General features: G+C 50.3%; 1 protein-coding gene across 5 annotated transcripts; it reads right to left on the minus strand.

The window, feature by feature from the left end:
• Window positions 1-2,866: 2,866 nt before the first annotated feature.
• On the minus strand, window positions 2,867-106,622 carry ppfia3 (PTPRF interacting protein alpha 3). 5 transcript variants are annotated; one of them, XM_038783578.1, is made up of 28 exons: window positions 106,264-106,622; window positions 66,167-66,268; window positions 64,519-64,683; window positions 60,921-60,995; window positions 59,380-59,592; window positions 58,271-58,417; window positions 55,725-55,859; window positions 54,573-54,656; window positions 54,065-54,196; window positions 50,981-51,043; window positions 48,585-48,670; window positions 46,446-46,593; window positions 41,188-41,414; window positions 39,420-39,660; window positions 36,840-36,988; window positions 34,397-34,563; window positions 29,126-29,219; window positions 26,732-26,813; window positions 25,285-25,485; window positions 22,500-22,562; window positions 19,599-19,625; window positions 14,495-14,670; window positions 13,754-13,851; window positions 11,861-12,036; window positions 8,901-8,969; window positions 5,289-5,457; window positions 4,331-4,402; window positions 2,867-3,254 (listed from the first exon to the last, which is right to left on the minus strand). In XM_038783578.1, exons 1-27 carry the CDS (start codon window positions 106,495-106,497, stop codon window positions 4,344-4,346), a joined length of 3,582 nt encoding a protein of 1,193 aa, XP_038639506.1. In that variant the 5' UTR covers window positions 106,498-106,622; the 3' UTR covers window positions 2,867-3,254; window positions 4,331-4,343. The 5 variants fall into 5 exon arrangements, with proteins under 5 accessions (XP_038639506.1, XP_038639504.1, XP_038639505.1 ...); XM_038783576.1 differs by having other exon boundaries at window positions 41,188-41,417; XM_038783577.1 differs by having other exon boundaries at window positions 4,320-4,402; window positions 41,188-41,417.
• Window positions 106,623-144,179: the final 37,557 nt, after the last annotated feature.

The following is a 144,179-nucleotide window of genomic DNA, read 5'->3' on the forward strand; positions in this document are numbered from 1 at the left end:
GACCATATTTCAGTAAAGGGACTCCTCTCGATGCTGGAGTGGAGCCGATGGCTAAACAAGAGACGGTCCCGAGGATGGAGGGTGGGCGCGGGGGTGGGGGAGAGAGGGGATGGAAGGGTGGGCAACGGGACGTCTTGACCTTGCCGGGATGAACTGGCATCGACGGTGGTTAAAGAGAGGTTAAAGGTCCTGGCAGACGTGGACCCAGCGGGGTAAGCGCCCCGGGATAACCGTGTCCAGGGATGCACAGTACGATCCCAGGGCAAGGCAGCTTCAGAGGGTCCCACTCGCTGATTCCCCACGCGGCTGGGGACGGGCGGAAGTCTCCCTCAACTCCCCTGCCGCCTCACCGCCCCCTCCTGCCCACGCACGTGCCCCTTGGCATAGCCCCAGGGGCTGCCTCCTCCGTAACGACCCCAAGCCCCAAGTCGCTCGCACCACAGGACCGACATTTATCAAAACAAAAGCTGGTCTTAAATACCGAGGGTCGTGGGGGCAGGATACATGCTGATTATGGATCGAAATAAAACCGAGACACTGCTCGGTGAGGGAGCAAACACCACTTGGGATGAGAAAAACATTAAAATTAACAAGGCGGGTGAAAGAGCGCCTCAAAAATATCCCGCCTCCGGTTTAATTGGAATCTGGGAGCTCCGGCCAAGATGGAGAGAGCCAATGATCTGTCATTGATTAGGGGAAGGAGAGTGCAGCTGTGTTCTTTGTAAGATTGTTCCTAAAGTTCACACTTTGATCCAGTCACAGACACAGAAGAGCGTTTCTTGACCCAGGTCTGCAGCCACCTCAGAGACTTTCTATCCGTCCAGCAGCTTCTCCAACAGGATAATCCACCACTGCTCACAGCAAATCCGACACACAGCCAGGTTTCAAATTGTTTCAGGAGCGATGAGAGGGAGAGTGGCAGCAACCACAGGGTTAGATACAGAGTAAAGCTCCCTCTACGCTGTCCCCATCAAACACTCCCAGGACAGGCACAGCACGGGGTTAGATACAGAGTAAAGCTCCCTCTACACTGTCCCCATCAAACACTCCCAGGACAGGCACAGCACGGGGTTAGATACAGAGTAAAGCTCCCTCTACACTGTCCCCATCAAACACTCCCAGGACAGGTACAGCACAGGGTTAGATACAGAGTAAAGCTCCCTCTACACTGTCCCCATCAAACACTCCCAGGACAGGTACAGCACGGGGTTAGATACAGAGTAAAGCTCCCTCTACACTGTCCCCATCTTCCCAGGACAGGTACAGCAATGTAACGTAAAGAGCCCACTCGCTCTCCAACCACCTGTCTTGAGTTCCTGCCCCACGACCTGTTGCTCACAATCTGCAACGGGAATTCACCTGAGCTCAGTCCATCGAAGGCAAAGACTGAGATACCAGGGGCTCTGTGCTTGGCTGTGTCACAGGGTGAACCAAAGCCGGGAGGGGGGGTACGGGAGGGGGGGGGGGGGGGGGGGGGGGGGGAGTGGGCACAGAGAGCAGAATTTAATGCGGGAGGCGTAAAGGGGATTAAAAGGTAAAACTTTTCAAAGGCAATTTTCTCCACAAAATACATTTTTTGAACTCACACAAAAAAACTACTGGGGGGGGGGGGGAGACGGGGTGGGGGGGGGGGGGGGAGACGGGGAGGGGAGGGGAGGGGGGAGACGGGAATGGGAGGGGGGAGACGGGGAGGGGGGAGACGGGGAGGGGGGAGACGGGGAGGGGGGGAGACGGGGATGGGAGGGGGGGAGACGGGGTGGGGAGGGGGGGGAGACGGGGAGGGGAGGGGGGAGACGGGGGGGGGGGGGGGGAGAGGGGAGGGGAGGGGGGAGACGGGGAGGGGAGGGGGGAGACGGGAATGGGAGGGGGGAGACGGGAATGGGAGGGGGGAGACGGGGAGGGGGGGGGGAGACGGGGGGTGGGGGGGGAGACGGGGAGGGGAGGGGGGAGACGGGGAGGAGGGGGGAGACGGGGAGGGGAGGGGGGAGACGGGGAATGGGAGGGGGGGAGACGGGGAGGGGAGGGGAGACGGGGAGGGGGGGGGAGGCGGGGAGGAGAGGGGGGGGAGACGGGGAGGGGAGGGGGGAGACGGGCGAGGGGAGGGGGTGAGACGGATGGGAGGGGGGGGAGACGGGGAGACGGGGAGGGAGCGGGAGATGGGGAGGGGAGACGGGGAGACGGGGAGGGGAGGGGGGAGACGGGGAGGGAGGGGGGAGACGGGGAGGGGAGGGGGGAGACGGGGAGGGGAGGGGGGAGACGGGGAGGGGAGGGGGGGACGGGGGGGGGGGGGGGAGCGGGGAGGGAGGGGGGGAGACGGGGGAGGGAGGGGGGGAGACGGGGAGGGGAGGGGGGGAGACGGGGATGGGAGGGGGGAGAGGGGAGGGGAGGGGGAGCGGGGAGGGGGGGGGGGGGGAGGGGGGGGGGAGACGGGGATGGGAGGGGGAGACGGGGATGGGAGGGGGAGACGGGAGGGGAGGAGACGGGGACGGGGGGGGGAGACGGAGGGGGGAGGGGAGACGGGGAGGGGGGGAGACGGGGAGGGGGGGGGAGACGGGGAGGAGGGGGGAGACGGGGAGAGGGGGGAGACGGGGAGGGGGGAGACGGGGATGGGAGGGGGGAGACGGGGGGGGAGGGGGGAGACGGGGAGGGGAGGGGGAGACGGGGAGGGGAGGGGGAGACGGGGATGGGAGGGGGAGACTGGGGGAGACGGGATGGGAGGGGGAGACGGGGATGGGGGGGGAGACGGGAATGGGGGGGAGACGGGGACGGGGGGGGGAGACGGGGATAGGAGGGGGAGACGGGGAGGGGGGGTGAAGGGGAGGGGTTGGCGCGGATGGGAGGGGGGAGACGCGGATGGGAGGGGGGGTGAAGGGGGTGGGTGGGTGATCATGGTATTTACAGTCAGAACCTAAAACTGGACGATGCTTCAAACGATAGTTGTAGCTGCTCCTCAATGTACACCAGGGTCGGCAGCTGGCCTGTGCCAGGGCGGCTCTGTACGGCTAACAGTCGGTGGCTCCGAACCTCAGTCCTGGAACCTGCAGTTACAGGAAAACGAAAACACAGCGGCCCAATTCGCAGTAGGAAGGAAAGAGCTTCTCCCGCCTCCCGCCCAATCTTCTCTGGTGCGAAGCAGGGTTCTCTTGCTCTTAACAGTCATGTCAGTTCTGTTATTCTTTTTAAAAAACTGGCTCTTTAGATTCCCTCAGCCACAATAAACCGCACGTCTGCAGTTTATATCCACGCCCTCAGATCTGCGGAAGAATGACAATCTATATACAGCTTCTCATTTTTAAATAAATTTAAAACACCCAATCCCCCCCCCCCGCAATTTAGCGTGACCAATCCACCCACCCTGCACATCTTTGGGTTGTGGGGGCGAGAGCCACGCAAACACAGGGAGAATATGCAAACTCCACATGGACAGTGACCCAGGGCTAGGGGGGTGCGGGGGGGGGGGGGGCAATTATTCCGATGTTCAGCTATCTGGCTGCCGGTGGTACGACCACCAACAGTGGAGCAATGCAAATCGAGAATTGAACAGAGGAGGGCAGAGGGCCCCGTATCCAAGGAAGGATGTGCCGGCCTTGGAAAGGTTCCACAGGAGGTTCACAAAAATGATCCCTGGAATGAAGAGCTTGTCGTATGAGGAACGGTTGAGGACTCTGGGTCTGTACTCGTTGGAGTTTAGAAGGGTGAGGGGGGATCGTATTGAAACTTACAGGATACTGTGAGGCCTGGATAGAGTGGGCGTGGAGATGATGTTTCCACTTGTAGGAAAAGCTGGAAGCAGAGGGCACAATTCCACACTAAAGGGACGATCCTTTCAAACAGAGATGAGGAGGAATTTCTTCAGCCAGAGGGTGGTGAATCTGTGGAACTCTTTGCCGCAGAAGGCTGTGGAGGCCAAATCACTGAGTGTCTTTAAAACCGACATAGATAGGCTCTTGATCAATAAGGGGATCAGGGGTTATGGGGAGAAGGCAGGAGAATGGGGATGAGAAAATGATCAGCCATGACTGAATGGCGGTGCAGACTCGATGGGCCGAGTGGCCTAATTCTGCTCCTATGTCTGATGGTCTCCCAGTGTGTGGCTCATGGGCAAGTTGGTCACGTAAGGTTTCTGAGACAAGAGTCATTTATTCTTCCACGGGATACCGCCGGCTGGGTGGGCATTGGTTCCCCGATCCTTATTGCCAGTGAACAGAGTGGCTTGCCTGGCCACTGCGGAGGGCAGTTCAGGGTCAACCACATTGCTGGGGGTTTGGAGTCAGGTTTCCATCTAGTCAGCCACGTTGGCATTCTCCCACTGTACACACCTCACACTTACTTGCTGAGCAATGCTAGCAGGAATACGTCCGAATCGAAGGTGTATCGGCCCGTGGCATTCCTGAGGGGTTGCCTAATTTTAAAAAAAAAATGACATTTATGCAGAAAGTTCTTGAGAAATTTGTCGCATCATTTGATAGCGGATCAAAGTGGCCATCCATTAATTACAACGCCGCGTTTGTTATTAGATCCTTAGTCTCTTTTATCAGTTCTGGTCAGGTGATTGATAATAATAATCATCTTTCTAATTGTCACAGGTCGGCTCACACTAACACTGCAATGAAGTCACTGTGAAAAATCCCCTCGTCGCCACATTCCGGCGCCACATTCCGGGTACACAGAGGGAGAATTCAGAATGTCCAATTCACCAACAAGCACGTCTTTCGGGACTTGATCATCCCTCAAAGCGTTCCGCTGCGGTTTTGGACGGTTCCCGACTCGTTTTGGGTCAGTGGGGGTCAAGGGCTGCTCCAAAAAATCTAAGTCGACCCTCCCGGTGCAGTTCCGAGGGAGCGCTGCACCGCCTCAGCTGCCATTGTTTTGGACGAGAAATTAAGCCAAGCCCCCCCCCCCCCCCCCCCCCCCCCCCCCCCCCCCCCCCCCTTCTCAGGGTGCACTGTCCGGAAGAGGAACAGGAGGCTACGCCCCGGCACCCTGGTCAATATTTATCTCCCAATCGACGTCTGCCCGTTATCACACTGCTGCCTGTGGGATCCTCCTGTGCGCAAACTGGCGGCCACGCTTTCCACAACAGCAGAGAAACACGCGGACGGGAGGCCGAAGGATCCAGCCCACTATCTCTGCCTGTACCCCCCCCCCCCCACCCCCACCCTCACAGCCCAGCCCCTTATCGCAGTCACCCTGAGCCCTTTCCGAGCCCTCCCAGTACTTTAGCCCTCGTCGGGCCCGGTACCCGGGCCGGTGACAGAGATTCCGAGTCAAACGCCGCCGGGACTTACTGTCTGGCTGCACCTTGCGCAGCTGCAAGCTCTGTGAGGTAATGGCGGCCGCGGTCACCCGGAAGTTAGCTGGGAGGGTTTCCGAAGTGTCCGACGTCATGTCGCGCATCTCCTTCGCCCGGAACCTCTTGCGCCACGAGGGGGCTCGGCTGAAGTTCTTGGTGTCGTCCTGGAAAGGAACGGGGAAGGAATTAAGATCTGTCGCTCAGGGATACGGGAAAGCGTCGGAGGCCATTTGGCTTGGTGAGTCTGTCCTCAGCGGGACCATGTCCTCTCCGCATCTTAACGCCATCCATTAATTGTGGCTCCTTTACGTCGACGGGTATGGGGAGAAATGAAATGAAATGAAATGAAAATCGCTTATTGTCACGAGTAGGCTTCAATGAAGTTACTGTGAAAAGCCCCTAGTCGCCACATTCCGGCGCCTGTCCGGGGAGGCTGGTACGGGAATCGAACCGTGCTGCTGGCCTGCTTGGTCTGCTTTATAAGCCAGCGATTTAGCCTTGTGAGCTAAACCAGCCCCTAAGAGTATTGGGTTGAGATAGAGGATCAGCCATGGCAATGTTGAGTGGAGGGGGAGTCCTGAAGGGCTGGATGGCCTTCTCCTGCTTTTAATTTCTATGCTTCTATGCTTCTATAGGACTCTGGCAAGACCCCATCTGGACTGCAGTCTATAGCATTGGCCTCCTTACTAAGGAAGGACAAAATTGCCATAAAGGACAAAAGGTGCAGCCGACCGATTCCTGGGATGAAGGCAATGAGGAGGGACTAAGTAATCTCAGGGCTTCAAAGTGATCCCATTAAAACACGTGTCAATCCTTCGAGGGCTTGACCCGGGTTGATGCTGAGAGGATGTTTCCCCTGGGCCGGGGTTGTCGAGAACGCGGGGTCAGCGTCTCGGAATAAAGGGGCTGGCCACATGGCATGGAGACGAGGAGGAAACCTCTTCACTCAGGAGATCATCGCAATGCTCCAGGCCCCCGAGGGCTGTCGATGCTCCGTCGTTGAGCATATGCAAGACAGAGGTCGGTAGATCTCTGGATACTGTGGGAATGATGGGATGCGGAGATAACGTAGGAAAGTGGAGTTGAGGTCGATCAGCCATGACCTTATTGAACGGCCAGCAGGCACGAGGGGCTGAATGGCCTACCCCAGCCCTCTGTTTCTTCCCCTCTTCTGTTACCTCAGACAAACTCTATCGCTTTCATATTCAAAATGCTTACGTGAGCCGGGGCATCTATTGCTTCACGTGGGAGAGATGCAACATTCCTACTACCACTGTATTATGTGAAGAGGTGTTCCCATCACCTCAAAATCAGAGGCAGGAGAGAGGTGATGTCTCCTTGCCCTCGACTCCCCCCCCCCCCCCACTAATAGAAAACAAAATCTTTGACAATCTATCCTAACAACTCCTCTCAAAATCCAAGGAACCTCTGTCAAACCGTAACCTTCCGTGGCCCCTTGAACCGGCCTCGTTTACCTAATCGTGCCTCCCCGTCTAAACCCTCGCCTGACCCCACCAAATCATACCAAATGAACTTAACCAGGGGGTGGGAGCCTTAGTTAATGTAAGATTTGTCCCCAGCTGCCCCCCCCCCCCCCCCCCCCCCCCCCCCCCCCCCCCAGGCTGCCCACCCCTCCCCCCCTCCCCCCCAATCTCCGCAGGGTGTGCACCCGTGCTATGGTCTCACACATTCGATATCTGTCTTCAGCATCTACGCGTGTGTCATCTGAAACAGCTTGTGCCGGAGAACTATTTGACTCTGGCGGGCTTCACAGTCCAACCCTCAAGTCTCCCTTAGTGCCGCCCTCGCCCAGCTTCCCATTTAATAAAACGTCCCCCTCTGACACCTGGGCTTCAGGGGCCCACTTAAGAGCCTCCCCCCCCCCCCCCCCCCTACTTCTGCTTGCTCCCTCTCCTGACCCCCTCCCTCCTGTAAGCGGTTAATAAAGCCTACGGGATCTTGGACTTTATAGAGTCGCAGAGTACGAAAACAAGGAAGTTCTGGTGATTCTTTATAAAACAGTGCTTCGCCCTCCACTGGGGGTTGTGTGTGTGCGTGTGTGTGTGTGTGTGTGTGTGTGGTGATGGGGGGATTGTGTCCCTGTTCGGGGGGGGGGGGGGGGGGGGGGGGGGGGGGGCTACAATCGGCGGAGGACATGTAGCCTATGGCGGGTTTTCAGACAAGATTCGGGGGAATGGTGCCAGGGTGAGGCATTCCAGTCAGGTGGGTGGGTTGGAGGAGCTGGGAACTGTTCCCCTCGAGAAGAGAAGATTGGGAGGAGATTTGGCAGCGTCCTTCCCCCCCCCCCCCCAAACCGCGGGGGGTCTGGGCCGAGCAGGCAGGGAGGAACCACACCCGTTGCCATCGGGATCGGGAACCCATTTGAGGCGACTCGCAGGAGAAGCAACTGTGCGACAGAGGGAAAACTGGATTGCTATCGGGAGAGAGAGGCTTTGCAGGGCTGCGGAATAAGGGGGGGGGGGGGGGGGGCAGGTGAGTTGCCCTTACAGAGGGCCAGCACGGACGTGTGGGAAGGCCTCCCTTCTGTGCCGTTACCATTTAGTTTTTAAACAAACATTTTATTGAGGCATTTATGGTTTTATAACAACAAAAGATACAAATACAAATGTAAACATAATTCAGTACGTAACACCCCACTAAACCAACAACACACACAATTCCCAAATCCCTTCATCTCCTCTCATTGATCTCACCTAAACTAAACTAAAAGCTAAACTAAATTAAACCTGGGGCAGGGTTCGCACAGTGGGCTAAATAGCTGGATTGCAATGCAGAACAAGGATGGCAGCGCGGGTTCAATTCCCGTACCAACCTCCCCAACAGGCACCGGAATGTGGCGACCAGGGCTTTACACAGTAACTTCATTGAAGCCTGCTTGTGACAAGATGCGGGCAGGTTGTTTCCACTGGCGGGTGAAAGCAGAACTAGGGGGCATAGCCTCAAAATAAGGGGAAGTAGATTTAGGACTGAGTTTAGGAGGAACGTCTTCACCCAAAGGGTTGCGAATCTATGGAATTCCTTGCCCAGTGAAGCAGTTGAGGCTTCTTCATTAAATGTTTTTAAGATAGAGATCGATAGTTTTTTGAAGAATAAAGGGATTAAGGGTTATGGTGTTCGGGCCGGAAAGTGGAGCTGAGTCCACAAAAGATCAGCCATGATCTCATTGAATGGCGGAGCAGGCTCGAGGGGCCTCCTGCTCCTAGTTCTTCTAATAAGCGATTATTATTTTTAAACTAAACTAAACCAAACCATCTCCCCCTACCCCCTCATTCCCTAGCAGTTTAGTTTTCCCCAAAGTCGATAAACGGCTGCCACATCCGAACAAACCCCAATGTTGATCCTCTCAGGGCAAACTTAATTTTCTCAAGCCTGAGAAATCCCGCCATGTCGTTAACCCATTCCCCCTGATTTCGGGGCCTCCGAGTCCCTCCAGGATAATAGGATCTGTCTCCGGGCTACCAAGGAGGCAAAGGCCAAAACGTCAGCCTCTCCCACCCCCTGGACTCCCGGCTCTTCCCTGTGCTGCAGCCATTTGACCGCTACTGACCGACACGGACATGTGGCAGATTAGCCGATTCACACTAACCTCTTCTTGGCGTCGATCTGTTCCCTGAAGCAGCAGGTTTTTGAACTCGGTTTCCAATATCTGACGGGCCTGATAAGAGAGAAAACATTTTCACTGGTGGTGCAGGGGGCTCAAACATGGTACCAGGAGCGACAAAACCCACCACTGAACACATTCGATACTGCGAGGCTCGACAATCCACCCACTGCCTGCCTCCTGTCGGAACAATCGGGCCACTGAGGCAACTTTCTTCAAGATAACACAACAACCCTCCAATTCTGGCCTCCTGCACAGCCTCCAGTTTAATCAGTCCACCAGCCTTCACTAGAGCACGCCCTGGCACTGCCTTCCTAAACATCTCCACCCCTCTCTCTCGCCTTCTTTCAGATGCTACTAAAACCTCATTGACCAACTTTGGGTAACCTGCCCTAATGTTTCCTTCTATTGGTCAGTGTCCAATTGGTGGATTGATTGATAATCACCTTGGGGACATAAGAATATTGACGGTGCTCCATAAGGGGCTCCATAAGGGGCTCCATAAGAGGCTGTTTAGCACAGGGCTAAATCACTGGCTTTGAAAGCAGACCAAGGCAGGCCAGCAGCACGGTTCAATTCCCATACCAGCCTCCCTGAACAGGCGCCGGAATGTGGCGACTAGGGGCTTTTCACAGCAACTTCATTTGAAGCCTACTCGTGACAATAAGCGATTTTCATTTCATTGCATAAATGCAAATTGTCGTTGTTGGATTTTACCTTGGATAGATCGGATAGATGGGGGGGGTCCATCAGTGGGATCAGAAGATCCCGCCAGTGGGAGCATCGGGAAATTTCATCCCGAGGCTTTTTCTTTTAAGATAAGCTTGTTCTGAGGGAGTGAGGGTTACCGGCACGGCTGCGTTCACTGTGTTGCTCGGAGAAAGCGATGGTGGATCTTCCCGAATCACAACCGTCCTCGTGGTGACTTCCCCCTGGTCAAGCAATTCAACAACTCACTCCTGACTCGAGGGTCCCGCCCATCGGCAAACTCCAAATCGGGCGACCCTGTCCAACAACTTCCCAGAAGTGGAGGGGGGGGGGTCCTCAATCTGTTATCCCGGCTGATGAGGGGACGGAGGGGCTCTCGCGTGTGTCTGTGAACGACCCGCAGAGCTTTGGCCACATGAGGCAAGACGTTCCGTGAGATAGTGGGATCTGAAATCCAGGATCTGCTTCCAATCCTCCTCTCCCGCTGCTCTGTCTCAACACCAAGACGTTCGGACTCAACGGGTTATTTATTGTTTAACTCTTTTCGTGGGATATTGGTGTCACTGGCGAAGCCCCGGCCTTTACCGCCCATCCCTAATAGGCCGTTGGCTGGCGAGACCATTTCAGAGTCAACCATCGCTGTGCGAGTCTGGAGTCACGTGTAGGGCAGACTGGGTAAGGGTGGCATTAGCGAACCAGGTGGTTTTTTTCCGACGATGGTCAGGGTCGGCATTCCCGAGACTAACGTATAATTCCCGATTTGTTCATCGAATTTAAATTCGGGGCTGAATTTATGCCTTTCTGAACGATCGGTGGCCATAGTCCCGCCCAGTCATTAGCGTCACTGTCGCCGTGGTTCAAGGAGGGGCAGCTGGGGACAGAGGCCAGTCCATCGGAGGTGCTTCTGCAGGACTGACCCAGATAAACAATCCCCAGTACACTGAGAGTGAGAAGCCAGGAATAGAGCACAGTTCCTTCCTTCTCTGCAGACGTCTCTGCCAGTGTTACGGGCGAACAGAAGGTGCGATCATTACTAATCCTCGCACCCAGTGACTCATTGCCATTCCCTTCCTCCCTCGTCCAATTTTACCCCGTCTCTTCTGAAGACACCGACTCGCGTCAAGGTCCAGCTCCAGAGCACCTCCGTCCCAACGCGTCCTGCTGGCTATTCAACCGTTGGAAGCCATCACACCCCTCCCCCAGCGGGAGTCACTGGACAGAGGCCAGCCCAGGAAATCAACACAATCTGATGTTTTATTCACACCATGAGCTCAGGCGGGTGCCAAGAGCCTGTGCAGGCGGCCAGCTCAAATCAGCCGACTTGGTGAAGGCCGGGAACCAACCAGAGAACGTCGGCCTGGATCTAAAAAGGTGTCAACCGTGGCAGAGTGGACGTCAGAAGGCCGTGGATTCAGCCGGACACTTGAGCACAAAGAGCGCAGTTGACCCTTTCAGTGCACCACAGAGAGGGTGCGGCAATGTTGGAGGTGCTGCCTTACCGATGAGATGTTGAGCCCAGGGCCCCCTGGCTCTCATGGCGTTATTCCAAAGAAGAATAGGGGGGAGATCTCGAACCCAACTGCACTAAAAAGCAACTTAACTGGCCACCGCCACCTGTTTGTGGAATCTTGCTGTGCATAAACTGGCCCTCACATTTCCTACGTTACACCAGTGACTACACTTTAAAAATTCCTCCATTTTGGACATCCTGAGGCGGTGAAAGATGTGATATTGTTCTCTCTCTAAACCACCCCCCCACCGTCAGAAACATAACACTGCCCCAGACTCCAATTCCTTTCTTCCCCCCCCCCCCCCCTCCCCAGCCCCGCGAGAACTCTCTCACCCCCATCCCCTTCCTCCTGGCCCCAGGGGTTCAAATCCCACCAGGGACAATTGGCGGGATTTAAATCCAATTAATAAAATCAGGGATATAAAGCTGGGATCAGTAATGGCGGCCGTGACAACTATCATTGATGGCGTTAAAGATCCTTCTACTTCCCTCATGCCCCCCCCCCCCCCCCCCCCCCCCCCTTTAGGGGAAGGAAAGGCCTACACGTGACTCCAGACCCACGGCCATGTGGTGGACTCTGAACTGTCCGCTGAAATGGCCGAGCGAGACACTCGGTTCAAGGGCAACTAGGGGTGGGCCCCAAAGCCCGGCCCACCCAACGGCGCCCACATCCCGTGAAAGAATTAGGAAACTGAAATCTCCAACCAAGGCACATCTCCGCGCCTACCTGCGTGTTTTGCATTGGGATCTGAAGCAGCAGAGCGACGTCATTATGATCAAAGGTGTCGTCTAAAGCAATGAGGGACCCGTGGACCCCACTCTCCTGCAGGTTACTGCTGTACTCCTTTAGCCCGATGTCCTGCACCCAGCCCATCATTCGGTCATTCGTCCACACCATCACATCTAGAAAGGTCAGACGGAGAGAAATTTGAACCTGAGCTTGTAAATCTAAGCTGTAAAATATCAGGGGTTAAGACCAAGCATGGATTCGGGTGAAGTGGGATTGAAGTAGGGATGGGGTTGGGGGGGGGGGGAGCAAAGGACAAGTGGGAAGCAAAGACTAATATTGATATACTGTAAGACCTTAAGACATAGGAGCAGAATTAGGCCATTCGGCCCATTGAGTCTGCTCCGCCATTCAATCATGGCTGATATGTTTCTCATCCCCCGTTCTCCTGCCTTCTCCCCATAATCCCTGATCCCCTTATGGGGTGGCACAGCAGCACAGTGGTTAGCACTGTTGCTTCACAGCGCCAGGGTGCCCCGGTTCGATTCCCGGTTTGGGTCACTGCCTGCGCGGAGTCTGCACGTTCTCCCCGTGTCTGCGTGGGTTTCCTCCGGGCGCTCCGGTTTCCTCCCACAAGTCCCGAAAGATGTGCTTGTGAGGTGAACTGGACAGTCTGAATTCTCCCTCCGTGTACCCGAACGGGCGCCGGAGTGTGGCGACTAGGGGCTTTTCACAGTAACTTCATTGCAGTGCATCTTGTGGATGGTGCACAAGGCTGCTACTGTGCGTCGGTGGTCGAGGGAGTTTGTACTGTTTGGATACATCAGTTGTCCACCAATAATTTGCCCAGACCCAGGCAACTCTGCACAACACCTTGGGAGCAGGAAAGATGGGAGATGCCAAACGTGGATAAGGAAAACCATCTTGATCATTAATTTATAACTAAATCTCCAAAAGGTGTTTGAAAAGGTGCCACATGAAAGGTTACTATATAAACACATGGTGTCGGGGACAACATATTATCATGAATAAAGGATTGGTTAGCTAACAGGAAGCAGAGAGTAGGAACAAATGGGTCATTCTCAGGTTGGCATGCTGTACCCAGTGGAGTGCCAGAGTAATCAGTCCTGGCATCTCAACTACTTACAATCTGTATAATCACTTGGAGAAGGGGCTGAATGTTGTGAATAACCCCTTTCAGGCCGAAAGGAGAGACTAGTCGATCGTGGAATACAAGCTTCCTTGCTCGTGGGCGGAGGCCGGCCGAGCTGGGAACTATTACTTTACACTTCAAAAGCTGGGCCCAACTGGGACCAGCACTTCATAGAATCTAGAATCCCTACAGTGCCGAAGGGGGCCATTCGGCCCATCGTGTCTGCACCGACCCTCCGATCGAGTACCCCGCCAAGACCCACTCCCCCACCCCATCTCTGCAACCCCACAACACCACCTAACCTTTTGAACAGCAAGGGCCAATTGATCGTAGCCAATCCACCTAACCTGCACATCTTTGGACTGTGGGAGGAAACCGGAGCACCCGGAGGAAACCCACGCAGACACGGGGAGAACGTGCAGACTCCGCACGGACAGGCACCCAAAGGCTGGAATTGAACCCGGGTCCCTGGCGCTGTGAGGCGGCAGTGCCAACCAGGACCTGTTGTGCTGTATGCGTCCGTATCGGCTGTTTCCTTCACCGTCAATAAAACTCCAGTTACCTTACCTTCCATTTTTTTCTCCACACGTTTTCTTTCCTTTGGGTGATGCCTTTTCGTGGGCGGTGTCACCTCCGCAAGAATTCTACCTGCTCCCCAGGAAACTCTCCCGGCCCACCTGCCCTCACACCGACCCCCCTCAACTAGCAAGTTCCGCGCAGCAGCAGCAACGCACACTCACCCTTCAGCTGAATGAGGCTCTCCTCCCGTTTGCTCTCCAGCTCCTTCTTGCTGTAGTTGAGCCGCTTCAGACACATGATGCCATAGTGGAGACTGATTCTGCAACAAAGAGGCACTCGGATGAGGACAGGAGGGAACCTTTCTCGCCCGGGACATCCCCTCTCTGCACAATATGCCCTCGAAACATTCAAAAAGAAAACTTGCATTCGTGGACCGCCTTTCACAACCTCAGGTCTCTCTCTCAAAGTGTTTACAACCAACGAGTGACTTTAGAAGTGCAGTCCCTGTAGTAGTCAGGGAAATGTGGCAGCCAATTTGTGCACAGCAAGATCCCCCAAACAGCAACAAGACCATCAGCTTTAGTTATGTTAGTTAATGTTAGTCCGGCAAAGCCCCAGATGTTGGTTATATTGTTAAGATGCACAGGTGAAGGGCATTGTTTAATCAAGTACTTAGAGCACTTATAAGGAGAGACTGCTGGGACACTCGTTGGTAGGTGGGAAGCAGGCATACACAATGCTGCGTTGTGTGAATAAACCCATTATCCCAAGATTTATTTCTGCCTTATTTCGCACTTCACCAATTGAATTGGGGTCAATAAAATACAAGAGATGGCACCATGCGTTAGTACTGAGGGTAGTGCCTGCTCAAGATATGGCACCAAGAGTCAGTGTTCAGGGCGGTTGCCAGTCAGAGGGATGCACTGGGTGGTGCCAACTGAGAGGTCATAGCACTAGTGTACCTGTGGAAACTGTCCACCATCTTCAGTTGGCCTCGAAGTTCCTTCTTGGTCAAATGGTCCAACATGCGGGCATCGACCAGCGATTCCATGAAGTAACTCCGATACTGTGGAAGGCCGAGACTCGGCAACCAATCATTTCCCACCCACTCGTGGTTCATATCTCCGTACGCCAAGATCTAAAGGATCAACACTCCGGAATTAAACCAGGCCTAAAAATAAAGAAACTCCACATTTGAAGGAAGGCCAAGTGGCCCTTCTAGAAAAGTCATAGAGGGTGGTGGTGACAGATTTTCTGACAACGCAATAGGTCAAAGTGTTAGCTCAGACTTAAAAGGTGACAGGGTCAAAGGTAACAGAATGACAAAGACGCTCTGAATGCACTCTCTATTACTTGAATGGGACGGCACGGTGGCGCAGTGTTTAGCACTGCTGCCTCACAGCGTCAGAGATCCGGGTTCGATTCCAACCCCGGGTGACTGTCTGTGTGGAGTCTGCACGTTCTCCCCGTGTGTGCGTGGGTTTCCTCCGGGTGCTCCGGTTTCCTCCCACAGTCCAAAGGTGTGCGGGTTTGGTGGATCGACCGTGCTAAATTGGCCCTTAGTGTCCAAAAGGTCGGGTTGCGGGGATAGGGTGGGGGTTCAGATCTAGGTGGGGGTGTTCCTTCGGAGGGTCGGTGCAGTCTCGATGGGCCGAATGCCCTCCTTCTGCACCATAGGGATCCTATGAAATTAACAACCACAGCAGCACGCATCTACAACAGCGACTTTCATGCAAGGATGTACAATTGGTCAAATATTCCCAGGCACTTCGCGGAAACATTATTAGATTTGACACGGAAGCAATAAGGAGGCAAGAGGTTGGGACACAAGGTGGGGAAAGGGGTGGCAAGGCACAGAGGTTTCCGTAGGGAATTCGAGAGCTGCAATTGGAGGATCGCAGAGGACTGCTGTGCAGGAGGAAGCTGCAACTTCAACGAGATTGCTGCCAGCAGAGGGGCCACTTCAACCTCTTTCTGATCGCGGCCCCTGCGAGCGACCATGGGTTGCCATGACAGCATCGTTAGGTTGGCGTGGTTATCTGGTTACCTCTCATCTACCGACTGTAATACCACATTTCGACCGATAGATACGTTAATTTAGAAGTCACTGGGCGGGACTTATCGGCCAACCCGCCGTGTGTTTTTCGATGGGAAGGCGAGACGCCAGGAGGATTTGACGATCCCTGCAGCAGTCAATGGAATATCCCGCCAGCGTGAATGGCCAGTAGATGGCGCCCATTGTGCTTATTGGACGAGAAAGAAAACGACGTGGAGATGCCGGCGTTGGACTGGGGTGAGCCCAGTAAGAAGTCTTACAACACCAGGTTAAAGTCCAACAGCTTTGTTTCAAACACTAGCTTTCGGAGCACTGCTCCTTCCTCAGGTGAATGGAGAGGTATGTTCCAGAAACATTTATATAGACAAAGTCAGAGATGCCGGACAATCCTTGGAATGCGAGCATTTGCGGGTAATCAAATCATTACAGATCCAGAGATAGGGGGTTGATTTTGAGACAATTCACACCTCTTTAACCTGGGATCACCACCTATCTCTGGATCTGTAATGATTTGATTACCCGCAAATGCTCGCATTCCAAGCATTGTCCGGCATCTCTGACTATATAAACGTTTCTGGAACATACCTCTCCATTCGCCTGAGGAAGGAGCAGTGCTCCGAAAGCTAGTGTTTGAAACAAACCTGTTGGACTTTAACCTGCTGTTATAAGAACATAAGAACTAGGAGCAGGAGTAGGCCATCTGGCCCCTCGAGCCTGCTCCGCCATTCAATGAGATCATGGCTGATCTTTTGTGGACTCAGCTCCACTTTCCGGCCCGAACACCATAACCCTTAATCCCTTTATTCTTCAAAAAACTATCTATCTTTACCTTAAAAACATGTAATGAAGGAGCCTCAACTGCTTCACTGGGCAAGGAATTCCATAGATTCACAACCCTTTGGGTGAAGAAGTTCCTCCTAAACTCAGTCCTAAATCTACTTCCCCTTATTTTGAGGCTATGTCCCCTAGTTCTGCTGTCACCCGCCAGTGGAAAAAACCTGCCCGCATCTATCCTATCTATTCCCTTCATAATTTTAAATGTTTCTATAAGATCCCCCCTCATCCTTCTAAATTCCAACGAGTACAGTCCCAGTCTACTCAACCTCTCCTCGTAATCCAACCCCTTCAGCTCTGGGATTAACCTAGTGAATCTCCTCTGCACACCCTCCAGCGCCAGTACGTCCTTTCTCAAGTAAGGAGACCAAAACTGAACACAATACTCCAGGTGTGGCCGCACTAACACCTTATACAGTTGCAACATAACCTCCCTAGTCTTAAACTCCATCCCTCTAGCAATGAAGGACAAAATTCCATTTGCCTTCTTAATCACCTGTTGCACTTGTAAACCAACCTTCTGTGACTCATGCACTAGCACACCCAAGTCTCTCTGAACAGCGGCATGCTTTAATATTTTATCGTTTAAATAATAATCCCGTTTGCTGTTATTCCTACCAAAATGGATAACCTCACATTTGTCAACATTGTATTCCATCTGCCAGACCCTAGCCCATTCACTTAACCTATCCAAATCCCTCTGCAGACTTCCAGTATCCTCTGCACTTTTCGCTTTACCACTCATCTTAGTGTCATCTGCAAACTTGGACACATTGCCCTTGGTCCCCAACTCCAAATCATCTATGTAAATTGTGAACAATTGTGGGCCCAACACGGATCCCTGAGGGACACCACTAGCTACTGATTGCCAACCAGAGAAACACCCATTTATCCCAACTCTTTGCTTTCTATTAATTAACCAATCCTCTCCTGTTGTCAGACTTCTTACTGAGAAAGAAAACGGAAGAGAGAGAGATTGTGCTCACCGGCAGAGCTCAGAGCATTATGGGGAGAAATACAATTCCTGAAATTCCTCCTCTCTCTCCCGGGTTGGGTGGGAAAACCCTTCACCATGTCTCACTGCGGGTTACCTCCACAACAGCAACGTGGGGTTGCCAACTCTGACTGGGCCTATTCCTGGAGCTTTCATCACCTGACCTCCTGCTTCCAACTGCTCTGCCCCTCACTCTCATTGGTCACTCGACATGCCAATCATTTAAAAAATTTTTTTTAGAGTACCCAATTCATTTTCTTAAATTCAGGGCAATTTAGCGTGGCCAATCCACCTACCCTGCACATTTTTGGGTTGTGGGGGCGAAACCCACGCAAACACGGGGAGAATGTGCAAACTCCACACGGACAGTGACCCAGAGCCGGGATCGAACCTGGGACCTCGGCGCCGTGAGGCAGCAGAGCTAACCCACTGCGCCACCGTGCTGCCCTCTCCAATAATAAAGATTATAATTAAGTAATCAGAGCACTTGTCAAGGGAGACTGTACCTTCCGTGACTGGTGGGTACCACGGTTCTTCACCAGTCCCTATAATAACATTTTAATTTGATTGGGCAAGTTTCCTTTAAGACTCTGGACCCAGAGCCGGGATCGAACCTGGGACCTCAGCGCCGTGGGGCTGCAGGGCTAACCCACTGCGCCACCGTGCTGCCCTGACATGCCAATCATGGCGGTGCCCAGCACCCACCCCTCCACAGCCAACCCACAGAGCCAATAGGCTTTTCGTTAGCTGACTCGGTGATTCTTGACCGACACAATCAGTATCCTCTCTCCCCAAGTCTGATATTTGCGTAACTGGACGAAGAGCTTTTGTTTAACTTAAAAACATCATTTTTTTTGTTTCCCCTACGCTATGTCTCAAAGAACAAAGAACAATACAGCACAGGAACTGGCCCTTCGGCCCTCCAAGCCTGTACCAGTCATGATACCACCTTTGGCCAAATCCCTCAGCACTTCCTTGCACTGTATCCCTCTATACCCATCCTATCCATGTGTTTGTCAAGATGCCCTTTGAACGCCGTTAATGTATCTGCTTCCACAACCTCCTCTGGCAACGCGTTCCAGGCACTCACCACCCTCTGTGTAAAAAAAAAACCTGCCTCGCACATCTCCTCTAAACTTTGCCCCGTGGACCTTAAACCTATGCGGGAGGGGGAGGGGGAGGAGGAAGGGGGAGGGGAAGGGGAGGGGGAGGGGGAGGAGGGAGGGGGGAGGGGGAGGAGGGAGGAGGGAGGGGAGGAGGGAGGGGAGGGGGAGGAGGGAGGGGAGAGGGAGGAGGGAGGGGAGAGGGGAGGAGGGAGGGGAGGGGGAGGAGGGAGGGGAGGGGGAGGAGGGAGGGAGGGGGAGGAGGGAGGGGGAGGAGGGAGGGAGAGGAGGGAGGAGGGAGGGGGAGGAGGGAGGGGGAGGGGAGGAGGGAGAGGGAGGCGGGAGGGGGAGGAGGGAGGGGGGGGAGGGGAGGAGGGAGGAGTGAGGGGGAAGGAGGGAGGAGTGAGGGGGAAGGAGGGAGGAGTGAGGGGAGGGGAGGAGGGAGGGGAGGGGGGAGGGGGGGGGCGGAGGCGGGAGGGGGGAGGAGGAGGGGGACGAGGGAGGGGGACGGAGGGAGGGGGAGGAGGAGGGCTTAATTTGTTGTGAGAGGGCCTGGAGGCTTTAGTTGTCGAGCAGTGGGTGTAGGTGGGGGACAACAAGAGTTGGGCATTGGGGGAATTGATGATAAGGCACGTTTTCTTTACTCAACCAATAAAAAACAAGTGCCTACCTTTCCACTGGCTGTAATTGCAGCAGCAACCAAGCCCCAGAGATCAGTCCATTGGGCCACACACCAATAGGATGAAACCCGAAGCGGTTAAAGGAGACACACAGCAATGGGGAGTCAATCCTGAGTTCCACGGTGGCCAAGGCAGCCTTGGCCTTCGCAACCCCGCTGGGGATCGCGGCCCACGGTTATTGAATCCATGGCCGAGCCAGGAGGTCACGATGGGGGCAAGGGGAGGAGCTAGGCCCTCACCGGGATCTACGTCGGCCGCTGTAGGGATCGAACCCCCATCGCTGGCGTTATTCTGCGCCACTCTCTCGGCTAAGCAATCCCTCGGGACCAATCGACAACATCTTAAACTGGATTCAAAAGGAAGATTTACATTTTTTTTTTTAAAAACCGGAGAACCCACCTGGTCCCAGCTGATTTCTTTGGCCTCCTACCGTCGGAGAGGTTAAAGGTTAGTGAGGCAGGAGATGAAAGGATGCAAGAAAACAGTTAGTACAGTGTTAGCGTGAGGTTAGTGCTACATTCTACAGGCTAAGGGGGGAACCGAGCAAGGGATTTGGGGATCTGGTGGGAAAGTGGAGTTGGAATAGAAGATCGGGCAGATTGATTGGGGCAGAACACACTGGAGGGGCCGAATGGCCTACTCCTGCTCCAACTTCTTACATTTCTGTGCGCCGGGGGGGGGGGGGGGGGGGGGGTTTGCATTTGCAGTCTGCATTAGGAAAAGAACGGAATGCTGGGAAAGTCCATTGGAGAGTCTGCCTCTGATACCTTATACAATCTCACCTCTACTCTTCCCGGTTCCGCCATCATATGGCCATCGATGAGAGGCGCCTGCCAGGGTTGCCTGCCCCAGAGGGCCTAGTCGGTTCAGATTGGCATTTACTTGCTCTTGGGATGAAGTAACTATGGAACGGCCACAGCAATTGCCTGCCTCAAGTTGTGAAGCAGTGGTTTCGTTTTTAAACAAATGATTACCTTGTAATAATAATAATAATTGCTTATTATCACAAGTAGGCTTCAATGAAGTGACTGTGGAAAGCCCCTAGTCCCCACATTCCGGCGCCTGTTCGGGGAGGCCGGCACGGGAATTGAACCCGCGCTGCTGGCCTTGTTCTGCATTACAAGCCAGCTGTTTAGCCCACTGTGCTAAACCAGCCCCTGGTGGCTAGACCACTTTGGAATAAAAAACTCAAATTTAAATTGTATTTTTCATGACCGCCAGACGTCTCAAAGCGCTGTATTTCCAATTAGGTACTTTTAAAGTATAGTCGCAGCTTTAATGTAGATAACGCATCATCCAATTCATGTCCCCACAAACAGGTATGGGATAGATAATCGATGTCCCTTTTGCGTGACGTTGATCCAAGGTTGAATATTTGGCCAGGGCGCTGGGGAGAACTCCCCAGCTCTTCCACAAAGTGCCGTGGGATCTTGTAGTGTCAGTGTAGACCTGCGCGCTCAAGCCCTGGACATGGACTTGACCCTGGGACCTCGTGACTCAGATTGCAACCAACTAAACCACGGCTGTCACACGAGGCAGGCACAGAGGCCAAAGCAGTTCTGGATGCCCTTGCGTGAACGAGTTAGCTTCTCTGCCATCTCAACCTTATCTAGCTGCCCTCTGAATGGGTCCGGTAAGCAAGCAAGCAGCAAGCGAGCCCAGCACCGTTTCCTCAGGGCAGCTGGGGATGTCAATAAATGTCCTTCACCAACGAGGAACAAATCGAGAATAACTTTGGAAAAAGTATTGACATCCATCAACTTCCTTCTGTTAAATGTTCCTGTCTTCACACGAAAACTGGCCATGTAAACCTGTCCCAGTGTAATGACGGTCTAACACCAGTCGGAGGGCTGTAGAAAACCCTCCCCTCACCAGCCCCCAGCTGGCTGGAGGTCATAATTACAGCGTGACATGTTTACATAGGTGTCATCATTCTAAATGCGCACACGGTTCTAAATGGAAATATATAAACGGTCAGTGACCCGGGGCCGGGATTGAACCCGGGTCCTTGGTGCCGTGAAGCAGCAGTGCCAACCATTGCGTCACCGTGCTGCCCAATCGACGACTACGGGTTAAGGGTTTCACTGGAAAAAATAGGCCATCGGGCAACATTTGTTTCAGTAAGGGAGTGTTAGATTTGAGGAACAGGTTACTAACAAAAAAAGAGGGGGGAAGGGAGGACAAGGGCAGGCTTTATTTTGTAAAAAAAAAGGAGCTGGGTGAATTAGTTAGTCGCAGGGGAGTAGGGGACTGTTAGTTCCAGAGTTACAGTGAAGAAAGTGATGGAAGAATTGGATGGATCGGCCAATGTGCTTCTCCCCAAACATTTACTGTTATTACATGAAAATCATCACTCAGAGTGCAGCTGTACCCCGGGGAACAAACTGAAACACTGCAAACTTTCAGCATTAGACACCAAGGCTTTGTTCCCCAGGAGCCTGTTGTCATGGTGACCCACCACGACGCACGCATATTACTATTAGCCCTTCAGGGTAAAATTCAAATGCGATTATAATTCAGGTTTTCTTTTCGTAGCATCATAACTCAAGATTATTTTGTTCTTAAGATGCTGAAATGAGACTCTTCTTAACCCTGAAAGGGTCTGGCCTGCAGTGTAGGCCTGGTTTTTTTCCCCTGTGGCGCCAAAGTGGGCTCAAAACGATCTGGTTCATAACAAAGTTGTCATGTCCGAGGTAAATAATGAGGTTTAACTCAAAATGCACCAGCGATAGGTGAGCCTTGGCCGAAACCCTGCTGGGGTGAAAGGGTTACCTGACGGGGAAGGTTGAGCAGTTTGGGTCGATGCCCACTGAGGTTTAGAAGAATGAGAGGTGATCTTATTGAGGCATATGTGATCCTGAGGGGAGAGGCCGGGAGGAAGTTTCTCCTCGTGGGGAAAGACTGGAATCAGGGGCACAGTCTGAAAATTAGGGGTCTCCCATTCAAGATGGAGATGAGGAGAAACCTTTTCTCTCAGAGGGTCTTTAAGTCTTTGGAATTCTTCCCCCGCCCCCCCCCCCCCCCCCCCCCCAGAGAGCAATAGAGGTTGGGTCATCGAATATATTCCGTGTTAGACGTTTCCATGGGGGGGGGAAGGTGCTGGCAGGAAAGTGGAATTGTGGCCAGAATCAGATCAACCATGACCTTATTTAATGGCTCGAGGGGCCGAATGGCCTACCCCTGCTCTTATTTCTTCTGCTCTTGTGAACGGACCGCCAAACTCCAGGGCTTCACAGAACTAATGGTTCGTCATGAGCACGCAGCGAAGCCACGTGCTCGGAGAGAGGTGTCAGCACTCACCGCCTTGGTCGACGCCGTCAGGGTTTCCATCTCCTCGTGTGTCACCCACACGTTGCCCGTGTTCTGGTCACCCAGCGTGGTCCAGTCATGGTGAAGGTCAGCGGGAGGAGGCGGCCAAGGGAGAGAAGGAGACACAGATTCAAAAACTTTACAACGCCAAGGAATTGAGATGTATATAAACATCCGTTTAAACTGATATTCCGTACACTGCCTATTAATACATACTTGGACAGAGCGAGAGAGACAGACTGGACAGACAGGATGAGTGAAAGAGAGAGAAAGAGAAGATCAGATAGGGAGAAAGAGGGGGTCAAAGGGGAAGGTGGGGCCGGGGTCATAATTTTCCCCCCTTGCACTTCATGAGGAGCAGGCAGTGACAGACAGCCAGGTGAGCCAATCAATGTACAGAACAGAACACGACCAATCACAAGACAGGACACCAGAGGGGGGCTTACACCTATAAAACACACGAGGCATCAGCACTCCGCCTCTTTCCACTGGTGATAGCTGCAGTGACAGTCAGGGTGTACAAATCATTTAACACCTTCTACACGTGGATCAGAGCTAGCCTGGTCTAGATAGTTAACTTTAGTTTACTTAGGGTAGTAGAGAGTCAACCCACAGGCAGCTGTGTGTTCTGTTACTAGTGTTCAATAAATCTGAGATTGAACCAACGCCTACTTTTGGTGTATACTTGATCGGTTAACTGCATCGTGTGTGATGTGCCATCAATTAACACAAACGAGTAGTGAACGAAACTGAGGCTTTAATAAGCTAAACAGGAAGCCTCCTGGCCGCTGATCCTGAACTGGAGGTCAGCCACCTTTATACCGAGCCCGAGGGGAGGAGCCACAGGATGAGCCATCAGGCAGTGGTTTACCACAATACATGTAGTACAGTAACAGTTTACCACAATACATAATACACTAACAGTGGTTGACCACAGTGTGCAGTCCGTGATACCCCAGGGTGAACAACACAAGAGGAAGGTGAAGAAGAGGGAGAGAGAGAGAGAGATTGAGAAAAAGAGAGTGAGAAAAAGAGAGAGAAAAAGAGGGAGTGAGAGTGAGAGCGAAAAAGAGAGAGAAAGAAAAAGAGAGAGAGAACAAGAACCAGACAGGGAGAAAGAGAGGGTCAAAGGGGAAGCTGGGGGGGGGAGGGGGGGGGGTCATAAAGCGAGAGGAAGGTGAAGGATAGAGAGAGTGAGAAACAGAGATAGAGAGAGAGAGACAGATGGGTGCAAAGAGAAAGTGGAGAAAGAGAGACGGTGAGAGAAGGTGCAGAGAGAGAGAGAGAGAAAGGAGGTTGCAGAGAGAAAGAGGAGGTTGCAGAGAGGGAGGAGGTTGCAGAGAGAGAGGAGGTTGTAGAGAGAGAGGAGGTTGTAGAGAGAGGAGGTTTGCAGAGAGAGAGGAGGTTGCAGAGAGAGAGGAGGTTGCAGAGAGAGAGGAGGTTGCAGAGAGAGAGAGGAGGTTGTAGAGAGAGAGAGGAGTTTGCAGAGAGAGAGGAGGTTGCAGAGAGAGAGGAGGTTGCAGAGAGAGAGAGGAGGTTGTAGAGAGAGAGAGGAGTTTGCAGAGAGAGAGGAGGTTGCAGAGAGAGAGGAGGTTGCAGAGAGAGAGAGGAGGTTGTAGAGAGAGAGAGGAGTTTGCAGAGAGAGAGGAGGTTGCAGAGAGAGAGAGGAGGTTGTAGAGAGAGAGGAGGTTGCAGAGAGAGAGGAGGTTGCAGAGAGAGGAGGTTGCAGAGAGAGGAGGTTGCAGAGAGAGAGAGGAGGTTGCAGAGAGAGAGAGGAGTTTGCAGAGGGAGAGGAGGTTGCAGAGAGAGAGAGAGAGAGAGAGGAGTTTGCAGAGAGAGAGAGAGGAGTTTGCAGAGAGAGAGGAGGTTGCAGAGAGTGAGAGGAGGTTGCAGAGAGAGAGAGAGAGAAGGTTGCAGAGAGAGAGAGAGAGGAGGTTGCAGAGAGAGAGAGAGGAGGTTGCAGAGAGAGAGAGAGAGAGAGGAGTTTGCAGAGAGAGAGAGGAGTTTGCAGAGAGAGAGAGAGAGGAGTTTGCAGAGAGAGAGAGGAGGTTGCAGAGAGAGAGAGGAGTTTGCAGAGAGAGGAGGTTGCAGAGAAAGAGGAGGTTGCAGAGAGAGAGGAGGTTGCAGAGAGAGAGGAGGTTGCAGAGAGAGAGAGGAGGTTACAGAGAGAGGAGGTTGTAGAGAGAGAGGAGGTTGCAGAGAGAGGAGGTTGCAGAGAGAGGAGGTTGCAGAGAGAGAGAGGAGGTTGTAGAGAGAGAGGAGGTTGCAGAGAGAGAGGTTTGCAGAGAGAGGAGTTTGCAGAGAGAGAGAGAGGATGTTGCAGAGAGAGAGAGAGGAGGTTACAGAGAGAGGAGGTTGTAGAGAGAGAGGAGGTTGCAGAGAGAGGAGGTTGCAGAGAGAGAGAGGAGGTTGTAGAGAAAGAGGAGCTTGCAGAGAGGAGTTTGCAGAGAGAGAGGAGTTTGCAGAGAGAGAGGAGTTTGCAGAGAGAGAGAGAGGATGTTGCAGAAAGAGAGAGAGGAGGTTGCAGAGAGGAGTTTGCAGAGAGAGAGGAGGTTGCAGAGAGAGAGAGAGGATGTTGCAGAAAGAGAGAGAGGAGGTTGCAGAGAGAGAGGAGGTTGCAGAGAGAGAGAGAGGAGGTTGTAGAGAGATAGGAGCTTCATAAGATAGAGGAACAGAATTAGGCCATGAATGGCGGATGTGGATTCCCTCTCGCACATCCTGAGTTTCTGGGACTTGGTGCTCCGGGAGTGCTCGGCCCTTCAATAAAATCCCGTACCATTCGAGACACAGTCGGTGCCGAGGGACTGGTCAGTGATACCATTTCCTGAATGGCCAAACGAAGCTTGAGTCTGTGCAGCGGGTTGCTGATCCCAATCTCACGTTGGATCTCCGTGTCGGACAAGGCTGACATGATGGCTCCACTCTTGACGTTGGCACGACAGGCTGCCACATACCAGGCAGGCATCCCTACCCAAAGCTAGAGAGAGGGAGATAAAAACAGCTTCCTTAAACACCAACACCAAGCAGTTAATAGGCAAGTCCCCCAACTACAGGCCTCTTCTCTATCAGGGAATGGTTCAAGGAAGGCCTTCGTCCCATTGTCTCTGTGTGGGGGGGGGGGGGATTCTCCGGCCGCATTCGCCCGGCGACCTGAGATTCCTGCCCGAGGTTAATGGACCTTTACATGGTCCGCGTCCCGTCCATGGCGATCCTGAGGTGGGCGTGGCCGAAGAATACAGCCCGAGACCTGCCCTTTGCAACTAGGCAACTCGCCCAGTCCCATTCCCCCCTCCAACTTTACCCTTAACCCTGCATTTTATTTACTCTTCAGGTAAGTAGCCAATTTCTTTTGGGAAACATCAACTGGATTTGTCTCCACCACACCGGCACTCAGTCCATTCCAGATTCAAACCACTGGCGCCCTAAAAATGTTTTCCCCCATGTTGCTATTTTATGCCAATCACCTTGTCCACTGGTGCTAGATCCTGACACAGAAAGGGGAGGCCATTTGGCCCATTTTCTAAAGTGGAGTTGAGGATTATCTAATCAGATCACTCAGGATCTCATTGAATGGCGGAGCAGACTCGATGGGCCAAATGGCCGACTGCATAGAATTTACAGTGCAGACGGAGGCCATTCGGCCCATCGAGTCTGCACCAGCTCTTGGAAAGAGCACCCTACCCAAGCCCACACCCCCACCCTATCCCCATAACCCAGTAACCCCACCCAACACTAAGAGCAATTTTGGACACTAAGGGCAATTTATCATGGTCAATCCACCTAACCTGCACACCTTTTGACTGTGGGAGGAAACCGGAGCTCCCGGAGGAAACCCACGCACACACGGAGAGAACGTGCTGACTCCGCACAGACAGTGACCCAAGCCAGGAATCGAACCTGGGACCCTGGAGCTGTGAAGCAATTGTGCTAACCGCTATGCTACCGTGCTGCCCATAGTCTTGTCTGTTCTTATTTCTGATCCATACAACCCTGTAACTCCCTCCCTAATGGCTGTGTGGGAGCATATTCACCAGACGGGTCTGCAGACGTTCAAGAAGGCGGCTCAAGACCTACCTCTCAGGGGCAAGTAGGGATGGGCGATAAATGCCAGCGATGCCCACACCCCGAGGATAAATTATAATTTGGGGCTCCTTTCAAATGCAAAGTGCTCAGCCCTTCTGTCCTAGACTAGATGTATCAATGGAAATTATAGGTCACGTCACCTCCAGCCAAGCCACGACTGTCGGCCCATCCCAAGAAGCAAACGGAAGACCCTGACGACACGCCTCTTCCAGCAGCTCATGCCTGCAAAGCAAGATTTGATTATATTTTTTTAAAGAATGTTTTTATCGGATTCCATTCATTTGCCGAGAACCCATTCCAAAAATTGAGCGCAAAAATAATTTGTATCGATAACCTGCACCCACATGGGACGTACGGGACGGGAAGGATTGTATTCCCCGTGTCCCGCTAAAGGCTGGGGGAAGCTCAATTAACATTGTGTATAAGGTCGGCCAGTTCAGGACCGGCCTCCTCAGGCCCGGCTGGTACCTCCGGGAGCCCTGTCCCGTAAACCAGGGAAATAAATCTTCCTTTTGTTTGTTATAACCCGGTGTGGCATCCACGCGTCTCCACAGAGTTCGGATTTGACAGACACAGGCCCAGTATTTGCCCTCCACTCGTGCCTCCTTCCGCGGCGTCAGAGAAACCCTACAATGCAGAAGGAGGCCATTCAGCCCATCGAGTCTGCACTGACCGCCTGAAACAGCACCCTACCATTGGCCCACTTCCCCAGTGTTTACTGTACCCCTGGTGTTACACAGCCCCAGGACAGTGTTCACTGTACTCCTGGAGTTACACAGCCTAGGGACAGTGTTCACTGTACCCCTGGAGTTACACAGCCTAGGGACAGTGTTCACTGTACCCCTGGAGTTACACAGCCCAGGGACAGTGTTTACTGTACACCTGGAGTTACACAGCCCCGGGACAGTGTTTACTGTACTCCTGGAGTTACACAGCCCTGAGACAGTGTTTACTGTACTCCTGGAGTTACACAGCCCAGGGACTGTGTTTACTGTACACCTGGAGTTACACAGCCCCGGGACAGTGTTCACTGTACCCCTGGAGTTACAGACCCAAGGACAGTGTTTATCGAATTCTTGGAGTTACACAGCCCCGGGTCAGTGTTCACTGTACACCTGGAGTTACACAGCCCAGGGACTGTGTTTACTGTACTCCTGGAGTTACCCAGCCCAGGGACAGTGTTTACTGTACTCCTGGAGTTACACAGTCCAGGGACAGTGTTTACTGTACTCCTGGAGTTACCCAGCCCAGGGACAGTGTTTACTGTACTCCTGGAGAAACACAGCCCAGGGACTGTGTTTACTGTACTCCTGGAGAAACACAACCTCGATACAGTGTTTACTGTACTCCTGGAGTTACCCAGCCCAGGGACAGTGTTTACTGTACTCCTGGAGAAACACAACCTCGAGACAGTGTTTACTGTGCACATGGAGTAACTCAGCCCCTCTACTCCTGTACCCTTACTGTACTCCTGGAGTTATACTGTCCAGACACTGGAATCTTGTGTACCAGTCTGGAGAAGTGTGTACGGGATCCCGAGAGAGATCAGGTTTACCAACTTTTAAAAAATAAGTTTAGAGTACCCAATTATTGATTTTTCCCAATTAAGGGGCAATTTAGCATGGCCAATCCACCTACCTGTCCCATCTTTGAGTTGTGGGGATGAAACCCACGTAGACACGGGGAGAATGTGCAAACTCCACACAGCCAGTGACCCAGAGCCGGGATTCGAACCTTGGTCCTCAGCGCCGTGAGGCAGCAATGCTAACCACTGCCATGTACTGCCCCAGTTTACCAATTTTTTTTTTATAAATGTTTTTATTCAGTTTTCGTATTTTATGTTGAACAAATTACAAATTGTTAGGAGAGAGAAAAAAAAACAAACAAAAACAAACACGCAAAAATTAACACACATATTTACAGGTAAGCATCTTCGTAGTAGTAACTGCGCCCCCCCCCCCCCCCCCCCCCCCCTCAACATGTTTATTTAGCTTGGTTTTGGGCCTTAGCTAGCCATCGAACCCCCGTAACGAACCTGTAGCCCCCCCCCCCCCTCCCGCTACCTTCCCCCGACTATTCTTCCTCTTGTACATTGGCCACAAATAGGTCCCGGAACAGTCGCATGAATGGCTCCCACGTTCTGTGGAAGCCGTCGTCCGACCCTCGGATGGCAAATTTGATTTTCTCCATTTGGAGAGATTCCGAGAGGTCGGACAGCCAGTCCGCAGCTCTGGGCGGTGCTGCTGACCGCCAGCCAAACAGGATTCTACGGCGGGCGATCAGGGAGGCAAAGGCAAGGGCATCCGCCCTCCTCCCCAGGAATAGATCTGGCTGTTCTGAAACCCCGAAGACCGCCACTATCGGGCATGGCTCCACCCTCACTCCCACCACTTTGGACATTACCTCGAAGAAGGCTGTCCAGTACTCCACGAGTCTGGGGCAGGACCAGAACATGTGGGCGTGGTTGGCCGGGCCTCTTTGGCACCGTTCACATCTGTCAGTTTACCAATTTTAAGAGTGATGTGGAAACTTACTTTTTCTTATTTCTCCTGTCCTTGTCCACCGGCCCCCCCAGTTTCGAGAGTCCTAGGGGATCTTGAGAGGACATCTCGGTGTCTGGTGTTCCGGCTGCGAAGAAACAAGAGACAATGTGTTAGCCTTCTGTGCCTGGGGTATTTTTCGAGAGAGACACACACCAGCCAGAAACAGGTTCAGAAATCCACGAGTGCCTAGCGGTGTTCCCCTGCGTGTGCCCAGTTCCACTCTGAATTCAGGGTGGTTCGTACTGTCATGTGAGAGCACCTTTAAGAAATGGATGTTGAAGTAAAGTACCTTTAAGAAATAGAGCAGCTCATATTACTGACATGATGTCAGAGGGTTGGGGGAGCTGAGCTGAGCTCACTTCTGCTTTTGTTCTTCAGTTTTGAGGAAAAGAGCTTGGGTGTGTCTGTGTTTGCAGTGAGCTGGATCTGCTGTGATCTCTGCCAGGAAAGACTATCTCTGAATCATTTGGGTGATTTAAACTCATAATAGTAATGTCTTTAACCTGATGTGTTTCTGTTGTTAAAGGTGAAGTCTTTTGGAGGTTTGAAGGAACATTTTGAGGGATTATTTAGTGTTGTATTATTTTCAGGGTTATCTTTGAAGTAAGTGGTGTTAAGTGATCCAATGTTTATTTAAAAGGTTAAGTTGAATTTGTGGAATAAACATTGTTTTGTGTTTAAAAATCCACGTGTCCATAATTGTAATACCACACCTGGGGAACAAGCCATGTGCTTCAAAAGCAACAATACATTAAAGGGGGCGGTTGGTTGAACACGATACATTTTGGGGTTCTGAAAACGCCGCTCCCATAACAGTACAGACTGCACAAAACAGATTCTTTTACAAATACGTACAGCCCCAGCTCTTTCACAGTGTGAGAGAAACTCAGGCGATGACGGTACAAGAGGCTACCCATCCCATTGTGTCTATGCTTCCCCATTGCTCTTCCCATTTGCCTGGGTTTCCCTTCTCCTTAGTTTTTGAATTGTGCTCGAAAGACCTGTTTTCGAATCTCTCCATGGCCTTTACACCCTCCCATCCTCCAGCCGTAGATCTAGTGGCTGGTGTACAAGGACTCCCAGGTTTTGTTGCACATTCCCCTCCCTCACGCTACAGCCAGTTGGATGATAATCTGCCTTCCCATTTTTTGCTACCAAAGTGGATAACATCACATTTATCCCCCTTATAATGCATCTGCCGTGCATTTTCCCACCCAAATTGTCCAAATCCCACTGAAGTATCGCTCCATCCTCCTCAAAGCTCACCCTCCCACCCAGCAAATTTAGAGATATTACATTCAGTTCCCTCATCTAAATCATGAATATATATTGTGAAAGCTGGGGCCCCAGCGCCGATCCCTGCGGTATCCCACTAGTCACTGTGTCCTATTTGGAAAAGACCCGTTTATTCCTACTCTTTGTTTCCGGACTTGATTCTATCCATCCCGATGTACTACCCCCCAATCCCGTGCGCTTTAATTCCACACACTAATCCTCTCATGGGGAACTTTGTTGAAAGCCTTCTGAAAGTCCAAGTAAACCACATCCATGAATCCCCTCGTCAACCCTACTCATTATATCCTCGAAGAATTCCAGTAGATTTGTCAAGCATGATTTCCCTTTTGTAAATCCATCCGGACTCTTCCCGAACCTGCCACTTTTTCCAAGTGCTCTGCTATTAAAACCTTTTGGAATTTCCCCACTACCGACGCCAGGCTGACTGGTCCATAATTCCCTGTTTTCTCTCTACCTCCCTTTTTTTTAAATAAATTTAGATTACCCAATTATTTTTTCCAATTAAGGGGCAATTTAGCATGGCCAATCCACCTACTCTGCACATTTTTTTTGGGTTGTGGGGGCGAAACCCACGCAGACACGGGGAGAACGTGCAAACTCCACACGGACAGTGACCCAGAGCCGGGATCGAACCTGGGACCTCAGCGCTGTGAGGCGGTTGTGCTAACCACTAGGCCACCGTGCTGCCCTACCTCCCTTTTTAAAGAGTGGGGTTACATTAGCTACCCTCCGACCTGCAGGAACTGATCCAGAGTCGAAAGAATCTTGGAAAATGACAACCAATACATTCATTATTTCGGGGGCCAGTTCTTTAAGTACTCTGGGATGGAGATTATCAGGCCCTGGGGATTTATCGGCCTTCAATTACATCAATTCCCCCAACATCGTTTCTCTACTAATACTGCTTTCCTCCCTCCATCTCACTAAACTCTGTATTCCCCAACATATCTGATACATTATTTGTGTCCTCCTTTGCGAAGACAGAACCAAAGTATGCATTTAGTTGGTATCATGTGAGAGTACCTTTAAGAAACTAGTGTTTATAAATGGGTGTGTATATAAATATCTGTAGTGAGAGTACCTTTAAGAAATGGGTGTTTATAAATGGGTGTGTATATAAATATCTGTAGTGAGAGTACCTTTAAGAAATGGGTGTTTATAAATGGGTGTGTATATAAATATCTGTAGTGAAAGTACCTGTAAGAAATGGGTGTTTACTACTGCAGTGATGTCAGAGAGTGGGTGGAGCTGGGCTGTCTGTCAGCTTTTCACTTTCGTTTTTGAGCAGGCTGCAGGGTGTGTTTTAGTTTTGTTTTCAGTGTTGGAGCTGAAGCCAGACCGAGCAGGTGTACTGCTGTTCGCTCTGCCATCAAAAGACTATCTCTTGATCATTTGGTGAATTCAGAATTATAAATGTTCTCAGTAGTGAATGTAAACCTAATGTGCTTCTGTTAAAAGGTGTTTTTAAGTCGTATGGATGTTAAAAGGAAAGCTTAAAGGATTACTTAGTGTTGTATTCTTTGGGGGTTGTATTTGAATTAATAGTTGCTAAGATGTTCACTGTATGTTTTAAAAAGGTTAACTTGAGTTCATAGAATAAACATTGTTTTACTTTAAAAATTACTTTTCTATTTCTGCTTTACCACACCTGTAGAGTGGGACGTGTGCTCCCCATACCACAATCTAGCAAAAGTTTTGGGTCAAGTGAACTCCATGATACACTTTGGGCTTCTCTAAACCCTGGCCTATGACAGCTGGTCAGCCATTTTCTTTTGTTCCCCTGTTTCTGACTGTAAGGGACCTACAATTGTCTTCACCAATCTTTTTCTCTTCACATACAACAGAAGGAGGATCTGCTGGCGCTAGAAAGGGCACAATGGAAATTCACCAGATTGTTGCCCGGGCTGGAGCGTTTATTACTATTATTAAGAGAGGCTGGGGTTGTTTTCCTTGGAGCAGAGAAGGCTGAGGGGGGACATGATCGAGGTGGACAAAATTATGAGGGACGTGGATGGGGTAGAGAGGAAGAAACATTTCCCCTTGACAGAGGGGGCAATAAATAGGGGGTACAGATTTAAGGCAAGGGGCACGAGATTCAGAGGGAATTTGAGGAAAATCCTTTTCACCCAGAGGGCGGTGGGAGTCTGGAACTCGCTGCCTGAAAGGGTGGTGGAGGCAGAGACCCTCACAACATTTAAGAAACATTTAGATGAGCGATTGAAATGAAATAGCACACAAGGCGGTGTATGGACCAAGTGTTGGAAAATGGGATTAGAATAGATAGGCGCTTGATGGCCACGCGGACTCGATGGGCCGAAGGGCCTGTTTCTGTGCTGTAAAACCCAATTATTCCATCTATGACTCTCAGTCAGGGTGGCGAGTGACTTGGAGGGGAGCCTCCAGGTGGTGGGGTTCCCAGGTATCTGCTGCCCTTGTCCTTCTAGATGGTCGTGGGTTTGGAAGGTGCTGTCTGAGGAGCCTTGGTAAGTTGCTGGGGTGCATCTTGTAAATGGCACACACGGCTGTCACTGTTCACCAGTGGCGGAGGAAGCAAATGCGTGTGGATGGGGTGCCAATCAAGTGCTTTGCCCTGGATGGTGCCAAACGTCTTGCGTGTTCTTGGAGCTGCATCCATCCAGGCAAGTGGAGAGTATTCCATCACACTCCTGACTTGTGTCTTGCGGATGGTAGTCAAGCTTTGGGAAGGCGAGTTACTCGCTGCAGGATTCCTAGTCTTTGACCTGCTCTTAAAGCCACAGCATTAATGTGGCTGGGTCCAGTTCAGGTTCTGGCCAATGGTAACCCCCAGGATGTTGAAACTGGGGGTTTAGGGATGGTAATGCCATTGAATGTCATGGGATGATGGTTGGATTATCTCTCGTTGTGACTCCAGACAATGAGGCTGACTCTTCTTTCTTCCCCATTTATTCAAGCGTTGCGGGCATCACAAGACAAGTGCCTATCACCCATCCAAATTGCCCTTGAAGAGTTAAGAATCAACCACATTGCTGTTGACCTGGAGTTACATGTAGGCCAGACCAGGTAAGGATGACAGATTTCCTTCCCTAAAGGACATTAGTGAACCAGATGTGTTTTTACAACAATAGGTAATGGGTCCCATGGTCACCATTATGGAGACGAGCTTTATATTCCAGATTTATTATTCGAATTGAATTTCCAGCAACTTCCGTGGTGAGATTTGAACCTGTGTTGCTAGATCATCAGCCTCGACCTCAGGATGGCTAGTCCATTATCACTATGCTGTGGATGTTGCATGGCCAGAGGTAGCATCACTACCTCGTAGCCAGAAGCTCTGGGTTCAAGTCCCATGCCTGAACGATGTGGTTCAGCGAGCTGATAATTAATTAGGATTCCTTCCACCACCTCCCCACTGTTGCCCAGGACAAAAAAAGAAGAAAGGAAAATGTGCGTGAAGGTACGCTTAAAGCACCATGTTTTTCATGTCTCACTAATGAGATCTTGAGAATTGTTCGATTAAATGTGAACCATTTATTGTTAAAAACTTGAATTATTTTTTAAAATAAATTCAGAGTACCCAATTCATTTTTTCCAATTGAGGGGCAATTTAGCGTGGCCAATCCAGCTAGCCTGCACATCTTTGGCTTGTGGGGGTGAAACCCACGCAAACACTGGGAGAATGGGCAAACTCCACACGGATCCCAGAGCCGGGATCGAACCAGAAACCTCGGCACCGTGAGGCAGCAGGGCTAACCCACTGCGCCACCGCGCTGCCCTAAAAACTTAAATTATGCACGAATACCAGATACTGCCATGCATGGTGGCGGTCCATGCAGGCTACTTCTAGAGTGTTCTGTCTGAGTCTTTTACCATGTGACTCTAAACATCATACCACGGTCGGCGTTATTCTCCAGTCCCACGTTAACCCTTGCTCTGCCGAGCACCTTCAACATTACAATGGCACGCAGACCATATTACAGCACCCACCTTGTGACGAAGGCTCCCTGCCACCGTGCCCGAGTCGCCCTTTCTCCTTTTTGCCAAACAGGCGGCCGATTGATGACTTGATGCTCTTCTTCTTGGGGACTTTGTGCAGGGAGTCCTGGCTGCTGTTGCTGCTGCTGCTGCCGAGAGCCTCCTGGAAACCTGACAAACTGACAGGGCCGCACAAATATTATCAATTGATTCATTCAGATAGAAGGCCTCCGTCCTGCCCTCAGCACCTCCCATCAAGACCTCCCTCAGTCCCACTGCCTTCAACATGTCAGCCACACAACCACAACCAAAGAAGTCAGGGTGTTTTTGTTTATAAAGTAAAAATATTAATCATATCACGACACTATAGAATTATAATTGATAACACAAAGTTAGAGGGTCCGCCATGGTTCGATGGGTAACACTCTTGCTGGATTACAAGATTTTGGGTGCAAATCGCTCTCATAGAGATTCGAGTTTTACCGAGATTCTGTGGGCGGCATCTAATCCCTGGCCAATTTACTTGGGGACCTCTGTGTCGCACCTGTGTGCCTGGCCCATTTTACGGTTTTCTCAACTCTCGAAAGGGTCACGTTCCAGGGGAGGCCAAAGAAAACGCTCCACGGAAACTCAAACTCTCCTTGAAGCGCGACAGCATTGGATTTATTGACTGGGAGGAGCTTGCTGCCGATCATTCAGAATGGCGGCAACCTGCCCCCCAAGCTGAGTCGCGCTTGGAGTCCAAACGCTTTATAGTGGCGGCAGAGAAGGAAAGCATAGGGAGGAGATCCTGCACTCCGGATCGCACTCGCTCGATGGGACCTCATGCCCCATGTTCCCAAAGATCTGCGGTTTGGTCACATGGAGCCCGGCCCTCCCCTGGGCAGGAAGTAATGATGCTGAGTGTACGCCACGCTCAAATCAAGAGACGGACAATGACCACGATGGGTTGGGCCTGCAGAGCTGCAACACTGAGCCACAGGGCCGGGTGCCCGGAAGGATGAAGATGCAAATGGTTTCTTACCCAAAACCCACTTCACTCCTCGTATAAAAGCTCAGCAGATCCGAGAAGGCGATTCAAACGGAGGTTTATTTATAACCAAAAGAAATGGTCACAACACAGCATACAGCACATATTTCCCACCCAGGGCTGCCGATCATGTCGGTCCCACTTTGGGCCGGCTTCGATGAGCCCCAGCTGTTGGGCCTCCGGTCCTCAGCTGGGGGAGCTTGTATTCTGCGAGCTCCACGAGGAGATCATTCGGGTCATCCCAGTGGGTTTAGTGAAGGTTATTACATTGAGAAACGAGGTGTGGTAGGGCGGCACAGAAGAAGGGGAACTCCGGCAAATTGACACAGAGGTGACTTTCAGTCCAAGAGAGACAAATTCCATGTGCTGCCTCCATTTGGCCTGTACAAATGTTGCTATTAATACCAAATAAACCAGCCTCATGCTCCGACCGAATGATTCTCTAGTAAACACGCAATACACCGTACTGTTCCCTAACACATCGTATAAACGCACCGTGCATTAGCTCGAAACACTGGCTTCAGTCATTACTCCAAGTGCCTCTATTATATATTTCACAGGCTCAGAGATGATGGGCGCCTGTAATTGGAAGCATGGTCCAGCTTCCTAACATTCTTAAGCTGCACAATATTCGGTGCAACTGTGCTTCCTCCCACCCCTCTGTACATCAACCAATCAACGTAACCTTCTATTCCTTTCTCCTTCACGTATTTATCCATCTTCCTCTCAAATGTATCTGTACTGTTCACCTTAACCGCTCCCTGTGGAAGCGAGTTCCACATTCTCACCACTCCCCAGAAGAGGTTTCGCCTGAATTCACGATGGAATGGGATTCTCTGGATTAATGTTCCCTAGTTTGGGTTCTTCGAAAGGAACTGGCTTGAGGTAGTGATATTAGGGGCAGCACGGTGGTGCAGTGGGTTAGCCCTGTTGCCTCATGGAGCCGAGGTCCCGGGTTCGATCCCGGCTCTGGGTCACTGTCCGTGTGGAGTTTGCACATTCTCCCCGTGTCTGCGTGGGTCTCACCCCCACAACACAAAGATGTGCAGGGTAGGTGGATTGGCCACGCTAAAATTGCCCCTTAATTGGAAAAAATGAATTGGGTACTCTAAATTTATATTTAAAAAACGAGGTAGTGATACCAAAGAAGCACACATATGTTGGGCATGTGATGCAAACAGAAGTGTTTGGAAAAAAAGGCAATGTGTGGAAAGTGGGCACTGGGAAGGCCCAAGCTGGCATGGATGGATAATATCAGAACGTGAACTAGCCGCCCGCTGGGACAGCTCGTGCAGGCAGTGGAGAATGGAAATCAGCAGAGAAAGTGTGGCCAACCCTCGGAAGGAAAGACAAGTTTTGGTTTGAAGGCCTCTATTTATCAGCCCTCGGCCCCCTCGCTCCCGGACGGTCCCGCTTTCCACTTACCTGCGCACTTCCCGATTCTCATCCAGAGCACTGGCCTGCAGAGCCTGGGTGACCCGTTCCAGTCGGACAGCCCGGGGGGTCGGAGGAGGGGACGTTTCGCACTGGATGGTGGGCTTGTCTTCACGGGAGTCCTCCCGGGACAGCGAGTTCTGGGAGGGGAGAAGCAAACGTCAGAATAACGATTCTCTCAAAGGGTCGTAAAATTGAACAACTTCCTTTGTCGCGCACACCAAGCATCATGGGATCACGGGACAGTACAGCACAGAAGGAGGTCATTCGGTCCATCGAGTCTGCGTCTGCTCTTGCGAAGAGCAATCCAGTTCGCTCCACCAAACTGCTCTTCCCCACATCCCTGCAAGGTCGAAGCTCAACTTCCTGTCACTGTGGGTCACTGTCTGTGCGGAGTCTGCACGTCCTCCCCGTGTGTGCGTGGGTTTCCTCCGGGTGCTCCGGTTTCCTCCCACAGTCCAAAGATGTGCGGGTTAAGTGGATTGGCCATGCTAAATTGCCCGCAGTGTCCTAAAAGTAAGGTTGGGGGGGGGGGGGGGGGGGGTGTTGGGTTACGGGTATAGAGTGGATACGTGGGTTTGAGTAGGGTGATCATTGCTCGGCACAACATCGAGGGCCGAAGGGTCTGTTCTATGCTGTACTGTTCTATGTTCTATGTTCCCAACATAACGTGTTTCAACATAGTTACAGAAACATGGGCTTAAATTGGCTGAATGGCCTCCTTCTCTGCCTTAATAAATCTATGACACGCACTTCCAGAACAGAATGAGCCCAGTGCAGTGGACTTTTGTTAAAGTTGTCCCGTGATCTCAAAAGGAGCACTCCACATAACTCTATATTTATCATCATTATCACTTACCAATCCAACGTTGCTTAAGACGGCCAAAACCATTAATGTCGAACTTATTGGAAACCCATCAAGAATGGCGAAACCCAAGTCTGTAGGGGGTCAACTTTGCCCTTTTCCTGGGGTCACAGTCCCTGGACTAGAGGTCGGCCCTTAAGATTGAAATCAGGAGACTTTTCTTCACTGACAGAGTTGTGAAGATTTGGAATCCTCAGGCAGCTCTGGAAGCTCAGTACCGAGCATACTCGGAACAGAAATCAATAAATCTTTGGGAGGCGGTGTTGTGGTGATATTGTCACTGGATCAGTAATCCAGAGACCCAGAGCCATGCTCCGGGGACCCAGGTTCGAATCCCATCAGGGCCGATGGTGAAATTTGAATTCAATTTTGAAGGGGTGCAGAAGGAGGCCATTCGACCCGTCAAATCTGCACCGGCCCTTGGAAAGAGCACCCCACTTGAGCCCACACCTCCAACCTACAACCTAGTAGCCCCTCCCTTGATCAACATATATGCAAACGACCGGCTAACCACCACATCTTGCTGATGAGACCTGTTGTGTTACCCCAGCTCGGTCATTCTGCACGCTGGATCTGATCCTTAACATGGAAGTTACAAAGCTGACAGGCTACTGCAGCACATGGGACAACATCCAGTGTATTCCACAACGCCGGGGCCAAAAATGGAACTGCATCACCTACAAGGAAGGCCGGAGAATAAAGCCCCAAGCCAACATACTTGGGAGTGGCTCTGGATTGAAGTCTGTCCTTCGGGGAAGAAAACGGCCAGTCCGGCAATGGTCATCGCAACAATGTTCCATCGCAACTGGAACTCTCCACTCAACACCCCTCCCCTGGCTTCTTGTCCTCGCAAACGTCACTGCCCCCCACCCCACCCCCCCCTACCCCCCCCCCACCCCCACCCCCCCTACCCGCCCCCCACCCCCACCCCGACACGACGAAAACTCCACAAGCTGGTTGAAATCATCCCCGCGCTTACCCACCCCACGGCAGCCTGTTCACCTCACCTACTGCCCAACCTTCCACCTAAGCAGGATCTCCCAGGAGACATCCTACGGATCAAGGAATGGAGAAGACTGGAAGTCACTCACAGGTCCCTTGTGATAAAACCCCACCTATCAAATGGTAGGGGTTTGAACTGTGGTCCTTGCTAAACAGGTTCTGGACAGGAGACGGTTCCTGTGCAGCCAACATCTATCGCTGGGGCCTCAGTACAAACCCCTTCCACACTTGTGGAATGACACCCAACACATTAACAAGGAGCGTTTCCTTGGCGACCTGGTGGGCCAGTGGTTAGCACTGCTGCCTCACGGCACCGAGGACTCAGGTCCGATCCCGGCCCTGGGTCACTGTCAGTGTGGAGTTTGCACATCCTCCCCGTGTCTGCGTGGGTCTCACCCCCACAACCCAAAGATGTGCAGGCTAGGTGGATTGGCCACGCTAAATTGTCCCTTAATCGGAAAAATTAATAATTGGGTACTCTAAATTTATTTTTTAAAAACAAGGAGCGTTTCCTCTACAGACATCGGGGCGGACTAGCAAAATTAAACTCAACACATGTCGGCTTCAGTGATTTGGCATTCGCTAAATAAAAAAACACATCGGCTCGCGGACCTACGCTGGGGCTCCTGCTCCGGCAAAGCCTCGAGTTTAAAAATATTCCACCCTCCTGCACGGGTGTCTAAGCCAGATGACGAGGAGCTTACCGCATTGCCGACACTGAGCCGGTCAGACTCGCGGGCAGGGCTGTGTGGTGTCAGCCTGGGTGTGGAATGCCCGCTATTTGGCGGCGAGGGGCTGGCGAGCGTCGACGCAGTGACGGAGTGCGCGAGCGTGGGGGCCGAGCGATACCGGCCCGACTGTGGTCCCTCCAGGGTCCCGCTGCCCACCCGGCTCTCGATCTCCTCCGCCCGGAGCTCGGTCGTCTCCTTCTCCTCCTGAATCATCCTGAAACACACAAACGGACGAGCATTTCAGCCTGGCCACCTTCCGGGACTGCAGTGGGACTTTGGTTAGGCTACTTCCCTAGATGTCTGCTCGCTAGCGGAATGCTACAGGGGGGAATCATTCAGTCAGTGCAGCAGCACCTCTGCTGTGTTGCTGGCACTGTTGGGCTATAATTACAATGGGGATTACAATCGGACACTCCATTTGTGTTTAGGACCCAGCTTTAAACAGAGCACAACAGAAGGGATGAATCATAGAATCATCTTTGACAGTGGGCAACACGGTAGCATTGTGGATCGCACAATTGCTTCACAGCTCCAGGGTCTCAGGTTCGATTCCGGCTTGGGTCACTGTCTGTGCGGGGTCTGCACGTCCTCCCCGTGTCTGCGTGGGTTTCCTCCGGGTGCTCCGGTTTCCTCCCACAGTCCAAAGATCTGCAGGTTAGGTGGATTGGCCATGATAAATTGCCCTTAGTGTCCAAAATTGCCCTTAGTGTTGGGTGGGGTTACTGGGTTATGGGGATAGGTGTTGACCTTGGGTAGGGTGCTCTTTCCAAGTGCTGGTGCAGACTCGATGGGCCGAATGGCCTCCTTCTGCACTGTAAATTCTATGATAATCTATGAGGAGGCCATTCAGCCCATCAAACTTGCACTAGCCCTTTGAAAGAACGATGCAGTTAATTCTCCTCCCTTTATCCTTCTCAGCAGGGTGGCACAGTGGTTAGCACTGAGGCTTCACAGCGCCAGGGTCCCAGGTTCAATTCCCGGCTTGGAGTCACTGTCTGTGCGGAGTCTGCATGTTCTCCCCGTGTCTGCGTGGGTTTCCTCCGGGTGCTCCGGTTTCCTCCCACAAGTCCCGAATGACGTGCTTGGTAGATGAATTGGACATTCTGAATTCTCCCTCCGTGTACCCGAACGGGCGCCGGAGTGTGGCGACTAGGGGATTTTCACATTAACTTCATTGCTGTGTTAATGTAAGCCTACTTGCGCCAATAACGATTATTACTATTATCACTATAGCCCTGCAAGTTTGGCTTGTCCAGGATTTATCCCTTTTGAAAGTTCCTACTGAATCTGCTTCCACCACCGTTTCAGGCAGCTCCTTCGAGGTCACAACAGCTCACTGTCTAAAAGGAACCCTCATCTCTGTCACCAATTATCTTAAATCTGTGTCTCTCTCTCTGGTTACCAACCCTTCTGCCAGCGTCTCCTCATTTGCTCGATCAAAATTAAAAGAGACAGCCAAAGAGAGAGGGAGTGTGAGATGGAGCGGAAGTGTGTATGCTAGGAGGAGAGTGCTGGCTTTGAATTACACCACTCCATGAAAGATGTAATGTTATCCCTGAGTCCTCTGAAGGGAACATTTCTATTCATTAGTGAGTTCATCAGCAGATTAACATGTACACGCACACAAACATACTCCCTCACTGAGAGGCAGACAGCATCGCTAATGATTGGAAACCACAGCTCACTGGTGTCTGGGAGACAGGTTCGAAAGGCCGGGCTTCCTCGGATGTATCTTCCTCACCTTATTTCCTTGTTGATGGCTTCCAGCTGTTCCTGAAGCATCAGGGCGAGGGTCTGGACGTCCGTCTGTCCGCTTGGCGACAGGACGTCGGCCGAGCTGAATATCGTCTCCCGGTCGTCATCGTCGATGTCCGAGCCGTCCACGTCACTCTCAAATGCTTGGGCGACGTTGGCCAGGACATTTGCCTGTTGGGCACGTTCCCATTCCTGTTCATTCAACGTCTGCACCTGCTCATAAAGGACAACTCGTCAGCAGCAGAATTTAGTCCCAGTCAGTGATGCTTGTGACAATTTCTAGCTGCCGACTACCTACAAGTGTGAACCGAAAATACCCTCCCAAACACCCACATCACTATTGTTATTTTTGATGTGTCTCACTTGCTCCAATTTATTTTTTCCTAATTGAACAAATATTCAACAAAATCCTGCTAAATACTTATACCATAAATTATCAGTGCCACGCTCGCAATGCACTGGATCTAACTCCCAGACACTCGCAAATTACACTGGATCTAACTCCCAGACACTCGCAAATTACACTGGATCTAACTCCCAGACACTCGCAAATTACACTGGATCTAACTCCCAGACACTCGCAAATTACACTGGATCTAACTCCCAGACACTCGCAAATTACACTGGATCTAACTCCCAGACACTCGCAAATTACACTGGATCTAACTCCCAGACACTCGCCAATTACACTGGATCTAACTCCCAGACACTCGCAATTTACACTGGACCTAACTCCCAGACACATGCAGCAAGGGATCTCCCAGGCCATCATGGTGGGGGTCTCTAGGACCAGGGATCACAATCTGAGGATACAGGGTGGACAGTTTAGGACAGAGGTGAGGTAGGACGTCTTCACCCAGAGAGTGGTCAGCCTGTGGAATTCACTATCACGGACACAGGCAAGGGGTGAAGGGGATCAAAGGATATTGGGGGGTGGGTTGGGAAGAGGCTATTGAGTTGAATGATCAGCCATGAGCATATGGATGGCGGAGCAGGCTCAAAAGGCCTATTTTCTATATTTCTATGAGCCCCTTCCCTTCAAACAGCGTTTTCGACAGAAAATGGAAAAATCAGGGAGAAGGAACAGGGTCGAGGGGTCAATTACTAGGGGGTGTAGGTTTAAGGTGCGAGGGGCAAGGTTTAGAGGAGATGTTTGAGGCAAGTTTGTTTTACACAGAGGGTAGTGGGTGCCTGGAACTCACTGCCGGAGAAGGTGGTGGGAGCAGGGACGATAGTGACATTTAAGGGGCACCTTGTCAAATATATGAATAGGATGGGAATAGAGGGGTACGGATTTTAGTTTAGATGGGCAGCATGGTCGGCACAGGCTTGGAGGGCCGAAGGGCCTGTTCCTGTTTTAAACTTTTCTTTGTTCTTTGTTTGTTCTTTAGATGTTGAGGTTAAGTCATCCTGCGAGGATTGGCAGCGTCAGCCTGCGGTTCAGTAGTTTTAAAAGCGGATACACAGGCTCGCTGCTGTCAGAGAGTTGACCATTGGCTGCCCCCTTAGCCTTTGTGCAACTGACCCCTTTCATCTTCGCCGTACATCATTTCAAGACGAGCGCGCATGCAAAACATTACAGAGAAGTCCAGTGAGCTTTTCACTTACATGCTGCACAGTCCGCACGGAAGCAGGAAGATAGGGAGGAGAAAGCGAGAGAGTGTGAGAGAAAGAGCGAGAGAGACAGAAAGAGACACACATATCCCGTTAACATTCGGCAGCATAGTGGTAATGTCACAGTGCTAGAAATTCAGAGGCCCAGGCGAGATCTGAAGTAGAATCATACCGGACTCGAAACATTAAGGCCGGGATTCTCCGATCCCAGTGCGCCCGCTACCGCTACTAGCGAGGACGCAGAATTTGGCGCTCGCCCAAATCGCCCAATCACTGCAGCGGGATCAGAGAACTCCGCTGCCGAGAACAGACGGAGAATCCCACCCATTAACTCCTTTTCTCTCTCTGTAGATACCGCCAGACCTGCTGGGGTACCCCAGCACTTTGTTTTCATTCCAGATCGCCAGCATCCCATCCGCAGTATTTTGCTTTTATATCAATGCAGAGGCCCAGGTCAATGCTCTGGGAACACAGGTTCAAATCCCACCACAGCAGACGGCGATGTTTAAATTAAATTAATTGATAATTGCGGAAATGGAAACTCAGCAATGCCGACCAAGAAATCATCGTCGATTGTTACAAAAGCCCATTAGGTTCCCAAAAGCCCTTTCGGGAAGGAAATCTGCCGTCCTTACTCAGTTGGGCCGACACGTGAACTCCCGACCCACAGCGACATAATTGATTCTCAACTGCCCTCTGAAGTAACCAAGCAAACGTCTCAGTTCTGATGGGTTATCTGTGTTGGTCTAACATCGACTGCAACTGGATGCAGTAAAACGAGAAACAGGCTTCCGACACAGGAGATGGTCCAACACTGTTTTATTGAACCTGTTCATTGCTGGAGGGGCTGGTTTAGCTCACTGGGCTAAATCGCTGGCTTTTAAAGTAGACCAAGGCAGGCCAGCAGCACGGTTCAATTCCCGTACCGGCCTCCCCGAACAGGCGCCGGAATGTGGCGACTAGGGGCATTTTACAGTAACTTCATTGAAGCCTACTTGTGACAATAAGCGATTTTCATTTCATTTCATTTCATAATCTGGTGTGGGTTGACACACTATTAACCTAACTGATAACCTCCTACTGGCTTGACCAGACCAACTCTCTACCAGATGGTGATGATGTCCATTGGCCTGTGCACTGCGACTATCTCCCTGGCCCTGTCCTGTGAGAGAGAGAGAGAGAGAGCCTTAATGCCCTGTGGGCTTTATAGTGGCGGTGTGCCGTCTGGTGATTGGTTGTTCTGTCATGTGTGTCAGTATTATCCTGTGTGTCAATCACTGCCTGTCTGCATCTCATGATATACATGAGTGGATATTATGACAGGTTCAAGGGCAATTTGAAATGGGCAATAAACGCTGACCTTGCCAGCAATGTCCACATCGCATAAAATAATATTTTTTAAAAATTGGGAATTAGGGTTGCCAACTCTGCTTAAATGTATCACATGACTTGTCCCCACTCTCCAGTCATTGGTCGGCCAACACATCCACCCTCGTGACGCAAGGCCTTCCTACGCTAATCAGAAAGCAGAAAGACTCATTACCCAATTGGATGAGGCTCGACGATCAAGCCCAGCATCACTTTTCTCCCATTTTCAACATTTCTATATCTGGTGAAGAGAAATGTGCAAAGAAAACAACAAAAAAAAATATATAATTTTTTTATGTCTTGGAGACGGATCTTCAATTCCTGGAGACTCCAGGTCAGTCCCGGAGGGTTGCCGACCCTAATAGGATCAGGAGGAGGCCACTTGAAAATGGAAAAAAATGAAAATCACTTATTGCCACGAGTAGGCTTCAATGAAGTTACTGTGAAAAGCCCCTAGTCGCCACATTCCGGCGCCTGTTCGGGGAGGTTGTTACGGTTACTTGGCCCCTTGAGCCTGCTCCAGCAGTCAGTCAATCAGATCACAGCACAGCTCTATTTCCCCATCTTTGCTCCATATTCCTCCCCCAACAAAAGATCTATAAATCTCAGTTCTGGAGGTTTCAATTAACATACAGAACCCGGGGCCTTGGGAGAGGGCTGTTCCAGATTTCCTCTTCACTCCTCACATGGTCCGGCACTAATGTGACCCCTTTTTGAAATCGATTCTCCGACCAGAGGAAATAGTTTTTCCGTAACTACAGCTCAGATTGACCCTCAGACCCCCCCAAACGCGACACTATGTTTCAAAACATTGATTTTTCAATCTCCTCCTCGAGGTTCACCATAGACATCACTTTCTGAAGACTATGGGGGCGATTCTCCGATATTGAGGCCAAGTGTTAACGCCGTCGTGAATGCCGTCACGTTTCACGACGGAGCGAACAGGGCCCGGGTACGACCTATTCTGGCCCCCGCAGGAGGCCAGCACGGCGCTGGAGCGGTTCACGCAGAGTTCCTGCCGGCAGTGACCAGGGGTGAACAGCGCCGGCGGGACTCTGTCGTGTCAGAGCGGCCGCTCGGCCCATCCGGGCTGGAGAATCCACAGCCACGCCGATTTCAGCGGCCCGCACCGTGCCAAACGTGCCGGCGCAAATGGCGCCAATTCCCTGCTCCTCAGAGAATCGCGCGCCGGCTTCAGGGCGTTGTGGCACGGCTGCGGCGATTCTCCGGCCCGGCTTGGGGCTCGGAGAATCCCCCCCCCTATGAGGCCTCATATCATTTTACAAATCGGCAGCGTAATGCTTTTGTACTTTTTTCACGATTTCAGCCGCGGAATTAAACAAATTTAATGAACACGTCGCCAAACGCCCAGGAATTTGCTGACCGGCTCCTAATTCAATGAAAACTGACCTGTGACCCAGGAAGAGGGCAAACCAAAATGGCCGACTTTTGCCTTGTAGATGGTGGACAGGCGCTAAACGCTGTACTCTTCTATTCTGGGTGGGCAAAAACAATGCTCCAATGGATAGGAATTGGTTTCCTGCCTTGTCCGCACTAGTAACCTGCGTCAATGCAGGGCTACACAAACGGACACACAGACAAGATTTTGTCAAGCACTTCTACTTGAAAAGTTGCTGAAGAAGCAAGCTGCCTTCAGCTTCAGAAAGTAGCTGACATTCAGAATCATTTCAGCCAATTTCACAGAGTGCTTCGATACACAATACTTTTTAACCATCACACTGGCTTTTCATAAAACCTCCTTGCACAGGAGGCGGCAATTTGGCCCATCACGTCTCTTTGAGAGAGCTAGCCAATTAGTTCCACTCCTCCGCTCTTTCTCCCTAGATCCGCAATTTTTTTTTTTTTTTGCCTTTTCAAGCATTTATTCAATTTCCTCTTGACAATGACTAGTAAATCTGCATCCTCGGCCTTTCAGAGCTTACAGTCCAGGTCATAACTCTCTGTGTGGAAAAGATTTCTCATCTCGTCCCTGGTGCATTTTGCCCGTTACCTAAATCGGATAGCTCTGGTTAGCTATTCTGCCGCCGGTGATAAAGCGCTTCAAGATTTTCGGCTATTAAGTCCCCCCTTGACCTTCTCTGCTTTAAGCCATGAGAGCGTGTCTGCAAAAAGCAGCCCACCGTAAAAGGACACAATCGTCCGCCAGTGCGATTGTGTGCGGCTAACATTCGCCGCGGACGGCCTGTCGCCAAGACTCAGGCACTGAACGGCTTTACGCGCGCGTGTGATCTATCAGTTTACCTTCGAGGGATCGTCCTTCAGCGCTGCCCAGCGCCCTTTGTGGGGCCTTCGGAGGACCCCTGTGGTGCTATAGATGTCCATGTGGCTACCAACGGGAATGCCAGCATTCTGGGAGTACCTGAGCTCAGAAGCACTGCCCGGGAGTGACCTGTTATTCCAAGAGGACAGCAATAAATAGCAGTGCAATGGATAAAGGTGCCCGAGGTACAAGAAGACGGTGGCATATTTCAACAATTATTTACAGAATAAGTGTGCACGTGTCACATTGGCCTCCTGGGCAGGATAGAATGCGCAATCCTAGGTAGGTGATTGGAGGAGGTGCACAAGAACGGTGCACAGGGCGAGACCAACCAGGCTAGAATTTGTTCCGTAGTCCAATGATGATTCGGCCTCCTGAATGTGTCTCAGGGTTTGGCTGCCAATTGGGAGTGGGCTGCTGTGCCAGATTTCTCCACCCACCTCACACCGGGGCCCCATCAAACAGCTTCAGTGAAATCCCTGGCACACACGCAGTGGGGTTGGGCAGGGGTTTCCTCTTCAACAACAACAACAACCTGCATTTTGAACGCAGCTTAAACATCGGGAGGATGTTTCACAGGAGCGGAATCAGCTGCAAATTGGTACTGAGCCAACGGAATGGGCAGTGGGACAGGCAAGTAGAAGGTCGGTCGAGGGGGTCGATTTTAAGGAGCTTCTCAAAGCGGGAAAGCAGAATAGTGATTCCCAGAACCTGGGACCAATAATGGTGGGGTGGCAGAGGCATTCGAAAGAGAACTGAGTGTGCAGGGTCTTGGAGAGAAGGAGGGAGAATACCACTGAGTAAACCTCCCAATCGGGCAGCCGGTACAGACAGGAGGGGCTGAAGGGCCTCATTCTGTGCTGTAACAATTCTGTGAAGCATAGAACTCTGGACTCACCTCAAAAACGAGTATGCCATGGGTGACATGTGCATGAGTTAGTCTGGCATCGAACTGAGGCCCAGAAACATTCACTCCTAATACATGTAGATTGCATCATAGAATCCCTATCGTGCAGAAGGAGGCCATTCAGCCCATCGAGTCTGCACCGGTCCTTTGAAAGAGCACCCCACTCAATCCTCATAATCCTTTAACCCCACCTAACCTGCACATCTTTGGACACTAAGGGGGAATTTAGCACGGCCAATCCACCTAACCTGCACATCTTTGGGCACTAAGGGGGAATTTAGCACGGCCAATCCACCAAACCTGCACATCTTTGGACTGTGGGAGAAAACCAGAGCACCCGGAGGGAACCCACGCAGACACGGGGAGGACGTGCAAACTCCACACAGTCACCCGAAGCGGGAATTGAACCCAGGTCCTTGGCGTTGTGAGGCAGCAGTGCCCACCACTGTGCCGCCCACAAGTTTGGAGATCGTCGGCCTAGTTTAACCATCTCTTATTTCTTTGGTGCGCTTGAGGAGTCTGAAGTTCAATAATCCAAGTGAATTCTGCTGTTCCCTCTTTATGTAATGGCTGTGATTAATAAACAAGGCTTGTATTTTGTAGGCTGTCGGGCAGAGTTTTATCAGAGGACTAGGGAACACAGCAGGGGGCTTATGCTGATTCAGTTTGCTATTTACTCAAATACCGCTGGATACGCTGCATATGAAATCTCACTTGGAGGAACAGGAAGAGGCCATTCAGCCCATCGAAAAATTGGTGAAACAAGTACTGAGCTGACGCTGGGGCTGGTGATGAAGGTGGTGAAGACTTGCGAAGTATTGATTATCGTGGATTGATCTCCTAGATAACATTCAGGAAGAAAATCCCAAAATTCTTTTACATTTTCTCCTTACTTGTTTTCACTTAATGGTTGCAAAAATGTTCGAGAAGTTACGGTGAATCCAATTGGATGATAAAGAGCCTGCTCGCTTTCCGATTGGTTGAGAGAAGGTTGCGCGCTCGGAGGATGGAACAATGGTGGGAGTGGCAGTTCGAGGTGGGAGGTCATGTGGAGGAAACCTCCAGGAATATACCCACCCGGAGTTGGCAACACGGGTTAGGGGCCTGGTGGGAGGGATGAACGCAGATGGGGTCATGAGCGAGAGAGGCGGCCAACGACCTCTGATGGTCAAACAAATCTGGTTGTGGCCCCATCGTGGCCTATCCTGTTTACCTTGAGTAAGCGTCACGCATCCCAGTCTTTGCCCTCAGCTGCTCCAGCTCAATTTGCATCCTCTCCACCTCCGCCATCAACTGCTCCTGTGAGGAGAAAGCACTTCGTCACTGCACCACCAAAAACAAACCAGAGAATCTAGAACCTGTCAACCAAACTGACTCGAAAAGGGCACGTCAGTCAACACTTGTGGAACCTTCGGCCGAGTGTTGTCAAGGGCAACACGGTTGTGCAGTGCTACCTCACTGGTGCCGAGGACCCAGGTTCGATCCCGGCTCTGGGTCACTGTCCGTGTGGAGTTTGCACATTCTCCTCGTGTTTGCGTGGGTTTCGCCCCCACAACCCAAAGATGAGCAGGGTAGGTGGATTGGCCACGCTAAATTGCCCCTTAATTGGAAAAAATGAATTGGATACTCTAAATTTATTTAAAAAAAAGAAAAAAAAAAGAGAGAATTGTCAAGGAAATGTGGAGGCCTGTGGTCAAAGTGACAGCCTTGGCTCAAGTGGTCAGCACTCTCCCTTCAGAGTCAAGCACTTCATCTGTTCGCAATACTGGCAGTGCAGTGCCAAGAGAGTGCTGCATGTTGGGGGTGCCAAATTTGGATATAAGAGAAGGTCCGGACGGCCGTAAAAGGCCAAATAAAAAATAGTGGGTGGGCGAGAGAATCTCTTTTCATCTGAGCCACCAATCACGCCTCAACCACCAACAAAACAAATTAACTGGCTATTTATCCTTCTGCTGATTGTGGGATCCTCCTATGCACAAATTAGCTACAGGTTTTTCCGACAATTCTTAAACGTAGGACTTAGGAGCAGGTTATTATAATAATAATAATAACCGTTTTATTGTTACAAGTAGGCCTAGATTAACACTGCAATGAAGATTATGTGAAAAGCCCCTAGTTGCCACATTCCGGCGCCTGTTCGGGTACACAGAGGGAGAATTCCGAATTCCTGGCTGATGCGGGAATTGAACCCGCGCTGCTGACCTTGTTCTGCATCACAAACCGGCTGCCTAGCCCACGGAGCTAAACCAGCCCGAGATGTAGGCCAATCGGTCCTTCAGACGAGAACCACGTTCATATAATCCAGACTGACGCTCCCAATGCACATCAATTTCCACCGGCTAATCAGGCCAAACGGTTTTAGTTTGATGAATCCCGGTGACAATACATAAACCCAAGCACAGAAACCTTGATGCACAGCGGCAGGGAGAACCCTCTTTCATAGTCTGAATTCAAGGATCGTCAGTCCCAACATTAACGAAGAATGGCAGGGAAGAGTTAGATAGAAAAACTGTTTCTGCTGGTTGTGGAGTCTGCGACTGGGGAGCAGTGTCTAAAGATTCGAGCCAAATCTTACAGGAGTGAAATTAGGAAACATTTTTAAACATAAGGGATGGGGGAAGTTTGGGTGGGAGAAGTTTGGAAATCTCTTCTGCCAATGACAATTGATGCCAGAGCAATTGCTGGTTTTAAATCAATGTCTGGGAATCAGAATGGGTGAAAGGAAATGCAAATCAGCCATGATCTCATTGAACGGTCCAGCATGCTTGAGGGGGCTGAGTGGCCTTATCCTGTTCCTGTGGCGAGCGAGATCGTCCCTTGGAGGTGGGCCCGCTCGCCAACCCTGGGCCTGCCAGGAATTAATGGCAAATCTCCAGAGCCGTGAGTAAACCCCAGGAGAAAAGCGACTGGCACAATAAAGAAACATTTGAAATTAGAATGTTCTTTGAACACATTTGTTTCCTCATTCGGAAAGTATCGGGGAGGGGGGGGAATGTTGCTGGGGTGACAGTGAAGCAGCATCCAATCGAGTAATAAAGAGTCGATTCGCTTCCGGATTGGCTGTGGGAAAGTTGTCAACATAGAACATAGAACAGTACAGCACAGAACAGGCCCTTCGGCCCTCGATGTTGTGCCGAGCAATGATCACCTACTCAAACCCACGTATCCACCCTATACCCGTAACTCAAACAACCCCCCCTTAACCTTACTTTTTAGGACACTACGGGCAATTTAGCATGGCCAATCCACCTAACCCTCACATCTTTGGACTGTGGGAGGAAACCGGAGCACCCGGAGGAAACCCACGCACACACGGGGAGGACGTGCAGACTCCGCACAGACAGTGACCCCAGCCGGGAACCGAACCTGGGACCCTGGAGCTGTGAAGCATTTATGCTAACCACCATGCTACCGTGCTGCCCCTTGTGGTGACCAATAGCAGAAGTGTACGCGGGGGCAGGGGTTGCGTGCGCACAGGGCGGTTCGCATGAGAGAGGTCAACTGATGAGACATCCAAGAGTACGCCCAACCGGAATTGGATCCGGAGGCCCTCGGCAGACTATAGGAGGATTTTCCATTTCTTGTTAGCCCGTAGAGAGAAGAAAATACCTTATTGAGCAGCACCTCCTCCTGCACCTGTTTGATGTTAGAAAGCTCCTGACCTAAAGCGTTCTACGAGGCAGGGAATTAAAAGTGGGGGGAGGGGAGGGGTGGGGGGGGGGGGGGGGGAAGGAAAGAAGACAGAAGAGGAAAGACAGATGTTAGATCTTCTTAGTAGTCAGACGAGAAGGCAGAGAGATTTTCACATGAAATGCGTAACAGATAAAAACATTTACAGAAATTGCTGTTGTCCCTGTGTTCTCGGGATCAATGGAACGTTCAAGCCCCTCCGCCACGGCGAGGTGGCAAGATGTGTAACGTGTGTAAAACAAGTACTTTGAGGTGGTCTGATGGCGCAGTGGGTAGCGCCCCCACGTTTGAGTTGGAAGCTATGGGTTCGGGTGCCACCTCAGGACTTGATGGCCGAGGAAGGCGCGTTCACAACGCGGTCAAACAGGTCACACATCCGATGGGAAGAATGTTGGGAGTCTCCATCATCGTTAACCTCCTCGCTACAGCATGCGTGGAAAAGTGCACGTCGCCACGGCAACCCGGACATGAGTGAACTGTGACCCTTCGCCGCCAAAACAAGTGCACGGATGTGAGTTCCTGAACCAGCTTAGCTTCGTTACACTAGGTGCAATCCGAGCAAGCGTACTCTCAGTGTCTCCTCACCACACATCCCTTCAGAGAAACCTGACAACTGACACGTAGCTGTAGAGGAGGAATGGGGAAAGGGCTGGGGTGTGGGACTAACGTAGAGAGCTCACTCAAAGAATGCGATGGCTGCAAGATCCTCTAGTATTTATATTCCCTTACAATCCCTGATTCAGAGTCACAAGGTTGTGGGGTTCAAAGTCCCAGTAACAGAGACTTAAGCACAAAATCTAGGCTGGCACTCCCAGTGCTAGTGCTATGGGGGTGCTGCACTGTCAGAGGTGCAATCTTTCAGACGAGATGTTAAAACCAAGCTCCTGCTTGTGATATACATAAATGACCTGGAGGAAGGTATACGGTCAATGGAAGGGTCCTGGGGCAAATTGATGTACAGAGAGATCTGGGAGTTCAAGTCCATTGTACCCTGAAGGTGGCAACGCAGGTTGATAGAGTGGTCAAAAAGGCATACAGCATGCTTGCCTTCATCGGACGGGGTATTGAGTACAAGAGTAGGCAGGTCATATTACAGTTGTATAGGACTTTGGTTCGGCCACATTTGGAATACTGCGATCAGTTCTAATGCGGGTCCATTACCAGAAGGATGTGGATGCTTTGGAGAGGGTGCAGAGGAGATTCACCAGGATGTTGCCTGGTATGGAGGGTGCTAGCTATGAAGAAAGGTTGAGTAGATTAGGATTGTTTTCGTTGGAAAGACGGAGGTTGAGGGGTGGACCTGATTGAGGTCTACAAAATTATGAGAGATATGGACAGGGTGGATAGCAACAAGCTTTTTCCAAGAGTGGGGGTGTCAGTTACAAGGGGTCACGATTTCAAGGTGAGAGGGGGAAAGTTTAAGGGAGATGTGCGTGGAAAGTTTTTTACGCAGAGGGTGGTGGGTGCCTGGAATGCTTTGCCAGCGGAGGTGGTAGAGGCGGGCACGATAGCATCATTTAAGAGGCATCTAGACAGGTATATGAATGGGCGGCAACAGAGGGAAGTAGACCTTGGAAAATAGGCGACAGGTTTAGATAAAGGATATGGATCGGCACAGGCTGGGAGGGCCGAAGGGCCTGTTCCTGTGCTGTAATTTTCTTTGTTCTTTGCTCAGGCGGAAGCGAGGGGTCCTATGTTGCTAATTTAAAGACAGCTTTGGAATTCTCTCCATGGCCTTGGCCAATATTCATCCCTGAAGCAACATCACTAAAATGCAGATTTTTCTGGCCATTATCACACTGCTGTTTTTTGGGAGCTTGCTGTACACTGTCATGGGAATGTCACTTTAAGAAATGTTTGTCTGCTCAAGTGGCTGCAGTGATGTCAGGGTGTGGGTGGAGCTGAGCTCTGGCTCTGCTTTTTAGTTTCGCTTTGAGGAAAAGCTTGGGTGTGTCTGTGTTTTTTGCTTTTGTTTTAGTGTCGGAGCTGCAGCCAGCCAGAGAAGGTGTAACGTCGACCTCTCTGCCTCGTAAAGACTATCTCTAGATCATTTGGTGAATTCAGAGTGATAACTGCTCTGAGTAGAGAATTTAAACCTGATGTGCTTCTGTTAAAAGGATTTTTGTCTCATGGATGTTCAAAGGAAAGTTTAAGGATTACTTAGTGTTGTATTCTTTGGGGGGTGTATTTGAATTGATGGTTGCTAAGATGTTAACTGTATGTTTTAAAAAGGTTAACTGAGTTCATAGAATAAACATTGTTTTGCTTTAAAAGTTACTTTTACCTTTCTGCTGTACCACACCTGTAGAGTGGGCCGTGTGCTCCCCGTACCACAAATCTAGTAAAAGTCATGGGTCAGGTGAACTCAAAGAACAAAGAACATGATACACTTTGGGGTTCTCTAATCCCTGGCCCATAACAAAAGAGAGAGAGACGGATCTAACGTTTTGAGTCTGAACCACTCTTTCTCAAAGCCAGATTAGGTTTCTCTAAACCCTGGAACCATATCAACACAAATTGACATGCTGTGTTTCCTACAACAGTGAGTCAACTTGAAAGAATACCTCATGGGCAGTAAGCGTCTTTGGGATGTGGAAGGTGCTATAGAAATGCACGTCTTTGTTTTACTCAGCACGTATTCTAACGAGGCCACTACTTCCTTGGATTTGCTGGCACTGTTATGGTCACATTAAATGATGTTTGCTCTCGCGCAATCCTGAAAGTGCGGGCTAAGTGTTACTGTACAAATCTCAACTGTGCACTCAGCAGATGGGGATTGTGTTCCATACATCTGCTGTGTGAGATGGACGGCAGAGCCAAAGGTGTTGGTTGCAAGCTACAAGATGCCACAGCACAGTGACGCAGAATCCGCGAATGCGCTGAAGCAGCGGTTTGAAGCCAGCAAGCGTAGCAGGCCCCACTCAATCATCCCTCCCCCACCCGCCGTCCCCCAACATTACTACCCCCTGCCCCCCTGCCATCCCCAGCAAGTGCGATTTTCACCTTCTCCTCCAGTGCAGCCATCCTCTCCTTCAGGTGAAGCTGTAGCCGCTCATTGGATTCGGAAAGGAGTTTGTCGACTGTTTCCGACAGGCGCTTGTTATGTTCGTCATTCATCTTCTCCCTCTGCCGAGCCTGGGGGGGGGGGGGGGGGGGGGGGGGGGGGGGGGGGGGGGCGATAAAGACACCTTGAAAGCAAGTACGGAGTTCCGGCGATGGCACTAAGTTATCACCTTCCCTGAGAAGTACGAGTTTAAAACACAACATTGTTTTGCTTTGTAAAAGTTAAACGCAGGCTGGAGTTAGCCCATCCGCTTACTCAGCAAAAGGGAAGGAAAATTAACTCTTCAATGTGATCCCGAACATCTCGAATCGCGGGTTGGAATGTGCGTTTGTTTTAACAAGGTGCTAATGAGCCCGCAATATTCACAAGCTTCTTTCCCTCGCTCGGGTGACATCTCAGTTTGTCAGGGATAAAGTATTCCCGTTTCGGGATGTTAGCAGACTTTACCCGTTGCAGTTCCTGGTTTTTCTCTTCCAGTTCTGTTTCCAGCTGGCACAGACGCTCCTCGATGTTCCCATGTCTCTCTTCCGCCTGCGTACGGATAAAGGCTGGGTTAGTCAGATCCTGCGGGGACTTGGCTCTGCCCGGCCCTCAACGCAAGCGCTCAATCCAACCCCAACCGTGGCCTCAGTGGAAGGGACAGCGACACGTTGGTAATGTCACTGGGCTAGTAATCCAGAGGCCCGGACAAATGATCCGGAGACAGGAGCTCAAATCTCACCATGGCAGCTGGAGGAATTTAAATTCCATCAATAACCTCTGGGATCGTCAGCTAGTCTCGGTAATGGTGACTATGACAATTATCGTTCACTGTTTCCTCTAGGGGAGAAGATCTGCCATCCTAACTCGGTATGGCCTACGTGTGATTCCCGATTCGCACCACTCAGCTGTCAGTGACTCACACCAACGTCTTAAGGGCAATTAGGGATGGGCAATAAATGCTGGCTTTGCCAGTGATGGCCACATCCCTGAAAATGAATAAAATAGAAACTCTATCAGCTCCGAGTCAAAAGTGAGCGTTGTCTGGTCGGAGGAGATATTAACCACGGCCTGGTCTTCCCGCTAGGGTGGACATCAAATATCCTGCAGCACAATGTCATAGAAAAGGAGATACTTCTTCCACATCCAGGACAAGTATTTACTAACCCACACCCCCCAACCGACAGCAATGAGACGGCCTAGCTGGTCATTGGCAACTAGGGGCTTTTCACAGTAACTTCACTGAGGCCTACTTGTGACAATAAGCGATTATTATTATCTGATGGTGGGATCTCGCTGTGGGCGGCACAGTGATTAGCACTGCTGCATCACAGCACCGGGGACCCGCATTAGGACGGGATTGCAGGAATGGGATGGGATTAGGCCTAGATAAGGTGGTCTTTCGAAGGGTGGGCGCAGACTCGACGGGCCGAAGGGCCTCTTTCTGCACTGTAGGGAATCTATGATAACTGGTCACCACATTTCCAATGTTACAAGGGTGACGACACTGCTTTGATGGCTGTCAAGTGCCGAGGAACGAGCTGAGGATGGTGAAAGGCGCTATAGAAAGACAGTGAGACTGGTGGTGGGCCAAGGAGGATCCTTGCGCACCGCCTGTACCTTGTTCAGAGCGGCCACCCGCTGCGCCAATTCCGCTTCCACCTCCGGCAGGGTCTCCGCCTTCCTCATCGTCTGCTGCAGCTTCTGTTTGGAGGAGTCCAACCAGTCCTGGAGCTGCCTGTTCTTCTCCTCACTCTGAAAAGGCACACACGTAAGACCATCAGACATAGGAGCAGAATTAGGCCACTCGGCCCATCGAGTCTGCTCCGCCATTCAGTCATGGCTGATATTGTTCTCATCCCCATTCTCCTGCCTTCTCCCCATAACCCCTGATCCCCTTATTAATCAAGAACCTATCTATCTCTGTCTCAAAGACACTCAGTGATTTGGCCTCCACCGAATTCTGCGGCAGAGATTTCCACAGATTTACCACCCTCTGGCTGAAGAAATTCCTCCTCATCTCCGTCTTAAAGGATCGCCTCCTTAGTCTGAGATTGTGTCCTCTGCTTCTAGATTTTCCTACAAATTCTCCATGTCCACCCTATCCAGGCTCGTGATTGGACGGCGCGGCTGAGCCTGACAACCACTCTCACCAGTCCGGGGAGAGCCAAACACAGAGGAATTGTGGCCAATTCTGGGCAGCAGAATGGTGCCGGGGAGCCTGGGACTTCAGTTTTGTGCAGAAACTGGGATTTTTCAATTTCTTAGATCAGAGAAGATTAGGAGGAGACTTTAATAAAAATCTTCAAAATCATAAAGAGTTTTAAGGACAAACCGTCCCCAGTGGGAGAAGGGTCAGGAACCAACAGATAAGGAATTAAGATTATTGACAACAAAAAAACAGAGATGGGGGGGGGGGGGGGGGGGGGGGAGTTTTTTAAAAAGTGCAGCAATTTGTTGTGATTGGTCCTGACTAAAAGGACGCTGAAAGCAGATTCGTCAAAATGGTGTTGGATCAATTCTTGAAGGGAAAATATTTGCAAGTCTGTGGGGAAAGAGCAGAGGGAGCGAGACAAGCACATCTTTCGGGACTGATGGGAGGAAACCGGAGCACCCGGAGGAAACCCACGCAGACACGGGGAGAGCGGGCAGACTCCACACAGACAGTGACCCAGCGGGGAATCGAACCTGGGACCCTGGCGCTGTAAAGCAACAGCGCTAACCACTGTGCTACCGTGCCACCCAACAGCTCCTTCCTAACGGTTATATTCTGTGCTTTGGACAACAAAAGCATATGCCTTCTTATCCATCTTATCTACTTGTCTTACTGCTTTCAAAGATCTATGGACATGTACACCAAGGTCCCTCTGCTCCTCTGTTGAGGGATTGGAGGCAATTAGGGCTTGAGAATTGGAGACTGTTGATGTGACGTGGGGAATCAGACAATTCACAGATGTAGATGGGAAGAGGCTGGATAAGGAGAGAGGGGATGGAATCAAAATAGGAAGAATTCCATGGGGCAGGATCAGGTCTGTCAGGATATTTTGCGATGGAGGCAGAAGTGGGCTTTGCGGAGTTGGGTGTGACTAAGAGGTTGGAGGCTGTGGAGGACAGGGGCGGGATTCTCTCCTACCCGGCGGGGCGGACCGTACCGGTGCCAAAGGGACTCCGCGAGTTGGCGCATGCGCGGGAGCGCCAGCGTGTGCTGGCACCATCCCGGCGTATGCGCAGGGGGGTTCTTCTCCACGCCAGCCATGGCGGGGGTTGACAGCAGCCGGCGCGGAGGGAAAGAGTGCCCCCCCACGGGACAGACCCGCCTGCGGATCGGTGGGCCCCGATTGCGGGCCAAGCCACCGTGGGGGCTACCCCGGGGGCAGATTCCCCCCCACCGAGGGCTCTGCAGGCTGCCCGTAGAGCCAGGTCCCGCCGGTACGGACCTGGTTTGATTTACGCTGGCGGGGTGGGACGAAAATGGGCGACCGCTCGGCCCATCGCATGCTGGAGAATCGCCGGGGGGGGGGGCACTGCTAGCGGCCGCCGACCGGCGCGACGCGATTCCCGGCCCCGCCATAACAACCGGTGCCGGAGAATTCGGCAGCCGGCGGGGGCAGGATTCACGCCGACCCCCGGCAACTCTCCGGCCGGCGGGGGGGGTCGGAGAATCCCGCCCAAGTTCTCCAGAGGAGAGGAGGTCAGTGACAGTCCCGGAAACAATGGCTTGGCGTTCAGTGATGGGGGTCATGGCCAAGGGGGGAGGTCAATAGGACGGTCGAGAGTTGGCGTTCAGCCTCTGCAGGGTAGAGGTCGGGTCGGCAGACAACAGCGCCACCCTCGTCAGCAGGTTTGACAACAGGGGAATGGAGTGCAGCAAAATCAGAAGGCGACAGGTTGGAGTAGGTGGGAGGAGCAGAGAAATAGAGACGGCCGATGTCACGCCGACAGTTCTCAATGAAGACAATGAAGAAGAAGGCCGGAGGGCTGGGTCCAGGTGGAGGGAGAATACTGGAGGCGGGTGACAGGGTCTGTTGAATGGGGAAGGGGTGGGGGTAGGGAGGGAGGACTCCTGCCTAAAAAGAAGTGAGCACGGAGACAAAGTTTTTTTTTTAAAAAGAGAGAATTTGTTTTGCCTGTTCTCCCATTCGACCGAAACTTGACGGAACATTTACCTGCTTGAGGAGGGACTCCTTGCTGGCCAACTCATTCTCCAGCTTATCGTTGGCGTCGTGGAGCGATGTAGCTTCACGCTGGGCACTGAGGTAGCGTTTCTCCAGTGTCGTGATCCTCTCTTCCATGTCTTCTCTTTGTGCTAAGGCCTACACGGGGAGAATGAAGAGCAGGCGTCTGCAAAGAGGTCTGGAGTGGCCGCCATTTTACAATCTGCAGCAGTGAAACATCTTGGGAGATCTGTGACAACAACTGGCATTTATATAGCACCTCCAATGTGGTAGAAATGTGTCGAGGCGCTTCACAGGAGCGATAATCGAACAAAGGAATCACCCTAAAGACTGGTCAAAGGAGAAGGTTTTCGAGGAGGTGTTAAAGGAGGAGAATTCAGAATGTCCAATTCACCTAACAAGCACATCGTTTTTGGGACCTGCGGGAGGAAACCGGAGCACCCGGAGGAAACCCACGCAGACATGGAGAGAACCGGCAGACTCCCACAGACAGTGACCCAAGCCGGGAATCAAACCCGGGTCCCTGACACTGTGAAGCATCAGTACTAACCACTGTGCTATCATGCCGCCCGTATGCCCCCCCCCCCCATCCTGTCTGTTGTTAATAGGTAAACAGAGGTGCCTCGAGGCCTGAAGGAAAACTCAGTAAAATCAACAACCTCCAAATGAGTGTTGGCGTGCCATCTCTTGAGTTTCCTGATTTGAGGGAGTCTTTAAAACATATTAATGTCTCCATTAAAATAGCAAAGAATGGAACTGCCCTATAAAGCCACTGTATCATTAACTCTCCTTTTCATGCTGTTACCTCAACTACTATCTCGTGAGAATTTAAAATGTTCACCATATTAAGCTGTAGCACTTTACTGAATCCAATATATTAAAAAGGCAACCGTTAGTCTCAAAAACTAGCTACCAACCACTGGGCCGTTAATATTCAGCGCATGATTCACCGTGGTAAGCTCGTAATATTCCCATTACTGGTTAACTTAACCAAGGCACCAGAATATGGCGACTAGGGGCTTTTCACAGTAACTTCATACTTGTGACAATAAAAGGTTATTATTATTAACATCGTAAGCTCTGCTCGCTCTCACAGTTACCTCTTTCAAATCCCGCTGGAGCTTGGAGTTCACCTCCTCTGATTTGATCAGATCTTTCCGCGCCGTGCTCAGCTCTTCCTCCACTTCGGCAACCTTCCGACAAAGCACAGCCAGGCGCTCCTTCATCTGCAGTAGCTCGGTGCTCTGCCTCTCGATCAGGTCGTGGCACTCGGAGTCGCCGTCCCCGGTTAGCGCCGTTCCATTGGTCAGCCTCTGTGCGGTGGGAGGGGCGAAAGGGACTCCCGTTAATCGTCCGCGGTGTGCCACTCCCCAAACCACGACCCCCGTGAAAACTCAGCCCAGCCTTTTACGCGTGAACGTGCGTGTGTCATACTCATCCTCAACCGTCGCTGGCACGGCCTTATTCATCAAAGCCAACGCCCACATGGCCCCAGGTGAGGGTTAGGCACAGAGAACGGCTCGGGAAACTGGGGCCACTGATTGGCAAACCATCTAAAATGGTAGGTGGGCAATCAGGACAATTAATCCCAAAGCTTGCCATGGGATGTGGGTGTCGCTGACTAATTTCCCGAATTTCTCTTGAGGTGATCGTGAGACACCTTCCTGAACCGCTACAGACCACATAGTGTAGGTGCACCCACAGTGCTGTCAGGGCGGGAGTCCCAGGTTTTTGACCCAGCGACAGTGAAAGAACGGCCGATATATTTCCCAGTCAGGATGGCGAGTGGCTCAGAGGGGAACCTCCAGGTGGTGGGGTTCCCATGGGTCTGCTACTGTGGTTCTTCTAGGTGGTAAAGGTTTGGAGGGTACTGTCAGCAAAATATTGATGAGTGGCTGCAATGCATCATGTAGATGGGACATATCGCTGCCACTGTGTGCTGGTGGTGGAGGGGGTGAATGCTCAGTTGCTGGATGGGATGCCAATCAAGTGGGGCTTCTTTGTTCAGGATGCTGTGGAACTTCTTGGGTCTTGTTGGAGCTGCACTCATAAAGGAAAGTGGGGAGTATTCCATCACACTCCAGACTTGTACCTTGTGGATGGTGGGCAGACTTTGGAGAAACAGGAGGTGAGTTAATCGCCACAGAATTCCCAGACTCTGGCCTGCTCTTGTTGCCACAGTATTATTGTGGCTACTCCAGTTCAGCTTCTGGTCAGTGGTACCCCTCCAGGATGCTGATGGCGGGCGATTCAGCGATGGTAAAGCCATTGAATGTCAAGGGGCGATGGTTGGGTTCTCTCTTGTTGGAGAGGATCATTGACTGGCACTTGTGTAGCGTGAATGTTACTTGTCGCGTATCAGCCCACGGCGACCAAATTATCCCAAATTTGAACACGTAAAAAAAAAAAGTCTGCTTCTTGGAGGGGTATTTTGGAGAAAGGGTTTGCCATTCTGCCTCCCTATCTCGTGTTTTCCCCTGAATAACCGCCGTGCAGGGAGAACCCATTTGGGTCTCGCCACAGTTGGCACTCGTGGCTCTCGCTATGAGGGGGGCAATAAATTCACGGGTGCGTTTCAGCCCAGACCAGGACAGGATTTCTTCCCGCGCTACACTCTGCTTTTTAAGTGCTGAACACTCACGTCCTGGGTCGAAGTTACAAGCTCTTCTTCCAGTATCGAGACTCTTTCCAACGCTACCCGCAGCCTCTCCCGTACCTGCGACACCAACAGAAAAGAATTAATTTGTCACCTTCAATACACCAGCAGGTAAGAGTAGGGAGGTTAAAGGGCGGGTCGGTGGCGCAGTGGTTAGCACTGCTGCCTCACGGCGCCGCGGACCCGGGTTCGACCCCTGCCCTGGGTCACTACGTGTGGGGTTTGCACATTCTCCCCGTGTCTGCGTGGGTCTCACCTCACCCCCCCCCCCCCCCCACAACCCAAAGATGTGCAGGGTATGCGGATTGGCCACGCTAAAATTGCCCCTTAATTGGAAAAAAATAATTGGGTACTCTAAATTTAAAAGAAAGACCAGGGAGGTTATGCTGGAACTGTATAAAATGTTGGTTAGGCCACAGCTAGAGTATTGTGTGGAGTTCTGGAATCCACATTATAGGAGGGATGTGATAGCACTGAAGAGGAGATTTACCAGGATGTTGCCTGGGCCGGAGAGTTTTAGTTATGAAGAGAGATTGGATAGACTGGGGTTGTTTTCCTTGGAGCAGAGGAGACTGTGGGGGGGGATTGAGATGTATAAAATGGAGGGGCATAGATAGAGTAGACAGGAAGAAACTTTTCCCCTTGGTGGAGGGATCAATGACCAGGGGGCAGAGATTTAAGGTGAGGGGCCGGAGGTTTAGAGGGGATGTGAGGAAAAACCCTTTCACCCAGAGGGTGGTGGGAGTCTGGAACTCGCTGCCTGAAAGGCTGGTGGAGGCGGAGACCCTCATAACATTTAAGAAGCATTTAGATGCGCTCTTGCGATTGTGATGAATGTAAGAATTTCAGATATTCTGTGTTAGAGATATTTGGTTCAATAAGGGTTAAAAGCCTGATTTAGAGTATGTGTGACTGCTGCGGTCACATTTTATAAAACAAATCCTGGTTTGAAATATTGGGAGCCAGGGTGCAATTAAAGTATCATAAAAGCTACGGCTAATGGAATTTTGTTTTGATTTTTTAAAATATAAATTTAAAGAACAAAGAACAAAGAAAAGTACAGCACAAGAACAGGCCCTTCGGCCCTCCAAGCCCGTGCCGACTATGGTGCCCAACTAAACTACAATCTTTTACACTTCCTATGTCGGTATCCCACTATTCCCATCCTATTCATGTATTTATCAAGATGCCCCTTAAATGTCACTATCGTCCCTGCTTCCACCACCTCCTCCGGCAGCGACTACCCAATTATTTTTTTCCAATTAAGGGGCAATTCAGTGCGGTCAATCTACCCACCCTGAATATCCTCTGTGGGTTGTGGGGGTGAGACCCACGCAGGCACAGGAGGAATGTGAAAACTCCACATGGACAGTGGCCCGGGGCCGGGATCGAACCCGGATCCTCAGCGCCGTGAGGCAGCATTGCGGAATTTTGTTTTAATTCAGGGGATTGCCGGTGGAGTTAATTCGATTTCAGCTTGATAAGGTGATGTCATTACTGGGTGGAGCTAACGTATCAGCCATTTTGTAGGAGCAGCAGTTCAGTCCCGTTTTGGATGAAACTGCAACCACAAGTCAGGTTTTGCTCTCTGCAGTTCAGTTAAGAAAGAGATGAACTGTCTTTAAAGCAGTGCAGACTTGTCTGAGAACAAGGGGGAGCTGACACAAGCTGAGAAACAGCTAAGTCAGAGTTTCTGCATGGGTCTGACAGGAGTCAGATCTTGTCTTTAAAGCAGTGCCAAAAGATCTCTCTTTCTCAAAGAACATTACGTAAAGCAAGTATTCCTATGTAACATTGGTTGTTACGGTGGATTGACAGCCAAGGCTTTTCTTTTCTTGTTGTTTAAGTAGAAATAAAGACAGCAATTAACATAGCAACATCGAAAATAGAAGCAGGAGGAGGCCATTTGGGCCATCAAGCCACTCCGCCATTCACTACGATCATAGCCTAATCCTACCTTCCCCTTAGGTATTGTATTCACTGTTGTTTAAGTATTGTTTAAGGGGTAATTATAATTAGGTTTAGGGTTATTGTAAGCCATTTTCTGGTGTGATGTTAAAGATTTTAATACTGTGTTAGTAATAAAGTTTGTTTTAATATACCGTGTGCGGGATTCTCCTCTACCCGGCAGGGTGGGGGCTCCCGACGGGATGGAGTGGCATGAACCACTCTGGCATCGGGCCGCCCCCGCACCTTCAGGGGCTAGGCCCGCCCCGGAGTGGTTGGTGCCCCGCCGGCGGAAGGAAAGGGGCTTGGCGCCACGCCAACCGGCGCCGAAGGACCTCCGCCGGCCGGAGCAAGTCGGCCCATGCACAGGAGCGCCAGCGCGTGCTGGCGCCATCCCCGCGCGTGCACAGAGGGATTCGCTTCCGCACCGGGAATGTCGGAAGACCACAGCCTCCGGTGCGGAACAATAGTGCCCGCATGGCACAAGCCCGGGTGGGCCCCGACCACGGGCCAGGTGACCATGGGGGCACCTCCCGGGGCCAGATCCCCCCGCGACCTCCCAAGAACCCCGGAGGCCGCCCGCGCCGCCAGGTCCCGCCCGTAAGGGACCTACTCTAATTTACGCCGGCGGGACTGGCAAAGAACGGGCGGGACTTCGGCCCATCGCGGGCCGGAGAATTCGGTCAGCCCCGGGGCCCGTTGAGTCGCGCCGGACCCCGCCATTCTCTGAGGCAGGCGGCGCGACTCACGCCGGGGCAATTTTTGGGGGGCAGGAGAATTAGGAGGACGGCAGGGGCGGGATTCATGCCGACCCCCGGCGATTCTCCCACCTGGCTGGGGGTTCAGAGAGTCCCGCCCCTTATCTCTATTTCTTTGTACACTCCTGGAGCGAGGAATCCTTTGCTCACAGTCTTACAAAATTAAAATAAAATATTAGGGTTTCTGTCAAGTCTCTTCGCCATTGTAGGGGTCTGGACTTGGACCGTAATGTGATACCAAGGCACACAAGGCTATGCGCCTCGTGCTGGAAAATGAAATTATAATACTTAGGCGGTTGTTTTTGACTGGTGAGATGGGCCAAAGGGCCTTTTCTATGCTGTAGGCCTCGATGTGAAATGCTCGACATGAAAACGGTGCAACCTGGGCGGCCTGGTGGCGCAGTGGTTAGCACTGCTGCCTCACGACACCAAGGTCCCAGCTTCGATGCCAGCCCTGGGTCACTGTCTGTGCGGAGTTTGCACATTCTCCCCGTGTCTGCGTGGGTCTCACCCCCACAACCCGGGTAGGCGGATTGCCCACACTAAATTGCCCCTTCATTTGGGAAAAAAAGAATTGGATACTCCAAATTAAAAAAAAAAGAAAATGGTGCAATCTAATTCAATAGTAACTTTCAAATGGCAAGTTGGATAAATGCTTGAGACGGAAAAATCTGCAGGGGCTATGAGTAAGAGCGGGGTGTGTGATGGGGCGGGAGTGGGAGTAATTGGAAAGGGCCGGTATAAGCAGGGTGGACCGAATGGCCTCCTGCTGTGCTGTAATAGTCAATGACACCTCCTCAGTGCGTTCACAAAGGTGGCTCGCCACAAGGGCCGTGCACGAGTTACACAAACAACAGGGAAAGGGGAGCGGACGGCACCTTCTCATCCAAAGCTTTGTGGTGTTCGAAGAGCGACTTCAAGGCCTTGAGCACTTCGACCTCACTGGAGACGCCGGCGGGCGACTGCGCCTGACGTTTCACCACCGTCATCCTGAGGGAACGCTCGTGGCGCGACACCAGACACTCCAAATGTTCCAGCAGCAACTGTGGAAAACAACAACCTGCATTTATATAGTCACTTTCCAGCGTTCCAGCCTTAACACTCGAGCTGAGCTCTAGGTCAGAACAGCTCCCATTTTCCTAGGCAGTTGAAGATGGTGCTGCTATAGCCATTGATGACCCCTCGCTACTGGACCCATCTATTGTTTCTCCACGTATTCCATTACCAAGACTGTTGCTTGCATGATCTTCCCTCTTTAACCTCTCCGGCCTTCTGTCCCAGCAAGAATCTTTCCTTTTGTCCTTCTCTTCCCAACCCTCCATTTATCTGTATTTCCTTAAAATCTGTTAAGAACGTATCTGTATGTATAGGAGGAGGCCATTTGGCGCTTCGAACCCAATCCGCCATTCAACAAAATCATGGCTGATTTACTTCAGCACCATCTTCCTTCACTAGCCCTGCATCACTTGACGTTTTTAAGATGCAGAAATCTCTTGATCTCGGTCTTGAACATACCGTGAGCCAGCCCTCACGGGCAAAGAATTCCAAGGATTCGCCACCCTCCAAGTGAATAACACAGTGGTTAGCACTGCTGCTTCACAGCGGCAGGGATCTGGGTTCTATTCCCGGCTTGTGCGGAGTCTGCACGTTCTACCCGTGTCTGTGTGGGTTTCCTCCGGGTGCTCCGGTTTCCTCCCACAAGTCCCGTAAGACGTGCTTAGAACATAGAACAGTACAGCACAGAACAGGCCCTTCGGCCCTCGATGTTGTGCCGAGCAATGATCACCCTACTCAAACCCACGTATCCACCCTATACCCGTAACCCAACAACCCCCCCTTAACCTTACTTTTTCGGACACTACGGGCAATTTAGCATGGCCAATCCACCTAACCCGCACATCTTTAGACTGTGGGAGGAAACCGGAGCACCCGGAGGAAACCCACGCACACACGGGGAGGACGTGCAGACTCCGCACAGACAGTGACCCAGCCGGGAATCGAACCTGGGACCCTGGAGCTGTGAAGCATTTATGCTAACCACCATGCTACCGTGCTGCCCACTTGCTTGTTAGGTGAATCGGACATTCTGAATTCTCCCTCCGTGTACTCGAACAGGTGTCAGAATGTGGCGACTAGGGGATGTCCACAGTAACTTCATTGCAGTGTTAATGTGACACTAATAAAGATTATTATTATAACCCCGCCAAAAAACTCCTCCGCTCTAAAGTGCTAAGTGGCCTTCCCCTTTTCTGTTGAACCGCAGTCATCGAAGAAGGAAAATTCTCGAGGCTGCTGACACTCCAGGATCAACTTTTGTCACCGCAGTCTGATCCGTGTTTTCAAACATTTCCAGTTTTGCTCCCGCCTCGCTAACTGGAGCCAGCATGGGGGAAAACAGGAGGGAGGGCTGAGATGAGGATTCCTGGCATATGAAAGCGCTGGGGCATGCGGGGAGTGAAGAGGAGGCTGCAGCCTCGGAACCTCCTGACTCCATCCTGTTTCAGCCTCGACGCAGTTTTCACTCACCCGTGTGTTGTTCCTCTCGGCCTTGAGCTCTGCAATCTCCTCCTCCCTCTCCAGAAGTTGCTCCCGGCACAGGTTCAGCTCCTTCGTCAACACGGCAAATTCCTGCATCGGGAAAAGAAGATTTTTTTTTTTTTTTTTTCGAAACACTGTGCAATACAGAATCGGGTGTTACGGTTCACTGAGGGGAACCACATTTACTGTGGTACCGTCCGCTTTCCCAGGCATATTGTTGCAGTCTGGAGCTCTGGATAGTGATGGTAGAGGCTCCAACATTCTTTCTGTCAGACTGGTGACCGGGAATCTCTGCCGCTCTTACCGCCGGCCATTGGAGTGTGTTCGAAGGATTTTGCAGGTTGACACTCGGCCTATTTGGCCAGACGATTCCGGAACACACCTTCCTTGGTCATTAAGTCCCGGGCGGCGCTCGGCCCCAGAGCCTCTTGCTCAGGGGCACTGCGCCACAGGAAGGGTGACAATTCCTGTCAGAGATACTGGGAGCAAACGTGAGAAAAAACAAGTGCCGCCATGCGAGCGTGAGCTTGAGCTATTGGCGTTAGCCTTCATAGCGAGAGGATTTGAGTACAGGAATAGGGATGTTTTACTACTATTGAGGCCTCACCTGGAGTACTATGTGCAGTTTTGCTGTCCTTATGGGAGGAAGGATTTTCTTGCTATGCGGCAGCAGGGTAGCATGGGGGTTAGCATAAATGCTTCACAGCTCCAGGGTCCCAGGTTCGATTCCCGGCTGGGTCACTGTGTGGAGTCTGCACGTCCTCCCCCTGTTTGCGTGGGTTTCCTCCGGGTGCTCCGGTTTCCTCCCACAGTCCAAAGATGTGCGAGTTAGGTGGATTGGCCAGGCTAAATTGCCCGTAGTGTCCTAATAAAAGTAAGGTTAAGGGGGGGTTGTTGGGTTATGGGTATAGGGTGGATACGTGGGTTTGAGTAGGGTGATCATGGCTCGGCACAACATTGAGGGCCGAAGGGCCTGTTCTGTGCTGTACTGTTCTATTTTCTATGTTCTATGAGGGAGTGCAGCGAACGTGTACCAGGCTGATTCCTGGGATGGCGGGATTGTTATATGAGGAGTAAGTCGGTTAGGATTCTATTAATTGGAGTTCAGAAGAATGAGAGGGGTTTGCATAGAAACGTATAAAATTCTAACAGGATTAGACAGGGTAGATTCAGAAAGAATATTCCTGATGGTGTAGGAGTCCAGAACTAGGGGTCATAGTTTGAGGATAAGGGGTAAACCTTTTGGGACTGAGGTGAGGAGAGATCCCATCACCCATTCACTCCCACAGAAAGTAGTTGAGGCAAAAACATTGTGTAATTTCAAGAAGGAATTAGGTATAGCTCTTGGGGCTAAAGGGATCAAGGGATTTGGGGGGGGGGGGGGGGGTGGTGGAGGGAGCAGGTTATTGAGCTTGATAATCAGCCATGATCAGAAGGAACGGCGGAGCAGACTCGAAGGGCCGAATGGCCTCCCCCTGCTTCTATTTTCTATGTATGTTTCTATGAGAGGAAGAACCTAGGAGGGAATTTAAGAACAGAAGAGAATAAAGAGATGACGGAATTATATGAATGACGAGGCCTATCTGCCCATTGAGCCTGACTCTTGGAAAGAGCTATCCAATTAGTCCCACATCCTCTGTCTTTTCCATATTTTTCCTGCAAGTATTAATCCAATTCCCTTTTGAAAGTTACTGATGCTCGATCAATGACTCCAGAGCGAGATTGGACGCCAATTGAAGGCTTTATTGGACTAGATGTTTCCCCCAGCAGCACAGGTACAGAATGCAGCAGCTGGGGACACACAGGCTCTTATACTCCGCCTTACTGGGCGGAACCAGCACGCAGGCTCCACCAATGATCTTGCTGTCTCAGGTACCTCTCACACCAATGGTCTTAGAGCATCAACCCGGGTACAGTAATACCCCTAATACCGACTACCACAGTTACCATTGAATCTGCTTCCATCTCCCTCCCGGGCAGTACCTTCCAGACCAGAACGACTCGGTCAGAATATAAATCTCCCCTCCCCTCGGCTCTTTTGGCAGCTACCTCAAATCTGTGTCCTCTGATCAGCGACCCTCCTCCTGGAAACAGTTTCTCCCTATTTACTCTCTCAAAACTCGCTTAATTTTGAAAACCCTCGATTTATTCTCCCCTCACTGCAGGAAGGGGAGAAACCCCAGCTTCTGCAATCTTTCCACAAATCTTCATCCGTGGTAACTCTTCTTCATTCTCTCGAGGGGGCAGCATGGTGGTTTGCACGGCTGCCTCACAGCTCCAGGGACCCGGGTTCAATTCCGGCCTCGGGTGACTGTCTGTGCGGAGTCTGCACGTTCTCCCCGTGTCTGGGTGGGTTTCCTCCGGGCGCTCCGGTTTCCTCCCACAGTCCAGAGATTAGGTGGATTGGCCCTGATCAATTGCCCCTAGGTGGCGTTACTGGATTACGGGGATAGGGTGGAGGCGTGGGCTGCTGTTTCCATTCTTCCCAGACTCCATGGACAGAATGGTCTCTGCGAATTCAATTAAATTCACATTCATCCTGAAGAGTAGTGGCCAGAGCATTGTCGTTTGACCTAATTACTGATTTTCCAGAACTTTCCGGCTTTCGATTTACAAAATATTGGATCTCCGGTACTATTGTTTAAAAAAATACCTCCTACCTGCCCCTGATACCTTGAAATCTGTTAATGACATGATACCAGAAAGAATGAACAGAAAGAAATGCCTTTTCATGTTAAAAGAGATGTTGTCACCTCACAGGATTTCCCCGACAGTGGATGATGAGTTACTGGGAAAGACTGGAGGCCGAATCCCGCTGGTGGCGGGATTCCCGGCTCCCGCTGCTTAGTCAATGCGAATTGCCATTGAAGCCATCCCAGGCCCCGGAAAGGCAGGAGGGAACGGGGGCCTGTGGCAGGACCAGAGAATCTCCCCCTAGCCCCCCGCCAGTAAACATAGAACATAGAACAGTACAGCACAGAACAGGCCCTTCGGCCCTCAATGTTGTGCCGAGCCATGATCACCCTACTCAAACCCACGTATCCACCCTATACCCGTAACCCAACAACCCCCCCTCCCCCCTTAACCTTACTTTTTAGGACACTACGGGCAATTTAGCATGGCCAATCCACCTAACCCGCACATCTTTGGACTGTGGGAGGAAACCGGAGCACCCGGAGGAAACCCACGCACACACGGGGAGGACGTGCAGACTCCGCACAGACAGTGACCCAGCCGGGAATCGAACCTGGGACCCTGGAGCTGTGAAGCATTTATGCTAACCACCATGCTACCGTGCTGCCCAGATCAGGAGATTTCTGGCCTGAGAGATCGAGTAAGATTTCAGACTGTGTGTGTGTGTGTGTGTGTGTGTGTGTGTGTGTGTGTGTGTGTGTAAGGGGGTCTGTGCTGCAGGCCTGTCATACAAACTGCAAACTGCAGTTCCCGAACTCTCGGATACTCAACGCCGTTCACAGCCCCACAGGGTTTGTGAGGCCGCAGAAATGTTCAAGTCAGGGACTCGTGGGGGCCGTCACGCTGCTCTCAGTCTACAGGATGTGGTTCATATCCTGACAACCCCTGAAACAAACTGCCTTGACGGAGTCGGACATCAGCTCAGGCAGTGCATCCGCACACCACACACCCATATAACCACACCCCAGCGCACACTGTATGATTCTATTCTAAGGAACAGGAAGGAATAGGCTATTCGGCCCCTCGAGCCTGTTCCGTTATTCAATAAGATCATGATTGACCTTTGACAAAGACGCCACCTTCCTGCCTATCCCTTGATTCGCCGCGAGTCCAAATATTTATTGATCTCAGCCTTGAAGATACTCAATGATCGAGCGTGCGCAGCTCCCTGTATTTATGTCAGTAATCCTCTAGATCTAGACTCTTCAGCCAGAGCAAAAAGTATCTCAGCGACTACTCTGTCCAGGATTTTTAAAAATATAATAATAATAGTCGCTTATTGTCACAAGTAGGCTTCAACGAAGTTACTGTGAAAAGCCCCTAGTCACCACATTCCGGCGCATGTTCGGTGAGGCTGGTACAGGAATTGAACCTGCGCTACTGGCTTTGTTCTGCATTACAAACCAGCTGTTTAGTCCATTGTAATCTTTATTTGTTTCAGAGGTCATCTCTCATTCTTTTAAAATTCCAGGGATTTTGACCCATTCTACTCGAACTCCGCTCGTAGGGCAACACTCTCATTCGCAACCAATCGAATGAATTGTCTTTGCAATGCTTCACGTACTTTCTTAGCACTCCCGGTATAGTTTCCCCAAGCCCTGTACAATTGCAGCAAAATATCAGGCGCGATTCAACCAAAACATTTCGAAGTGCCATTTTGGGCGACCTCGGGGGGGTGGGGGGGGTCATTTTCTGGGGGCCTTGTGAGTTTCCCCGTGGTCTAGCGCACACTTAGAATTTTTTTTCAGTAAAAGGGTGGTTCGATCTCTAAGTTCGCTTGAGAGTCCCCCACACCCACCACCTGTGGGCAATGCCACACTCCGCAGACATGATAGCTCCTCACCACATCAAAAGCAGCTAAGTGCTTTCTGCGGAGAAAGTGAATGGGGTGTCTCATTGGGGTGAGTGGGTCTGGTCACCCTCATGCATGCGCGCTGTGGGGGGTGAAGAAGAGGGACCTTCTGGTGGACTTTGGGGGGCACCTCAGTTGTGCAGTGACTCCTTTCACCCACCACGTCAGGGACACAATTTGCACCAAAGCCCGCTCGAAGGATTCCCTGCTGTGAGGGTGGGGACATCATGGGTGTGGAGGGAGGGGGGGGGGGTGAAATAGGGCTTCCAGCCCATTGATGGAATGGAAATGGATGCAAATCACTCCCGCTGGTGTGAGGCAGATAGCACACTGGGGCTATCGATGGGCATCGCAATAGGTTTGGTGCCTGGTGCCAAACCCGTTTTCCCTCGACGCTCCATTCTTCCCCGATCGGGAATCCCAATACCGGATTTAGGCAGTGGAGAATCCACACCCCCTTATGTATTAACTTCCTGTGTGTCAGCTTGCAGAATACGTGCACACACACGAGCAACAAGAAAGGATGTAGCAGGGGAGGTAAATAATAATAATAATCGCTTATTGTCACACGTCGGCTTCAAAGAAGTTACTGTGAAAAATCCCTCGTCGTCATATTTTCCGGCGCCTGTCCGGGAAGGCTGGTGCGGGAATTGAACCCGCGCTGCTGGCCTTGTTCTGCATTACATGGCAGAAGTAAATCTGCCATCCTTGCCTGGTACGTCCCATGTGTGAATCCAGACCCACAACAATGTGGTTGACTCTTATCTGCCCCCCTCTAAAATGGCCGAGCGAGTCGCTCAGTTCAAGGGCAATTAGGGATGGGCAACAAATGCTGGCCCAGCCCAGCGACGCCCACATCCGTGAAAAAATAAAAGCAAGACATAACAAACACCAATGGACACACACACACACACACAAACCATTAATTGAGCTCTTTCACAGAATCACAAAGATTCCAACAGAAAAACGGGCCATTTTCGGCTGGTTTTCATCTTCCATAATGCACCTCAGATTCTCTTCCCATTTAGAACATAGAACATACAGTGCAGAAGGAGGCCATTTGGCCCATCGATGGCTGCACCAACCCACTTAAGCCCTCACTTCCACCCTATCCCCGTACCCCAATAACCCATCCTAACCTTTTTTGGACACCAAGGGTAATTTATCATGGCCAATCCACCTAACCTGCACATCTTTGGACTGTGGGAGGAAACCGGAGCACCCGGAGGAAACCCACGCACACACTGGGAGGATGTGCAGACTCCGCAAAGACAGTGACCCAGCGGGGAATCGAACCTGGGACCCTGGCGCTGTGAAGCCACAGTGCTAGCCACTTGTGCTACCGTGCTGCCCATTTGTTCCTCTTTTTCTTTTAATCACTCAGCAGATCTATTCTTAAATGCAGACATGTCGTCAGCTTGAATAAGCTGATCCTCTGTGCAGTTCAGAAATTCCAAGGTTCACTATTCAGGCCTTTGGCTTTATGTCTCAGTACTCTGCACAACCATACTCAATCTTGGAGCCAGGAACATGGTAACACACAGGCAAGAGAAAGTTGCTCAGACACACGCTGCACTTAAAAGTAATTATTGAGAACCACAGTCATTGAAACTGCTTCATCCAAAGCTTTTCCCCCATGGAACCACAGCACCAGGCACCCGGGTTCAATTCCCGCCTCGGGTGACTGTCTGTGCGGAGTCTGCATGTTCTCCCCGTGTCTGCGTGGGTTTCCTCCGGGCGCTCCGCTTTCCTCCCACAGTCTAAAGATGTGCCGGTTAGGTGGTTTGGCCGTGCTAAATTGCCCCTTAAGTGTCCAAAAGGATAGGTTGGGTTCCCGAAAAAAGGGTGGGGGCGTGGGCCGAGGTAGGGGGCTCTTTCAGAGGGTGGGCACAGACTCGATGGGCCCAATGGCCTTGTTCTACATTGTAGGGATTCTGTGATAAATATAACGCTCTTCTAAATATCTCCTTTGGTCTATTTTCGGATTGTCTGACTTTTGAAAACATGCATTGAGTATCCACCTGGTTTTGTTGGAAGCAACCTGACTTGTGAGTTTGAAGGTTGTGAGTTCAATCCCAATTCTAGTACATAGGCACATAATCTAGGGCTGACCCACCCAGTACAGTCCTGAGGGTGATCTACGCCGCCGAAGGTGCCACCTTTGAGAGAATAAAGAAAGCTCCATGTGCCCCGTCAGGCGGATGTACAGATTCAACGGCACTACTTTCCAGGTGTCCTGGCCATCCTCCAGCATTAAATCGCCAAAGCGGGTGGACCTGTATTTTCTCTTTCTGGGATCTTGCCGATCTTGCAAATTGGCCACCGCCAACACCACAAAAGTGACGACATTTCGCAAGTGTCTGACTGGCGATGATTTCTTTTGGATGGGCCTGTGCGTGTGATGAGGTGCGATATGAATGGCAGATTCTTCCGTTGACATTTGAAGATACAGCTGAGACCCATAGCATTGCTCCAGCTCGGAGAAATCAGCCTGCAGATTTTAAGCCGACAGGGAGCGAGATAGCCAAATTAAACAGGCAAAAGGAGGAGCCCAGAGCTCGGGGGCTGAGTGCCTGCGAACAGCGCAGTATTGGGCGAGTGCTGCGTAGCCGAAGATACGGCCTGCCGGGCAAGACATTCACTTGAGACCCTGTTGACTCTTCAGGTGGGATGTAGAAGATCCCACGGCCACCATCTGAAAGAACAGTTCTCCCCGATCTCAAGGCCAATACTTGCTCGTCAACCAACAAAAGGTTCGCAGTGTAGTTTGTGAGAGCGCGCCACGGTGCTTTTTAATTTTTCCACAGGTGTGGGAATTGCTGGCAAGGCCAGCATTTGTTGCCCGTCCCCAATTTCCCTCGAACGGAGTAGCTTGCAGAGAGGGCATTCAGAGGGAAGTTAGGAGTCAACCAATCTATTCTGGGTCTGGAGTCACATGTAGGCCAGACTGGGAAAGGACGGCAGATTTCCCTCCCTAAAAGGACATGAGTGAAGCAGATGGGTTTTTACGACAATGGTCGCTGTATGGTCACCATTACTGAGGCTAGCATTATATTCCAAACTTACTGATTTGAGTTTAAATCCTGCCAGCTGCCGGGATTTGAGTTAAAGGGAGGAATTGCCCCATCTGGGACTAGATCCCGGGGCAGGGGCGGGGATGTGGAATGTCTCCCATTGCGCGGGCCAGCGAAAAATATTTTCCTTCCCACCGTTCCATCAACAGCACGGGCAGCACAAGTGGGTAGCACTGTGGCTTCACAGCACCAGGGTGCCGGGTTCGATTCCCCGCTGGGTCACTGTCTGTGCGGAGTCTGCACGTTCTCCCCCGTGTCTGCGTGGGTTTCCTCCGGGTGCTCCGGTTTCCTCCCACAGTCCAAAGACGTGCAGGGTTAGGTGGATTGCCCATGATAAATTGCCCCTTAGTGACCAAAAAAGGTTAGATGGGGCTATTGGGTTATGGGGATAGGGTGGAAGAGAGGGTTTAAGTGGGTCGGTGCAGACTCGATGGGCCGAATGGCCTCCTTCTGCCCTGTGTGTTCTATGTCGTCTCAGAAACCATGAAATTCTGATTATTTGCTATTTCCCAGTAAACAGCGCTAGTCTTTATCTGCTTGTTTCCCTGATGCCTCCAACACAGATAAACAGCCAGAGTCAGGATGGGGCCTCAGGCCCCGTTGGTGCACAGCCAGCCACTGAGGGGGGAGGTGGAGGTACTGAAGGGTGGTCTACGCGTGGATGCCTCATATCTACTGTCCTCACGCCCGAGATGGTGATTGGTGGGAACGGCCCTCATGCTCGTGCCTTGACCTGCTGATTGTCCTTGGAACCTGTTTCAATTGGAGATAACCTTTCCCAGTTGACAGCACCTCTAATGCCCCATTCAACCCCCTCCCTCAACTCCCACCATCCCCACTTTGCCACACAGGCGAGTAGCGTTCTCTCTCAGTTCCCATCTCTGCGTGCCACACAGCAGCTGCTGCTTGTGTGGGAGGCCTTCCCACGTTGCGTTACCAGTTACCATTCACGGCCTTTATTGATCAAGATCCGAGATGAAGTGTGAGATGACTGCAAATTAACAAGGCGTTGAGAAGAGCTCCCTTCCCCCGCTACCCAACAGACCCGTCCCTGCGTTTTCCCTGCCCCCGGCAAATCAAGCAGCCAATCAATTGAACGATCATTCACTGGCTATCTGTTGCCTATTGGCTCTTGTCAATCACTCCTTCGGGGCAATGCGGACCAGCAGCCGCGAATCGGATTGGTGGAGGGAGAGGGCGGATGAAATGTACGATTTGCAATTAAGTTGATACCAATCCAAAATCAAACCTACGCAATACACGACAATTAAAGAGAATTAGTATCAATTTCCAGAATATCCACACTGATATTTTTAAATCCCCAGGCTGGGAACCTGGACAAAAAGGGAAGAGATTTTGGTGAAACTGTAGAGATTGCAGCCAATCAACGGGAGCTCCGACAAACTGCAACTTGATCCCGACGGCGGGGGAGAAATCTGCTGCTCTTTATAGAATCCCTACAGTGCAGGAGGCCATTCAGCCCATCGAGTCTGTGCCAAGCCTCTGAAAGAGCACCCTACCTTGGGTCAGGCCCCCACCCTATGCCTGCAACCCCACCCAACCTTGGACGCCAAGGGACAATTTAGTATGGCCAAACCATCTAACCTGCACATCTTTCGACTGCGGGAGGAAACTGGAGCACCCGGAGGAAACCCACGCAGACACGGGGAGAATGTGCAGACTCCGCACAGTCAGTCACACAAGGCTGGCATCAAACCCGGTCCCTGGCGCTGCGAGGCTGCAGTGCTAACCACCGTGCCACCCACACTTGTTGCCCTCTTCTTCAAAATAGTGGGCAAGCGATCTTTTGCATCAGGGTTCACGTTAATGCCTTGCCCAAATGACAGCACCTCCAGCAGCACAGCACGCCCCCCAGTGCTGCACTGGGAGAGTCACTCAGCACCTGAGCAACTGTGTCAAGATGTTGACATCTCTCAGATGGTCCTTTCACTTAACTGGTTCCCCAGCCAGAGATGACAGAGACAAGGTTGCGTTAATTGTCCGTCCGAGGTGATCATGGCCTTTCTTCGCAACAGCAGTTTCTCCAACATGAGCCCACCCCTAGTTGTCTTACTCCCAGTGTTTAGCCAGACCATTTTAGAGGGTCAATTCACAGCTAACCGAATGGGTCTGGGATTGGAGTCACACACTGGCTATGACCGGCTATGGACAGCAAGCTCCCTGCACAAAACGGGTGATCGGCAAAAACACCAACGGCAACATGAGGAAAACTTTCTTAACGCAGTGACCGTAAGACCATAAGACACAGGAGCAGGATTAGGCCACTCGGCCCATCGAGTATGGTTGATGGTGAGGAAATTGGCCGTGTGGTTGATAGTGAGGAGGATAGCTGTAGGACGATATCGATGGACTACTCGGGTGGGCAGAGAAGTGACAAATGGAATTCATCAACCCAGTGAAGTGTGAAGCGATGCATTTGGGGATCAAATGAGGCGAAGGATTATACAATAAATACGAGGAGACTGAAGGGTGTAGAGGAGGTGGGGGACCTTGGAGTGAATATCCATAGGTTCCGCAGGGTAACAGCACACGTTGATAACGTGGTCAAGAAGGCATAAGGATCCTTTTGTTTATTAGCTGAGGCATTGAATATAAAAGCAGGAAGGTGAAGCTGGAACCGTATAAAACATTAGTTAGGCCACAACTTAAGTACTGTGCGCAGTTCTGGTCTCCCCATTACACAAACAAAATGGCCGAACCACCAGAGCAAAATTTGAACTCAGTTTTCTCCGGGTTGGGTGGCCGGCAGTTCCCTGTTGCTAGGCAATGCTTCGCCCAATCATAGTCGACTTTCCAACCAATCAGCGCCATATTTTTTTTAAACCTCCAGTATAAGTTGTTGCGATTGTTTGAAATGTGGTCTTCTTGCAATTGTCTGGCTGGGCGCAAGGTGAAAAGCTTCAAGCATTCCTTCAGAATCTTGAATGTTTCAATGAGGTGGTCTCTCCGTCCCGCTAAACTCCAGAGAGTGTGGTGACGGCGCTTGGAATGCAGGGTCGCTTGAAGAGCAAACCAGGCCGAGCTTCAGGGTGAGTTGAGAGCAGGTGATGAAGCTTGGATTGAAGGGCTGGGTTTTTTCCCCAATAAGGGGAGGGGGAGAGGGGGGGTTCTGGAAAGAGAGAGGATCCATCAGGGAGGAGTGAAAATTAATGTTTGTGCTTCCCTGAAGTTTCCCAATCAAACAGTTGTGAATCATCAGACTTGTCTTCCGCTGCCCATTTTAGTACATGGTTATTCACCCATTGAACAAGCGCGCCCAATTTATTCAGACTCTCAGCAAAGGACAGTCCTTCTCCTCACAGGAACCGATCTGCCGAGCCTTCGCTGCACCGTCCTCAAGGCAGGTCTGTCCTTCCTACAATACGGAGAACAGAATTCCGCACAGCGTCCCAGTGTGGCCTCACCAAAAGCCTTGGAGAACTGCAGCAAGGCCTCCTCACAACCACACTCCAGCCCCCTTACACTAAAGGCCAAGGTTACAAAACCTCCGGAGGTGGGCTCAAAGCGGAAAAGGGCAACCCGCCGTCTGACACCAACCTCTACAGTGTTAGCCCCCTGTCGGGTCAGGAGCGGGTGTTCATGCTGAAAATAAACCCGCTTTCCTACAGCAACGAAAGGAAAAAAAGGAATTATAGAGGGGGGGGCAGGGAAATGCAGCACTTTGTAAAACAAGCATCGACGCTGCGAGATGGCCAGAGTCCAAGAGTGTGACCAACCCGATAGGCCCAAAAATAAAACCACTTGTCTTTTTAATTAGCGTAATGAAGGCAAAATAAAACAAAACTGGGGCCCCAGTATATTGCAGTCATTTGGATTCTGTAGCAAAGTAACCAAATGCTGCAGGCAAATCATTACTTCACTGGCACAAAGCCACTTCCTAAACATACAAGTCGTCTGCTACAGTTATTGAATCATCTGTATAGGAGGCCATTCAGCCCATCGTGTCCAGGAACTACCCAATTAGCCCCACTCCACCAGGCTCCCTCCCGTTACTCTTGCGTTTTATTTTCCTTCGTGTATTTATCAAATTCCGTGTTGGAGGTTACTCCGGGTCCATTGCCGGAGGGATCAGTGAGGGATCCGGCTGCCAACGAGCAGCTGGAGGATTCTGGCCTCTTCTCTTTCCGATAAGATGTCAAACCGAGGCCTGGTCCACCCCCTCCGGTGGGCGTCAAAGGTACCACAGCTACTATTTTAATCATAGAATCCCGACAGTGCAAAAGGAGTCCATTCAGCCCATCGAGTCTGCACCGATCGATGTCCCACCCTATCCCTGCAACCCCAGAAGCTAACCTTCACATCCCTGGTCACTAAGGGGCAATTGATCATGGCCAATCCACCTCCCCGTGCACCTTTGGACTGTGGGAGGAAACCGGAGCGCCCGGAGGAAACCCACGCAGGCACGGGAGGGAAACGTGCTGACTCCGCACAGACAGTGACCCGAGCCGGGAATCGAACCTGGAGCTATGAGGCAGCAGTGCTAACCACTGTGCCACCGTGAAGAAGAGCGTCCTGGCCGTTACTTATTCCTCGATCGCCATCATGGAACGATCTGGTCATTCTCATTGCTTATGGGATCTTGCTGCGCACTGGCTGCCACATGTCCTGCGTCACAACAGAAACTGCACTTCAAAAATACTTCACTGGTTGCAAAGAGCCTTGAGGCATTCGGTCGTTGTGTAAAGCGCTATATAAATAAATGCAAGGCCTTGTTATTCCTCTCGCAGGCTCTGCAGACATTACATTTCAGATCATAAAGACTCGCTGTGCAAAAGAAAATTCTCCGCATGTCCCCCCCCCCCCTTCCCCCGAGTTTTTTTTTTGCCAATTATCTTAAATCATCGCCCGTCTGTCAACCCTCTTGTCAGCGGAAACAGGTTCTCCCTACTTCATCTCCCAATTCCTCTCGTAATTCTGAACTCTTCCATTAAATCTCCCCTTCAGTTTCGCTGCTTGAGGAAAATATTTCCAGCTTCTCCCGTCTCTCCACATTGGAACGTCAGTAATATCCTGGTAAATCGGGGGGGGGGGGGGGGGGGTTAGTGATCAGGACCCAGGACTAGTGATCCCGAGGGTTTGGCTAATGACTTCAAATCCGATCATGGCAGATGGTGGAGTTTTAATTTCAGCAACAAAAAATTTCAATTGATCAATTTTTCAAAGTACAAAGCTAGTCTCGGCAATCGTGACCGTGAAACTATCATCAATACTTGACCCATCGGGGCAGCACGGTGGCACAGTGGTTAGCATTGCATTATTTTTAAAAACCCCAAAACTTTGTATTACATATATTAAAGAGGACCCGGGTTCGAATCCCGGCTCTGGGTTACTGTCCGTGTGGAATTTGCACATTCTCCCCGCGTCTGCGTGGGTTTCACCCCCACAACCCAAAGGTGTGCAGGGTAGGTAGATTGGCCACTCTAAATTGCCCCTTAATTGGAAAGAATAATTGGGTACTCTAAATTTATTTTTTAAAAATACTTGACCCATCCACTTCACCATCGTCCTTCAGGGAAGGAAATCTGCCGTCCTGGCCTGGCCTGGCCTACGCGTGACTCCAGACCCACGGCAATGTGGTTGACTCTTAACTGCCCCTCTGACGGCATGGTAGCACAGTGGTTAGCACTGTTGCTTCTTAGAGCCTGGGTCCCAAGTTCGATTCCTGGCTTGGGTCACAGTCTGTGCGGAGTCTGCACGCGCTCCCAGTGTCTGCGAGGGTTTCCTCTGGGCTCTCCGCTTTCCTCCCACAAGTCCCGAAAGACGTGCTTGTTGGGTAAATTGGACATTCTGAATTCTCCCTCAGTGTACCCGAACAGGCGCCGGAATGTGGCGACTGGGGGATTTTCACAGGAACTTCATTCCAGTGTTAATGCAAGTCTAGTTGTGACAATAAAGATTATCATTAACTGGCTCCACCAAGGGTAACTAGGGATGGGCAACAAATGACGGGCTTGCCAGTGATGCTCACATCCCATGGAAGAATTTTTTAAAAACCTATCTCCAAATTGCAGTGGCCAGAACTGGGCAGAATTCAGTGTTAACATTGTTGGCTGAAGTGGTATTTTAAGACACAGTTATTCAAGCTTCCTTCCGTTATGGACCTCCTGGCTGAGGTCCAACTAGTGATTCAGAAAGGTTTACCATCACTGCCTCGCTTTTGTGCTCGCTGTCTCTATTTATAAAGCCAAGGATTCCATGTTTAACTTTCATCCTGGGTACAATCTCGCCAGAAGCCTTCACAAAGACCAATGCATTAAATTAAGAAATATTTTCCAGTCATCTCCAAACTCTTGTTCAACCCCAGTAAAAAAAAGACAAGCTCACATTGCACATGGGGGAAGATACCAGTGTCCATCCAGTCAGCTGCTGATGAAGGCATGCCTTCAAGTTTCAGCCCCCCGGCTGAGAACTCTTGCTTCGGGGTCAGAAGGTCCTGGGCTCAACTTCCCTCCAGAGACTCGAGTGCAAAGTCTTGGCTGACCTTCCAAACGCAGCGCCGAGGGAACGCTGCGCTGTTGTGTCAAAGTCTGCCATTTTGCGGTGGAGGCACCTCAGCTCAGGAAAACGGAAGACATGGTCAGCCATTTTGGAAGGTAGCGTCATCGGAACAGATGTGATGGGGTTGGAGGAACTAGAATGGGCGAGAGCCCTTCCGGGAAGCAGGGTTTGAAGAGGTGCCATCGAGGTGGTTTGCTGGGTTTCCCAATGAATGTCGCCGATTGGTCTAGCAGCAGAAATGGAGATGGAGAAGTCAAGGAAGGAAGGGGAGGGAAGTGTCGAAGGTGGACCATGTGAAGGTGAGAGAGGGGTGGAATTGGAAGCAACATTTTCCAGGTCGTGCCAAGAGCATGGAGCAGGATCAATACAGGCATTGATGTAACGGAAAAGGAGTTGTGGGGAATGGGCCTGAATGGGATTGGAACAAGGAATGTTCCACATACCCTACAAAAAGACAGGCATGACTGGGGCCCACACGACTACCCACAGCCAAACCTTTCATTTACAGATAAGTTAAAGGAGAAATTGTTCAAATAAGAGAAAGGATTGTTGGAGGAGAGGAGTGGTGGTGGATGGAGTGGACCGTGTGCAGTTTGCACATTCTGGTGGATGGAGTGGACCTCAGGTGGACTGCTCGGGCCTCTGCTTAAGGAAGAAGCATAGAGCCTTTCGACTGTCCCGGTGAGGGACGGATGCCATTTTCATACAGTCATAGAGTTTTACAGCACAGAAAGAGGCCCTTCAGCCCATCGTGTCTGTGCAAAGCCATCAAGTACCCATCTATTCTGATCCCATTTTACAGCACTTGGTCCGTAGCCTTGTGTGTGACGGCGTTTCAAGTGCTCATCTAAATGCTTCTTAAATGTTGCGAGGGTTCCCGCCTCTACCAGCCTTTCAGGCAGCCAGTTCTCGGCTCCCACCGCCCTCTGGGTGGTACGGTGGGCGATTCTCCCCAATGGAGCCCAAGTGTTCGCGCCATCATGGACGCCGTCGCGTTTCACGACGGCACAAAACGGGCACAGGTCCGACCGATTCTGGCCCCCACAGGGCCGCGCCAACCAGCGCATGCGTGGGGGACTTCTTACGCGCGCTGGGCCCGACTCAACATGGTGTCGGTGTTCAGGGGCCGGGGGCAGGGGGGGAACCCGGCCCGCCGATCGGTGCGCCCCGATCACGGGCCAGACCCTATCGGATTAGGTGGATTGGCCATGATAAATTGCCCTTAGTGTCCAAAATTGCCCTTAGTGTTGGGTGGGGTTACTGGGTTATGGGGATAGGGTGGAGGTGTAAACCTTTCCAGGAGTTCTTTCCAGGGTGCTCTTTCCAGGAGCTGGTGCAGACTCGATGGGCCGAATGGCCTCCTTCTGCACTGTAAATTCTATGATCTATCCTGTATTAATCCTTGATCGCCAAGTGGAGATTAATTTTGTCCCTCAGAATCTTTTCCAAAAATTTCCCTACCGCTTGCTATATAGAAAAGATCCCATAGCATTGTTTTGAAGAAGATCAGGGAAGAGCTCCCTGGTGAATATATCCTTCAAATAGTAGCACAAAAGGGAGATTATCTAGTTATTAGTGGGGGCTTGCAATGTGAAAATTGGTTGATGTGTTTCCTGCATAAATGCAGGCCGCGGGTTGGATTCGGATGAGGTCTGGGTTGCCACGGGCTGACCCGGGCTGCGTCACACGAGTGCTGCGCAGAACCCAACGCGCTGCCTCGTTCAGCTCTCGACATGACACCTCCAGCTGGAGAGCTGCAGGTGGACTTTTGCTCTTTTTCAAAGTTCAGCAAACGACAGTTCGAATCACCATCAAAAAATCGGCACAATCTGTTCCAATCGTCACCGCTCGCACGCCGCTGCCAACACTGGAATTGTCCTCGAATTCTCAAAGACGCGAACAAAACCCACACAGTGGACCCACAAGGCTCAATAAAAAAGCCTCGACAAACACATACCTCCAAACAGGCCTCCAGAACAGATTCCCCACGTGCATTGATGAAAGTCTTGCTGTGCACTTTTAATACTACATACATTGCCTGTTGTTCAGAGGTGTACATCTTCAAGAGCAAACAACAGGCAGTGAGAGTCCGCGCCACAACAGAAAGCTGTGCACAGACAACACGTCGCTTGGATGAGGATTTGGAGATTAACGTTGCCTTTTGATCCGGCTGAAGTTGGGTTCGTTTGAAAAGATATTTCCCTCCGCGTCCATTCTTCACTGTAAAGCTCGACAGACTATTTTCCAATGGAGGTTCCTGGGAACGGACTGATGGTTTGTCGCACACTCCAGTTATCTGCGAGATTAAAAGCCACGCTGGGCCTGGTAACCAGCCAAGTATCAGATTTAGCAGGGGGAATCTGTCACCTTGGGCCCTTTGCCAGGGTGCAGCAGAATAAAAGATGGATGGCGGGATCTGCCGGCAGGGTTGCGCCCGTAAAGCAGCGCGGCGCAGCCGGTTGATAACGGGAGATCCCTCTGACGGGATCTACCCGGCTCGCCACGCCTCGCGAGGTGCGACGCGACCTCGTGAGACACCGTGATGTGAATCCCGCCCATTGTGGATGGGATCACTTCCTGGCAACGACATACTAGATGTCAGACAGCTAGTCTCACTACTATACCCGTCCCCAACATCTAAACAAGGCCATTAGGATCCAACTCCCTCGCTTTGGAGATCTCGGGCAAGCGCCATTCAGCGGAGATCAGACGGAACGGCACTCGTGGGGGGTCTCTCAAGGGATCGGAGGCACCCAGATGCTTGCCCTCTCGGCCGAGTAGCACCCTGGCACTGCTGGTGCCAGCCTGGCACTGCCAAGGTGCGCCGGTGGCACTGCCAGGGTGCCAGGCTGGCACTGCCAAGCTAGCAATTTTTTGCACAATGGGGATCAAGCCCAGAGGTGCCCGGCATGGGTGCGGTTGGGGCTTGCGGGTGGTGGGGGGTGCCGTGTCGGGGGGAGGGGGGGGGGGGGGGGGGGGGGGTTGAGAGATCGGGATGTCACACTAAGTTGTTCTGGTGAGCGGAGGCCCTCAGTGCCATGTTACGGGCCAGGGTTTAGAGAACCTCAAAGTGTACCATGGAGTTCACCTGACCCAACTTTTAATGGATTGTGGTATGGGGAGCACTTGGCCCACTCCACAGGTGTGGTACAGCAGAAATGGAAAAGTATTTTTTGAAGCAAAACACTTTTTTCTATGAACTCAAGTTAACCTTTTTAAAATATACAGTGAACATCTTAGCAACCATTAAACCCCCAAAGAATACAACACTAAGTAATCCTTTAAACACCGTTTACCAGAAGCACATCAGGTTTACATTCACTACTGAGAACATTTATAATTCAGAATTTATCAAATAATTAAGAGATAGTCTTTTGATGGCAGAGAGAACAGCAGTACACCTGCTTGGTCTGGCTTCAGCTCCAACACTGAAATTGAAACTAAAACACACCCTGCAGCAAACAGCCTAAAACGAAAGTAAAAAGCTGACAGACAGCCCAGCACCACACACCCTCTGACATCACTGATAAACACCCATTTCTTAAAGGTACTCTCACTACCGATATTTATATACACACCCATTTATAAACACTCATTTCTTAAAGGTACTCTCACATGACCGCAGAAAACGGGACTAAGTACAGCATCGGCCACTCATTCCCTGCAGAGGCCCCACGATCTACCCGAATGGCCGTTGGATAGCCTGGTGCTTCCCGGTGCTCCAAGCTCCATGAAACACCCGGCTAATCGCCCTCTATGGCGCTCTGTTCCCATTCGGGTGGATCGCGCCCAGAATATCGCCAGGTTTGGTAGGTACGACACAACATGACTAACCGTGAATAATTTGCATGTTGCTCCAGTGCTCTCTAATAACACAAGCTTGCAGTCCTTTTCCAAAGCTCTCTGTGTTAATTGTATGTTAGTTGTGTTTTGAAGATACATAGACATTGTTTAACCAAATACCTAGAACGACCGTCTGCAGCTACGATTGTGGCCGGGTGTCCTTGGAGAGGGATCATGCTGCATTCGTTGGCATGTTTGAGGTTTACCGGAGCCCGTGGGCACCGCGGGGGAGGGGGTGAATTCTTCATTTCAATTTTATTCGGTAAACATATTTTCTTTAGCTACGGTGTCCCTTAGGGGCTATTACCTGAAACTACACTGTCAATTTGACCTTTTGTTTATTCGATACACTCAACCAAAAAAAAAGTATAAAAAGAGACCAGAGACTGCTGGGGCACTGGGTCGATAAGTAGGAAGCAACCATCGGTAACTCTGTGAATAAATTGGTCATCAGGAAAAGTATTTGTGTCCAGTTTTACACTTCAACACCTGGCTTGGGTAGGATGCAACATGCTGGGTAGCCGCCCACCGTCCATGTTTCGGGGGGATTAGCGGTGTTGCGGTTATCGTCCTAGGAGTAGAAAGTCACGGGTCATTGTTTACACCCCATCACAGTAAAGCATGACAATGAGGTCAATTGGGCTGACGAGAGGGGAGGCAGAGAATTCACTGTGAAATAAAACGGAAAGTGCTGGGAAAAGTCGGGAGGTCTGGCAGCTGCAATGGAGAGAGAATCAGAGTTACCGCTTCGAGTCCGCACGACTCTTCTTCAGAGCTAAAGAGAGGGGGAAAAGTGATGGATTTTATAATGTTCATGAAGGGATGCAGCAGAGAAGGGGGTCAGGGATGGGTGGGAACTGGGAAAGACTTCCCAAAGGTGGGCGCAAGACAAAGGGAGTGTTCATGACAGTGTTAAAGATTGAAGATGATGCTGATAGTGGCATTAAGGCAATATAGCAGAATGAGTCAAATACAGAACAAATGTCAACGCTTAAGGACAGATGGCCTTGTGGGGCAAGGGGGGGTGGTTGGAGAGAAACTTGGGACAAAAAAATGAATCATCTGTTCCACCTCCTCCTAAACATACATAGAAAATAGAAGCAGGAAGAGGCCATTTGGCCCTTCGAGCCTGCACTGCCAATCGTTATGATCATGCCTGATCATCGAGTTCAATACCCTGATCCCACCTCCCCCCCCTCCCCCTCCAATTTCCCTTGATTCCTTTAGCCCCGAGAGCTACATCTAGTTCCTTCTTGAAATTACACAACGTTTTGGCCTCAACTACTTTCTAATAATAATCTTTATTATTGTCACAAGTGGGCTTACGTTGACACTGCAAGTTACTGTGAAAATCCCCCAGTCACCACACTCCGGCGTCTGTTCGGGTCCACTGAGGGAGAATTCAGAATGCCCAAAATACCTGTGGTCGTGAATTCCACAGATTCACCACTCTCTGGGTGAAGAAATGTCTCCTCACCTCAGTCCTAAAAGGTTTACCCCTTATCCCCAAACTGTGACCCCTAGTTCTCCCACACCATTGGGAACATTCTTTCTGAATCTACCCTGTGTAATCCGGTTAGGATTTTACAAGTTTCTATGAGATCCCCTCTCACTCTTCTAAACTCCAATGAATATAATCCTAACCGATTTAATCTCTCCTGCACATCTTTGGATTGTGGGAGGAAACCGGAGCACCCGGAGGAAACCCACATAGACACGGGGAGAACGTGCAGACTCCGCACAGACAGTCACCCGAGGCCGCAATTAAACCCGGGTCCCTGGAATGGAAAGTATAAATTAAAAATCAGTCGCGTTACATTTTACAAATACCGGACACCCAATGGAAACGGGGCGACACGCTGGCCGGGATTGCCTCACCCTAGTGAGGGTGCTGACCATTGGCTGCTGGCAGGATCTTCCCGCCCCGCTGAAATCAATGGCCATTCACGACGACCACCTTCACTCCCACCAGCAGGAAAGGTCAGAAAATCCGAGCCGCTGTCTTCCGATGTGGAGCTCAGTAAAGATGCTCCAGAGAATACCGCCCAACTATTCATGTTGCTGCTCGGTCCCCCAATTCTGGGCAGCACGGTATCACAGTGGTTAGCACTGCTGCTTCACAGCTCCAGGGTTCCAGTTTCGATTTCCCGCTGGGTCACTGTCTGCGTGGGTTTCCTCCGGGTGCTCCGGTTTCCTCCCACAGTCCAGCTATGTGCAGGTTAGGGGGATTGGCCGTGCTAAATTGCTCTTCGTGTCCAAAAGGGTTGGGTGGGGTCACGGTTGGCTTGGGGTGGGATGCTCTTTCCAAGGGCCGGTGCAGACTCGATGGGCCGAATGGCCTTCTTCTGCACAGTAAATTCTATGATTCTATGATCGCTCATCGCTCCACAATTGGTGGCCGTGCCTTGAGCTGCCCAGGCCCAAAGTTAGGGGGCCTCACGGTAGCATGGTGGTTAGCATCAATGCTTCACAGCTCCAGGGTCCCAGGTTCGATTCCCGGCTGGGTCACTGTCTGTGTGGAGTCTGCACGTCCTCCCCGTGTGTGCGTGGGTTTCCTCTGGGTGCTCCGGTTTCCTCCCACAGTCCAAAGATGTGCGGGTTAGGTGGATTGGCCATGCTAAATTGCCCATAGTGTAAGGTTAATGGGGGGATTGTTGGGTTACGGGTTACGTGGGTTTAAGTAGGGTGATCATGGCTCGGCACAACATCGAGGGCTGAAGGGCCTGTTCTGTGCTGTACTGTTCTAAAGTTCCGAAATTGCCTCTAAATCTCTCCGGTCTCTCTTTGGAGGTGCTTACTAATGCCTACCTCACCAATCAAGTTATTGGCCCCACTTCATATCCCATTTGTTTGATAACGTTCCTGTGAAACAGCCCCGGGGATGGTTCACTGCGTTAAAGCAGTTCCATAAAACGCAGACTATTGCTGCAGTGCCCACCCTCATTCACCCAGTACAGTGGCTGCTCAGACCCCCGACACAGCACTGAAATCACCCACCAGCCATGTATTATTCATGATTTCTAATCGTTCACGCTCAGAAATATCAGTGCAAATACAAAAACAAACACGTTTCCATAGTGGCGAGACGATTGCAACAAATTAAAACATCCATCCATTTCCTTTTTGCCACAGGATTCCGACTTAAATGTTCACTTTGAACTCGTAGGTTTCTGGCTGTAGTAATGGTTACGGGAGGCAACGACCCTCCCTCTAGCGAGTCCGCCCTCCACCACACACTTCGGGGGGGGGGGGGGGGGTGACAATTTTAAAATTGCATCTGCCTGGGGACGCAACCCGTTCCCGAATCGCGGGAGGAAGGCGGGACGATCACGTGGGTGGATGGAGTTAAGGTCAGCTACGATCTAATTGAATGGCAGCACAAGACTGAAGAAGGCGCTTGTGATAGGGTCCTATCTCTGGGCTAGAAGCTCTGGGTTCAAGTCCTCAAACCCCAGGACTCTGTGTTGTTCCGTGATGTCTTCCCAATTCCAATGTCCAGTAGGAGATTTCCATGCCATTTTGTTCTTTCTGTGTCTGCAGCTGAGTTGTCCTGTAGTAAGCATCCGAAGCCAATCCTGGTACCATGTGTTGTTCCTCGTGTCTTAATAAAGCTCGTAGTCTCAAATGTGGAGAAGATGCTTTATTGTGAATTTGTTCTCTCTTCAGAGCTTAACTTACGGCTACCTCAAATGCTGCCTGCTTGTGTGTCTGTGTCCTGCTACGAGTTCTGCCTTCCGTGATGTGTGTCGTCACTTCCTGTCCCTGTGTATATATAGCTCTCCCGTGCTCCCTCTAGTGCTTGCTCAGTTGTATTGCATCTACTCAGATCTACGATCACCACAGACTCGATGGCCAAGGAAGGTGTGTCCATAACGGAGCTAAACAGGTCGCCTGTCACCCTGCAAACCCTCCCAACACACCAGTGGCAGATGGTCAGAATGGGAGAGATTCCTGGTCAGTCACGTGGTGGAAAGAATGTGAAATTCTGCCAAAACTATGCAAGGCAGTAGTTAGACAACACCTGGAATACTGTGAACAGATTTGTCCCCCTTATCTAAGGCATTGGAGGCAGCCCCGAGAAGGTTCACTCGGCTGATCCCGGATACGGAGGGTTTTCTTTGACGAGAGGTTGAGTAGGTTGGGCCTGTGCTCACTGGAGTTTAGAAGAATGAGAGGCAACCTTATTGAGACATATCGGATTCTAAGGGGGTTTGACAGGGTCGATGCTGAGAGGTTGTTTCCCCTTGTGGGAGGGTCGACGACTAGAGGGCGTCATCTCGGAGTAAGGGGTCGTCCATTTAAATCAGAGCTGAGGAGGAATTTCTTCTCTCGGAGGGGAGTGAATCTGTAGAATTCGTTGCTGTAGAGGCTGGGTCGTTACGTATGTTCCGTTCCCGTACCGGCCTCCCCGAACAGGCGCCGGAATGTGGCGACTAGGGGCTTTCCACAGTAACTTCATTTGAAGCCTACTCGTGACAATAAGGGATTTTCATTTCATTTCATGTTCAAGGCTAAGATAGACAGATTTTTAATCAGTAAGGGAATGAAGGATTATGGGAATACGGCGGGACAGTGGAGCTGAAGATTGTCACATCAGATCAGTCACGATCCCACTGATGGTCAATACAGATACAAGCAGCTGAAGGGGTTCTTTCTCTGCTGTAAAACTCTATGACTATGAATGGCAGCGTATATTCAATGGGCCGAATGAGCCACTCCTGCTCCTACGTCTTATGAAGCCTCCACCATCACTATCAGTAGCTCCAGATTGCAACATGCGTGCAAATAAGTGTTGCCACAGCAACACTCCGAGTGGACGGTGACGTTCCATCACCCCTAGACCCTAAGAGGACAGCAAAGAGCTCTATGGCTGGCAGGACAAATAAACAGAGTTACACAGCTTGGTCTCCATCTTCCAGCTAATGGCAACTTCATTCTGCAATCAATGGGTGGCAGTTTAATGCCCTCTGCCCTAATGCAGGGAGGATGCTGACTCAGCTGCCCCCAGCGTGGACCCTGTCCCTGCAAACACACTTTCACGTTTCAATGTGAGCTACTAAGTTTCAGCCGATTTGGGGTTCCCGCATCCGATACTGAAGAGGGCCTTTAGCAGATGGTGGAATCTGCAATGAAATAAGAGGCAGCACCATCACGCTCCGGCTCTTACATAAAAGTCCCACATGATTCCTTTCACATCCGTGACTGAGCAGAATTCGTACTGAAATATGAGACACAAAACTAAAACAAAGGTTCAGAAATATCTCCCGGAAGGGGGAGATTCCACAATTTCGTTGAACGTCCAGCCTGTGATGCGCCCCCCGTTATTAATTTAAATTGTTTGTTGAATTCTAGAACTGAGTCACAACTGAAGTAATTTTAACAAGGACAGCTCCCAGGATGTGCTCCCTGCAAACATCACTCCTCGAGGGATGGCTGCCTGAATCCTCACGCGAATGAGACATTCCCCAGGACGCGCCTGCTTTCCACTGTCCCCCCCCCCCCCCCCCCCAGTGCCGGTGCCGTGGGAAGATGTGCTGTCGGGAGGTGCCATTCTCCGGATGTGGCGTCAAGCTGAAATCCCGCCCATCCTCTCGAGTGGACTAAAACGGCACCCCCTCCCCCCTCGAAGGAAAGCGAGGGAGTTCTCCCCGGAACCCGGGATTGCCCAACTCCTAACTGCCCTCTGAACTGGACTAGCCACAGTCCTAGTTCCCAGATTTCAGCAGTCAAGAGAATTCAGCCTCTGATCTCCGGGTAAACGTTCTCCAAGACGGCCTTCAGGACACGCGACAACGCAAAATCGCCGAGCAGAAACCTATAGCCTAGTTCCGCACACATGAGTACGGCCTCAACCGGACCTTGGATTCATACCGCATCACATTCATCCCCCACCATCTGGCCTGGGCTTGCAAAATCCTAGCAACTGTCCTGGCTTGAGACAATTCACACCTCTTTAACCTGGGTTATCTCTGGATCTGTAAAGACTTAATTACCTGCAAATGCTTACTTTCAAAGCATTGTCTTGTATCTTTGACATTGTCTATAATATATGTTTCTGGAACATACCTACCTCTTCAATCACCTGAGGAAGGAGCAGTGCTCCGAAAGCTAGTGATTTGAAACAAACCTGTTGGACTTTAACCTGGTGTTGTAAGACCTCTTACTGTACTCCCTATTATATACAAAGAAGAGGTTACCTGATTGGCCCACTAATCAGTGAACTCAGATTCCAATTGGACTAGTCTACGTCATTACAAAGACACAGGTCAGGAGTGTGATGGGATACTCTGCCTCTCCACTTGCCTGGATGAGTGCAGCTCCAACACAAGAAGCTCGTCACCATCCAGGACAAAGCAGCCCGCTGATTGCTCTCTCTTCCACAAACATTCAAACCCTCCACCACCGACGCACAGTGGCAGCCGTGTGTACCATCTACAAGATGCGCTGCAGTATCTTACCAAGGTTCCTTAGTCAGCACCTTTTTGTACTTTTCTTTGTTCTTGTGACATTTAAGGGGCATCTTGACAAATAGGTGAATAGAATGGGAATAGAGGGAGATGGACTCAGGAAGCGTAGAAGATTTTAGTTTAGACGGGCAGCATGGTCGGCACGGGCTTGGAGGGCCGAAGGGCCTGTTCCTGTGCTGTATTTTTCTTTGTTCTTTGTTAGTTCACCATCCAAACCGCCGACCACTGCCATCGAAAAGGGCAAGAGCAGCAGATACCTGGGAACCCCACCACCTGGAGATTCCCGTCTTGGAAATATGTCACCTTTCCTTCGCTGTCGCTGGACTAAATCCTGAAAATTGAAATGAAAATCCCTTATTGTCACAGGTATGCTTCAAATGAAGTTACTGTGAAAAGCCCCTAGTCGCCACATTCCGGCACCTGTTCGGGGAGGCTGGTACCGGAATTGAACCGTGCCTTGGTGAACCTGGCCTGCCTTGGTCTGCTTTAAAAGCCAGCGATTTAGCCCTGTGCTAAACCAGCCCCCTCCTCCTTTTTCACATTCTCTCCCAAATCAGTAACAGATGCAATGTCAATCCCCATGTCAATAACAACGATCCCATCCTCCCACCAAACCCCAAACATTAGCCCGCATGGTCACATAAACAAATGACAAAAAGGAATCAGGAATCAGCCAGAGTAACCATTAAAACACACCACCCCCCTCCCCCCAAACCCCCCCCCCCAAACTAATGTTCGATGTTATCCAGTTCTTGAAAGTGCAGAATGAATAACGCCCATGAATTGTCTGACCCCCTCCATCCTTCCCCTCAGTTCAAACTTAACCTTCTCAAGAGTCAAGTATTCCAGCAGGTCCCCCCGCCACGCCAGGGCACAGGGTGGAGAGGCTGCTCTCCAACCCATCAGGATCCGCCCTCGGGCGATCAACGAGGCGAAGGCTACAACATCTGCCTCCACACCCGTTTCCAAACTTGGCTGGTCTGACACCCCGAATATGGCCTCCCGAGGGCCAGGTCCAGTTTCACGTGCACCACTTTAGAGATTACCCTAAACACATCCTTCCTGTAATCCTCTAGCTTTGGACAGGACAAAAACATATGAACGTGATTTGCCCACCCACCCCTGCAACGTTCACACACATCTTCTACCCGTTCAAAGAATCGGCTCATCCTCGCCATTGTAAGGTGTGCTCTGTATACCACCTTCAGCTGTATCAGCCCCAACCTCGCACACGAGGTGGAGGCATTCACTCTCCGGAGCACCTCACACCAGATCCCCTCCTCCAGACCCTCTCCCAACTCTTCCTCCCACTTTGCTTTGATCCCTTCCAGTGGTGCCTTCTCCTCTTCCAAAATAGCTCCGTAGACCGCTGACACTACCCCCTTCTCCAGTCCCCCTGTCGTCAGTACCTCCTCCAGCAATATGGAGGCCAGCTCCACCGGGAAGCGCAGTATCTCCATTCTGGCAAAATCTCGAACCTGCATGTATCAAACTATTTCCCCCTGCTCCAGCCCATACATCGCTTCCAGCGACCCCCAAGAAACAAATCTTTCACTGTCTTAATCCCCTTCTCCTCCCATTTCCGAAAATTTCCATCCCACTTCCCTGGCTCAATCTGTAGTGCGCCGCCTGTCCATTTTCTGGATATCTGGCGTTGCAGTCCATCTGGCGTAGGTACACCCACAGTGCTGTTAGGGAGGGAGTTCCAGGTCTCCTAGCCTTGTACTACCAGCTTATAGAAGGAGCATTTCATTTGTCGAATTTATCCGATCGTTGTCCACCTCAATCAAATCTCCCCTCAATCTCCTTCGCTTCAAGGAGAGAAACCCCAGATTCTCCAACCCTAACCTTAAATCCCCAGAACCACTCTGGTAAAAGTCCCCTCTCAAGGAGCCTCACATCCTTCCTAAATACATGGCCTGTTTGGTTCACTCCATTCGCTTTTAGGTTTCTTAACTGTTACAACCCTATCCATGTTTCCCTGCCAACGGTGAACTGGCAACTCCATTCCCTGAATGATTCCAGCATTGTATTTGGGATTTTGTCAATGATCTGTGGGCTGACCCAAAGATATCTGAATGGGGGCCAGGCGATTGCTGCATCGCGATTGCAACATGGACTTTCGGCTGAAACAGAGATATCCAGAAAATGGAGCAAGACTCCGCATTTATATAACGCCTTTCATAACCTCAGGACCTCCCCAAATGCTTTACAGCCAGCGAGGTACTTCATGGAACATGGCAACTGCTGTAACGTGGGAAACGCAGTAGACAATTCGAGCACAGCAGGATCCCACAAACAGCAATATTGTAAGGGCCAGCTTATCTAACCCTTTACGGATTTTGATTGAGCAATAAATATTGGCCAGGACCCCGGGGGCTACGGTTGGGGGTTTCTTCAACAGAAGTGACCATGGGACCCTCACGTCCACCAGAGGAGATAGATAGGGCCTCAGTTTCTCATCTGGGAGTTGCACCTTCCACAGTGGTGCACTGGGAGTGCCGGCCTCGGGCTTGTGTTCGAGTCTCTTTCGTGCTTAATCAACGTTCCTTTTGTCCCCTCCTGCTGAGGACATGGCTCATCCCTCGATCCTGTAATAGTGCCGATGCCCTCACATGTAGGAGGACTGCGTGTTCCAACATGCCCCACAGCACAGTTAACATGATCGCTGCAGAATTTCATCTTGCTGTCAGCACTCATGGTGCAGAGCCAACACCATCATTGCGTGGGCAGATTAAGCCACTCTGAACTGTTGCTATAATCATAGCTCCCAGGCTGGGTGACAATCTGCTCCCAACAGTCGTTCGAATCCACACCCACCCGCCCTCTTTGCCACTCGCTGGGCGGCAACTGGTGCCAGGGCAAAATTCCTTATGGACACCGACCGTTCTCCGTGCGCACATACTCAGCATGTGTTGGCAGGGCTATTCCGCTTTGGAAGCCATCACAGCCCACCCTGACTAACCTCACCCGTGGTCTACATCTCCACACAGAGCAGCAGTCCATGCATTGGCAATCCTGGCTTATTACCTCCCCTCTTAGCTGAGGAGCAATGTGACTAATTTGATCATGCGATCTTGATGGGAGTTCAAATCTAGAGTTCGAACACTGTAACTAAATGATGGAGCGGGCATCCATCTTAGCTCTACGTTGACATCACAGATATTTCCATTAATGTGCAAGATGGCGATTTTGGAGCGTGAACAGCACATTATTGCAATTGGCAATTAGGCATTTATCAATCTTCTTCCAAGAACGTGACTCAAAATCAACACAATTTTGAATGTCTCGATTGAATCTCCCCCTTAACCTTCTCTGCTCAGAAGAGAACAATTCCAGGGCAGCACGGTAACACAGTGGTTAGCACTGTTGCTTCACAGCTCCAGGGTCCCAGGTTCGAATCCCGGCTTGGGTCACTGTGCGGAGTCTGCACGTTCTCCCCAGTGTCTGCGGGGGTTTCCTCCGGGTGCTCCGGCTTCCTCCCACAGTCCAGCTATGTGCGGGTTAGGTGGATTGGCCGTGCTAAATTGTTCTCCCCGTGGCTGGGTGGGTTTCCTCCGGCTTCCAGAGTCCAAAGATGGGTGGATTGGCCATGATCATTTGCCCATAGTGTCTTAGAAAAAGGTTAGGTGTGTTTCTGGATTATGGGGACAGGGTGGAGGTGTGGGCTTGGGTAGGGTGCCCTTTCCAAGGGCCGGTACAGACACGACGGGCCGAATAGCCTCCTTCTGCACTGTAAATTCTATGATTCTAAATAACTCTAAATAAATTCCCGTACCAGCCTCCCTGGACAGGCACCGGAATGTGGCGACTAAGGGCTTTTCACAGTAACTTCATTGAAGCCTACTCGTGACAATAAGCGATTTTCATTTCATTTTCATTTCAACTGGGCATTGGCATCTTACCACTCGACACGAGGAAATCCTGGCTGCCGGGCGACCTCATGTCCTGGTGCCCAACTGCCAGCTATAATTCAAAAGACGCAACAGTTTTGAAATTGACTGGGGGCAAGATGTGGAGCCTCATTCATTCCCAGAAGATAATGTGGTTGCGATTACAGAGAGCTGATGGAACGTGCTCAAAGCTGTGCATCAACAATCAGACATCGGGCGGATGCAAGTTCAAGCAAGTTCTTCCAATCTTGCATAGATCAATGGTGAGGTTATACCTGGAAGATTGCGTACAAACATCCGCTCTTTGAAAAGGCCATTGGTGCAAAAAGCAGTGTACTTCTAATGGGATAAATGATTGAGGCCTTTACCATGAGTGATGCGAGGCACTGACGATGTTTTTGTGACTGGGACAGTGAACACAAAGTGGGGGTGGGGGGGGAAACAGTTCATTTATTAATCCTGAAGACAAAAACAAAAAGACAGACTTGCATTGATACACCAGCTCATCCCAAAGCGCTTTACAGTCAATGAAGTACTTGCCTTTCGAAATGTAGTCACTGTCGGAATACAAGACCAATTTGGGCAAAGCAAGCTCCCACAAACAGCAATGTGATAATTCACGGATAATCTATTTTTCTGGTGCTGGGTTAAGGGATCAATATTGAGCTGGCCACTGGGGAGAACTCCCCTGCCTGTCTTCCAAATAGTGCTGCGGGATCTTTTATATCCACCTGAGGAAGCAGATAGGGTCTCAACTTAATGTCTCACCCCAAACTCAGAGATCAGGGAAATGATTTCTGTACACAGAGCGAAGTAACCAAGCAAACAAGGATGTCATTATCCCCATTAGGAAGAGCGAGAGAAATGCAAAGTGTTACATGTAAAAAGAAAGGGAGTAAAAAGCTCATTTGCCGTTGACGTTCTGGGAGCATTTGTGCAGAATCCTTTCCCCAACTGACCGTCAGAGGGGGTGAAGTCTATCAGAGGGGGATTGGCCAAGTTGTCAAGGCCAATATTTACTGGTCATCCCCGGTTGCTCTTTGAGAACATGCAAACATAGGAAATAGGAGCAGATGTAGGCCATTCAGCCCCTCGAGCCTGCTCCGCCATTCACTCAGATCATGGCTGAGCTGTTTGTGGTAAGTTTCCCATCTACCCCTGTGATCCTTACGCCCAAAGGCAGCGCGGGGTAACACGACCGGTAGATGTCTCTATAAACACGTGGAATGACGGTTGTTCTGCACTGTGCCGGAGCTGGGATTATGTGGGATATGTAAAACTTTCTTCCGGAACTGGGGTTCTCGCACCTCCGCTTTGTAATTTTTCTATTTGTTACGGTGGCGTTTAAGAATCCGCGATTGGCCCTGCAGGGGTACAGGTGAGTCATTGGTCCCTCTGGAGTTGAGGGAGATATGTTCCCGTGCACCCGAATATGGAGCGATCCTGAAGAGCAATCGCTGCTTGGGAAGGTGTGTGCCATTTTACCATGTTTTCCCCCCCGGCTTTATCCTTCTCACTCTTGGCTCTCTGGCGGTGAATATAGAGGCACAAAATTGAGACTAACAATTGGGTCAGTTATATGGCCGTTCCCCCATTTCCCCTCTGTATCCATATTTGTTCAGCCGTTTGTGTGTGCTGAGCTCTACCATTCCTGTGGTTTTGGTTACGTTATTTGGTTCAAATGAAAAACCTCATTAAGAATACTTTTTTTTAAAAACTCGTCGCACATCTCATTTTGCAGTTTGTGTGCAAATTATCTGCTGAGTTTGCCAGCATTAGGGTTATTAATTTTAAAGGTTTACTTGTTTTCATCGAAATGCCCAATGGAACATCGTTATGATTGCTGGAGATTCCCTGGAGAGTAGATCATTTATGAGGGATTGTATGATGTCCACGCTAAGCAGGTGTTGGATCATACAGATGATATAATTAATGGGAGAAGCCAGGTCTGTTTGTAGTTTTGCAGTTTGGTATGGGTTCGGAAGCCTGCTACGAGTTTTTAAGTTGAACAGCAGTTTTGCCAAATACTATCAGGTTGAACAGAAGCTTCTGACCAGACAGGTTGCTCCCGAAAAGTTCTCTCTCCAAAAATTCTCTATACAGATAAACAATTAATCTGAAGCAAGTAATCTGTTTGTTAACTTCATTTATAAGGGGGCAGCACGGTGGCGCAGTGGTTAGCACTGCTTCCTCACAGCGCCGAGGACCCAGATTCGATCTCGGCCCCAGGTCACTGTCTGCATGGAGTTTGCACATTCTCCCCGTGTCTGCATGGGTCTCATCCCCACAACCCAAAGATGTGCAGGGTAGCTGGATTGGCCACGATAAATTGCCCCTTAATTGGAATTTTTTTTTCTAACTTTATTTATAAGTAGCATTGAACTGTATGGGGTTGCTTGGTTGGAATATTTGGAGTGAAGGTGTAAGCCGTAAGTTTATTTTTTTCCTCGTGTCTAAGAACTATTTTCTTTGATGCTAAAGTGGTTAATTCTGTGTTTAAAGTTTGTGTTAACATAAAAGATACCTATTGGTCAGAGTCAACGCTCCTCGGATGAACCGTCATTGGGGTTCTTGTCCGGTATCCCAACAAAAGTTGGGGTCTGGTCCAGGATCGTGACAATTTGGTCTTAAAATTTGAAAGTTCTAAGACTCACTGTTGTACTGCAGAGGGGTCAGAATAATGTGATAATGCTTTTTTGGAAAATGGATGCCCATAAATGCGAAATACGTTTTGCATTCTTTCATGGGACGTGAGCAAGATCAGCATTTATTGTCCATCCCGAACAGCCCTCAAGGCGACGATGATCAGCCATTGGTCGGTGGTGGGATCACCTGACCCTGCTGCTGCCGCCAATGGGATTTCTCATCGAATCCACCCCACACCGCCAGGAATCCTGTAGCGATCCATCACGGGACCGGTAGATGCCGCCAGAAGACCTCTACCACTGGATCGGCCTCAACTGGATTATTACGTCCAATTCTGGGCACTGCCACTTTATAAAGGGTGGAAGGGCCTCTGGAGAGGGTGCAGAAGGGTTTTTTGAGAATGGTTCCAGGGATGAGGGACTGTTCTCCTCAGAGAGGTTGGGAGGAGGTTTGATCGAGATGTTCTCAATCATAGGATCACATAGAATCGCAACAGCGCAGGTGAAGGCCACTCGTATCTGCACCTGCCCTCTGAAAGAGCAGCCTACCTTGGGCCACTGCCCCCAACCTATCCCTGTAACCCCACCTAACCTTTCTGGAATTTAAGCATGGCCAATCCACCTGACCTGCACATCTTTGGACTGTGGGAGGAAACTGGAGCACCCGGCGGAAACCCACACAGACACGGGGGAGAAAGTGCACACTCCGCACAGATAGTCACCCGAGGCTGGAATTAAACCCGGGTCCCTGGCGCTGTGGGGCAGCAGTGCTAACCACTGTGCCACCGTGCTGCCCACCGCCATCATGAGTGGTCTGGACAGAGTAGATAGGGAGGAGCCGTTCCCGTTGGCGTGAGGCACGAGAACACCAATTTAAGAAGCTTGGCTAAAGAATCACCGGCAATATGAGGAAAAACCTTCTTTTTTAAAAAAAATTGTAGCAAGCAATTAGAATCTGGAATGAATTGCCCAAGAGGATCAGATTCAATCTTGGCTTTCAAAAGGGAATTGGATAAGCATGCGCGAAGAGAGAATGTGCAGGGTTATAAGGGAAGGGCAGGGACTGGGGCAAGCTGAATAGTCTTACAGAGAGCTGGCATGGACACAACGAATGGAATGGCCTCCTTCTGCGTACAGCTGCGATTCTAGAGCATGCCCGGCCAACAACAGACGCTTTTTGCAATGTGCCACTGATTGTCCATTTTCAAAGTGGTCAACATTAATGGTAACGGTATAAAAAAAAAATTTCAGATTCTGCTCTTTTCAAAGAGGACCAAACTTTTTAAAGAGTTTGTTTCCTCTCCCTTTCATGCATGGTATTATTTACAAGTGAAGAGCTAGACAGCACGAAAAACCAGGCTTTTGTTCTTTTGTTCCCACTTCGGTGCAACCACGAAGATTAAACTCCACCAACAAAAGAAACTATTCAAAGTCAAAGCGTTCAAAATAAAACACAGGAATCAGATAACTAGTTTTGGCTTTTAATGGAAGTGCCCTCGCGATAAACTAGGAAGAACCCCATACTGGACAGGGATGATGATAAGCGCTGGGGGTGGGATTTTCCAGCTCGCCCTCCCCATGGAGTATATTTCGGCAGCAGAGGCGACACGTCAGTGGCTGCTGGTCGGATCTTTCGGTCCCGGCAAAGTCTACGGTATTCCGTGTGCCCGTCGCCAGGGAAGATGGCACGTGGAGGGTCACCTTCTGCGGGGCTGCCGAGATGGGCCAGGAAATCTCGCCCCGAGTAGCTTTAATAAACGTTCGATAATTATAATGCCCATCCTTTAGAAACATCAGGAGCGGGATTCTCCGACCCGGGGGGGGGGGGGGGGGGGGGGGGGCGGCGTGAATCCTGCCCCGCCGCTCCGACGCCCGCTGCCGTATTTTCCGGTGCTGGTGTTCGGGAGGGGGCAGGGATCACGCCGCGCCGGTCTGGGGCCATTGGCAACGCCCCCCCCCCCACCCCACGGCAATTCTCCAGCCCCCGATGGGCTGAGCTCCGTCGGTTTCTGACCAGTCCCGCCGGCGTGGATTGGACATGGACCCACACGGCGGGAGCTGGCTGATAGGCCGGCTGGTGCGGTCCTTGGGGGGAGAGGGTATCTGGCCCTCCACGGTGGCCAGGCCCGCAACCGGGGTCCACCGGTCTGCAGGCGGGCCTGTGCTGTGGGGGCACTCCTTCCTTCCGGCCCTGGGCGGGGGCCCCCACGGTGGCCTGGCCCGCAACCGGGGTCCACCGGTCTGCAGGCGGGCCTGTGCCGTGGGGGAACTCCTTCCTTCCGCGCCCGTTACCATAGGGCTCTGCCATGGCCGGCACGGAGAAGACACCCCCTTGCGCCTGCACTAGAATATGCCGGCCGGTTTGTGCCCATGTGCGGAACAACGGCGACGGCTCTGCGCGTGCACTAACTCATGCCGGCTCTTCGCCGCCGGTTTGCGCGGCACCAACCCCTCTGACGCCGGCCTAGCCCTCGGAAGTGCGGCGGATTCCGCAACTTCCGGTCGGCCCGTTGGCGGAATGGTTTGTGCTGCTTTTTACGCCGGCGTCGGGCCATTGCGGTACGAATCCCGCCTAAAGTTTTCCCAAATTATGTCCACGTTACTTTTGAATTCCGGCGCTTTGCGACTTGGTGAAGCGACACCCAATCCATACACAGCAAGATCCCATAAACAGGTAAAACGGCCAGCTTATCTGTAAATCTGAACTCATCCAAAATGTTGGTTCCCGTCTTCGACATCGCACCAAATCCCGCTCCCCTATTACCTCTGTGCTCACTGGCCTACATTGACTCTCGGTCAAGCAAAATCCAAGTTTTGAAACTCTCATTCTTTCTTTCAGATCACTTCATGGTGTCACCCCCTCCTCGTCCGTGGAACCTTCTCTAGCTTCCAGGACCTCTGCAATACTCCATTTCTGATCTCTCGATTCGATAGATTTTTGTTAAGCGGAAGATATTAAGGGAAAAGGGCCAAAAGGAGAAACATGGAGTTAGGTCACAGATCAGCCATGATCTCATTAAATGAGGGGCTGAATGGCCCACTCCGGTTCCTATGCTTTTATGGATTCCCTGGTTTAGTTGGTCCATCACCGATGGTTGTGCCTTCAGCTGTGCAGGCCCTGTGGACGGCTTCCAATGCCAGTATATCGTTCCTTTGACAAGGAGACCAAAGCGGTTCACAAATTATATTTGATAATGCTCCTGCATGCATTGAAATGTTACTCTGTGCTAAATGCATGCTGTTGTTTGAATGATGTTGGTTGACAGATAAATATTAGTTAGAATACCTGGAAATGTCCCCTGCTCTTCTCCACATAGCGTCAGGGAATCATTTACGCCAACCTGAAGACTCAGACTTGGTTTAACATCACATCTCGTCCCTCGGTACCGAGTTCAAGTGTCAGGCTTAGAATGTCACTTCAACCCATCAGGTTCCATCTCGAAGCCACGCTCACACTTCCACCAGTGGACACCAGTCCAACTTACGATAATGTTCAGGTGGCACGGTAACACAGTGGTTAGCACTGCTGTCCTACGGCACTGTGGTTCGATCCCACCCCGGGTCACTGTCCATGTGGAGTTTGCACATTCTCTCCGTGTCTGCATTGGTCTCAACCCCCACAACCCACATGTCTGCAGGGTAGGGGGATTGGCCACGCTAAACTGCCACTTAATTGGGAAAAAAATAATTGGGTACGATGTTTTTTTTAAACTTACAATAATGTTATTTGATTAATAAGGGGATCAGGGATTATGGGAAGAAGGCAGGAGAATGGGGATGAGAAAAATATCAGCCATGATCGAATGGCGGAGTTGACTCGATGGGCCGAGTGGCCTAATTCAGCTCCTATGCCTTATCATCTTATGTTCGTTCGCAATAGTCAACTCAGGAAGTTCTGCTCAGTTGTTGCTACCGCTGCAAGCATGGAGTGATCTTGGGCTGAAACTCCAAAGACCAAACTTAAGGCAATGGCCTTGTCATCTCCACGCAAGGTTGAGAGAGCTGGACACATTTAAGGGCGTCACATCCGAGAGCTTGGCTCCCGCATGTCTCCACCACCACTGGGAAGCGGGACGTCAAAAAGAACATAAAGTAGTGAGAGATCAGGGAGAGATTCAGGGTGCAGATTCTTACAGGCACTCGTTTGGCAGAAAGCCATTCACCAAGACGGATGCTACTCCTGAGAGACAGCTTGTTGAAACGGCAAAGGAAGGAGGGGGGGGGGGGGGGGGAAGAAAGGAGAGAGATTATCTGGGACAACAAAACGCTGGTGTGCTTCCTTGCCCATTCTCGACCTCCGAACCTGTTCATTGCGAAGCAGCGCAGTCTCCTCGACAACCCAGATGTCACAGCTAAACAAACACATATACCTCCTGCTTCCTGTTTCAATATGCATAGCCTTACAGCTACCTACACTCAAAAACCATCTGGCATTCCTTAGCCCATCTGCTAAGCCGATCGAATACGGATCTCTGCAGCCTTCCCATTCTGGCCTCTCGAGCATCCCCAATTCTCACCACTCCACCATTGTTATTCAATATAATCATGGCTGAACCCCTTTTATGAACTCTACTTCACGGCCCTATTCTTCAATTCCCGCAGTGCCCAGTCACCTATCAATCACGTCATGGCGTGGGGGCGGCATGATAGCACAGTGGTTAGCACTGTTGCTTCACATTGCCTGGGACTCGTGTTCGATTCCCAGCTTGGGTCACTGTGCGGAGTCTGCACGTTCTCCCCGTGTCTGCGTGGGTTTCCTCCGGGTGCTCCGGTTTCCTCCCACAAAGTCCCGAAAGATGCGTTTGTCAGGTAAATTGGACATTCAGAATTCTCCCTCTGTGTACCCGAACAGGCGCCGGAGTGTGGCGACTAGGGACTTTTCACATTAACTTCATTGCCATGTTAATGTAAGCCTACTTACACTAATTTTTTTTAAATTTTAGAGTACCCAATTATTATTTTTTCTCCAATTAAGGGGCAATTTAGCCTGGCCAATCCACCTAACCTGCACATCTTTGGGTAGTGGGTGAGAAATGTGTAAGAATGTGTAAACTCCACACCAACAGTGACCCAGGGCTGGGGTTTGAACCTGGTTCCTAAGTGCCACAGTCCCAGTGCTAACCACTGTCCCACTTGCCACCTCTCTTGTGACTCTAATAAAGATTATTATTATTATATACTCAGCCCGTTAAGAGTGGATGATGAGTGATCTGGAGTGCACTGCCAGGAAGTCTGGTGGAGGCAGGTTCAATCGAGGCATTCAGTGATTATTTGAACAGAAACAATCAATGTGCAGGGTTACAAGGAAAAGACGGGAGAATGGCAGTAAGTGTGATGCTCGTTTGGAGAGCCAATGCAGAGGCTAATGGCCATCTCCTGGGCCATTAACAAATCTATGATTCTGTGAAAATAGTTGAATAAGTTCTTTCATTCTCAGTCCTAAACCGTTAACCCTTTATTCTGAGACAGCGCCATCCCCCTGACAATTTTATACACTTCAGTGAGAGTTCACGTCTCATTTTTATAAACTCTAAGAAATTATAGACCGAGTCGATCTTTCTTCATGGGACAATCTCATCAGGCTAGGAATCAATTTAATGAATAGCAGCACGGTCGCACAGTGGTTAGCACAATGGCTTCACAAAGGCCAGGGTCCCAGGTTCGATTCCTGGCTTTGGGTCACTGTCTGTGCGGAGTCTGCACGTTCTCCCCGTGACTGCGTGCGTTTCCTCCGGGTGCTCCGGTTTCCTCCCACAGTCCAAAGTTGGTAAGAAGTCTTACAACACCAGGTTGTAAGTCCAACAGGTTTGTTTCAAACACTAGCTTTTGGAGCACTGCTCCTTCCTCAGCTGATGGGATAGGGTGGAAGTGTGGGGATAGGGTGGGAGGTGCGGGCTTAGGTAGGGTGCTCTTTCCAAGGGCCGGTGCAGACTCAATGGCCTCCTTCTGCACTGTAGTTTCTGTGAACCCTGGTTATGCTCCATCTCGGGCAAGTGCAGAATATCCTTCCTTGGGTAAGAACAAAACTGCACACAGTACACCAGATGTAGTCTCGCAAAAAGTCTTATGTAAAGGCAGTAAAACCTCATTACTATTTGCCTTTATCACCAAGTGATTACAGTATATCTGTTTTTCTAATTGCTTGCCGCACCTGCAGTTGAGCTTTTCATACAAAACGGACTCGCAGGTCCCTCTAAATAGAATTTCCCAATCTCTCACCTTACAGAAAATGTTCCTCTTCACCATTTTTTCCTTCCGCAGTGAAGAATGCCACGTCATATTTGACCTGTAACATTCCTGCCCACTCACTTTAGCTGCCCAGACCGCTTGGCAGCCTCTTTGTGTCCTCCACACGGCCTACCTTCCCACCTAGCTTCGTAACCTCAGCAAACCGACTCACACTACATGCAGTCACCTCACCTGAACCATGATATGGATTATAAACGGTGGAGGGACGAATCCTGGAGGCGCCCCTCTAGTTGTAGGCTGCCATCCCGAAATTGACCTGCTTATTCCTACTTGCTCTTTCCAATCAGTTAATCAATTGTCAACCCACGGCAATACATTGTTCCAATTGCTTAAACCCTAGTTTTGAGCACCAAAATAACAATTCTATGAACCCACTTGTTTGGCAACTTCATCAAATGCTTTTTCAAAACGCAAATACACCACATCTACTGGTCCCCCTTATCCACCCTGCTAGTCAACTACCATTTCCCTTTCATAAATCACTGCTGTCTCTTCCCAATTATTCTTTTTTTAAATTTAGCGTGGCCAATCCACCTACCCTGCACATCTTTGGGTTGTGGGGTGTTGTACGCAGCGAGAATAGAACATAGAACATAGAACAATACAGCGCAGTACAGGCCCTTCGGCCCTCGATGTTGCACCGACATGGAAAAAATCTAAAGGCCATCTAACCTACACTATGCCCTTATCATCCATATGCTTATCCAATAAATTTTTAAATGCCCACAACGTTGGCGAGTTCACTACTGTTGCAGGTAGGGCATTCCACGGCCTCACCACTCTTTGCGTAAAAAACCCACCTCTGACCTCTGTCCTATATCTATTACCCCTCAATTTAAGGCTATGTCCCCTCGTGCTAGCCACCTCCATCCGCGGGAGAAGGCTCTCGCTGTCCACCCTATCTAACCCTCTGATCATTTTGTATGCCTCTATTAAGTCACCTCTTAACCTTCTTCTCTCTAACGAAAACAATGTGCCAACTTCACACGGACAGTGACCCGGGGCTGGGATTGAACCCGGGTCCTCGGGGCAGTGAGGCAATAGTGCTAACCACTGCGCCACCCCGTCTCTTCCAAACTGTATTACGATTTTCTATGCTCCTAATATTAGATTCCAGCATGTTCCCCTCCCACTGATGTCAGGCTAACTTGCAGGTAATCCCACTCTTTTCTCTCCTTCTCCTTTCCTGAATAGGGTTGCGTTTTCTACCTTCAAATCCTGTGGGAACATTCCAAAACCTAGGGAATTCTGGAAAATCAAAACTAATGCTTACACTACACTGTGGGCACCACTTATAAACCCTAGGATGTAGGCAATCAGCTCCAGGGGATGTGTCAGCTTTTAGTCCCACAACTTTATCCAGTTTATGGGCGGCATGGCAGCACAGTGGTTAGCACTGCTGCTTCACAGCGCCAGGGTCCCAGGTTTGACTCCCGCTTGGGTCACTGCCTGTGCGGAGTCTGCACATTCTCCCCGTGTCTGCGTGGGTTTCCTCCGGATGCTCTGGTTTCCTCCCACAGTCCAAAGATGTGCAGGTTAGGTAGATTGGCCGTGATAAATTGCCCTTAGTGTCCAAAATTGCCCTTAGTGTTGGGTGGGGGTTACTGGATTATGGGGATAGGGTAGAGGTGTTGACCTTGGGTAGGGTGCTCTTTCCAGGAGCCAGTGCAGACTCGATGGGCTGAATGGCCTCCTTCTGCACTGTAAAATCTATGATAATCTATGACGTGCTTAGTAGGTGAATTGGACATTCTGTATTCTCCCTCAGTGTACCCGAACAGGCGTCAGAGAGTGGCGACTAGCGGCTTTTCACAATAACTCCATTGCAATGTTAATGTAAGCCTACTTGTGACAATAAAGATTATTATTATTCTTCAAGACCCTCACTCTCACCAAGCCATCGATTTTCAATCAGGGTTCCCTGAGACCCAAGGGTTTTCTTTTAGAGTGCCCAATTCATTTTTTCAAATTAAGGGGCAATCTACCCTGCACATCTTTGGGTTGTGGGGGCGAAACCCACGCAGACACGGGGAGAATGTGCAAACTCCACACGGACAGTGACCCAGAGCCGGGATTCGAACCCGGGACCTCGGCGCCGTGAGGCCGCAGTGCTAACCACTGCGCCACCGTGCTGCCCGAGGATGCAAGGGTTTGGCTAGCATCATTTTCAGGTCATGTGAACATTGTACCAAATTTTGCAAGATATATTGTTCATATATATATAATTAAAAATTCATTAAAAATGTTTGCAGTTTCTTTCAATTGTTCAATAGCGGTTTAATTTATTTTCATTTTGTTTTGTAATATATATGAAGGAGAACAGAGATAGAGAGAGAAAAGGTTAGGGTTCCACCAGACTTCAATGTATTATAAGGATTCCTCGCCAATTAAAGGTCAAAAAGCACAGCACTCGACACTTGGTTTCCCCAATATTTTAGGATGTTTGCTCGTGTCATCTGTTGTGACGACAGACTGGTCGGCCTGGATTTTCCTGGGTCCTGGAAAGAATGTTTACCAGGATCAGTTTATGGGATTTTGGTGCCTGAGTTGTCACCAGCACGGGATAAGGGTACCGCTGGTGTGGGTCTCAAACCCACACCCAGCACCCCCAACCTGGCTCGCTCCATCGCAGAGATAAGACACATCTCCCCGCCCTCCAGAGTTTTCACACAGTCATACCAGCTTTTCAAGGACTCGTGGTTCATGGCCCAAGAGGTACTTATGAACCATGGTCTAGACGAGGGAACCTTTGGAGAGGTTCACAAGCTCTTACCCCGCCAACGCATGCCCCTACAGCCATCCCCCATGGCCTTTCCTACCCGCAAGACGTGAAAAGGGGTTCCTCATACCTGTGGTAGGGCGATGCTGAGCTGTCGCTGGAGGGACTCTTTCTCGTGTCCGAGTTCTCGCAGGCGTAGCTGAGCCCCGGCTAGGCTCTCCTGGGTCTCCCGCAGGCTCTCCAATAGCCGCTCGCGCTCGTTCAGCATGTTGACCATGAGCTGCTCAAAGTTGGCATCGTCCGACCCGTACTGAGAGCCCCGTCGGTTGTCCTCATTAATGGTCGGCATCACTTCGCACATCATCTTGCCACAGTTAGACCATTGGAAACCTTTAGAGATGCGGTAGCAGCCAGTGGCAGCGAGGGGAGAGGAGCCTCAGCTTGTGTCTCGGTGATGTGTGTGTGTAGGGGGGGGGTGTGGGGAGGAGGGGGAAGGGGAGGGGGGGGGAGGGGGGAAGGTACAGCAAATCCAGGCAGATTGGTGCTAAAAACAGAAATAAATGAGGAAAAAAAAATATGAAAAGAGATCCACGATTATTAGCCTGACAGACACAAGATCAGAAATTTACTTCAGTTTTACAAAGCAGAAGAAATTATTTACCGTTTCATAAGTTAAAGAAAACTCATAAATATGTAACGTGGGGATGTCACAGAAAGAGTGTTCCCTGAACAAGGCTCCGGTGTCCCTCTTGCACTTCAACTGGCTGCTGGGATCACCTCTTGCTCTGGCGGCCTGCTGTTGGCAAGATTACTGAACTTGGCAAATGGACGTCAACCGCATAAAACCCCATAATCCTGGGAAGCTGCAGGCAAATACCCAAGAGAATGTCTGCGTGTGCGTGTGTATACGCGTTTGTCTTTCCACATGTGTGTGTGCGTGTGTATCTGAGATTTATGAGATCTCCGGTCTGTACCCAGGTTAAAAATGGCGGTAGACTTGATGTTAAAAGTCCAAGTTCCTTTGCAACGGATCTGAAATCCCAAAATGAAATTGCCTCCCTCTGCCTCTACCAACTCCACAATTCCCACCCTCTGCTTCTTTTAAGATACCAACTTGCATTCCCATTGCATGTTCAACACAGCGAGGTGTTTTACAGCAGCATCGCCAAGCAGATTGGACACCATGTCCCATAAGGAGTCATAAGGTCAGTTTGGACAAAGAGGTGGGCTTTAAGGTGCAGGGGTGGGGGAATGTTGAAGGTGGGAGGTTGATCGGATTGTGACCTCGACTCCACATTCCTGCTGACCCCCAATAACCTTCCCCCCCCCCCTCATTAATCAAGAACCCATCCAGCTTTGCCTTCAAAATATTCAAAGACTCTGATTCCTCGGCCGTTCAAGGTAGAGAGTTTCAGAGACTCACGATCCTCTGAGAGAAAACATTTCTCCCCATCCCCATTTGAATGGAGCGTGCCCCTTATTTTCAAACCGGTCAGAATGGGCCCCCTCAATGCTCTTCATCAGACCTTCCTCGGCATTCGGATTTAGCCACCCTCAAACGGAGGTCACAGCTTTTTTGACATTCGTCCGAGGGGGCAGACAGAGCCTCAGTTTAACATCTCATCCAGAAGGTTGTACCTCCCAACAGTGCAGCACTCCTTCAGTGAACCAAAGGTGTTACTTTCTCCCACCCTATAGCATCGCATCCCATCAGCACACCCTCCTATTCCTTTCCCAACCACGTGTTTATCCAACTTCTCCTTAAATACGTCCATGCTCCAACTGTGGTAGCGCGTTTCCCATTCTCACTCCTTTCTGGGTAAAGGAGTTTCTCCTGAATTCCTTATTGGTGACTAGCTGATATTTATAGCTCCTGGTTTTGATCGTCTCCACACTTTCTCCACCTTATCAAAGCCGCTTTATAAAACTTTAAAAGCCTTGATTAGGTCGCCCTCAACCTTTGCTTTCCCAGAGGGATGAAGAGCCCCAGAGTGTTCATCCTCTCTCGATTGTTAAGTAATGGGTTAAGAGACGTTCCAATTAGTTGTCTCGTTTATGTTAAGTATCCAATAATTGACACTGATATGTAAAGGGAATTCAGGTGGCCTTTGTGTCAGGTGATGTAATGATAAGAGTTTTGCGCAGAGTCGGTTAAAGTAAAATAAAGGCGTTTGTGGAAAAGGAGCAGAACCTTTGACTCTTTATCCTACAGCAGCTAAACGTCTAACAGATGGTAGCAGAGGATGGTTGCTGTGCAAATGTGAAGGGTTGAAAGATACAACTTTTCCAGACCAAACCAAGGAGTGAGTGGGAAAAAAAACAAAGAAAGATATACGGCTGAACGTAGGATAAAGATGGCCGAATATGACTGTCCCCTCTTACTTTCTGAAAGGGGATCGTACGGCCAATGGAGAAGTGCCGTAGTTATGTGGACGAAGGTAACTGTCTTGGGAAAGAGAAAACAAAAGTATGGCATTGGCTCTTTCTCTACTTTATGACAGTAAAATCCGAAGCAAAGTATTTTCTGAGCTGGAATTAGAAGAGTTAGACTCAGAAGGTCTGGAGACTCTATTACGTTATATGGGTAAGATTTATAAAAAGGATGACTTGTTAAGTGCGTATGAAGCGTGGTCGGATTTTGATAGGTTCCGGAAAATAGAGGATTTCTCGATTGAAGACTATATCATGGAATTTGGCAGACTATATAAAAGGCTGCAGGAACACAACCTGGAATTTTCCTTTAAATTACTTGACTGTGAGCTACATGGATAGGCTCCTGGTTTTGACAGGCGTTCAGTTTACAGATAAGGATACTTTATTCGATCAGATGACAGAAGCTTTAAAAAAGTTTCTGGGGAAACATTCGATTCCGATGGCTCTGATGACCCAAATAGGTCAGCCGGCAAGAAAGCAGAATATGGAAGATGCCATCACACTACTAACAGGATGGCAAAATTGTACGGCTACAAACAGGTTCCAAAACTATAGAAGGAGATCGGGACCCAGAAATTATGAAGACAGAAACCCAGTTAGAACCTACAATAGGAAGACGAACCCTAGAAATGCACGGGGCATGATAAATTGATATTTTCGATGTGACTCTCAATACTATTATGCTTTCAACTGTCCAACACGTTATAATAGAGGTTTGAAGCGACAACAAGACACAGAAGAGTCAGAAGAGGAAAAAGATAGTGACCAGAAAGGAGGCATTGACCTATTGACAAGCAGTTTTACGCCGGTAATGAGGTTGTTGGTTGCAGAATCCTTCAATTGTGCTGTATTGGACAGTGGCTGCACATCTACTGTGTGTGGAATTGACTGGTTAAAATGTTACCCGTCTCCTTGAATGTTAAAAATCTTAACAAGGTTAAGGAATTTGAAAGTTCCACAAGTTTCAGGTTTGGGGATGATAATACTCTGAAGTCACTGAAAAGAGTGGTGATCCCTTGCAATATTGCCGGAGTGAATCATTTCATTAACAGGGATGTTGTATCAAATGAGATTATCTTTGCTTCTGAGCAGACCGTCGATGAAGAAAGCACACATGAAACTGGATATGGAACAGGATACGGCAACAGTTTTTGGAAAGATGGTGGACTTACAAATTCGGGACACTATTGTATTCCATTACTGACAATAATATTTCAAGTACAGTTGTTAAGGATGTATTCGTGGCAATTGAAAATGGGACTTTAGTTGTATTAAAACTGCATAGGCAATTTGCGTATCCGTCTCCTTGGAGGCTGAAAAATTAACTAAAGGATGCAGGGGTAAGGGATGAAGACTGATAGAACAGGTTAGTGATCACTGTGAAGTTTGTAGGAAGTACAGAAGGACACCAGCACGACTGATAGTAACCCTATCTTTGGCCAGGGATTTTAACGACATTGTGGCCATGGACCTTAAGATCTGGGATAAAGCCAATAAATTTATTTAGCATTTTGTAGATTTAGCAACCAGATTTAGTTAATCAACGATTGTACGAAGTAAAGAAAAGAGAGTAATTCTGGATCAAATCGTGGAAAAAAGGATAGGGACAGGAATGGGCCCACTGACAAAATTCCTTACGGACAATGGGGGAGAATTTGCTAATGATGAGTTTAGGGATATGTGTGAAAACGTGAATATCACAGTTATGAATACGGCTGTGAGAGCAGTACAGTGGCACAGTGGGTTAGCCCTGCAGCCTCACGGCGCCGAGGTCCCAGGTTCGATCCCGGCTCTGGGTCACTGTCCGTGTGGAGTTTGCACATTTTCCCAGTGTTTGCATGGGTTTCGACCCCACAACCCAAAAGATGTGCAGGGTAGGTGGATTGGCTATGTTAAATTGCCCTTTAATTGGAAAAAATTAATTGGGTACTCTAAATTATTTTATTTTTTTTAATTTGGCTGTGGAAAGCCCATTTAGTAATAGTGAGTGTGAAAGAAACCATGCTGCAATCGATGACATGCTCCGGAACATTTTGGCAGATCGACCGAATTGCAAGCTAAATTCAGCTTCAGCATGGGCGGTACATGCAAAGAATTCACTGCAGATGGTTGGGGGCTATCGTCCCTATCAATTAGTGTTTGGTAGAAATCCTAATATTCCGTCCATTTTAGATGACCAATCTCAAGCTTGGGAAGGGATTACAATTAGCTCTGCCTTTGCTGAGTATTTAAATGCATTACATAGCAGTAGAAAAGCTTTTTTGGAAGCAGAAGTCTCTGAAAGAATCCACAGAGCTTTAAGGCATCATGTATGGCCATCAAATACCGTTTTTCAGCAAGGAGACATAGTATACTATAAGAGAGACAATTTTAATGAATGGGAAAACCCAGGGAAGATCATAGGACTAGATGGCAAATCAATTAAATTTGCAACATGGCAATCAAACTGTTCGGGTACATTCATCAAGGATAATGGGTATAGATTACAAATTTTCAAATTTAGACAGAGCAGACAGACATGACAAAGAATCAGGGCCATCTGGTACGTACGTGTTACAGAACTACGTGGGCCAGTTAACTGATATAGACAGGGTCTCTGTAGCGGAAAACAACACTTCTGACGAATTAGAACAGGCCATTTTTCCGAAAGGACAACTGCCAAAAGTTGGTACAGAAGTGACATACTTGCCTGAAGGGTCTATTCAATGGAAGGATGCAACTGTTATTAGTAGAGCAGGGAAGGCCACTGGAAAGAATAAACATTGGTTGAATGTACAGCATTCAGGGGAGGGAGTCAAGACAATGGATTGGGAACACAAAGTTCAAAAATGGAGGGCACAGAAACGCAGTAGCAGTTCAGATAGTACAACGGATACTGAACAGGTCTGCAGGATAAGGTCGAGAACTACTGAATGGACATCCCACAGCAGAAGGGAAAGATCAAGCAGTAGCAGTACAGAATGAGATACCAGGCGAGGTAGTTTATCAAGGTCTCGGAACAGGAGTAAGATTACGAATACTAATAAGAGTAGAATCCCACATGCACGTGAGATTTTGGTGGCTTCCAATAACTTAGATGAAAAAGTTATCAAAGATGCCAAACAGCAAGAACTGGATAGTTGGAGTGAATTTGGGGTATACACGGAAGTACCGGATAGGGGACAAAAAGCTCTATCCCACAGATGGATTTGCACGGAGAAGGTTCTTCCAGATGGAACTTATAAGGCAAAGGCCGGGCTTGTGGCAAGGGGATTTGAAGAAAACTTAGATGATCAGGATTTAAGGGTAGATTCACCTACGGCAGGAAAGGTTTAAGATCTTCTTGGCTCTATTAGCTACAAAAGCATGGGAATGCAAATCTATAGATATAAACGCTGTCTTTTTGCAGGGGCATCAGCTCCAGATAGACATTTTTCTTCGTCCTCCTAAAGAGGCAGCTAACACAGAAGGGGTACTCTGGAAGTTGAACAAATATGTATATGGATTAAATGATGCGTCTTGAGTCTGGCATTTTCCGTAAGGTCAGTTTCTGTTAAAGTTAGGCTGTTGCCAGTTGAAAGCAGATCTTGCAATGTTTTACTGGCAGTATAAAGGAAATATTTCTGGCAACTTTATAATGCATGTCGATGATTTTTTGTGGGGTGGGTCTAGTGATTTCAAAGCTATTATAATCTCTGGTTTGAGAGAAGAATTTAGGGTTGGAAGTCAGGCTTCCGGTGCAATTAAATACATTGGACTGGAAATCGGACAGACTAAGTTACGGGCAACTTTACATCAGCAATCTTATTTGGAAAGCATCAGCCCAACAGCAATTAGTCGTGGCCGCGTTTCACAAAAAGATGCAATGATTTCAAAGATGGAAAAAGAGTAACTGCGAAGTTTAATTGGGCAACTGAATTGCTTAGGTAGACAGACTAGACCGGACGGGAGTTTTGATGTCTTAGAGTCGAGTACAAAATGAATGAATCCAAGTGGAAGACATAATAAGAGCAAATAAAGCGTTGGCCACACTAAAAATGCAGTGTGTTTTGAGGTTCCCGGTTTTAGGTGACCTTAGGCACTTGAAACTAGTTTATAATGATGCGTCCTATGCAAATTTATGTGATGGGGTTTCAAGCGCAGGAGGTTTTATAATTTTCCTTTTGGAGAACAATGGTAAATGTTGCCTTCCTATGTGGGAAACAAAGAAAATAAGGAGAGTGGTCAAAAGCACTTTGGCTGCTGAGATGTTAAGCCTTGTAGAGGCGGTGGATATGCCCTTTTATATATCCGAGATATTGACAAATTAGGGGATTTGGGTAATATACCTATTGACTGTCACATTCACAATAAATCCCTGTGGAAAAATGTGCACTCGACAAAAAGTGTCAATGAATAAAGGTTAAGGATAGACATCGCAAGTTTGAAGCAGATGTTGGACAGCGGGGAAATAGCAAAAATTAAATGGGTTGACAGTAGCTATCAATTGTCAGACTGTTTTACAAAAAGAGGGGCTAGTTCACAGAAACTTTTGAATATTGTTAATGAAGGGCGCCTGTTTCTGTGACTTTTTAAAAAACTTTCAAACCTGAAAAAAAAAATGAGGGGTAATTGCGTGTGTGTTTTTGAGTTTCTTGTAATTTTGTTTACACCTAATTTTTTTTCTCCAAGGAAGGGGAGACTGTTAAGTAATGGATTAAGAGACATTCCAATTAGTTATCTCGTTTATGTTAAGTATCCAATAATTGACACATAGAACATGGAGAAATACAGCACAGAACAGGCCCTTCGGCCCACAATGTTGTGCCGAACTTTTGTCCTAGTTTAATCATAGTGTCCAAAATTCTATGATAATCTAAGGGCAATTTATCATGGCCAATCCACCCACCCTGCACATCTTTGGACTGTGGGACAAACCAGAGCACCCGGAGGAAACCCACGCACACACGGGGAGGATGTGCAGACTCCACACAGACAGTGACCCAAGCCGGAATCGAACCTGGGACCCTGGGGCTGTGAAGCAATTGTGTATCCACAATGCTACCGTGCTGCCCTTCAGAACAAATTAATCTACACTCCATTATTCTACCCTAATCCATGTACCTATCCAATAGCCGCTTGAAGGTCCCTAATGTTTCCGACTCAACTACTTCCACAGGCAGTGCATTCCATGCCCCCACTACTCTCTGGGTAAAGAACCTACCTCTAACATCCCCTCTATATCTTCCACCATTCACCTTAAATTTATGTCCCCTTGTAATGGTTTGTTCCACCCGGGGAAAAAGTATCTGACTGTCTACTCTATCTATTCCCCTAATCATCTTATAAACCTCTATCAAGTCACCCCTCATCCTTCTCCGTTATAATGAGGAAAGGCCTAGCACCCTCAACCTTTCCTCGTAAGACCTACTCTCCATTCCAGGCAACATCCTGGTAAATCTCCTTTGCACCTTTTCCAAAGCTTCCACATCCTTCCTAAAATGAGGTGACCAGAACTGCACACAGTACTCAAAATGTGGCCTGGCCAAGGTTTTGTACAGCTGCATCATCACCTCACGGCTCTTAAATTTAATCCCTCTGCTAATGAACGCTAGCACACCATAGGCCTTCTTCACAGCTCTATCCACGAGTGGCAACTTTCAAAGATCTATGAACATAGACCCCAAGATCTCTCTGCTCCTCTACATTACCAAAAACCCTACCATTAACCCTGTATTCCACATTCATATTTGTCCTTCCAAAATGGACAACCTCACACTTGTCAGGGTTAAACTCCATCTGCCACTTCTCAGCCCAGCTCTGCATCCTATCTATGTCTCTTTGCAGCCGACAACAGCCCTCCTCACTATCCACAACTCCACCAATCTTCATATCATCTGCAAATTTACTGACCCACCCTTCAACTCCCTCATCCAAGTCATTAATGAAAATCACAAACAGCAGAGGACCCAGAACTGATCTCTGCGGTACACCACTGGTAACTGGGCTCCAGGCTGAATATTTGCCATCCACCACCACTCTAACTTCTATTGGTTAGCCAGTTTGTTATCCAACTGGCCAAATTTCCCACTATCCCATGCCTCCTTACTTTCTGCAGAAGCTTACCATGGGGAATCTTATAAAATGCCTTACTAAAATCCATGTACACTACATCCACTCTTTTACCTGCATCCACATGCTTAGTCACCTCCTCAAAGAAGTCAATAAGACTTGTAAGGCAAGACCTACCCCTCACAAATCCGTGCTGACTATCCCTAATCAAGCAGTGTCTTTCCAGATGCTCAGAAATCCTATCCCTCAGCACCCTTTCCATTAGTTTGCCTACCACCGAAGTAAGACTAACTGGCCTGTAATTCCCAGGGTTATCCCTATTCCCTTTTTGAACAGGGGCACGACATTCGCCACTCTCCAATCCCCTGGTACCACCCCTGTTGACAGTGAGGACAAAAAGATCATTGCCAACGGCTCTGCAATTTAATTTCTTGCTTCCCATAGAATCCTTGGATATATCCCGTCAGGCCCCGGGGACTTGTCTATCCTCAAGTTTTTCAAAACTCCCAACACATCTTCCTTCCTAACAAGTATCTCCTCGAGCTTACCAGTCTGTTTCACACTATCCTCTCCAACAATATGGCCCCTCTCATTTGTAAATACTGAAGAAAAGTACTCATTCAAGACCTCTCCTATCTCTTCAGACTCAATACACAATCTCCCGCTCTAGTCATTCTCATATTTCTCACATATGTGTAAAAGGCCTTGGGGTTTTCCTTGATCCTACCTGCCAAAGATTTTTTATGCCCTCTTAGCTCTCCTAATCCCTTTCTTCAGTTCCCTCTTGGCTATCTTGTATCCCTCCAGCGCCCCATCTGAACCTCGTTTCCTCAGCCTTACACAAGTCTCCTTCTTCCTCTTAACAAGACATTCAACCTCTCTTGTCAACCATGGTTCCCTCACTTGACCATCTCTTCCCTGCCTGACAGGGACATACATATCAAAGACACGTAGTACCTGTTCCTTGAACAAGTTCCACATTTCATTTGTGTCCTTCCCTGACAGCCTATGTTCCCAACTTATGCAATTCAATTCCTGTCTGACAGCATTATATTTACCCTTCCCCCAATTGTAAACCTTACCCTGTTGCATGCACCTATACCTCTCCATTACTAAAGTGAAAGTCACAGAATTGTGGTCACTATCTCCAAAATGCTCCCCCACTAACAAATCTATCACCTGCCCTGGTTCATTACCAAGTACCAAATCCAATATGGCCTCCCCTCTGGTCGGACAATCTACATACTGTGTTAGAAAAGCTTCCTGGACACACTGCACAAACACCACCCCATCCAAACTATTTGATCTCAAGAGTTTCCACTCAATATTTGGGAAGTTGAAGTCACCCATGACTACAACCCTGTGACTTCTGCACCTTTCCAAAATCTGTTTCCCAATTGTTCCTCCACATCTCTGCTGCTATTGGGGGGCCTATAGAAAACTCCCAACAAGGTGACTGCTCCTTTCCCATTTCTGACTTCAACCCATATTACCTCAGTAGGCAGATCCCCCTCAAACTGCCTTTCTGCAGCTGTTATACTATCTCTAATTAACAATGCCACCCCCCACCTCTTTTACCATCCTCCCTAATCTTGTTGAAACATCTATAACCAGGGACCTCCAACAACCATTTCTGCCCCTCTTCTATCCAAGTTTCCGTGATGGCCACCACATCGTAGTCCGAAGTACCAATCCATGCCTTAACTTCACCCATCTTATTCCTGATGCTTCTTGCATTGAAGTATACACACTTCAACCCATCTCCGTGCCTGCAAGTACTCTCCTTTGTCAGTGTTACCTTCCCCACTGCCTCACTACACACTTTGGCGTCCTGAATATCGGCTTCCTTAGTTGCTGGACTACAAATCCGGTTCCCATTCCCCTGCCAAATTAGTTTAAACCCTCCCGAAGAGTACTAGAAAACCTCCCTCCCAGGATATTGGTGCCCCTCTGGTTCAGATGGAACCCGTCCAGCTTGTACAGGTCCCACCTTCTCCAGAATGCGCTCCAATTATCCAAATACCTGAAGGCCTCCCTCCTACACCATTCCTGCAGCCACGTGTTCAACTGCACTCTCTCCCTATTCCTAGCCTCGCTATCACGTGGCACCGGCAACAAACCAGAGATGACAACTCTGTCTGTCCTGGCCTTTAACTTCCAGCCTAACTCCCTAAACTTGTTTATTACCTCCACACCCCTTTTCCTACCTGCGTTGTTGGTACCAATGTGCACCACGACTTCTGGCTGCTCACCCTCCCCCTTAAGGATCCTGAAGACACGATCCGAGACATCCCTGGCCCTGGCACCCGGGAGGCAACATACCTTCCGAGAGTCTCGCTCGCGACCACAGAATCTCCGATCTATTCCACTAACCATTGAATCTCCTATTACTATTGCTTTTCTATGCTCCCCCCTTCCCTACTGAGCCCCAGAGCCAGACTCAGTGCCAGAGACCTGGCCGCTAGGGCCTTCCCCCGGTAGGTCATCCCCCCCAACAGCATCCAAAACGGTATACTTATTTTGAAGGTGAACGGCCACGAGCGATCCCTGCACTGTCTGCCCGTTCGTTTTCTTTCCCCTGACTGTAACCCAGCTACTCTTGTCCAGTACCTTGGGTGTGACTACCTCCCTGTAACTCTTCTCTATAACCCCCTCTGCCTCCCGGATGATCCGAGGTTCATCCAGCTCCAGTTCCCTAACACGGTCTCTGAGGAGCTGGAGTTGGGCGCACTTCCCGCAGGTATAGTCAGCGGGGACACCGGTGATATCCCTCACCACCCACATCCTACAGGAGCATGCAACTGCCCTAGCCTCCATCCCCTCTTACTTTACAGAATATAGCTGCCCTGTGGACCAACTGGACCTCCGCCCTCTGATTCTGCTCCCAGTCAGCCGCACTCTGTGAACTCCTGGCTCCCTTCACGCTCTTTGCGGAAATGAAATGAAAGGTGCACCTTACCCCCTCCTCACCTAACTCCCTCAGTCACCAAACTCTCACTATAGCACTCAAATGCACCAAATTCAGCACTCCCTCAGTCACCAAACTCTCACTATAGCACTCAAATGCACCAAATTCAGCACTCCCTCAGTCACCAAACTCTCACTATAGCACTCAAATGCACCCAAGTTCAGCACTCCAGTGCAAACATATGTAAAGGGGCTTCAGGTGGCCTTTGTGTCAGGTGATGTAATGATAAGAGTTTTGTGCAGAGTCGGTTAAAGTAAAATAAAAGGTGTTTGTGGAAAAGGAGCAGAACCTTTGACTCTTTATACAACAACAGTTAAACGTCTAACATAGATAGCTCTAATCTTAGTATCATCCTTGTAAATCTTTCTCATTATTTTCACCAGGGAATGGGAGGCACAGTGGTTAGCACTGCTGCCTCATGCCGCGAGGTCCCAGGTTCGACCTCGGCCCTGGGTCACTGTCTCCCTGTATCTGCGTAGGTCTCACCCCCACAACCCAAAAAAAAAATGTACAGGGGAGGGTGGAGTGACCACGCTAAATTGTCCCTTAATTGGAAAAAAATTTGGATTCTCTAAATTTGTTATAAAAAAAATTTTTTTTTTTTTTTTCTCTCCAGGACCTCTATATCCTTCTGATAAGACCACTAAAAATGACTACTGTTCTCCAAGTGTTGTATATCGAAGGCTCTATATAAGGTTCCCTCTTTTTCAAGAGCTTTCTTTTCACATCTTATGGCCTGGAATTCGAAGTTTAGGAATCAAGATGTTTACTAAGGGCAGTTACAGTAGGAAGTCTTACAACACAATGTTTTTCCATGTCGGTGCAACATTGAGGGCCGAAGGGCCTGTACTGCGCTGTATCGTTCTATGTTCTATGTTCTATAACACCAGGTCAAAGTCCAACAGGTTTGTTGGCATTACTAGCTTTCGGAGCACTGCTCCTTCCTCAGGTGAATTCAGTTTGCATAACTGCCCCCACAACCCAAAGACGTGCAGGGTAGGTGGATTGGTCATGCTAAATTGCCCCTTAATTGGAAAAACTGAATTAGGTACTCTAAATTTGAAAAAAAAAAAGTTTGTAGACTTCTATCCGGTCACCCCTCCATCGTTCCAGTGAGAACAAACCGAGTTCATCCAAACCTCTCCTCGTAGCTAATGCCCTCCATACCAGGCAACATCCTGGTAAACCTCTTCTGTACCCTCTCCAAAGCATCCACATCCTTCTGGTAATGTGGCGACCGGAATTGAACAGACTGCAAGAGGAGAGTGCAGCGAGGGAGAAACAGATTGCTGCACCAGCCTCTGATTCCTTTCTTTCAGAAGCTCCTTCCTCGCAAAGTCCTGCAAGTCGACAGAGCAACCGTGTGGCCATGAATACAGTATTTTCATTGCCCTCTGCTGACACGATGCCTTCTGCCTTTCGCCAGCCACACAAACCACGCATGCAGCACACAAACCACAGGTCACACACACGACGCACCACAAACCACATACACCGTTGAGACACGCACAGACGACCCACACACACACACGCACACTCTGATGCGAGATCTACCAACGCACAACCGTGAAAAACTGCCACTGCCACCTCATAAGACACCATCTGTCTTGTTTTCTGCTCAACTGCGTTTTTTCTGCAACACCAGGTTAGGTGCTGTATTCACGTTTGCTCGCATCCTGTGTGATTCCAAAACTCTTCTGGAAAAGTCACTGAATGGGACGAGAGAAATGGGGACGTTGGGTGGCCCGGGGGTGGGGGGGGGGTGCAATCTAAAACCCGAATGATGTGAGAAAACACCGACGAAGCAATTTGTTTAAGAAAATTCTGACCAAAAAGTGTCAGTCAAGGAGTGTGTCAATCAGCCCCAAGCAAGTCAGGCACCCAGGTGTGGAGGGAAAGGAGATGGGAGCGCAAGGCCCAGCAGAGGGGACAGGGTGGCGTTGTTGAGCAGTTGGTTTAACAGCGAACAGGCCGTGGTAACCAGGGCCTCTGTAGGGACCACAGTGTTGGGAGCAGGGGTACCAAACAACCTTAAAATAAAAGGGTGCTGCTTTGAGACAATGCGGGGAAATGCTCAGAGTAACTTGGCATCATTTGGGGGGGGGGGGGGGGGGCAGTTTTATCCCATCTTAATAGGCATCACAGCAGCACACGTGGCTACCACTGTGACTTCACAGCGCCAGGATCTCAGGTTCGATTCCCCGCTGGGTCATGGTCTGTGCGGAGTCTGCACGTTCTCCGCATGTCAGCGTGGGTTTCCTCCGGGTGCTCCGGCTTCCTCCCACAGTCCAAAGATGTGCAGGTTAGGTGGATTGGCCATGCTAAGTTGCACTTGGTGTCCAAGGGGCTGGTTTAGCACAGGGCTAAAGAGCTGGTTTTTAAAGCAGACCAAGGCAGGCCAGCAGCACGGTTCAATTCCCATACCAGCCTCCCCGAACAGGCGCCGGAATGTGGCGACTAGAGGCTTCTCACACTGACTTCATTTGAAGCCTACTTGGGGCAATAAGCGATTTTCATTTCAAAAAGGTTATTGGGTTACGGTGGGGGCTTAAGTGGGTCGGTGCAGACTCGATGGGCCGAATGGCCTCCTTCTGTACTGTATGTTCTATGAACACACAAAAAAAGAGACAAATTTACCAAGGGTGCTAACACAACCTTTAAAAAAAAGGTGCTGGTTTGAGACAATGCGGGGAGATGGGGGAATGCACTTGGCTTCATTTGGGTGTGGGTGGGGGGCCGTTAAATCCCAGCCTTTGGGTGATCGACGGTGGGAAATTCAACTTCCATTTCCCATTTTGGGGAAATCGGAGGAGAGGTGAAAATTAAATTGGGCGGCACAGTGATTAGCACTGCTGCCTCACAGCTCCAGGGATCCGGGTTCAATTCCGACCTTGGGTGACTGTGTGTAGTCTGCACGTTCTCCCCGTGTCTGCGTGGGTTTCCACCGGGTGCTCCAGTTTCCTCCCACAGTCCAAAGATGTGGTTAGATGTGGACATGCTAAATTGACCCAGTGTCCAACGGTTAGGCGGGGTTACGAGGTAGGGCAGGGGAGTGGCCATAGGTTGGGTTTCTTCCGGAGGGTCAGTGTAAACCCGATGGGCCGAATAGCCTCCTTAATCCCTTGTTCTTCTGAAACAGTGGGAAGGCTCCAAAACCAAACTCCAATCATCCCAGATGATTCCTTGCTCCCATTCTCTGGTCAGTTGCATGCGTGACCTCAGAGAGCTCACTGTCACCATGTGATCCTTTACACATAGAATCCACAGGTCAGGAGGCCATTCAGCCCATTGAGGCCGCACCGACCCTCCAAAAGAGCAAACCCACCTAGGCCCACTCCCCCGCCCTATCCCTGCAACCCCACCTAACCTGCACACCTTTGGACACTAAGGGCCAATTTAGCACGGCCAACCCAGCTAATCGGCACATCTTTGGACACATTGGTCCTATTTCTTCTGCTCTCATTCGGCCCTTCAAACCAGCTGGATTTCAATAGGATTGTGGCTAATCTTAAACCCAAGCTCCACTTACCCATCCACTTCCTACATCACTCGATCTCAAAGATCTGTCTATCGCATATCCTGAATTCCCAACCGCCCCACTGTTGCCCTGTTCTAACTATCAACTCTGCTTCACGGTCTTTTTCTCTGTCATTTGTGCACGTCCCATGTCTCGGTGCCCTCAGTAAGGAGTAAGGGAGTTCCTAAAACGGCAAGTGATAATGGATGATTAGCAAGCCAATGACAGAAGGTGAGCCAATTGTGTCAGCCACGGCTCAGTGGGTAGCACTCTCACCATCGGTGTCATAAGATTGTGGGTTCAAGTCCCACTCCAGGACATCCAGACTTGAGGTTCAGTGCCGAGGGAGTGCTTAATTTTGAGAGATTGGAGATTAGACCAAAGCTCTGTTTACCCTCTCAGATGGACCGATAAAGCCACTATTCTAAAGAAGCGGAAGGGAGTTATCCCCAGACCCCTGGGCAATATTTATCCCTGAATCTGCATCTCAAAAAAAAACATCTGATCATTATCATAGTGTTACATGTGGGAGCTTGCTGTGAGCATATAATCTGTTGTGTCGGACATCACAACATTTCCAAAGTACTTTATCAGCTGTAAATCTCTGTCAGACCAATTCAGCCGTGAAAGGTGCGATATAAATGCACATTTCCTTTTTGAAAGTAACTCTCCCAAAAATCTGAAGGGGCGTGAAACCCTCTTTCGTTTTTTGTATAAAATTTAAATAAGATGCAGCAGGTGGCTGTGGAGTAAATGGAGTAATTATATCCTGGCACTTGCAGACATTTTGTTCCTTCAACGTGGCTATCAGATTGCGATGAACCGTCATTCTCCCAGTCTTTACTGAACTTCTGATATTGGAGTATTATCAAATATTGATGATGCTGTTTAGAGGGAGCTTTACTCTGTATCTAACCCCGTGCTGTACCTGTCCTGGGAGTGTTTGATGGGGACAGTGTAGAGGGAGCTTTACTCTGTATCTAACCCCGTCCTGTACCTGTCCTGGGAGTGTTTGATGGGGACAGTGTAGAGGGAGCTTTACTCTGTATCCAAACCCGTGCTGTACCTGTCGTGGGAATGTTTGATGGGGACAGTGTAGAGGGAGCTTTACTCTGTATCTAACTCCGTGCTGTACCTGTCCTGGGAGTGTTTGTTGGGGACAGTGTAGAGGGAGCTTTACTCTGTATCTAACACCGTGCTGTACCTGTCGTGGGAGTGTTTGATGGGGACAGTGTAGCGGGAGCTTTACTCTGTATCTAATCCCGTGCTGTACCTGTCCTGGGAGTGTTTTTAAAAAATAAATTTAGAGTACCCAATTAATTTTTTCCATTTGGGCAATTTAGTGTGGCCAATCCATCTAACCTGCACATCTTTGGGTTGTGGGGGCGAAACCCACGCAAACATGGGGAGAATGTGCAAACTCTTCACAGACAAGCACGGGGAGAATGTGCAAACTCCTCACAGACAAACACGGGGAGAATGTGCAAACTCCACACGGACAGTGACCCAGAGCCGGGATCGAACCTGGGACCTCAGCGCCGTGAGGCAGCAGGGCTAACCCTCTGTGCCACCGTGCTGCCCGTCCTGGGAGTGTTTGATGGAGACAGTGTGCAGGAAGCTTTACTCTGTATCTAACTCCGTGCTGTACCTGTCCTGGGCGTGTTTGATGGGGACAGTGTAGAGGGAGCTTTACTCTGTATCTAACCCCGTGCTGTACCTGTCCTGGGAGTGTTTGATGGGGACAGTGTAGAGGGAATTTACTCTGTATCTAACCCCGTGCTATACCTGTCCTGGGAGTGTTTGATGGGGACAGTGTAGAGGGAGCTTTACTCTGTATCTAACCCCGTGCTGTACCTGTCCTGGGAGTGTTTGATGGAGACAGTGTAGAGGGAGCTTTACTCTGTATCTAACCCCGTGCTGTACCTGTCCTGGGAGTGTTTGATGGGGACAGTGTAGAGGGAATTTACTCTGTATCCAACCCTGTGCTGTACCTGTCCTGGGAGTGTTTGATGGGGACAGTGTAGAGGGAGCTTTACTCTGTATCTAACCCTGTGCTGGATCTGACCTACAAAACCAAGATACTAACAAGAGTGTTTCAAAAAAAAACTTTCCATCCCCAAAATGTATATGAAGAAATGAGCAATGTGTAAGGACACACTTCCTTTCTCATTTGTCCAGAGGCTGTTCAGTATGATTGGCGTGCGCAGCAACCAGAGAGAGACGAGCTCAAGGTGGCTCCTCGTGTATAACTCATCTACCGCTTCCAGACATGGCCAATAGAGCTGGCTTCAAAGCACATCACCTTACGCTGACCCATTCTCAGAAGACTGACCATCTGCATTTTTCTATTTGTTTCTCAAAGGTGGCAAATTATTTTGTTATTTGGCAGGGCCTGGGCTGGGTCTCATCCTCTCTCCCTGCTCCACTCCTCCTCCTGGCTCTTTGCAGCAGCCTCCAAACAGGGCATCCTTACCCCTCCGCCCCCGGAGGGTATTTGCACGGTGTGCACCTCCCTTTACCTGTGCAAAAAGAGGTACGAGAGCTTGCACAGGTCCCCTCTTTCCCTCAGACTGAGTAATCCCAGCCAAGAACACCATGGGCAGGTCACCACAAATGCAGAGTCTGGAAAGCCAAAACCTCAGCATATCCGTGTTACTCGGTGTTCTCTCACAGTTCAACAAGGATAATTATGTGAAAACATCACAATTTATCCTAGACTTACCATCTGGCCATGTTATCTCACTGACACCCTGTCCTCTGCTCATCAACATAATGTCACTCCAGGGCCTCCGCTTCATCTCTACAATCCAGCTCTCATCTGATATTCTCCCAGATTCTAGTCTTTTGCTAAATTCCCAATCCCTCCCCCCCCCCCCCCCCCCCCCCCCCCCCCCCCCCGGTGACGGCAAAGCACCCAGCCAACTTGCCCAGGGAGCCTTGGCCTCACCACAGCTTTAGACGGCGGTTTAAAGTCCGCCTCTTGGACCATGTCTTCAGCCACCTGTCTTGGGTAAAGAACTTGCATTTATATAGCGCCTATCACAACGTTCGAATGTCCGAAAGCATTTTGCGGTCAATTAAGTACTTTTTACGGGCGGCACGGTAGCACAGTGGTTTGCACTGTTGCTTCACAGGGACCCGGGTTCGATTTCCGGCTTGAGTCACTGTCCGTGCGGAGTCTGCACGTTCTCCCCGTGTCTGCGTGGGTTTCCTCCGGGCGCTCCGGTTTCCTCCCACAGTCCAAAGATGTGCAGGTTGGGTGGATTGGCCATGATAAATTGCCCCTTAGAATCCAAAAGGTTAGGTGGGGTTACTGGGATAGGGGTGGAGGCCTGGGCTTAAGTAGGGTGCTCTTTCCAAGGGCCAGTGCAGACTTGATGGATCGAATGGCCTCCTTCTGCACCGTAAATTCTATAATCTTTTTTTTTTTATAAATTTAGAATACCCAATTCATTTTCTCCAATTAAGGGGCAATTTAATGTGGCCAATTGACCTACCCTGCACATCTTTGGGTTGTGGGGGCGAAACCCACGCAGACACGGGGAGAATGTGCAAACTCCACACGGACAGTGAACCAGAGCCGGGATCGAACCTGGGACCTCGGCGCCGTGAGGCAGCAGGGCTAACCCACTGCGCCACCGTGCTGCCCTTAAATTCTATAATCTAAAGATTATTATAAATTAAGTCACTTGTGCTGATGTAGGAAACCTGTCCAGGGTCCTCCTGCGATGGTCATGTTAATGGCACCGAATAGACTTCTGGTGGCGGCTATGAAGGAGTAAGTCGCACATTTGGTGGCTCCCGCTCGGGTCAGACTTTTGGACCTTTTCCCCCGATTTACTGCCGGACATGAATTGCAAAACTGAAGACAGAGGCAATTGTGTGCTGAATTCCCACATCGGTGCATGGAGAGGAGGACTAAATGTGCTTATAAAGGCAGAAAGAGATAGCAGAGAAGGCTTGGGCTGAAGCTGCAGGGGGAGACAGCATGGCAGAGGACCGGGCCTCTGGTTTGTCGACCCAGCGGTCAATGGAGCAGCTGATGCAAGTCATTCAGGAAGGCTTCGCTGAGCAGAAACAGGACTGCTTGAACCCGATAAAAGAGTCAAGTGAGCGGCTGGAGCTTAGATTGGACGTCCAAGATCGGGCAATCGAGAAGGTAGAGAAGGCGCTGGCTGAGCAGGAGGAACATCAAACTGCGGTGGAGTTGGAGGTGGGGATGCTGAGGCACCAGCAGAAGAAGCTCCTGGAGAACGTGGAGGACCAGGAGAATAAGTCCCGCCGGCAGAACTTGAGAATCGTTGGGGTTGGAAGGAGCGCACACTGGGGCATACATAGCGGGTATGTTTGAGAAGCTGCTGGGGGATGGGGCATTCCCCCAATCCTTGGAGGTGGACTGGGCTCACAGAGCACTCCAGAGGAATCTGCGAACGGGAGACCCCCCCCCCCCCCCCCTCGAGGGCAAAGGTGGTGAGATTCCACAGGTACTTGGATAAGGAACACATTCTACAGTGGGCCAAGCACACACAGAGCTGTAAGTGGGACAACAGTATCCTGCAGGTTTACCAAGAGCTGAGTGTGGAGGCGGCAGGAGACGAGCAGGCTTCAAACTGATTAAGTCGATCCTTTTTAAGAAAAAGGTGACGTTTGGACTGTTGTATCCCGCCAGTCTCTGGGTCAAGCACGAGGAACAGCACTTGTATTTCAAGTCGCCCGAGGACGGGCTGGACTTCGTGAAAAGGAAAGGACTGGTGGTGGACTGAGAACTTTTGAACTTCGCTGCAACGTTCATGTTTTTGTTTTTAATTTCTTTTTTTTTTAAAGTTTCTTGTTTTTTGTTTTGTGAAAGCTGTTCGTAATGCCTTTTACATTGATTTGGGACCAGCGGTAGAGCTGAGTGAGTTAAGGTTTTCATTTGCACTGTTGTGGGATGGAGGTGTGCCTGTTTAGATCTTGGTGTTTTTTTTGTCGGGCAATTGTGTGGGGATTGTTTGATGTTGGAGTATGTTTGTATGAGTGGGGGGGGAGGGAACAATAAGTGGGAGACTATCCGGCGCCAGGGATGGGGGCCACCAAGCTAGCTGGGCGGGCTAGCTCACGGAAGCACAGTGGGGGCATATGTTCGGTTTATTAAAGGGTTTGTGTTAGAGTGTTGTTATTGGGGGGGTGGTAAATGTTCTGCTGACGAGGGTGGGGCTTGGGCTAAGGGACAGAGAGGAGGTTGGGGGCAGAGGCTGTCTGGGGGCGGGCCAGTGGAGGCACGGAGCATGGACTGGAGGTGGGCCCAAAAAAAGGGGATGGCCGATTGGCGAGGGGGGGGGGGCAATGAGCCCCCCAACTAGGCTGATCACCTGGAATGTTCATGGGTTAAATGGGCCGGTCATGAGGGCACGTGTGTTTGTGCATCTTAGGTGATTGAAGGCAGATGTGGTAATGTTGCAGGGGATGCATCTCAGAGTAACTGACCAGATTAGATTGAGGAAAGGCTGGGTCAGTCAGGTCTTTCACTCGGGACAAGACTCAAAGACTAGAGGGTTCGCGATCCTGATCAATGAGCGGGTGGTGTTTGAGGCGGGTAGAATAATCTCAGATGTTGGAGGTCGGTACATTATGGTCAGTGGGAAACTGGAGGGGGTGCAGGTGGTATTAGTAAATGTGTATACGCCAAATTTGGGAATTGGAGTTTATAAAGAGGATGCTGGGAAAGATACCGGACCTGGACTAGCACAGGTTGGCCATGGGAGGGGACTTCAACACAGTTATTGACCCTGGCTTGGACCGGTCAAGCTCGAAAACGGGCAGGGTGCGAACAATGGCAAAGGATTCATGGAGCAGATGGGGGAGGGGGTAGATCCATGGCGATTCGGGCAGCCGAGGGTGAAGGAGTTCTCCTTCTACTCACACATGCATAAAGTGTACTCCCGGATTGATTTCTTTATTTTGAGTAGGGCCTTACTGGCATTTGTGGTGGATGACCTGCAGGTTAGTAAAGACAGTAACCAGCGCCATCACTGGAGGTTAGATGTGGGACTTTTGGTCGATGAAGAGGTGTGCAAGCAGCTGAGGAAATGTATTCAGAGCTACCTGCAGATCAACGACACGGGGAAATGTCAGCAGCGGTGGTCTGGGAAGCACTGAAGGCGGTGGTCAGAGGGGAGCTGATCTCGATACAGGCTCATAGGGAGAAGTTGGGAGAGATGGACCGACTGGTAAAAGAGATACCACAGATCGCTGGAGGTATGCGGAGACCCCAGAGGCAGATCTTTTAAGGGAACGGTGGAGGCTACAGGCGGAGTTCAGCTTGATAACCACAGGGAGGGCGGTGGCGCAGCTGAGAAAGGCGAGGGGGGCGATCTATGAGCATGGAGAGAAGGCCAGCAGAATGCTTGCACAGCAGCTTAGAAAGAGGGAGGCAGCCAGGGAGATAGGGAAAGCAAATGACGGAGATGGGAACCTGGTTGGAGATTCAGCAGGAGTGAATAAGGCGTTTAGGGATTTCTACAGTAGGCTACTGTAGATTTCGCCGATTCTGAAGCAGGACAAGAATCCGGAGCTGTGTGCGTCCTACAGGCGGATATCCCTGTTGAATGTGGACGCCAAATTGTTGGCCAAAATTTTGTCCTCCAGGATTGAGGATTGTGTTCCGGACGTTATTGGGGAGGGCCAGACGGGGTTTGTTAAGGGTAGGCAGTTAGTGGCCAATGTAAGAAGGTTGTTAAATGTCATCATGATGCCTGTGGAAGGTAGGGAAGTGGAGGTAGTGATCGCAATGGATGCACAAAAGGCTTTTCATCAGGTAGAATGGGATTATCTGTGGGAGGTACTGGGACGGTTTGGATTTGGGCAGGGCTTTATTGACTGGGTCAGGTTGCTGTATCAGGCTCCTGTGGCAAGCGTACGGACGAATAGGACAACCTTGCACTATTTTAGACTGCATGGGGGATGAGACAGGGATGCCCCCTCTCCTCACTGTTGTTTGCGCTAGCTATAGAGCCGTTGGCGATTGCTCGGAGAGCCTCAAGGGGCTGGTCCGGGGGGGGGGAAGGGGGTCTCGCTCAATGCAGACGGCCTGCTTCTGTATGTATCGGACCCAATAGAGGGGATGGAAAAAATTGAGGATTCTAGGGGAATTTGGCCGGTTTTCAGGGTACAAGCTAAATATGGGGAAAAGTGAGATGTTTGCAGTCCAGGCGAGAGGACAGGAGAGGCGATTGGGGGAGCTGCCGTTTAGGGTGGAAGGGGGAAGCTTTAGGTACCTAGGTATTCAAGTGACGAGGGAATGGGACCTGCTGCATAAATTAAACCTGGCCCGACTAGTATACCAAATGATGGAAGGACGATTTCCGAAGGTGGGACCCACTTCCGTTGTCACTGGCCGGGAGGGTGCAGACGGTGAAGATGACGGTCCTCCTCAGATTCCTGTTCGTGTTTCAATGTCTCCCCATCTTTATTCCGCAGTCCTTTTTTAAACGGGTCAACAAAGTGATCTCTGGCTTTGTTTGGTCGGGCAAGACCCCGCGAGTAAGGAAGGTAATGCTTGAGCGGAGTCGGGGAGAGAGCGGGCTGGCGCTGCCAAATTTTAGTAACTATTACTGGGCGGCGAATATAGCCATGATCAGGAAGTGGGTGGTGGGGAAGAGGTTGGCATGGGAGCATATGGAGGCGGCTTCATGCAAGGGGCTGGTGGAGTACCGTGCCGGCGGGAACGGCAGAGGCACAGTTACCAACGCCCCCAGACCGGGGGAGCTACCATTTAGGGTGGTAGGGGGAAGCTTTAGGTACCTAGGTATTCAAGTGGCGCGGGAATGGGGCCTGCTGCATAAATTAAATCTGGTCCAAGCAAGGTACTCCACCAGCCCCGTTGTGGTGGCGGCCCTGAGAGTCTGGGGGCAATGGAGGTGACCTGTGGGAGCAGAGGGTCTGGTCCCCAATCTGTAATAATCACCGGTTTGCCGCGGGAAGTATGGATGGGGGTTCCGGATATGGTGGAGAGCAGGGATTGAGAGGATGGGGGACATGTTTATAAGGGGGAGCTTTCCGTGTATGAGGGCGCTGGAGGAGAAGTTTGGGTTGGCGAGGGGAAACAAATTCAGGTATCTGCAGGTGCGGGACTTCCTACAGAAACAGATATCAACCTTCCCACTCCTACCGCTAAGGGGGATTCAGGGCAGGGTAGTTTCCAGAGAGTGGGTAGGAGAAGGGAGCATCTCGGACATTTACAAGGAACTTATGGGGTCAGAGGAGACGCAGACCGAGGAGCTGAAGCGCAAGTGGGAGGAGGAGCTGTGAGGAGAGATAGAGGATGGTCCATGGGTGGACGCGTTGAGTAGAGTCAACGAGCCCACAACATGTGCCAGGCTCAGCCTGAATTCAAGGTCGTTCATCGGGCTCACATGACAGTGGCCCGGATGAACAGATTCTTTCGGGTGGAAGACAGGTGTGAAAATGTGCGGGAGGACCAGCGAACCATGTCCACATGTTCTGGACACATCCGAAGCTTAGGGGATTTTGGCTGGGGTTTGCGGACGTCATGTCCACGGTGATAAAAACAAGGGTGGCACCGAGTCCAGAGGTGGCGATTTTCAGGGTGTCGGAAGACCCGGGAATCCAGGAGGAGAAAGAGGCAGACGTTCTGGCCTTTGCTTCCCTGGTAGCCCGGAGACGGATACTATTAGCTTGGAGGGACTCAAAGCCCCCCGAAGTCGGAGCCCTGGCTATCGGACATGGCTAGCTTTCTCTGTTTGGAGAAAATCAAGTTCGCCCTGAGAGGGTCACTGGAGGTGGCAACCGTTCGTCGACTTCTTCGCGGAAAATTAATCGTCAGCAGAAGTGGGGGGGGGGGGGGTTGGTTTAGCTTAGAGTAGGGGGCTAATAAAAGGTGGGACCTGTAAGGTGTATAGCTTAATGTACATTGTTTATTTTGTTGTTGTTACAATACCAAAAATACCTCAATAGAATGTTTGTTTTTTTTAAAAAAGGGCACCGAGTAAATGCAAAGCAATTGGTTGGCTTCATTACGAGACCCAGTGGGGAATAAAATAAATATTAGACCTTGAGTGTCAGTTGTGGCTCACTTGCTAGCACCCTCATCGTTGCCGTCACACGGTTCTGGCTTCAGGTCCCACAAGAATCTGGCACAAAATTCCTGTCAGACACTGAAGGAGGCGCCAACCTCCAGATAATCCACTGAACCCAGGTGACGTTCTGATGATTATAAAAGACCCCGTGACTACTTTGAAGAAAAGCAGGGGAGTTCTCCCCGGTGTCCTGACCAAATCGAGGGATCTTGCTGCGCACAAATTGGTTGCCAGGCTTCCTGCACGACGACGCCTCAGAAGCATTTCACTGGCCGTCAAGCATTTTGGGGTGTCTGGTGGTCGTGACAGGCCCTACGTAAATGCAAGTCTCTCGGTTTCTGACCAGTGTATTTTCCAAACATCCTAACGACACGCTCCGTGCCATGTGGCGCCCCTCCCTCTTACTACATCAGCACATTGCCGACAAAAACTCGGTTTTTGTTGAGTATTAAAAGTTAATGTACGTTTTCCTTCTCCAGGTCGATCTGGCTGTAATGGACGGCTGAAAAATTATTTGATCCCAAAGACAATGTGCTTTACATAATTCAGGAGCAACTTAGCTTCCTGTAGACAGAAACGATTAGGGCATTGCACAATAACAGTTTAACAGCACACCAAACAAACTGGCCATTGTTCGCCTGGATTATGCGCTGGCGGCTGGTTAATCAAACTAAAACTCATTCAGTGTGAATAGAGTACAATCTCACCCACTCCAAATGGACAGGCAGATACCACTGTGCCACCCTTATATCGTGCAACCTCTGACAGGATGACCACATCTCCTTGCTCTATGCGTCAAGCGAGGGAGCCACACTCACCACAATGCTATTCAAAAAGCAAAAAAAAAAATAAACCGCTGACAACAACATTTATTTATCTATTCAAAATGAATGAATTAATCATGTAATGAGCCAAAAGATGAGCCACAGCGCTGGGAGTACTGAGCTCGAGACATGGGGATACAAGTTCGGGCGGCAGGCATTCCCATTCGGACATCTCCACAAGATTATGAGGGGCATGGATAGAGTGGATGGGCAGACACTCTTTCCCGGGGTGGAGGGGTCAGTCACCAGGGGGCATAGGTTTAAGTCCACAGGGCAAAGTTTAGAGGAGATGTGCGAGGCAGGTTTTTCTTTTTTACGCAGAGGGTGGCGAGTGCCTGGAACATGCTGCCAGGGGAGGTTGTGGAAGCTGATACATTAACGGCGTTCAAAAGGCATCTCGACAAATACATGGATCGGATGGGTATATAGAGGGATACTGCACTCGGAGGTGCTGAGGGGTTTGGACAAGGGCGGTATCATGACCGGTACAGGCTTGGAGGGCCGAAGGGCCTGGTCCTGTGCTGTATTGTTCTTTGTCCTATCTCCCTGCAAGGGCAGCTTCATAATCCCGCTGGAAGGGGGATTTAGTTTTCAAAAGATAAGCGAGAGGTCAGGGAGCTGTTTCTCCCTTCACCCAGTCAAGCTTGCCTCCAAGCAGACCGATTGAGGATGAGAAAAATATCAGCCATGATTGAATGGTGGAGAAGACTCGATGGGCCGAGTGGCCTAATTCTGCTTCTGTGTCTTATGATTGCCGATGGTGTCCATGCAAGCTCGACTATAATATTCACCCAGTGAGGGAAGCCAGGATGTTATTGCATAGACTATACAGCACAAACAGGCCATTTGGCCCAGATAGTCTATGCTCTGAAAGAGCTCTCTCACAGCCCTCTTCACCTCATTCTGTATAGCATCTGGAAGGAAGATTTTCCCCCCTTTTTAAAAAAAAATCCCAAAATAAATTAGCCAACCTTTGGAAAAATGAATCACCTCACATACCTCAAAATCGTATTGCAAAGAGACAGATAAAACAGCATCCTGCTGTGTATTTAATGCAAATCTGAGTGTCATTCAGACATGCAGATGCTCTGGGATATACAAATACACAGGCACGGACCCTTTAGACATTGGTTCGCCTACAGACCCACACTCAAAAGAAAAAATAGTTCACCTCCACGAGTGGACAGAGACTGTATACGGTCACCTTATGAAACATATGTACAGGACTCATGTTTCTCAAATACATCCAGCAAATGGCCTGCAGACCAACACATCACAATTATCTCTCGCATTAATCAGTGCAGAGGCTCAAATACCAGTGGGCCAAAATATAGTTCCGATCATCGGAGGGAGTCGTGTGTGACTATGGACTTACTGCTGGTCATCAATTGCCTTCATATGGTGATGAGCAACAATAATCATTGATACAAACTAGCTGGGGATAGCCAGATGAATTCCAAACCCTGGGCACTCTGAAGTGGTGTTGAATTTGCACTGTTTCTGGGGGGTTTTAAATTCACAAGCATTGCATTTTAAACAGGGTATGGTTGGGTCCCAGTCAGCAACCAGTAAATGGAAGCAAGTCAATGATACATGGGTTTAAATCATTGACAGGAGGTGTTAGCAAGCAAATGGGAGGGGAGGGGGTGAAGCAAATGCAGGTATTAAATAAGCATCACGTTGTAACAACTGTACATTTCAATGCAGAGGACAGGAGGAATATATATACATGATATATTTATATATATCGTCTCTCTGTGTGTATATATATATATATATATATATATATATATATATGTTAATCACTTTTACAAAAATCATTCCTTACTCGATCTCTGAAACGCTACATCTGTTTTTTGGGCTGGATTTTTTTTTTGTACACAGATTAGACAAACCTGAAACCCAATCTCGACGTGAAAGGGATCCGGTTGGAAATACAAGGGGTGTGTGTTTGTTAAACCATTGCAACATAGTGTGATCGCCTGCTTCCCACACACATCTTCCCATTTCTAAGATGAAACTATTCGCATTTCCAAAGGATACATTTACAGACGGATAAATTGTATCTGATTTCTGTTGGTTACAGACCGGAGAGGGGGGTTTGATCAAACGCCGATGTGAATTTCACACAGAATTGCCCGCTCTCACTCACCCCTTCACACTCACAGAAAAAGGGCAGACACATCAGCCCCACAAATCACTGTGTTAACCCTTCCGCCTGTCATCTCCCCCAGCAGAATGCCACAGTGGGGTAGGGGGATGAGGGAAAGGGAGGGGCAGGGTGATGGGGGGGAAAAGAGACGGGTAGGGTGATGGGGAAAGAGAGGGGGTAGGGAGATGGGGAGGGTGGGGGAGAGGGGTTGGGGGAGAGGGGTTGGGGTTGGTGGGGGAGAGGGATTGGGGGTGATGGGGGATAGGGGGTGGGGTGATGGGGGATAGGGGGTGGGGTGATGGGGGATAGGGGGTGGGGTGATGGGGGAGAGGGGGTGGGGTGATGGGGGATAGGGGTGGGGTGATGGGGGATAGGGGGTGGGGTGATGGGGGATAGGGGGTGGGGTGATGGGGGAGAGGGGGTGGGGTGATGGGGGAGAGGGGGTGGGGTGATGGGGGAGAGGGGGTGGGGTGATGGGGGAGAGGGGATGGAGAGAGGGGGTGGGGTGATGGGGAGAGGGGGTGGGGTGATGGGGAGAGGGGGTGGGGTGATGGGGAGAGGGGGTGGGGTGATGGGGAGAGGGGGGTGGGGTGATGGGGAGAAGGGGTGGGGTGATGGGGAGAGGGGGTGGGGTGATGGGGAGAGGGGGTGGGGTGATGGGGAGAGGGGGTGGGGGGATGGGGAGAGGGGGTGGGGTGATGGGAGAGGGGGTGGGGGTGATGGGGAGAGGGGGGTGGGGTGATGGGGAGGGGGAGGGGGTGGGGGGATGGGGAGAGGGGAGAGGGGGTGGGGAGAGGGGGAGAGGGGGTGGGGAGAGGGGAGAGGGGAGGGGGTGGGGAGAGGGGAGAGGGGGTGGGGAGAGGGGGTGGGGAGAGGGGGTGGGGCGATGGGAGAGAGGGGGTGTAGTGATGGGGAGAGGGGGTGGGGTGATGGAGAGAGGGGGTGGGGGGATGGGGAGAGGGGGTGGGGTGATGGGGAGAGGGGGTGGGGTGATGGGGAGAGGGGGTGGGGTGATGGGGGAGAGGGGGTGGGGTGATGGGAGAGAGGGGGTGGGGTGATGGGGGAGAGGGGGTGGGGCGATGGGGAGAGGGGGTGATGGGGGAGGGAAGAATGGGGGAGGGAAGAATGGGGGAGGGAAGAATGGGGGAGGGAAGAATGGGGAGGGAAAGAATGGGGGAGGGAAGAATGGGGGAGGGAAGAATGGGGGAGGGAAGAATGGGGGAGGGAAGAATGGGGGAGGGAAGAATGGGGGAGGGAAGAATGGGGGAGGGAAGAATGGGGGAGGGAAGAATGGGGGAGGGAAGAATGGGGGAGGGAAGAATGGGGGAGGGAAGAATGGGGGAGGGAAGAATGGGGTTGAAGGGGTAAAGGAATGGGGGTGAAGGGTGGGTGGGTGATGGGGGTGAAGGGTGGGTGGGTGATGGGGGTGAAGGGTGGGTGGGTGATGGGGGTGAAGGGTGGGTGATGGGGGTGAAGGGTGGGTGATGGGGGTGAAGGGTGGGTGATGGGGGTGAAGGGTGGGTGATGGGGGTGAAGGGTGGGTGGGTGATGGGGGTGAAGGGTGGGTGGGTGATGGGGGTGAAGGGTGGGTGGGTGGGTGATGGGGGTGAAGGGTGGGTGGGTGATGGGGGTGAAGGGTGGGTGGGTGATGGGGGTGAAGGGTGGGTGGGTGATGGGGGAGAAGGGTGGGTGGGTGATGGGGGGAGAAGGGTGGGTGGGTGATGGGGGAGAAGGGTGGGTGGGTGATGGGGGAGAAGGGGGGGATTTTACCAAGAACCAAAACACACAGACATATACACAGGCAGTAACCCCCCCCCCCCCCCCCCACACACACACACACACACACCTCCACACACACAGACACATAGACAGATGCCGACCTTTTTAATCAAGTATCAGACTTTTCCTGCACGTTTTGCAAATAAAAAGATTTAAATCAAATGATCGTGATGGGACACAATGCTAGAAATCTCAACTGAAAGCATCCCCCCCAAACAACACCCTTCCCAAACCAAAGATGCTTGCAATGATTTACAATTAACCCATTTTTGGGGGGGAAGGCACCCATTTAATCAAACCATATTCTCAATTGCATGCATTTGAGATATACTCACATCTGCAAGCCAGGATTCCAGCTTCTCGCCCTCTCCTGGTTCCCCCCTCCCCCTTTCTTCTTGACTTTATCCCTGCATTTCCACCCCTTTAATGTGCAAGAGGAGGGGGGGGGATTTCCAGCAATTCCAATTCAATCCCCCCCTCTCTCTCCCCAAAATAAAAATTAAAGAGGTCCCACTCATCCACTACTTCCCATTGAAAAAAAAACAGGGGAGAGCAGGTTCCCAGAATCCGTGCCTGCAATGCCCGCCCACCTCTACTCCAGGGGGAACCAACTTGGAGCCATGTCGGATCAGCTGCGGAGCCCTCCAGACGTCAATCACCGTGAGTGACAGGCGGCGCCGGCCAATAGCCTGCCCTGTCGGGGAGGGTGGGCGGACCCCGGTCCTGACTGGCAGGCGCGCCGGCCAATGGGCTGGGTGGGAACGGGCGCCCGCCGGCCAATGGGACCGGGGCGAAGGGCGGGACTCCCAATAGGGATGATGTCATGCTAAAAGTGGGGAATGTCATTCCAGGGCTGGGCCAGGTGCAGTAACCTGGAAAAGGGGGGGGGGGGGGATGGAGAGATGATCCAAACTCAGATGCCTGCAGCCAAATTAATCCCCTCCTTGCAATGCATCGAGGGCTTTAAAAAATTTTAATAATAAATTTAGAGTATGCAATCATTTTTTCCATTTAAGGGGCAATTTAGCGCCTTAGATTTTGGGGGCGAAACCCATGCAGAATGTCTGCAAAATCCACACAGACAGTGACCCAGAACCAGGATTCAAACCTGGGACCTCAGCGGCATGAGGCAGCAGGGATAACCCACTGCACCACCGTGCTACCCTTAGGGAGCTTTGAAACTGATAGTACTGGAAGGAAGGGACATTCAAAAAAAGCATTGCTATCCTTTGAGGAACGTCAGAATTAGCAGCAGAAGTAGGCAATTCAGCCCTTCCGGCCTGCTCCGCCATGCAATCAAATTTGATTTGATTTGATTTGTGCGCCGAGGTACGGTGAAAAGTATTGTTCTCCGTACAGTTCAGACACAGTAATAATAACAATCTTTATTGGTGTCAAGAGCAGGCTTACATTAAACTGCAATGAAGTTACTGTGAAAAACCCCTAGTCGCCACATTCCGGGGCTGTTCGGGCACACGGAGGGAGAATTCAGATAAGTACACAATGTAAATACATAAACACAGACATCGGGGGAAGCATACGGAGTGTAGTGCTACTCAGTCGAGAAGATGCATGTAGAGATCGGTTCAGTCCGTATAAGGGTCATTTAGGAGTCTGGTAACAGTGGGGAAGAAGCTGTTTTTGAACCTGCTAGTGTGTGTTCTCAGACTTTTGTATCTCCTGCCCGAGGGAAGAGAGAATACTCCGAGTGGGAGGGGTCTTTGATTATGCTGCCCGCTTTCCCAAGGCAACAGGAGGTGTGGGCAGAGTCAATGGATGGGAGGTGGGTTTGCGTGATAGACTGGGCTGTGTTCGCGAATCTCTGTGATTTCTGTACCCTCTGTAGGTCATGACTGATCTTTATATGCAGCCAGGCTGACTATCCCATTCAGAAATAAATTCAAAGTACTGATCAGGTACCATTCAATTAAAGAGGTTTCATTTCCCACATGTAATACACTGGGGCACTTGGGAATTCAACAAAAACTCCTGTCAACTGAAGAGGAACAAAAATTGCAGAGGTTACGGCAGGGCGAGGGAGTGGGATTGGCGGAGATGCTGCTGTGGAGAGCCAGAATGGACATAAAAGGCCAAATGGCCCTTTGTTGTGCTGTGACCTGAATTCTATCATCTGAATTGACAGTTAGTGGTTGCAGGCATAACATTAAGGGCTTCACTGCTCCACGTTTTAGACTGGCCCAGTTTTGTTTCTGCCCATGTCTCTGACACATCTATGTTTTTGGTTATTCTGGTCAGTTCACGGTGTTGCAATCATCCTTCCCTCCGTTGCCAAGACCGTTTTCGAGAAACGTTTCCTCCGGGTGCTCCGGTTTCCTCCCACAGTCCAAAGATGTGCAGGTTAGGTGGATTGGCCACGCCCAATTGCCTTTAGTATCCAAAAGGATTAGGTGGGGTTACTGAGATAGGGTGGAGGTGTGGGGTGTTCTTTCCAAGTGTCGGTGCAGACTCGATGGGCCGAATGGCCTCCTTCTGCACTGTAAATTCTATGTCTATGTCAAATTATATGAATGTTCCCTTTAGTCACTGCCATTATTATTATGTACGCCAGAGGACGTAAATCAAAATAATGATAATCTTTATTAGTGTCATAAGGAAGTTACTGTGAAAATCTCCTATTCGCCACACTCCAGCGCCTGCTCGGGTACACAGATGGAGAATTCAGAATGTCCAATTCACCTAACAAGCACGTCTTCTGTGACTGTTGACCTGCAAATGCTACCTTATGCTTGAAGGGGCTGGTAGCACACAGGGCTAAATCGCTGGCATTTAAAGCAGGCCAGCAGCATAGTTCAATTCCTGTAGCAGCCTCCCTGAACAGGTGCCAGAATTTGGCAACTAGGGGCTTTTCGCAGTAACTTCATTGAAGCCTACTTGTGACAATAAGCAATTTTCATTTTCAAGGCCCCACCTTCTCAACATTGCCCCTCGCCTGGGATGTGGTGACCCTCAGGTTAAATCACCACCAGTCTGCTCCCCCCCCCCCCCCCCCTCAAAGGGGAAAGCAGCCTGTGGTCATCTGGGACTGTGGTGACTTTACTTTTTACCTACTTTATTATAATACATATTTCGACTTTAGCCTTTCATGGGTGTGGGTTAAGGCCAGCATTTGATGCCCACCCTAATCACCCTGGAACTGAGTGGCTTGCTTGGCAATTTCAGAGGACTGATAAGTGCAAACCCCCCACATTGCTGCTGTCCTGGCTTCGCTGTAGTCAAAACCGAGTAAGGGTGGCAGATTTCAATTCCTGAAGGGCTTTTGTGAATGTTGCTCTCAATGAAGCAGAATGATCACAGCACAGAAGGAGACCATTCAGCCCATCACATCTATTGCTGGTTCCCCTCAAGAGCAACTTGGTTCGTCCCCAGCTCTTTCCCTGTGACCCTGGGAGGCTTTTGTTTCCCTTCAGGTTCTTATCCAATTCCCTTCTGAAAGCTCCATCCGAGCCTGCCTCCACCACACATTCCAGATTCTCACAATTCGCCGTGTAAAAATGTTTTCCCCATTTTGAGCCTGGTCCTTTTGCCATTCCTCTTAAACCTGCGTCCTCTGATTCCCAACCCCTCCCCCAATGGGACGTTTCCCTCTATCTGATGTCTGGACCCCTCATAGAACATATAGTGCAGCAGGAGGCCATTCTGCCCATCGAGTCTGCACCAACCCACTTAAGTCTTCACTTACACCCTATCCCCATAACCCAATAACCCCTCCTAACCTATTCAGTCACTAAGGGGGAATTTATCATTGCCAATCCACCTAACCTGCACGTCTTTGGACTGTGGGAGCACCCGGAGGAAACCCATGCAGACACGAGGAGAACGTGCAGACTCCGCACAGACAGTGACCCAGCAGGGAATCGAACCTGGGACCCTGGCGCTATGAAGCCACAGTGCTATCCACACATGCTACCGTTCTGCCCATGATTGTGAACACCTCTATCCAACCCTCACTGAGGATAACAACCGCAATGTCTCCAGCCCATCTTTGGAACAAAGGTCCGTCATTCCTGGGACTATTGTAGTAAATCCTTTCTGCAGCCGCTCCAAAGTCTTCACAACCTTCTGTGGTGCCCATTTGGTTGGCAAAACATGCCAGGAGATTAGGGTTTAACCGGGGCAGTCTCTATTAGTGTAAAATGTTTCGTTACACTGGTGTGTTCATGAAAATACCTTCTCAATACCTCAGGAGGCCCACACAGCGTTAGAAGTGCCACGTCTTGACATTCTTCCATGAAGCAGACTTGCTTGGCTGCAATTCCATACTACAGGGCAGGGGGTCTTGAGCAGGCACTCAACACAGAGTAAAGCGTTTCCAAACGCCAACATCAAAGTGCAGTGCAATTTTACTTTTGGCATTATTTGTGTTCAAAGGTATGCCAGTCTTTTCAACTATAAAAAAATGAACAACATCCATGCAGCAAAAAAGTCCCCCCCCCCCCATTTTCCATGACCCAAGATGCTCGCTTCATCGGTGTCAGTTGTGGCTTTAATGCAGCAGCAGCTACAGGGTTGTCAGTTGAAGTCCCAAACCAGAGACTTGAGGACATAATCCAGGCTGACACACCCCAGAGCAGTAGAGAGAATGCAGCAGTGTCTGGATGAGGCGTTAAAACCGAAGACCTACCCTCCTAGGTGTGAATGTCCAATGCTGTTATTCTGAAGGTAATTAATAATAATCTTGATTGACACAAGTAGGTTTACATTAACACTGCAATGAAGTTACTGTGAAAAGCCCCTAGTCGCCACATTCCGGCACCTGTTCGGGAGCACTGAGGGAGAATTCAGAATGTCCAATTCACCTAACAGCACGTCTTTTGGGGCTTGTGGGAGGAAACCGGAGCATCCGGAGGAAACCCACGCAGACACAGGGAGAATGTGCAGACTCCGCACAGTCGGTGACCCAAGCCGGGAATCGAAGCTGTTCTTCCTGTGTCTGGCTTAACAAATATCCCTCATTATACTACACTGCTGTTTGTGGGAGCTTTCTATGCGCAAAAAATGACTGTCACATGTCCATTTACAACAGTGACTATGCTTCAAAAGTACAGGTAATGTCACAAATCGGGCTGTTGAAAACATGCATCATTTCTAACTGAGTAGGGCGGCACGCGGCGCAGTGGTTAGCACTGCTGCCTCACACCACTGGGTTCAAACCCAGCCACGGGTCACTGTCCATGTGGAGTTTGCACATTCTTCCCGTGTCTGCGTGGGTCTCACCCCACAACCCAAAAGGATGTGCAGGGCAGGCGGATTGGCCAAGCTAACTTGCCCCATAATTGGAAAAAAAAGAATTGGGCACACTGAATTAAAAAAAAATTCTAACTGAGTAAAATGGAAAAAAATAACTTACCTGGACAATTCGGCTGGGCACTGCATTGGCACGATATGACGCCAGATTAGTTATCTGCTTTGCCACATGCGTGGTCTATTCCCACCCTCCAAGTGACCCCTGGCCCCACCCAACCTTTCTTAGCCGTAACTGCTCACTGCCCGAAATCCAGGAAGATCCATAACCCGGCATGGGCTCGGTCCTGAGGTTGTTTTCATGACACTATACCTGTGCCTGATTGGCTGTAAAAACACTTTGGGTCATCTTGGGGTCATGAAAGGTTCTAGGGAAATGCAAGCCTCTCTATCTCGCTATCTCACTGCCAAACAGTCATTCAATGAGGGAACTGCTTCCTTCTGTTACTTTATCATCATCCAGCAAGCAATGGTCTAAGTCCTCTATCACTCCTGATGTGAAAGAAGGTGACGGCAGCGGGTTGAGCTGACGATGTTGATTTTTGCCACTTTTGCCTCTCCTTGTCCGAAGTCTCGCTGGGATGTCATTCCACAAATGCCTGCAGCCTGGATACTTTACCCAAATGGCATTGCCTTGTCCAGCCAGCGTGTGTTGGCATACCAGTCAGGGAGGCTCAGCCAAATATAATCCTGTTTGCCTGTGACATCGTCAGCTGGGGCTCAGTGAGAAAGAAGCAGGCTGGCTTCGGAGACAGAAGGTCCTGGAGGCTGAAATGCAGAATCCCAGCCTAACACTCCCAGCGCCAGTACTGAGAGAGCAGAGGGACTGTCACAAATGTCATTCTCAATTGAGAACCGAACCGATGCCCCGTCTGCACTCTCAAGTGGACATAATGTGAGGTTATCCATTTTGGTAGGAATAACAGCAAACGGGATTATTATTTAAACGATAAAATATTAAAGCATGCCGCTGTTCAGAGAGACTTGGGTGTGCTAGTGCATGAGTCACAGAAGGTTGGTTTACAAGTGCAACAGGTGATTAAGAAGGCAAATGGAATTTTGTCCTTCATTGCTAGAGGGATGGAGTTTAAGACTAGGGAGGTTATGTTGCAATTGTATAAGGTGTTAGTGCGGCCACACCTGGAGTATTGTGTTCAGTTTTGGTCTCCTTACTTGAGAAAGGACGTACTGGCGCTGGAGGGTGTGCAGAGGAGATTCACTAGGTTAATCCCAGAGCTGAAGGGGTTGGATTATGAGGAGAGGTTGAGTAGACTGGGACTGTACTCGTTGGAATTTAGAAGGATGAGGGGGGATCTTATAGAAACATTTAAAATTATGAAGGGAATAGATAGGATAGATGCGGGCAGGTTGTTTCCACTGGCGGGTGACAGCAGAACTAGGGGGCATAGCCTCAAAATAAGGGGAAGTAGATTTAGAACTGAGTTTAGGAGGAACTTCTTCACCCAAAGGGTTGTGAATCTATGGAATTCCTTGCCCAGTGAAGCAGTTGAGGCTCCTTCATTACATGTTTTTAAGGTAAAGATAGATAGTTTTTTGAAGAATAAAGGGATTAAGGGTTATGGTGTTCGGGCCGGAAAGTGGAGCTGAGTCCACAAAAGATCAGCCATGATCTCATTGAATGGCGGAGCAGGCTCGAGGGGCCAGATGGCCTACTCCTGCTCCTAGCTCTTATGTTCTTATGTTCTTATAAGACACCCCAGCACACTATTTCAAAGGAGACCAGGGGAGTTATAAGGTCATAGGAGATGGGAACAGGAATAGGCCATTCAGCCCGTTGAGTCCACTCCACCATTCAACGGCTGATCTGAATTTAGCTTCAACTCCGCTTTCCTGTCCCCGTAACCCTTCACTCCCCTGTCAATCAAAAATCTGTCTAACTCAGCCTTGAATATATTGAATATATTCAATGACCCACAGCCCCTACTGCTCAATCAGAGAGTTCCAAAGATTACGTTTTGACAAAGAGTCATCGGACTCGAAACGTTAGCTCGTTTCTCTCCCTACAGATGCTGCCAGACCTGCTGAGATTTTCCAGCTTTTTCTCTTTCGTTCCAAAGATTAAGGACCCTTTGAGAGAAGAAATTCCTCCCACAATCCAAAGACGTGCAGGTTAGGTGGATTAGACATGCTAAATTGCCCTTCCTGTCCAAAAAGGTTAGGAGGGGTTACGGGGGTAGGGTGGAAGTGAGGGCCCAAAGTGCATCCGTGCAGATTCGATGGGCCGAATGGCCTCCTTCTGCACTGTATGTTCTGTGTACCATAGAATCCCTACAGTGCAGAAGGAAGCCATTCGGTCCATTGCGTCCGCACCTTCCCGGGGCAGCAAAGTGGCGCAGTAGTTAGCACTACTGCCTCTAGCGCTGAAGGCCTGAGTTCAATCCCAGCTCTGGGTCACTGCCCGTGTGGAGTTTGCACATTCTCCCCGTGTTTGCGTGGGTCTCACCCCCATAACCCAAAGATGTGCAGGGTAGGTGGATTGGCCACGCTAAATTGCCCCGAAATTGGGAAAAAAAAGAATTGTGTACCATAAATTTATATTAATGAAAGTCTGCACCTGCCCTCTGAAAGAGCACCCGACCTAGGCCCAGTCCCCCGCCCTATCCCCGTAATCACACCTAACCTGCACATCCATGGATACTAAGGGCCAATTTTATCATGGCCAAACGACCTAATCTATACATTTTTGGACTGTGGAACTGGAGCACCCGGAGGAAACCCACGCAGATACGGGGAGAACATGCAAACTCAACACAGACAGCCACCCAAGGCCGGAATCGAATCTGGGTGCCTGGTACTGTGAGGAAGCAGTGCTAACCACTGTGCTGAGTCACACACACCTTTTGCCAATTAAGGGGCAATTTTGCGTGGCCAATCCGCCTACCCTGCACGTCTTTGGGTTGTGGGGGCGAAACCCACGCAGACACGGGGAGAGTGTGCAAACTTCACACGGACAGTGACCCAGGGCCAGGATCAAACCCAGGTCCTCAAGGCCGTAGGCAGCAGTGCTAACCGCTGCACCACCGTGCCGCCTGTCTCACACACACATACCTTGTTGGTCTCCGCCTTCTGAGTCTGTTGTCCGACTAACTTGGTTGGATCTTCTGCCTCATCTCTGGTTCCCAGACTTGGTGCATTGAGAAGGGGTGATGTCCCCACAGCGCACCAACTCAAGCTGATGGACGCCTCTCTTAGTTTTGCACGACAGTCGAGTAGAGATCCTGGGGTGTGTGCACAAACGGCTACTTGGAGCCACATGTGACAGATGGGCGGCTGCGAGACACCGGTTTGCCCCTGCCCACGCCCCGTCGGGCATGGGAGTGTGATTTGACCAGAAGACCTCGGAGCGGAAGTAGGCCATTTGGCCCATCAATGAGGTCATGACTGTTCTGGTATGGTAATCCTCAATTCCACTTTCCCACATTGTGCCCTTCAAGTGGAGTGTTTTACTCCATGAGACATCACAGTCTTAATCCCACTCCCTCCAAATATCCTTTAATATTCAGCGGGTCAGGTCAGTACTGAGTGAGTGCTGCACTGTCAGAGGGACAGGATCGAGGGAGTTGCGCACTGTCAGAGGGACAGGATTGGGGGAGTACCAAGTGAGTGCCGCACTGTCAGAGGGACAGGATTGGGGGAGTACCAAGTGAGTGCCGCACTGTCAGAGGCTCAGCGCTGAGGGTGTGCTGCACTGTCAGAGGGTCAGTACTGAGGGAGTGCTGCACTGTCAGAGGGTCAGTACTGAGGGAGTGCTGCACTGTCAGAGGGTCAGTACTGAGGGAGTGCTGCACTGTCAGAGGGTTAGTACTGAGGGAGTGCTGCACTGTCAGAGGGTCAGTACCGAGTTAGTGCCGCACTGTCAGAGGCTCAGTACTGAGGGAGGGCCGCACTGTCAGAGGGTCTCGGGAGCACACCTCGGGAGTGCTGCACTATCAGAGGGTCAGTATTGAGGGAGTGCCGCACTGTCAGAGGGTCAGTACTGAGGG

The sequence above is a fragment of the Scyliorhinus canicula genome, chromosome 23, assembly GCF_902713615.1.
Source record: "Scyliorhinus canicula chromosome 23, sScyCan1.1, whole genome shotgun sequence".
Lineage (NCBI taxonomy): Eukaryota > Metazoa > Chordata > Chondrichthyes > Carcharhiniformes > Scyliorhinidae > Scyliorhinus > Scyliorhinus canicula.

What these genes read in the sequence shown, in the direction of transcription:
- ppfia3 (XM_038783576.1), bottom strand. Translation starts at nt 106,497, where the DNA reads ATGATGTGCGAAGTGATGCCGACCATTAATGAGGACAACCGACGGGGC. An exon ending in CAGGGAGCCTTCGTCACAAG is followed by an intron (nt 29,220 to 34,396) that starts GTGGGTGCTGTA and finishes GTTTCTTCGCAG; the next exon opens with CCGGAACACCAGACACCGAG. An exon ending in GACAGGAGAAATAAGAAAAA is followed by an intron (nt 26,814 to 29,125) that starts GTAAGTTTCCAC and finishes CTTGCTTTGCAG; the next exon opens with GCATGAGCTGCTGGAAGAGG.